At 44.4% G+C, this 121,951-nt stretch overlaps 1 protein-coding gene across 6 annotated transcripts; it reads left to right on the forward strand.

The window, feature by feature from the left end:
- The first annotated feature begins 2,637 nt into the window (after window positions 1–2,637).
- On the forward strand, window positions 2,638–101,995 carry SERTAD2 (SERTA domain containing 2). 6 transcript variants are annotated; one of them, XM_043512021.1, is made up of 4 exons: window positions 2,638–3,327; window positions 8,755–8,840; window positions 11,909–12,168; window positions 96,146–101,995. In XM_043512021.1, exon 4 carries the CDS (start codon window positions 96,150–96,152, stop codon window positions 97,104–97,106), a length of 957 nt encoding a protein of 318 aa, XP_043367956.1. In that variant the 5' UTR covers window positions 2,638–3,327; window positions 8,755–8,840; window positions 11,909–12,168; window positions 96,146–96,149; the 3' UTR covers window positions 97,107–101,995. The 6 variants fall into 6 exon arrangements, with proteins under 6 accessions (XP_043367956.1, XP_043367957.1, XP_038252632.2 ...); XM_043512022.1 differs by lacking the exon at window positions 8,755–8,840; XM_038396704.2 differs by lacking the exons at window positions 8,755–8,840; window positions 11,909–12,168 and having other exon boundaries at window positions 2,639–3,327.
- Window positions 101,996–121,951: the final 19,956 nt, after the last annotated feature.

The raw sequence follows: 121,951 nt of genomic DNA on the forward strand, positions 1-121,951 counted from the left end.
CGAAAATATGCAGTGATGAAGGAGTCAGAAGTCTCCATAGTAAGTTTTAAAATAAAATTACGATACTACTAAAATGACAGCCTCGTTCCTAAAATTTGGTTGTGCAATCAGGGCAGCCCTAGGCACGTGTGTAAGCATAGCGAGGATTGCTCTGACTTGCCAGGAGCCCTTCAATGAAAGTATGCCTTTCTGCAAAACTAAAAAAAAGTATATGCCTATTTTGGACCAAATGGCTTTATTCAGCTTGCTCTCTCGTACTAGAAATTCAGGTCTTGCCTAACCCGTATTTCCTCGAAGACACAATGGCTGACTGGAGAACTAGTAAGATGACATCATCACAAACACCAAGAGAGACCAAAGCATTTTGGAGAAAAGATCTTTGTGATTCAACATTCCTGCTCTCAGTGGAGAGATATGAAAGCTTCCACTCTAGTTCATTGATCCATAGCAAAAGCAAAGAAGAGGAGTCTAGTCATTCCTGATATTTCTAAGGTAAAAACAAGCCGAATAAATAATTTAATGTTTTTTTCAGGCCTTTTATCATGATGCAAAAAGGGCACAATGCAGTTCTCTCTCTCAAGTCATCTTTAGAACAGGTATGTTTTTTGCAGTTTTGCAGAAGGCTGGGATGGTTCCTCTTTTGGTAGCCTTGTTTAAAAAACAAAACAAACATTCCCCCATACCTATGGCTGACAATTATTTTATGCACTTGCTGTAAAAATTAACCCTTAAAACGTTGCAGAATTTCAGGGTTGCTGTGTGTACGAATACTCAGCCTTAAATATCTGGTTTTGTTGGTTGTAATAAGCCTTGCTTGGCAGGCTCCGAATTAATTGGCAAATAGTAGTAAGTGTCAATTTCTTACTTTCCCTAAACACCAGAAACAAAAAATGTCCATTACTAATAATGGAAATTTAGTCTGGAAAGATAATGTGTGTTGCACTTATCCACAACTGACATTCTCTTTAGCGGTTAGTTTTGTCTGGCAATCCACAAGGCAAGAGACTGATACTTGCCATGCAATTATGATTTTTATCACCGACTCCGTTTTGTAGCTCCACCACCGCTATGGTCAATTTTGCGCAACTAAGGGACATGTGAGCATTTTGACAGGTACTTGTTTTTAAAAAGTCAACTCAAACATGAGAAAACATCCTGGGCACTGGGCAGCGATTCCTGTACCACCACACTGAACAAAGGGAAATGCACCACTTGCAAACCTGGCTGGGGTGGGCCTGCCCGAGCACAGGGAACCTGCCTCCCAGCAGGGGCTGTGGCGGTAACAAGCCTCCCCCACCCTCCGCTTCCTAACCCCATCGCAACTTGCAGCAGGCCCACGGCGGGCGGCTCAGCCGGAGCGAGCGAGCCCCGCCCCCGCCCCCGCCCCGAAAGCACGGGGCTCGGTGCGGGAGTAGCGAGCCCGGCCCCCGGCAGCGTCCGCCCCCCCTCCCCGAGCCCAGGGCACCGCCCTCCTGGACGCCAGCCAGCCAGCCAGCCGCGCCCCCCCCCCGGCTGTCAGAGGCAGCCCCGGAGAGCGTCCCCCGGGCCCAATGTGGAATGAAGAAACAGGTGCCGGGGCTGGGGACTGCCAAGCCCAGCGGTGCCGGGGCTCAAAGCCCTGCCCATGGCCGGGTCTCCCCCCTGCACCGAGGGGCGGCCCCGCCTCCGCTTTCCCCGGCTTCTGCTCCCCTCGGGGCGAGAGCCTGCCCCGCCCTCGGGGACAGCCCCCCCCCGCGCTGCAGGCTCCCCCAGGGCCAGCTCCCCCTCCCCCAAAACAGGGCTGCCCCAGGGCCAGCTTCCTCCCCCCCGCTGCAGGCTCCCCCAGGGGCTTCCTCCCCCCCGCGCTGCAGGCTCCCCCAGGGCCAGCTTCCTCCCTCCTCCCCCTCCCTCCAGGCTGCCCCAGGGCCAGCTCCCCCTCCCCCCCCCGCTGCAGGTTCCCCCAGGGCCAGCTTCCTCCCCCCTCCCCCCCGCGCTGCAGGCTCCCCCAGGGCCAGCTTCCTCCCCCCCCGCGCTGCAGGCTCCCCCAGGGGCTTCCTCCCCCCCGCGCTGCAGGCTCCCCCAGGGCCAGCTTCCTCCCTCCTCCCCCTCCCTCCAGGCTGCCCCAGGGCCAGCTCCCCCTCCCCCCCCGCTGCAGGCTCCCCCAGGGCCAGCTTCCTCCCCCCTCCCCCCCCGCTGCAGGCTCCCCCAGGGCCAGCTTCCTCCCCCCTCCCCCCCCCCGCTGCAGGCTCCCCCAGGGCCAGCTTCCTCCCTCCTCCCCCTCCCTCCAGGCTGCCCCAGGGCCAGCTCCCCCTCCCCCAAAACAGGGCTCCCCCAGGGCCAGCTTCCTCCCCCGCCCCCGCGCTGCAGGCTCCCCCAGGGCCAGCTTCCTCCCTCCCTCCAGGCTCCCCCAGGGCCGGCTCCCCCTCGCCCAAAACAGGGCTCCCCCTCCCGCAGGACAGCCCCCCCCCCAACGCGTGCTGCGGGCTCCCGGCAGGGCTCCCCTCCCCCTGCGCCTGCAGCAGGCTTCGCAGCCCCCAGTGCAGCCCACGCCCCCACCTCTCTGTCCCTCTCCCTCCCCGTCAGGCTCCCAGCCTCCCCGCGTCTTTGCGTGACCAATTTAGACAGGGGGAGGAAAAGGGGACGATGCCGCCTCCTCTGCCTCCCTCTGATTGGCCGGCTGTGCCATGCCCATCAAACTGAGGTCCACAGCGGATTGGCCAGGCTGCCAGAGCAGGAGAGGCTCCGTCCCCAAAGGGCCCCCCTCCTCCCGCTTTCCCTTCGCAGCAGTGTCCTCAGAAGACTCATTGGGCGAAGGGCCCCCCACCAGCCTTGGGAGAGAGCTGCAAGGGCACTGGCTGGCAGCCCTGCTACTCAGCCTGGCTGGCCTGGCCATAGGCTCCCTGGAGCAGCGTGGGCGGGGCTCTTCCCCCCCCCCCCCTCCGGTGACTAACTAAAGTCTGTGAGTCACTGCACAACCCATCAATCCCATTAAATGCCGTGTGCGGGCAGGCGGTGCCGCCTCGGCTGCTGCCTGCGCTGCCCCAGCCCCTGTGCATCCCCCTCTGATACATGGCTGGCCGGCTGGACTTGTTACAGTGTCACATCCTCCCCGCCAGCTGCAGCGCCAACTTCCCCCCGAGCTAGTCTCCTCCTGCCCGGGGCTGCTGCAAAGTGATGGGATAGAGCAAAGCCACTCCAGCACCTGGGCTCCTATTTATTACAGTCTGTCTCCCTGTCCTATTCCTCGGTGGTGGTGGTTCTTCTTCCTCTCTTCCCTTTCCCCTTTATTTTATTCCTCCCTTTCCCCCTTGTCTTGGAGCCTAGATTTGTTGAGTTCTTCTGGAAAGGGTGAGTACAAGACATGGCCTTTCTGACTTGACATTTTTGTGTGGTGCCCTCTTTTAGTGAGAAAAAAGTCTTGTATGGGGTTTGGGCTGTGCCTTGACATGTGCTGTTCGCTTATTCAATAAATATCTAGAATTAAAAAGGAAATGGGGGTGGGCGAGAGGGTATGTGATCATTATCCTTTACTACTGCTACTTGCTGGATGGGTCACTTCTCTGTTGCAAACTGTTTAAAAGTTGAATTGATTTCTTTAAAGTTAACTCTGACATGGATCAAACATGATACCTTTTCCCCCCTCTCATCTTATTTTACTCCTTCTCCCTTACTCCCCCCTTGTCTGTCTAGATTTTGATTTTTTTGTATTTTTATAAAGTACCTGTGATCAGGGCAAATCCACATCAAATGGCGATAGATACATTCGTTGTTTTGAAATAAAAATATTTTTTTGAGACTAGAAAAAATTCTATGTAATATATACTAACTTTTGAAAGTAATTCATATTGAAATGTATTTTGATGGAGCAGTAGACAGCTCACTGTCCAAATCATACTGCAGCTCAGCTCTTTTGTGCTGTGTGTATGTTCTTTTTATTACAACAAAGCCATTAAGTAGTTGTAAAGTGTTTTGAACCCACAACAAACAAGGAAATTCATTTGTTCTACCACTGCATCCTTAGCACACTCTGATCTGTCTAGATATTTCAACACATATGGAATGTAGGAGCCTTATAACTGAATCACAGGGAAATGAGTATATCCAATTGGATTTTTAGTCTTCAGTTTGAATGTCCTTGTGGTGGACTAAACTCAGATTCAAAATATTAGTGTAAAATAGTTTGACCTGGAATTTGTTTGTATTGATTGTTTAATATATAATTAAAAAATGAGACTGGAGCATTAATTTGTGTTTTGTGTAACCATGATATCCAAAGGTGCTAAAATGAAAAACTAAGTCCCAACCCCAACAAGTACTTACAGGGTATCTCCAGAAGATACTTTCCAAGCCTCAGTACTTTACCTATGTATACTATGTATAAAAGTATACAGTACTTTTATCTATATATAAAATATTTTAAATAGCAGACTAATAACTTACAACATTCAAATCAGGTAAATAAAGCACTTTTGAATTGTGGTGTTTGGATGTTTATGCTCCTTTTATTACAACACTACAATTTTTTGTCTTGAACTCGTGGCTAAAAACAGTCACTAGAAATTTCTGCTAAACTTTGTTAAAATAAATAATTGGTGCCAGACTAAGATCTTGTACACCAAGTTTCAACAGACCTTTAAAATATATATATTTGTAAATGAGAAGAAATCAAGATAGCTATGACTTCTTTATCCAGTGAGTACTGAAATGAAACCCCGAGATTTCAGTGATTGTCCAGAGGCAATAAAATTGGAGAGGTGAGAAAATCATATGTTGTCACCATGACATTGAAAAAGGAAAAACCTTAGGTTGATGGCTGAGATACTAAATTCAGAACGTGACCACTATTCATAAGTGGTACTTTTTGTTAATTGATATGCACAATAAAAAAAATTATGAACCAAAATCATGGCTTGTATAACATTGTCAGACCCTGTGTACTTACAGCAAGCATGAATTTGACCAAAGTGTATGAAGCTTTTTAAAATACCTGTTACAGTTGCTCTCATGGGGTCCTTTTAGATATGGTCTGTTAGGTCAATATTACATAGGTAAGGCCCTACCAAATTCACGGCCCATTTTGATCAATTTCATGGTCATAGGATTTTAAAAATCGTAAATTTCATGGTTTCAGCTACTTAAAACTGAAACTTCACAGTATTGTAATTGTAGGGGTCCTGACCCAAGAAGGAGTTGTGGGGGGGGGGTCGCCAGGTTATTGTAGCGGGGGGTAGTGGTACAGCTACCCTTATTTCTGTGCTGCTGCTGGCGGCGGTGCTGCCTTCAGAGCTGAGCAGCTGGAGAGCGGTGGCTGCTGGCCAGGAGCCCAGCTCTGAAGGCAGAGCCACTGCCAGCAGCAGCGCAGAAGTAAGATGACAGGGTACGGTATTGCCACCGTGACTTCTGCACTGCTGCTGGTGGGCCACTGCCTTCAGAGCTGGGCGCCCAGCCAACAGCTGCTGCTCTCCAGTCGCCCAACTCTGACGGCAGTGCAGAAATAAGGGTGGCAATACCGCAACCTCCCTAAAATAACCTTGTGACACCCCCTCCACCCCCGCAACTCTTTTGGGCCAGGATCCCCAATTTGAGAAATGCTGGTCTCCCCAGTGAAATCTGTGTAGTATAGGGTAAAAGCACACAACAGACCAGATTTCATAGCGGGACCCCGGATTTCAGGGTCCACGATGCGTTTTTCATGGCTGTGAATTTGGTGGGGCCCTATACGTAGGCCTGTTTCACCTCTCTGAAACCAGTTTTGTACTTGTGTATCTCCAATAATTTTAATGGAGTTACTCTTCATTTACATCTGTATGGGAAGAGATTAGAATCCAATATTTTCAAAAAGCGTCCAAATACTTACTTGACAAACTGTGATTCCAGCTCTCATCAGAGGCAGTTCTGCTACTGTTACTCACCCTAAGTGGTATTTTACTACGTGAGTAGTCCCTTTGATCCTGGTGTGACTACTCACATGCTAAAGTATCAATCAGTGTGAGTAAGGGTGACAAGATCAGGCCCTTAATATTTAATTTTATTCCTTGAAATAAGAATATATTGGATTACTGATATATTTCTTGGGGTCATGGCAAAATTTTCTGAGAACAAAGTGCGAAGTTATTCTATTAAATGATTACACCAGAAATAACTGTTTGAGATTATCCCTATGCTACAAATGAAATAAGCAAGCAAGTATTCTGGGTGTTTCTCTTGATGCTGTGGAAGGTAGAATAAGATTGTTGTGAAATTCAGTGTTTTGTAATGAAATTCTGTGCTGGAGGGAAGTTTGAATACTGAAGGTCTTGCGGGATGCAAGTTGGCAATGCAATGTTAGAAATGCTTTTTTTACAATATGACATGAAGAATTTTCTTGATTTCAATGGGAGCAGAAGCAGTTCAATAGTCTTTCTGAGAGCAGTTGATGTTGTAGGAAGCGTTCACAATGCTATTCCTCTGACTTACTTCTGTCTTAGCAGAAAGATCAGTGCTAAACAGACTGTTAAGAAGAAAACCTGTCTAGCGAAGTGGTGTTGTGTCCTGCCTTCATGCATTACATGTACTTTTTTATAAATCTCCTGAAACTTGTATTGGACACGATCAGGATGAAAGACAATTATTTCATGTTTGTTTCATGTTTTCACTTCCTTTTATGACTGTATTCATTGCTATGCTTTTGCGTCGCTGATTGCAATGTTATTGTAATTAACATTAATTATGCCAACTAGATTGTTTTTAGAGGCTCTCCCACTCTGTATTGATACTGTCATCTTGTCTGTTTGTTAAACAAGAATGCATACATTTCAGGATGCTGGAGGAACTACAGCTATTAGTTACAAAATAGTATCTGCATGGGAAACAAAAGCAAATACCACTTTCAGCTCAAACATTACATGAAATTTTTATTTGGCAGCACGGCTTAGTCACAGAATTTGATCTGAAATAATGAGGCATCATGAACCAAGGATACAAAATAGGAAGTAAAGTATAGGGGCTCTGTGAAGAGAGCATGTAGACTTCAGAGTTTCACCATATTTTTTCAAGATCAACAGGATTATTGAGTAAAAATCTGCAGTCCTTATTTGAATAAAATTTCCATTTAAGTCTGTGAGGAAAACCGAATTTGGCAGCTAGTAACGTGTTAGCTCTGGCAAAACAAACTGATGGAACAGGCAACTTTTTGCTTAATTCTTTTTTTTTTTTTTTTTTTAAATTTTTGCTTTGTTGTCTCTAAAAACCTCCACATCAGCTTGAAGAGTGATATTAGTTTTGCACCCTAACTTTTCTAAACAAAAGTGCTTGTAGAAGAAATGATTAGTCTAATAATGTTTTGTATAGAGGAAGTACAGTAATGATATTTGAATTAATTCCTTCAGATTAACTATAATGAAATTAATAGAAATCTTTAAATCTGACTTTGAATTGCCCCATGAAATACTTGAGAGCTGAAAGTGATTCATGTTAGTCTCAATAGAAATCATAATTGCAGCGATATGTGTTCTGTTTTTATATTCATAATATATTACAGGAGAAATACCATGGTGGAGGGAGAATTTAAAATTGGAATTATTTTACACTGTCAACATTCGAAGGTGTTGGTGTGTAAACATACTGTAAGATGGTGGAAAACGATTTCCAGTTTTCCTCTGACTTTCCTTACCAAATAAGCGATAATTTGTTTGCAGTTTGTATTATATATTTGTCTTTTGTGCAAGACCATCAGTGTAGTAGTCCTATGGAAAGCTAAAAACAGTATCCTGGGCTCCAACAAGTGGAAGTTATATAATTAAATGGGAAGATTCCATAGTATTAGAAAATTACCATTTCGCAATCTACTGAGTCTGTTAAGCCATGGAGATGATTTTATGAAAATCAATAAAATGCCCATTTTTCTTCTAATTGTAGATCCATGTTAAAAGAAAAAGATGCTATTTCTTGGTAGCATTTCACATTGGCTTGCGAAATAGTTAATTTAGAAAGGCTTTCTCTTCAGTTTAGACCATACATGTAAAGATGATAAATGTTTTTTTTTGCTTTTGTTTTTTTAAATCTTTATTTATTAGATTGCCTTCCAGAAATCACTCTAACATGCTGGCCTGTAAGTGATTTCAGTGTGTCTGTCAGCAGAATCAAGAATGAGGGTCACTTATTTTTCAGATGACATGCTGGCATGACACTGGTTCCTATTGCCTAAATGCTGTATATTCCTTCACTTCCAGCTCATGGTTCCATACTCATGCTTTGAAGTATGTATGAAGGTTCCAATATACCAGGATGTGATGTACCCAAAGTAAATTTGAAAGAGAAATTGGGACCTTAACTATTTTAGAGGGTGGGGTGGAGAGAGTTGGTATTGATCTCTGTAGAGTCTGTAATGTTTGTTAGCCTTTCCTTGCCTCAGAGGTCCAAATGTTCTGGTATTAGCAAAACAAGTAACTAGACCATCAATCAAATTAAGTACCTGGGGAGAAAGAAGTGACAAATTGACAGCCTTCCTCTGTAGCATGTATGGAACATTAAATATTGGTGATCTGTATGAAATATCATGGGACAGTAAATGGGAGCTGTTAACCCTTAATGTTGGGACTTTGTGTTTTTCAACTGAAATGAAAATTACTTTACTTTATTAAAATAAGATAACTTGTTTAAAATATCCTGAGTGTTATGACCCTTAACCAGATACTCCAAAACATTTATTCAAGCAAGATAAGGTACTCTACATCTTTTCTTGTGAGAAAACTTGCCTGCCTTAGTGATCTGTACTGTAATTCTTAACTGCTCTAGAATCCATGTATAACAAACTCCAAGTCAGCAGCTTTATGAAGAACCTACTTCATGACACATGTGAGGAGTGCAAGTACTGAGTTTTGGTATGTTGGGGGCTTACAAAGCTTGTTCTTGTATGAACAGAAACTGTTCAAAATGCCAGATTCATGATGCATGCAACAGTAAAGGTCACCAACTTGGAAAATTAATAATATGGTTCATGTTGACATTTCAGAGGGAATGCAGATTGGAGTGAGCCACACCCCAGTCTGTTCTAGTGGTTCCTATGGACCTGCATTTTTCACTGCACTGAAACACACAAAATCAGTGGTGTTCCCCTTTTCTCCACCCCAGCCAAAATCCTTTCTATGATGAAACTACAAATATTTTTTCCATCTTTAACAACAAACAATAAAATGCTGATCAATTATTAAACAGAGCCAGTGAGGGTCAGAATGGGGCTTTTAGCATTCATCTGCATTTTACAAGCTGTATTTTATCTTCTGGTCAGGTTGTGTTCCCAAAGGACCATGGGAATCAGAGTTAGCACATTTTACAAATAGGTTCCTGATTCTTCAAAATACTGCCTGTAGTTAAGGAAACTTATTATGACCCTGTGGCCTTCACTATTTTTCTTTGGCACAGCTGTGGGAATCAGTTCAAGGAAAGTTGTAAGAACACAGAAGTGAAAAACAGGGATAAAGAAATCCTAACTTGGGCTGGAACAAACTTCTTTAGATTCAATGATATAAAGCCAGAATCTCAAGAAATAATTAAGATGTTACTTTTCATAAAGACACATAAAATGTGGAGCTTCTAAGTGGAGAGGAAATTTTAATTACACCATTGTTTCTGTCTTGTAAACCATTCGACCATTAACAGTGAGATTAAAGAGCATTAATTCTGACATCAAATTTCTTGTGAACTTGGAGGTTTTTCTTGTCAAAATTAAAATGTGAATTTATTGCATTTTCCTATATATACTATAAACTTTGGGGAAAATAAAGCACTAACACTGTGGTAAGGAATATGCATTGTATTTTTCTTGAAATAAAATAGACGATATGCATGTTTACCCCTGTGTTTACTCCTCCTGCTTATACTTCTCTTCTTCTATCTCATAACTCTTCCATTTCCTCTTAGTTTCCTCCCTTGTTTTCTCTTCTCTCACTCCTCTTGATCTCTTTTGTTTCTTTCCTCCTCCTTTCTCCTTTTACCTCTTGGTACCATTATTAGTATTATCAATTATTGAGTTACATTAGCACTTAGGTGCCAAAGTCAGGATTGGGGTCATGTTTTGCTAGGCACTGTAGAAAAACATAGTAGCAGTCCCTGCTCCAAACAGCCTACAACTTGAACAGACAAGATAAACAAAGGGTGGGGGGGGGGAGGCGGGAACAGAGGCAAAGTGAGGTGTAATGACTTGCCCAAGGTGGCACAAAGCAGGTCAGGAGGATAGCCAGGAATAGAAGATGTGTCCAGAGCCCCACTCCAGTACCGTGTCCAGTAGACCACCCACCTCCCATCTTTTCACCTCTTTCTGTTTTCTATTTTTTGTGTGCCTCATCCATTTGCTCTTTTCCCTCTTAAATACACTGAGAGACTTTTCAGAGTGCATTTTGAGACTGTTCTGTAGTCATAAACATTTTTCTTCTGATACCATTTACACTGGTGCAGCATCACTGATTTCAGTGGAATGTCTCCTGACTTACACAGGAGTATGTGAAATCACAATAAGGCCCACTGGCTTCACATACCAGAAGAATACATGTACATTCAGGTTAGGCACCAAAATATATATTTTTAAAAATGAATGTAGACAGGAAAAAGGCAATATTTGGTGCATTTGTGTTGTAATTTACATGCTGCACAAATCCAACTCAGAAATACTATAGAGGTAAAAGGTACATCTTCTCTTATTAGTTCTTAAAGGACTACATCAGCTATTCTGCTGGGTCCAGTAGTCTGAAAATTTGAAAGGTGAGTAGTGCTTTTCACCATGATGAGTAACCTATTTGAAAATACAGTTTCTAAATAGACTTGACGTAGCTAAGGCTACTGCTAGCCAGGGTCATCTTGCTATGACTACTCTGGCAGAGTAAAAGCAGGAAGCTGATGTATAGACAGTTAGATCAGTACTGAAAGCATGTTGGCAATTGATTTGCAATGGCAGAAAAAACACAAAGTAGCAGTAGTCCCCTTTCCTCTTTCCCAAGCAACATTTTTTAAACTTTGAAACTGATAAAATTATGTTTGCTTAAACTTTTAAATTTAAAATTTTCCTCACTCTCTCAGATATTTTAGTTTGTTCCCAGGAAAAGGTGCTTCTTATCTTTCGAACTCTTAGATTGAGGGGCTTGACATAATGGCACATATGGCATCCCTAATTTAGAAAATCCACTCTCCTAAATCAGACTTTTTTTTCTCCAGTAGTTAATTAAAAATTAGATGAACTGCCCTCTTGCTCAGGGCAAATATTGGATTTCTTGGACTGTAACATATGGATTAAACTTCATTACTTCATACATTTTATTATTCTGTAGGGGTGGCATCATAGTTGTCCAAGCATAAGTGGTTACCCACACAAAATGACCCTGCGAGGGATTTAAGCACACAGTGCAGAATATTCAAAAGTTACAGTTTCCAGAGCATTTGTTAGCTTGTTCTTTTTTGCATACATACTCGTTAATAGTCATGTGTGTATTGATGATTTATGCCCATCATGGTCAACATATCCCCTTTGTCCAGGCCATACCCACATGTTGGGTGATTCACCTGCATGCACCCACATTCTCTCATCACCTGCAATTCAAGCTCTGACAGCTGCTCTTCTTTAAGTGCTTGTTGATTTCTCCTTCCCTCTCTTTTTCTGGGTGCAGGACTCTCCTTGGCTTTGCCTGAGAGTCCTAGCCTCAGAGGATCCTGCTTTTGCCTGAGAGTGCTTGCTTCCTGCTCTTACTGTCTGCCCCAGTTATGAATGTAGTATAAATCCTTACTGCTTACACTCAGGCAAATGGGTCCCTTCAAGTACTGGGAAGTCTGTAGCAAGTCCTGTGTTCCAGTTCCAGATAGTAAGAACTCTAACCAGTAGCTCTGATGCTTTTCTCCTCTGATAGTCTTTTTTTTTTTTTTTTTCCCCTCCCCATGCACCAATTGGATTCATGTTCTGAAGTGGAGGAGCTGGGAAGATCTTCTACTGCTTTCCCAGGCTCATGGGAGGAGAAGGGATGGGACAGAGAAAGCTCCCAAGGGATTGGGCAGCGTACGTTCTCTCTGGCCCTGCAATGACATCCCGCTGCCTCCAAGGGAGAGGAATGAAGGTTTCCCTGCTGCTCCCCTTTCCTTGACTTGTTGAGAGGACAGTGACATTTCCTCTTTCCAGAGGAAAAGGGGAGTGAGATAGTAGCACCCCTTATGAAAAATCAGCATCAGGTAAGTACTGGAGAGTCGAGGGATTATTCATCTGGCCCAGATCCCCCCCAGATTGTGTATCTGCATTACATACATGAGTTATTTATTTTAAATGAAGAGGCTAGATTTGTGTGTGTGTGTGGTTTCCATGTGTGTTTTTTAATGGTTATGCTGGATTTTTGCCATGCCACAAAACTGATTAGAAATTATTATAATGAAAAGGGGGCGATGGATCATTTCAGAGATGGGTAACATGGCGGGGAGAAGGCAAATCTGAACACTTTCCCAGTTGCTGGATGAGGAAAGGGTGCAGGTTCCCCACCATCATCTCTAGGAGCTGCTACTGTGCTCATTTTTTGGGTCAAAGATGGGACCAGTATTTAGTTATCTTAATATATATCCTTGTGTGTGTGCTGCTATTATTTATGTGCAATAGTGCCCACTGTGTGCCAGGTACTTGGTGACAGTTCCTGCTCCAATAAGCTCCCAATCTAAAGCCATAGGTCAGGGGAAGGAGAATAACAATAGGCAATTTATATACAAATCAACAAGATTTACTATGGGCATCGTGCCAGAGCTGGGGCTTTTAAGAGAGATGTAAATGTTGGCAGGGTTAGGTGCCTTGCAGGTGACCTCAGGGAGGTCAAACCATGGGTAGGGGGCTGCATGAAGGGAGGTGTGTGGCACAGATGATTTTCTGAAAATCTGACAAAATTGGTGAACGAGTTTGGGAATGGATGGGGGGAGGAATGTTTGTCAGGAAGGATAAGAAGGGATGGACAGAGGTTTGAGAGTTTGATATCGTCGGATGGGAAGCCAATGGAAGGATTCAAAAAGGGGAGTTGAATTACAATGTATATACAAGCTGCAGTGTGGTTGGATTTATTATGTTAGCAGCTATTGTACGCTTGAATTTTCTGGCTCTTTTTCATTTAAACTCTCAATTATATAATGTTGAGTTTGTGTAGGGATTTTTTTTTTTTGCATTTAATTTCCTAAGCTTTCTAACAGGAGTAAAAAACATTAACTGAGTGCATGCCATGTTGAATTCCCATTACCTTTGGGTTGAGAACAACCATGAGAAACTTCAGTGCAAAGAGTAACTTCTCTGAAAGTTGTAAGTACCTGAAACCAGGGACTTGGACTGTAAGGACACTGGGGCCGGGGCTGTCTCATTTGTTTGTTTCAAACAGTGCTCGGAGGCCTTTGGGTGCTAGGGTAGTACAAATAATAATCAAATTTAAAACAAACAAAGGGAAGTATTTTTTCACATAAAGCACAGTCACCCTGTGGAACTCCTTGCCGGAGGATGTTGTGAAGGTCAAGACTATAACAGGGTTCAAAAAAGAGCTAGATAAGTTCATGGAGGACAGGTCCATCAATGGCTATTAGCCAGGATGGGCAGGGATGGTGTCCCTTGCCTCTGTTTGCCAGAAGCTGAGAATGGGGGATGGATCACTTGACGATTACCTGTTCTGTTCATTCCCTCTGGGGCATCTGGCAATGGCCACTGTTGGAAGACAGGATACTGGGTCAGATGGACCTTTGGTCTGACCCAGTATGGCCATTCTTATATATGTTCTTATAATAATTTTAGAATAAAAACTCTTCAGCCATAATTCTAGCATTACTATTCCGTGTGTGTGTGTGTGGGGGGGGAGGGGAAGGATTCTCTCTTTTTCATCCTTCCTCCATCTGGAAGGATGAAATGCAGAGCTTTTTCTAAGAAGGTATCTAACATACTTCCTCAAATTAGCCAGTAAGTGGCATTACAAAAAGGTTACAGCAAGTTGCTGGCAATTTTCCCATCCTTTTTGTCACTGGAAACATAATACTTGTGCAATGTGCTCATTCACGAGACATCTGCGTGCAGAGTTGGTCCTGGGGACACACAAACAGTGTGGTTGCGTGTGGCACACTTTGGTCTGTGATGCTTCATTGGTGGCCAAAGAACGTGGCCTGGGAGCAATGGTAATAAACCGTTTTTCTTTATTTGACAGTACAATGGAAGAGGTGAGAACTACGGGAGCTGAATTTGCAGGGGAGCAGTGGGAACATCCTGGGATGGGTGAGGAGATGAGAAGTAGGGTAGGTCATTGGCAGTGCCATTGTGTGGTGGAGGACTTCAGATAATTTCTAACACTCGGCATTCTGCGCATAATAAAGTAAGACCATAATAGCACCGACTTAAATCACTTGATTTTTTTTTTTAATAATTGATTTAAATCGGGTTGAGGCTTCATGAAAACTATTTGAAAATTTACGCTATTACAATGTTGGATTATAATTTAATTGTAAATTTTAAATGGTTTTAAGTGCCACTACTCATTGGGCATTGTATTTGAATTTTTCAAAATTGCTGTAAGCAAAAATCAAAATGATTGAAAATGGAGGCATTATCCTGTGAACACATAAGCAGGTACATAAGCTTCACTCACGTGAATGCTCCCATTGATTTCAAAGGGCTAAAAATGGGGTTTTTATTAAGATGGTTTCTCTTCAGGGCATAAAATCTGTCACTTCAAAAAAAAAATTGCTTCGGTGTAAACCATGAAAAGTTCTTTAGATTGTCAATATGTTAAAGTTATTGTGAAACTTTTTTATGCACATGGGTCAAAATGTTCAGAAACAACCTACAGTTAGGCTTCTTTAGCTCAGACTTAGGCAACTAAGTGACTCGGGAGCACAAGACCCGTTGACATCAGACTGCAGGCTCTGATGGAGGAGTCCAGCCTGGTTGAAACATTTCAGCTTGTTTAACCTGTGGAAGCTCAATATATCGTAATGGGGGTTGGTTACAAATAATGCTTGCTTATCAATCCTGTGCTTGCATTTGTGCTGTTCTCACAGTTGGGATGTTAATGAGGCCCTGGAATTGTCCTTCTCAGCACAGAGAAGTATGAAAGTTCTTAGGAGGAAAAAAATCTTCATGTAGGATCTGAAATTCTACTGACAAGTTGCTGTCGTATCTGAATGCTTCTCAGACAGGAATGGGCCCTTGCTGCCTGTGGCTGACCTCACCATGCCCCTATGCCGGAGGCTGTGAGGGGGGTAGTTTAGTGCTGTCTATCCTAGATCCCTGCACCTAGAGGATTCTGCTACACAAGAGAAATCCTCATCTGGCCGCTTAAATCGGCGTTGAGTGTGTTTGCTCTGCTTCAGCTATTTGACGGGGCTGAGGATCTGGTAAAGTTAACCTTAAAGTTGCAAGTGCCCTGTCAGATAGAAAGAGAATTTTATCCCTGTTTTATGGATGAGGCAACTGAGGCACAGATATTCCTCCCCTCCCGCTGGAAATCTGTGTCAGAAGAAGTAAGAGAAGCAAGACCGTCTGATTATCAGTCCTCTGCTTTAATCACAAGATATTTCTTAAGCCACTTACTAAAAAGCAGCTTAGATTGTTACTCTGTTAGTGGCTCCACCTCCCCATGCAGGCTTGTATAGACAGTGCATGATCACATAATAAGTGGAGATATTTTGTTTGTGTTTCTCTTTACATAAAGCTCTAAAGTATGTAATAGAGGGAGGTTTTGTTCACATGTTTTAGTGCTTATGCACAATGGTTGTATTTTTGGTTTTGTCCTATTATTTCTAAGCTGTTAGTAACCAATAAGGAGACAGATGTGTGGGTAACAGTATCTGCAGCCAAATCATCCTCTTGATTTTTAGGCACAGAGGGAACAAAAGGTGTTCATGGACCAAGCAAAGATGACTTGTAAGCACATAATGGAAGTATGGCCCAGCAGTTAGAGTGCTAGCCTGGCCTGTGAGGGAGACTGATTCGATTCCTGCTCTGCCACAGACTTCCTGTGCGGCCCTTGGCAAGTCACTTAGTCTCTCTCTGCCTCAGTTCCCCATCTGTAATATGGAGATGATGCTTCTCTACCTCAGAGAGTTGTGAAGATAAATACACTCAATATTGTGAGCCACTCAGATGCTAGGATGATGAGAGCCAATACGAGGGCCTTGTATAGAAAATGAGGGGAAATTCTAAACAGCATCTTTCTCACCCTGAAGCCCTTCTGTAACAGCAGCATATAGTTTGGGCACAGAGTTTTTGTAGGTGAAAGCCACTTGATGTGGTGGGCCCACAGCAAAATACACAGGGGCGTTAATGCTGAGCATCTAAGTCTTCATAATGGAGGACTTTTCTTGTATCGTATCACAAGCAGCTACTTTCATCTCTCCTTCATTTTAATGGCTTATACATGATACGGACTTCCTTATCTCGGGTGGGGGGGATGCTATGTAGATATTACACAGTACCACTGCCATCTTTCTTAATTATGTATGAGGTATGGCCATTATACCTATTTCCTGAGGTGTATTAACAGAAAGAAAGGAAATAACACCATCCAGAGCTGGAAATAGTTCAGTGGTTAGTGGTTGGGCAACAATAAGCATGAGGCATGAAGTGCAAAGTGGATTTCTTTAAGGCTAACTCCAGGCAGCTTTGTGCTCTGGTTGGCTGGGAATATAGGAGACCAGTGATGGCAATCTTGCGTCCCTCATGTTGTGCATGTGGCTTGCAATGCTTGACTGTGACACATACTTCATTTTACACAGTTTCCACACAGTTGTTTCCTATGCAAAAGGTCAACATACAACATATAGGGGCCCCAGATGCACCAAGAAGTATTGCATATATTACAGATGGCATATTTCTCATATACAGCATGCTCAGCATCTACCAGCTTGAGTATGAATTGGGGTATTTCCACTCTGGCATCTGACACTGAAAGGCCTAATCTCCTTTTATATTTTTAATATATTGCCTCTGGAATCAGCTGAAGCTGTTGGAGAGCTGCCTAGGCCAATGGTAGAGCTTTTCATTTTCTAGAGGGCTCCCATGCATATCAGATTGGGCTCCTAACCTCTCACCAGCCCCAGTTTGAGCAATTTAAGTCTCAAACTTGTCCCACTAATACTTAGAGTGCAGAGCCTGAGCCTGAGAGGTGTTACAAGTGTTCCACATATTTCCTGATCAGGCCTTTTGTCTTGTATGACATTTGTTCCCAGTGGCATGGGAGGAAAAAGGCCCAGGGAGTCTTTTATGGAGTACATGTTATTTCCCTGCATTTTTACATCCCTTCCAACTTTAAAACTTTGTATCACAGCTACCATCCTTTTAGCCAAGAAGGCTTGGGCAATGTTCTTTGCTCATTGATGCTGGAAGAAGCCCTGTCAAATGAGAGGAGGCACTTCCTATTTTAAACAGGAGGACAAAGTTTATTTCCTCTGTAGCACTCCTAGTCTTGCTGGCTTGGAGAAAGGGACAGGAACTGATCTCTGCTGTCACCTGTGGCTGTAAGGCTCTATCTCTCAGTATGCTGGCCCCGACAGTCTCTTATTCTCTATTACATTTTTCTCCTTTTTGGAGGAACTTTGACTCCGTAATAATGTGATACATCAGCTTGAGTAATTTCTATTTGAAGATATTAAGCTCTGTGAATACTGAAGAATATTATGTCTTCAGATTTTGAATGGTCCTCTCCATAATTCAGTACTGCTGTTAGAATGATTTGTTTCAACTGCAGGGGCTAGTTTAAATAGAACTGTCTAAGCATGCTGCAGTTTCTCCTATATCCTAAAGTGAAGTTCAATGAATGGTGAGTTGTCACGGGATACCATAATGAAATACGTACTCATCATAGTTTTGAAATAAATAGTAATTTCATTAAAGGGGAGAAAAGGACATTTTGTCTGTAAGCTTAATTGTAAGAGATGGAATTCCTAAGCAGAGATTTTTCACATGCAGTTAGGTTGCAGTGAATTTTAGTGAGAGTGAATTCAATGTGGGGAGGGATGCTAAAACTCCCAGCACTATCTGAGCTACATGCCTGCAGTAGATTCTCTTCGTCCTATTGGCACTTGGTGATGTGATACTTAGGCATGGTTTTCGTACATGATGTGTATGGCCGTGCATGCAGCCTGGTCCTTGAGGGAAAAGTCGGCAAAGTATCTAATGTGATACCTTTTATTGAACAACTGACAAAGATGCTGTAGTTGCTGTTGAAAGTCAACATTTGATAAGAGTGACGTCTGCTAGCAATTTTCCATTTCAAAAGTCAATATTTGCTATATATTGCTTTTAGGTAGATGTTTGCTAAGGACTGCACTACAGTGGAGTTCAAACCATAGTCCTACAAGGCAGAAGTTTAGTATCTCCCCCTCAGTTCTATTCATTTGCTTCCCCATTCATCTTGTTTAACACATAAGCACAAATGTTGTTGTTGTTGGGTTTTTTTAACTGGAAATAGTACTTTATAGTAACCGTGAGAAAATAGATAACAGGATGGGGATGGGGAGCTAGGATCTTTGGGGTTCAAATGCTTGTTCTCAAATGCTGACTTCTGTAACCAGAACCCAATCACTTATTCCCTCTCCCCGAATTTCCCTATCTGTAGAACGTGAGTGATACCTGCCCACTTCAGAGTTGTTGAGAGGGCTGATTTTGCTGGTGTCTGTAAAACACTTTGAAGATGAGCAGTGCTATATATGGGCCAAGTGTTTATTTTTGGAATTCACTGTGATGCTAAAAACAGCAAATTCAAGGAAGCAACTACAGTCGTACCATCATGATCCTAGCTCTCAGAGCTAGTACCCGGGGTTTACTACTTGTAGCCTCTATCTGCCCATCTGTGATCGTTCTGCTGGAAAGTCTCCATTTGTAGAGGCTCTCATGGTACTGGGGGGCAATATGCAATGAGCATGTGGGAAAGACTCCCTATTCAATATGAAACATTCAATATAAAATTAAGTTTGTTTTTTTTATTTTGTTTTACATTTTGATTTTAACATGAGTCACCTGATTCTCCCCAAGCTCTGCTCCCTTTCCTCTCCCAAGAACAATGCCAGCTAAGGAGCAGAACAAGCAACAGGAGCAATAGTGTCTGGGACTGGAGAGTAGGGATCCGCCACACACACCGTTCTGTCAGTTGCTGTGAAGACAGGGAGTGATAGCTGGAATGCCTATTCTTCCCACTGTGTGGAGTTATGGAAGTTGGTGTCCATTCAGTAGAGGAGGATTGTCCTTTCTGCACGGATCAGTTGGAGTTGGAAGAATGAGCTGGTTTCTGGTGGATTGGGGGGCATGGTATGTGCCCCACCCCACAATGGCTGGGACTGCAGTAATGGTTCCCAGCATTCACTTCCCTGCAGCTTCATGGCAGCTGGTTTAGGGAGAGGATGGGAGCAATTCACCCCTAGGCACAATTGCGGAGGTAAGGCTAAGGTCCCTACTGCAGTTACATGGTCCCTACCATCATGGTCCTGACTGCAGTTACAGATGCAGCCTAAGTAAAAACGTGGTCCATATCTTTGGAATATCTCTGGTTCACTCAGCATACCCATTAATTTAGACTAATTTAATTTCCAGTCTCTCTGGCTTGTCACTCAGGCACAATGAACCAGTAGGAATGATGGTGTTCTGGGACTGGCTTGACTGGTTTCTCTCCCCTTAGAGCCAGTTTCTAGTCTGCCACCAAGCAGCAAAATTGCAACCGGCTCCACCACTATTGTTCAGTACACCTGAGCCTCGTCAACAAAAGCTTCAATGACATCCTGGAAAAAAGACAGCAAAGGAGAGTTACAGCCCTTTGCCAGCTCCTTCTGGGCCTCTTATCACTAAGACTGAAGCAGCTGGGGCTTTAGAATCGCTGCACTTTCCCTCAGCCCTGGAGAGTTAAACAGTCAAAATCCTGGATACGTGCCAAGTGTGCAGCCCCTCTGTTTAGTAGGGGAGAACTCCTCTGTCAGCAGCCCCTCCTAGTATCTCCTTTGCCTGCTAGCCCACTCACCTCACAGCATCTTGAGTGGGGGGACTCAACCTTCCATTGACAAGCACCCCAATCCCTTGAATTTTCCTTGACTGGGTGTTGACTGAAGTCCCTGAGATTCAGGGGGAGCTGGGGCCCTCATGTCTGAACGGACCAGAGAGTGCCTAGAAGAGATCCTTTTCCTCATTCACCTGGTGGCATTGGCCCAGTGCCTTTATTTCCCTGGAGGGATCGTGGGGAGCTAAGGGGGGGCAGGGACTTTCATCAGAGTACCAAGGCACTGACAAAGATCCAAGCACGGTTCAGTTTTCTCCAGCGTCTTTGGAGAGCAGAGACTGGAGCTCTCTCAGTGCTTCCTGACTGACTGGAGGACAGAAGGCTGCTCACTCCTGAAAAGTAAATATGAGGAATGGATCCAACTGGAAGGCAGGAAGGGATGCACCAGAAAAGTATACCTGAGCCCAGCTGAAAGCTGGGATGCGATGGAAAGCTGGAGTGTGGCTTGTGGATACTGACCCCTGTCATGTGACAAGCAATATTTTTGTGGAGCTCTGACCCATGTCAAGAAACAAAGTTCAGTCTCTTACTTGCGCTCCTGTATGGTCAGACGTCTATTAAATGGCATTGGAAGTAAACCAGATACTTGACAAAAATTGAGCAAATGAAGCCACCTGAATCCCTTGGCCTGGAAGGGAGCTTGGCAAAGAACTGGAGAAAGGAAGTGGTTGCAGTACTTCCAAACCTTTCTCAAAACCAGTGGCTTTGCAGAGAAATTGGGGAGGGCATTTTGATTCTGACTCTGACAATGCAGCAATTGAGATTTATAGCTGATTCCAATGGAAGCATGGGGAGAACTGAAAACTACTAGAAAGTCATTAAAATACGTCATTTAATCCTTTGATCAATGCAGGAATATCACTTGGGAAAGGTACACTTTCTTTATGCTGGCTCCCATTTACCATAGTACTCCATACTTACATAAAGCTTAAATCATGTGATTTTTGAACTGTTAGCAGATGGACTAATTGGAAACCAAATGATTCGTGGTATAACTGATAAGATGAAAAAGGCATTGTGAGCAACAGCCTTGACTTTGCAAAGAACAGTGAGTATTTGCAAGGTTGGGAAAAACTGCACTTTTCCCTCAATGAAACTGTTAATAAGCAGTGGAAGAACTGAAGTGTAGCTAACTAAAAAAACATATGGAGCCATAAAGACAGAATACATTTGTAAACAAAAATGACAGACCCAGATTTGATAGTAACAAATGCAGAGGTAATTGCAATATAAAGCCAAGGGGTCCAGCACAATGTGTACATAAAATATACTACCATTTTGCAAAAGCACTTCACGTCAGCACAAATTTCAAAGTATAAAAGCAAATGATGTTCATGAACATACCGCTGAAGGACAAAAATCAAATGATGATGCAGAAAGAGTGATCTTTGTTGAGTCACTTAATTAAAATGACCAAGGAAGGTTCTACAACAAAATGGTGTGTAAAAAGAAAAGGAGTACTTGTGGCACCTTAGAGACTAACAAATTTATTAGAGCATAAGCTTTCGTGAGCTACAGCTCACTTCATCGGATGCATTTGGTGGAAAAAACAGAGGAGAGATTTATATACACACACAGAGAACATGAAACAATGGGTTTATCATACACACTGTAAGGAGAGTGATCACTTAAGATAAACCATCACCAGCAACAGGGGGGGGAAAGGAGGAAAACCTTTCATGGTGACAAGCAAGGTAGGCTAATTCCAGCAGTTAACAAGAATATCAGAGGAACAGTGGGGGGTGGGGTGGGAGGGAGAAATACCATACTCTGAAACATGGGGAAATAGTTTTACTTTGTGTAATGACTCATCCATTCCCAGTCTTTATTCAAGCCTAAGTTAATTGTATCCAGTTTGCAAATCAATTCCAATTCAGCAGTCTCTCGTTGGAGTCTGTTTTTGAAGCTTTTTTGTTGAAGTATAGCCACTCTTAGGTCTGTGATCGAGTGACCAGAGAGATTGAAGTGTTCTCCAACTGGTTTTTGAATGTTATAATTCTTGACGTCTGATTTGTGTCCATTCATTCTTTCGCGTAGAGACTGTCCAGTTTGGCCAATGTACATGGCAGAGGGGCATTGCTGGCACATGATGGCATATATCACATTGGTAGATGCGCAGGTGAACGAGCCTCTGATAGTGTGGCTGATGTGATTAGGCCCTATGATGGTATCACCTGAATAGATATGTGGACAGAGTTGGCAACGGGCTTTGTTGCAAGGATAGGTTCCTGGGTTAGTGGTTCTGTTGTGTGGTGTGTGGTTGCTGGTGAGTATTTGCTTCAGATTGGGGGGCTGTCTGTAAGCAAGGACTGGCCTGTCTCCCAAGATCTGTGAGAGTGATGGGTCGTCCTTCAGGATAGGTTGTAGATCCTTGATGATGCATTGGAGAGGTTTTAGTTGGGGGCTGAAAGTGGTGTGTGTGACCATGGAAATAAATGAACAAAAAATGAATTTCAAAATAGATACTGGAGATGAGTGCAAAGAAATCACAGCAAATATATACAGAAACATTAGTGACTGCCTAATATTAAAATAAACTAAGCTAGTTTTATATAGCTGGGAAATGAGCCCATGGGGCAAAGCCACGCTGGCATGTCTGGGGGCAGATACCACTCAGTAAAGCTTGAAAGAGTGGAACAGACAGTGTCGTATGTAGAGTTGAAGAACAGTCTACAAATACGGATGCTCAAATACGGGCTCTTTAAAGAACATGATGAGGTGTTTAATGGACTGAGATGAATTAAGGATATAATACAACATATGAGAGAAGTCTCGGTAAAGCACCAAGAGACATGCACCATGTTTACATGTGAGAGATGAAGCAAAAGATGAAAATGACCAAACAATAGTTAATTATTGCTTGAATACAGACAGCAGCTGAATTAACAGTGTGGTCACTGGAAAAAAAAGTTTTAAATATATGTGTACCTATCCAAAAAGTCTTAATAAGGCCATCAAACTCTAGAGTTCTAGCCTAGCAGTTTTCAACTAGAGGTCTGGGGCCCCCTGGGGGCCGCAATCAGGTTTCAGGGGGTACACCAAAATAAACTGGAGAGCAGGGCCCATGTTAAGACTCCCTGGGGCTCAGGGCAGAAAGCCCAAGCCATGTGGCACTGAAGCCAAAGCCTGAGCAACTTAGCTTTGCAGGGCATCCTGTGGTGTGGGGCCACAGCCAGTTGCCCTGCTTGTTACCCCCTAACGCCAGCCCTGGTTATTAATCTACTGGATATGCACAAAAACAGTTGTTGTGGCATAGGTGGGCTGTGGAGGCTTTCATAGCATGTCAGGAGGAGGGGGCTCAGAAAGAAAAAGATTGAGAACTCCTGCTCTAGCCCATAAAAGTAGATGAGGAAACCATGTCTAGACTTTAAAAGCCAAGGTATATTCAATTCTGGATGAAAACTCCATGTCTCACATCTTCTAATCTGCATTGAGGGAAGGTAATTGTTGATGCTTTCTTAATTTGGGGAGAACACAACCCCCCCCCAAAGGAGTTTGACCAGACCCAAGAAAACTTGAAACAGTTGTACTAGAAGAAAGACCACAAAACAAGGAGGCCTAACGTAGAGATTCATGGGCATGTTATCACTAAGTAAATTGATTACTAATTTGTTACAATTAAGTGTGACCACACAGCTTGAGGACAGTACAGAATGGCAATAGTATGACTGGAAAAAGGAAAAACTTCATGGAATTAAAAAAAAAAAAAAAAAAGTTACAGAAGCATCCGTACTGAAATATTTTGAGATTAACCAGGAGCATAAGGTCGGAGTAAATGTAAGTTCATGTGGTTGGAAGTCTAGAAATAATAAAAGCGAAGAATGGTAGGAAATGGAATTTGAAATAAGTGCAGCTCAAGAACTATCCAATTCTGTAACAAAATTCGATAAGCTCAAATAAGAAACAAAAAGTGAGTCAAGCCCAGGTTTTTTCAAGCATAAAAACTTACTGGGATATGGAATTTCTGTGTAAAGGATGTTATGTCATAATACCACAGCAAGAGGTCATAAATGCAAATCACAATCTGAGTACAGAAAAATGCAAGAACAGAGGCTGGGATGTCATGTTGTGGCCAGGCACTCATGCTGCCACTGAAGATAAGTTTTTGAAATCTGTAATAAATACAGGAAGCAGAATGCAAAAGAGCTGCATGAAATTTCTAGTCAGCTCTGGTCCAAGATTGGACAGACAACACATCAAGTAACAATGCAATAACGTATTGTGTATTGTACCTGTTCACCATGGGATTCAATGAGCTAACAATGGATTATGGCCCGCAATTCATGACGCACTCATTTCATTGGTCCTCTTTGATATATCCGTTCAGTCACACCATGTCAAGCCCTGACTATGTATTATCAATGGGTCTAGTCTCTTACCAGTACAGTCCTTTTTGTGTAACCCTATACATTACACAGCTTCTTTTACAGACTGCTCAAGCAAGTTCTGATTGACTTTGTCCATGGTAGTACACAACTACCATTATCCTTAGGGATCAAAAACCTAAGGGAGAGGCACTTGTCTTGTACTAAAAAGCACAAGACCCAGAAATGAGAATCCTGTCCAAATGGTATTGTTGGATAGGTAGCTCTTGTGCTGGTGAAATACCCTTTTTGTCAGCTTAAAAAGGGAGGTGTTTCTCTCTTATTATTAATTAGTATTGAGGTGCAGCAGAATTCCAGACAAATCGCAGAATTGCTATCCTGTTCACTTTGTCTTGGAGTATTTGAAAAAGGCCATCTTTTGTCTTTTGGATTGTGAGGCAGTAGACTCCTGTAAAGGAAATCTGCAACGTGTTGCTGCCTCTGGGAAGTCTGTCAACATGCTTTCTGCCAACTCTTTGCTGAAGTTAGATATTTTAGCTTCTTGCATTGTAGCCTCTAGCCATAGGGGCTGAGAACAGAAATGCAGTCTCTTAGGTCACCTTCCAATCCTAGAAGCTTCACTTTAGGTACAAATACATGCACTTTCTTTTTCCACGATTAAAACTTAGCTGAAACTTTCCTACAGGCAGAAGCTACGGTATGACACTTGCAAACCTGATATGGCTCTACCTATCTGTCTGTCGTGGTGGTGGTGGTTTTTGTTTTTGTTTTTAAAAAGCAGGATTAATCAGTCTGTCTTCAGCTAACTTTCACTCGACTTGAAATTGTCCCTCTTCCGCACCTCCAGCCCCTAATTTCCCGCCGCTCACCCTCCCACCTTGCCCCGAAAACACACCTACATTTAAGTTTGCTGTGTTCCAGGAAATACCATAAATGAGAAGAAAAATGTTAAGTCAGGCGCTATTATTTTTTTCTTTATTGGCAGTAAATTTGACAAAATATCTTCCTCTGGTGGATTCTATTCATGTATGTTAGCACTGACAAGGGGATTTCCTGGCCTTAGAAGAGGAAGGAACTGTAGCTACTCTGAAATTTTAAATGGTTCCTGTAATGCCTGGTCACTCAGTGCAAAGTTTTGACATTGTGTATTCACATTTTCATCTTAATCCTTTTACTGATAGGCAAACATTTTAGATTTTGGGAGTATTTAGAGGGGCAGTAGGGAGAACTCCAAAATTCCTTGCTATCTGTTGTGTTTGCAACTATGGTTTTCATATGCAGTATGATATTTACTGTGATAAAAACAGAACTAGGTTTTTATTTGCAGTCTTACTCTGAGGTTTTGCTGTCCTAGAAAAGATTGTGTATTTGTTTTGGCTTTTTTGGTGTCCTAGAGAAGAATAAGTAGCCTTTTGCCTGCATGCATTCACATACATGTGCGCACGCTCTCATTCTTTCTCTCCCACGTGCACCAATACACAAAAGGAGTTTGTTCTTTCTTGTGCACAGCCAAAAGAGGCCGGGCACTGCTGTCTTCAGCTCAGTGGAAATTGGCAGTATCCCATCTCCTGTAAACAACAGTCTGATGTCAGCTCGTGCAGTGGTGATAGCAGTACAACTTGAGAGATTTTCAACTGGCCAAGCTGTTGAAAGCCCGTCGTTGGCTTTGATAATCTCTGGCTAGACTTTAGAGGAGTTGGTGGGGGGAAAAAAAAAAAAGATTGGTTAATGACAGAAATCAGAGAGCAATTCCTGATAACTTTGCATGCAGCAGAGAGGTGATTTTAAGTGCTGTATAAGAGTATTTTGAGTCTGATCTCATTGTATGTAGTAGTCCTTTCTGTCAATTCATGCTCTAAAATATTTACTGCTTTCTAGAGTTGACATGATTGTACTGGAGATTGCAGCACAATTAAAGTACCATATAACAGGCAATCAAGCAGATGATGAAATCTGACTTTCCCATTGTGTTGAATTCAACACTTATTCGTTAAAAAAAAAATTATTACACATATTGAATCTATTTCCCCATGTTAAGTATCCTCACACCTTCTTGTCAACTGTCTAAATGGGCCATCTTTATTATCACTACAAAAGTTTTTTTTTTTTTTCTCCTGCTGATAATAGCTCATCTTAATTAATTAGCCTCTTACAGTTTGTATGACAACTTCCACCGTGTGTGTGTGTGTGTGTGTGTGTGTGTGTGTGTATAAATCTTCTTACTATGTGTTCCATTCTATGCATCGATGAAGTGGGCTGTAGCATATGAAAGCTTATGCTCTAATAAATTTTAGTCTCTATGATGCCACAAGTACTCCTGTTCTTTTTGTGAATACAGACTAACGTGGCTGCTATTCTGAAATTTTTCATTATAGTTTTAATTCTTAGTGTTTTTTGTTTTTTATTTAGTCTCGATATAGTTCAGGGAACTGAACCTGACATCTTAAGCTTCTAACTAAGGGTCTATATATTTTATAACTTTATATTACCAGTATAAAGAATATTTCTTCCAACTGCATATACTACTTACTTGTTCATACCCAAAATTTAGATACCAGTACTGTAATAAAATGTAGTCTTTGATACAGTGAATGGCTAAATAAATAATGGATAAATCAGGCTGTAGTGAAGTGTTTCAGGGAACCTCCAACAGTACGCAATGGTTGGAAACCAATAGATTACCTCCCTTTACACATGATCTCCTTGTGAGGTGGGGGAGTGGGAACTGTGAATACTTACTCTAGTGTAACACTACAAATATTTTGATTGCACAGCTAATGAAGCCTCTATTGTACTTCTGAAATAGAGCCATTGGGACTTAAATTTATTAACAGCTGGTTTTCCTCATATCCAGACAGTTAAAGAGACTTTGCTATTCTTCAGTTTTACCACTGAAAGCTCGTTTGCATTATGAACATACAATATTCCTGTGCCAAAATCCACAGCTAAAAATGAATGGTTTGTAATTCTGTTGTGCTGGTAACAGTGGGAGGGTCAAAACAAAACATGAAAAATCACGTTACTGTTTGACAGAAAATCAGAATATTATAGCAAAAAGTTGACAAACTGCTAAAAACAACTTTTCATGATTAAAATACGAGCCAGAAAAGGACTCTCAGTAACATGCTAAAATATTTGTATTGTAATAAAAGAGCTTCATGTCTGCATTATTCCTTGTGCTGCAATGGAAACAGCTAAAACGTACATATTCCTTGTCAATTCTGTAGTGAGAGTTTGCAGAATCTGTAAAATTCCAGAGGAGAATGAGAACAACAGTAAACCTTTCAGTTTTCTGAATTAAAAAAATGTTGAAATCTCTTTTTAAGGGTATACGTGAATGGGGTTAGTAATACAATCTGGCTTTATTTGAGGGGGAAGGGAGGGAAGAGGAGAGAAGATAAGGGGGCCATTTTTTGTTAGGTGTTTTTACAACCATCAGTGCACAGAGTCCTAGATCACTTCCTAAAGAAACTACTTGGTATAGGATGAAAACAACCATAGGGTATTTCCCACACATTTTATAGAAAGAATGTAAACCAGGGATTGTGTAGGTCTCAGAAAGGAGGCAAAATAGTGCATCTCTTAAACCTGGAAGAGCCTTAGCCTACTGTTGGCCAGACGATTCCTTGAAATCAGTGTGGGTAGAATGTACTCAGCACCCATGCAAGGTTTTTGGCATGTGGTAGTAGGTCTGGTCCTTCTTGATTTATATGTAAGCCTCAGATTATTTAGATAAGACAAAACAATTGAAGCCTTCAAATAACCCTTATGTTGTAACAGACCTGTAAGTGAAAGATAACCCAGTTAAGTTAAGAATGCTCACAAGTAATCCACTTGAGTAAAATTCATCCACCCGCCTGAAGCCCAAATATTTGGACTCTTTGCAGGTGGAGTGTAGAGGGGCTGCGGGGTGAAATTCACCCCTCTCAAACCAGAGCAAGTGAACTGATTTGCTACACGCTCCTCTGCACTAGCTGGGAGCCTCTGGATCCATGTAAATGTGGATCCTGGAGCAGGTTTGTGCACCAGTCTATTCAGGGCCAGTATGTAGCCCCTTTCTGCTCATGTAAGGGATGTGCAGGTGATCTCTCGCTTGGAGTGTCGAACACAGCACAGCTCAGTGAGACTTTATGGGCATGAGAAATTTACAGACATGTTGCCAAAGTGTAAGAAAAAGACATCCCCCTCTGACCTCAGGTCAAAGAGGACAGGATACATCCTGGGCAGTTGCACGCTGTGCTTGGGGTTCATTGCCCTGCGTCCACTGTCATTTCTGTCTCTTCCTGATCTGGTGGCATATTGCTATATTGTGTAATCGCAGTCTCTGCTGTGTGTCTCCGTTCTCCCGAGGTCTGGAACGGTTTTTGTACTTACACCCACAGAGGGTGAAATCCTGACTCCATTGAAATGGATGGGTGTCTTACAACTGACTTCTGTGGGGCCAGGATTTCACCCAGAGTTTCCATGTGAGGCATAAGTGGCATAGCGGGCCTTGTGCTGGCTCTCTGCAGCATGCGTCAGTTTCCAATATCGGCTAGCGACAAAAGCACTTCAGTTCTCAGGCGCGGCCTCACTACTGACCAGATCCGGCTGTCTGTTCTGCAAAGGGTGGAAGAAAGAACCAAATAGGGTGGTTCTCCTCTTCTCCCTAGTCCCATGCATAAATGCCAGGGTGCTATCCTGCTTTATCTTCTTGCCCACTGTGACAAAGTTCCTGTTCTACCTTGGTGGGTCTTGCGCTTATTGGCAGATTTGCTCGCCTTGGAGCTTCACGGCAGCCCTAGGCTTCGCCGTTTTTTTCTGAACCCACAGTCCAGGTCGACTCCTCCTGTGTCTGACCAGGAGTTGGGAGGATTTGGGGGGAACCCGGGCCCGCCCTCTACTCCGGGTTCCAGCCCAGGACCCTGGAGAATGCAGCTGTCTAGAGTGCCTCCTGGAACAGCTATGCAACAGCTACAACTCCCTGGGCTACTTCCCCATGGCCTCCTCCCAACACCTTCTTTATCCTCACCATAGGACCTTCCTCCTGGTGTCTGATGATGCTTGTACACCTCAGTCCTTCAACAGTCCGCGTTCTCACTCTCGGCTCCTAGTGCCTCTTGCTCCCAGCTCCTCACACGCACACCACAAACTGAGGTGAGCTCCTTTTTAAACCCAGGTGCCCTGATTAGCCTGCCTTAATTGATTCTAGCAGCTTCTTGATTGGCTGCAGGTGTTCTAATCAGCCTGTCTTAATTGTCTCCAGAAGGTTCCTGATTGTTCTGGAACCTTCCCTGTTGCCTTACCCAGGGAAAAGGGACCTACTTAGCCTGGGGCTAATATATCTGCCTTCTATTACTTTCCTATAGCCATCTCGCCCGACCCTGTCACACCACTTAACATGCTGGTCACACAGTGCAATTTAACGGAGATATGGGCTGTGGTTAATGCACACACTGTCAGTGGTAATCCTGAGCTGGACACTTACAAACCAGTCCTGTTCCAAGGAACAGTAAGACGTGTGTTGCAGCCTGCTTTGCCAAGACTTCCTGCTCTGCAACTGCAAGATGGCTCTTGAGATGGCTGCACTGCTGGCCCCACTCTGGGATCTCTTACCCTCTCTATATGTGGTTCCCCCAGGTAAGGATGGCAGTTTGCCCTGTTTTTGTAACTAGGGTTCATTGCTTATAGGCATCCCCTCTTATATCATGCAGCACATTAGACCCAGCTTATGGGGCAATGGTCCCAAACTTGCCCAGCAGAGTTACAGAGTAATGTTAGTTGATTATGAATTTTTTCTATAACCTTCTGTTTTACCAAGATAATTCTTTTAAAAAATGTGTCAGATTGCTTTATCTGTTTTCAGTGTCTATTTGCTTTTCAGGAAAGATGTGGACAAGTTGGAGAAAGTCCACCAGAGAACAACAAAAGTGATTAAAGGTCTAGAAACCATGATCTGTGAGGAAAGATTGAAAAAGAATTGGGTTTGTTTAGTCTGGAGAAGAGAAGATGGCGAGGGGAGGGTGAACATGATAAGTTTTCAAGTTCAGAAAAGATTGTTACAAGGAGGAGGGTGAAAAATTGATCTAATTAACCACCGAGGATAGGACAGATGCAATGGGCTTAAACTGCAGCAAAGGAGACTTAAGCTGGACATTAGGAAAAAATTCCTAACTGTCAGGGTAGTTCAACACTGGAACACATTACCTAAGGAGGTTGTAGAAGCTCTCATTGGAGGTTTTTAAGGCCAGATTAGACAAACACCGGTCAGGAATGGTCTAGTTATTACATAGTCCTGCCCTGAGTGCAGGGGACTGGACTACATGATCTACTGAGGTCCGTTCCAGTCCTACACTTCTATGCTCCTATTTGTCATGTAGCTTAGCTATTTGTCATATAATGCCAGCTCCAGTGTTAAAAAGTCATGGATCAGGCCCCCAGAAATCATGAGAATAATTTAAAAATCCTGGAGCTATTCATTTTAAAAAAAAGATTTGTATTTGCTTTTTGGTGTTTGAGCTTTAGGGTTCCAATTTTCAAGCTTTTCTCCACAACCATAAGGGCTAGAAATTAATGTTGTTAAAAATGAAGTGAAGTTTTAGATTCTCATATAATCACTTGACTCCAGGAGGTGGGGCTTTAAGACAAACATCCAGTATTGCAAGAATGGCAATCAAACTGCAAGAGCTGGCAATCCTGCATGAGACTGCCCTGGTATCTGCCTGGTAACTGCACTGGCAGTTGAGTGAATCTCTGCCATGATCACTTTGCGGGAGAGGTGGTGGTGGCTGGCTGGCTGGCATTTGGCTCTCTGTTCTTCCATTCCCTTGCTGCTAGGCCCGGGAATTCTTCCTCTGTCTGGGACTCTGACTGTCTACCTTCCTTTGGGCCCTTGCTACCTCGGCAGCCTACTCAGATAGGGGTGTGTGTCCTTTTCTGCTCCCTTGAGCATAACAGTGTGAGGAGGGAGAGGCTCACAAAGATGAAGAGTAGGTCTCCAGGTCCACCCCACTGAGGCACCTTGTGCTGCTTGTCACAGTGAGCTGGCAGGGGGAAGGCTAAACGTAGAAAGAGAAGGAGAACAAGGTGACAGCATCACAGGTCATAACGGACACCGGGAGTGGGACTCTTGCCATTGGAGTTCAGGTGTACTCAGGGTTCTATTCTGAGAGCTACTGCTGCTCCAAGCACTGGCTCAAGGGAGTCCAGTGCAGCGGAGGGTAGTTCGCATTAGCTTTTGCTGTGGGTGGGTGGAGGGGTGGCTTTTTTTTTTTTTAAAAAAAAAAACCAGTTTTTCTTTCGTGCAAAGCTACAAGGGTAGAAGGAGGGCCAGACGGGGCTGGTGAGGTTTAAGAAATCTGCAAGGAAGACACCTACGCTTGCAAGCTGTCTCCTGGCCCTAGAAGTGCTACAGACCTTCCTGCTGCTGCCTGCCTCTGCTGCCTTAGCCCTGTCACCGACCACACAGTCATCTCCCCTCTGGTGTTGGCCTTTACTGGAGAAGAACCTACCCCTATGCAGCTGAGAGCTACAGAACTGAGGAAGGCAGCTGCTATGTAGAGCAACTAAGCCCTCCTGCAAGTATCCCACCGTCCCTATAAATATCATGGCCTCCTTTTGCCCTCCCCCACTCCGTTTTTTCCAGTGGGCCACAGAGTCTCCCCTGCTGCAGAGCAGTAAGTAGATATGAATTTTCTCCATGCTGTCACCCCGCCTCCCACCTTAGCCCTGACAGTAAGGCTCCATGAAGTACCCTATCCCAGCTCCAAGAGAAGGTCTGTGCAGCCAGGTAATCATTCTTGACCTTGATGGTGGAAAGGATCTCCCTCTTGCTCGCCTCCAGATCTGCCCTTTTAAGGGCAATGGCAGGCACAGGAAATCTACTGATCTCCCTTGGCGGGGAAGCCACAGAAGTCAGACTGGGAGGAAGAAGTCAGGAAGGCAAACCGGAGGGTGGGGAAACTCAAGAGCAGAAGGAAACAGCGTTTTATGGACCTGTGCAGCACAAATAGGAATTTGAATAATTTGACAGCTAGGTAGATCGTGCGGGCCCTTAATGTCTGTGTGATTGAGCAAATGGGTGGCTGATTTTATGACTAGTGTTAACATTACTGTTCAAAATCTCACAGCGCTCAGTTGAAACTCTTGTCTCCTCCCCTGAAGATTCACTTATTTCTGTTGTAAAAATGATCATGCTGATTTAAAATGGACAAATGTGTTTTTTTTTTTCCTTTGAAGCAATATTGAGGCAGGACTTTGAACCCATATCTTAAAAATAGGAAAGTGTGACAACACGGGCAATTTGAATGAATAATAGATGGGGGGGGGAATTCAACAAAGGAAACAAGTTGCTGCCTCTTCACCATTTTTCTTTCCCTTTCTGTGAGCGACAGAGAGTAAGCGGCAGTAACAGCTGCTGGCCAAAGCTTTTTACTTCCTTTCTGCTGTACTCGTCTCAAACACAGGGCCCTGCTGAGGGAGCGAGGAGCAGCATATGAAGTGCGCCAAACAGAGGGTGTGGTTTCACCAACCAAACACTTCAGTAGAAAGCAACAGAACTGCTTCTGTGATAACACACACTCTCCAGAATGGGGGGGGGGGGCTTTTATTTTGTTGTTTTAGGTGGAGGGTGGCTCTTTGGTTGGTTGAAAGGGATCAAGTTTTTGTTTTTTGGTTGTTTTTTTTTTAAATCGCACATTTGCCCAAAAATATTTTATCTACTTTTGCTACAAGTAATATCCAAATTACTGTAACTGAAAGAGATCAGAGGGAAAACCTTTTCTTTTCTCAGCTTGTCGACTTCGTGAATTTTGATAACGCTTTGGTGGCAGCTAGTTAGTTCCACCCTTTGCTCTGTTCTGTTTTCTTGTTTGTGGGACTCTTTCACGTGGCAACTGGTAGAGAATTTTTTTTTTTAAATAGAAATATTGTGATTGTAAAACCACAAAAATTGGCAGGGGACAATGGGTGCAGGTATAGAGCTGAAAGTAATTTGTAAACTCTTCCTCCCCTCCCCCACTTGGCTCGATTTCAAGTGGACTGTGTCCTTTCCAGTCAAGTTAAAAAGTGTCTGTTTCAACTACGTTTTGGCACAAAGTTGCAGCTTTATTTATTTTATTTTTCTGTTTCTTTCTTTAAAAAAAAAAAAGGATTTAAAAAAAACTTAAAATGTGGGACAAGGTCACTTTTTCATGTTGTACAACTGAAGTCAACAGGAGAAGCTTGCGTGGATCTGAGGGCAGAATTTATCCCAAGCTTGTTAGTTTAACTCCAAAATAAGTAGTGATCTTGCTGCCTAGACAATTACTATACGGTACATCTGGCACACTGGGGTGCGGGGAATAGCCATAGAGCATTCTGCTTTGGCTCTGTAGCTTTTTTTAGCTTGAAATGTTAATGTGTATGTGCTTCTGATGTGAAGTTACTTGACTTTTTTTTTTTTTTTTTTTTTGGAAGTTTTTTTTCCCCATCTTAAAAAGAAGAGGCATCTTTTTCTTAATCGCTCCTTTTCCCCCCAAAATTACCCCTGTATAGAATCCTGTTGTATCTTTCTTCTAAATACATACAGCATGTGTGTGTGACAATGATGCAGGATGGCTCTGGTAGAAGAGAACTATGCTGGGTTTGGTTTTCCCTCTCTCCTATATTTTTGTATGTATGTTTTAGGAGGATACATTTTCTGATAGACTACATGATCAATGGAAGACAAAACTCCAGAGTTTCTTGCACTGTATTCTGACACAGGCACTGGGTCTAATTAAAAGCAACCCAATGGACTGAGGAATTGAAAACATTTAATTGATAAATTCATGGATAGCAAAAATCTGAACTTTATCTGCAGGAAATATTAATGAAAGAAAAGCTGAGACTTTATGTGAATGCCCTTTTCTCCCTGGGGTAAAATGCCAGACATAGTCACGTTGAGGTCATTTCGGAGTAACCTCCAAACACCTTTAAGTAGCTGAAAGTACAAAGATTAGAAAGCAAGTTGCTGTTATTGCTATTGTAAAATTTTCTTTAGCAGTTTCTGTAACTGTTTAAAGCTATCTCCCTGACAAAGTCCCATTATTAAAGCTTTGTGACTATGACTCCATGGGGTAAATTTTCAAAAGAGTTGTTTGGGATTTTAGCTATCTGACTCTCATTGGCTCCAAAGGGAATTGTGCAACTAGAATCCCACATAATTCCTTGGAAAATGTACCTGCAAGAGTTTGTGCCATCTCAAATCAAGACAAATTTGCAGGGAGTGCAGGAACTGTCAGATGACATAATGTAACAGCGATCATTTTGCTAGCTGACACATGGAACTCTCATAAATGAACTCATTAGCTTTTACATAAAGTTTTAGAACTTCTGAATGAATTACAGCTGGAAAAAACTGTATCTTGTGCACTTTATTTATCTGGTTTAAATGCATTTGTTTGTCAGTCATACATGCGGCAATCAGTCGCGTTGGCAATTCTAACAAAAGTAACTAATATTACGCATTTATAATGAACCGTGCATCATGAAGGATCCTAATGCACTTTGCAAGCTATTCATATACACATACAGAAATCATTTCACTTGCTAATGAAAAGCATCCACATTAGGGTGGAATGCAGCAGCTGTTTAACGGTACACCAACATATAAGAGTTTAGGATAGGAAGTGGAGAAGTTTATTGTAGCTATTTGAAAGTGTATGGGGAAGTTGAGTAAACAGGTTACCTAAACTGAGAGAGGGTCAAGACACCTGAGCTTTTTCTTGCAAAAAAGTACTGCTAGATCTTTAATGTTCAGGTAGTCAGGATATGGTTTTCAGTATCTCATCTTAAAAATACTCATTGGCTCAACAATACTGAGTCAGAGGGAAGAAGAGTGCTATGATTGAATCACTAGCTACTCCATTTCCTGCAACACTTGGATTTTTCTCTGAAGGTCTCTCTCTTTCATGTGTTGACCCAATCTCACCCTGCCCAGCTTGCAAGAACTGAGGAGATCACAGCCCAAGGTATGGCTGTAGGCAGTAAAAATGTAAGGACTGACGTTGATTATATCAATGAGTGAGAGAGGTTATGCATGGATGCACTCTTAATAAATGCTACAGCCAAATCCTTTCAGTCCTTCCTTTTTTCATCTATTATCAATAAAACATTTATTTTGATAATGCCCAGTTTTAAGTGACCGTGAAAGGAGCCAGATTAACCAAGGACTTTGGAGACTGAAGTCCTCTGCTTACCCACAGAACAAGTGTGGCCCAGGCAGCATCCATGTGAACTGCCCCAACATGTCCTGCCAGTATACCTCAGCCTTAAGCTGAAGTGTCTATCGCTGAGGATAAGGGATGCTTAGTCTCCAAATCCATTCATACTTTGGCTGTCTGATTGCATGCTGCTAGCCAGGTTGTCCAGTAGTGCCAGCTGTAGACGTGAGTTCTGAGACGTTCTCTGGGGCAAAAATTGACTTTGAATATCCTTAGGGAAAGCCAGCAACTGGGCTTTGGTTTCTGTCTGGGTTGGATTCAAACAGGTGACCTGGTGTTCTATACTGCATTTGTGTCCCTTAAGCCATCCAGTCCCTGAGGGCTAGTTCACTTTCCATTTTTGTAGTTGACTTAACTTTGCACGGTGGATCAAATTCTGTCCTTGGTTATAACCAGGCAGTGCCTTTGATTTGAATATAAATGAGGACACAGTTTGTTCTTTTTTTTTAGAAATTGTTTGGGCACAGGAATATTTGTAGTGATATGAACTTGAGATGTATGTTCCCACTTGAAATACACATGCTTTACGCTCCTGCCCCCTCCCCCAACATGCAAGGTAAACAAGCAATGACTAATGCAGAGGGAAATTTCTGTTACAAAACCTGAAACTGGACAAAACTTTCTGGGCTTTGGCTTTCGTTACAAGGCCTGCTGATCTTTGGCAGTAATTCGAGTGAACTTGGGACTTGTTAAATGCAGTGTCTGTTTCTACTTTTGAACCAAAACCAGGGAAAACTCAGAAGCTTCATGTTCAGCTTTGGGTTCGCTCAAACTTGCAAATTAAAGCAAAACTCAGGTGGTCTGAAGCTGCTGAGTTTAGTGCTGCTCTTGTGACCACCAGCCTTTGAAATAGGAGCTTTATCTTAATAAGATGATATTAATCTTATGATCTTTACTTTGAAGAGATCGTAAAGGGGATGGGGTTGAGGGGATGGGCTGAAAACGGGGGTGAGATCCTGGCTCCATTGAAGTCAATTGCTGATGACTTCAGTGTAGCCAGGATTTCATCCAAGAACTTTCTCAAGGAAAGATGTTTGGAGGAGAGAGTGTGTGCGCGTCACTGTCAGGGTGGGTGTCCAATTCTCCTTCACCTAATCACAGATACAGGTGCATGACTGTAAGTCTGCCATCGCCCAAGGGTTTTACGCAGGATAATTAGTTGGCAGTGCCAAGACCCAGAGAAAAATAATTAAGTCCCTATAAAAATAACTTGCAAGCAACATTGAAATAAACCGGTGACTCTAGTTATAGGTAGTGAGTACTCTGTTTGGTTTCAGATGGCAGAAACTGAGTATGCTGATGAGTGTTAATCTACAGCACTCATCATAATTTTCTGTGCACCATCCGGGGAGGCAAAATTCATTGCCTCTGTGCTGATCAACTCGTAGAAGTTGGAGAGGGGTGAAATGGGATTCCTGTGAGCCCGAAGAGCAAACACTTCCTCTAGTACTCTTAAACTACAGTCCTCTCCAAACTGCGTTGTGAAGGGCTCTCTTACTGTGCCTCAGGAGCCAATTTAAACAAACTTCTGAACAATTGTAATCACAAAATATTTGCATAGTGCTAATCCTTGTCAAAGTATTTTCTTTTTCTTAGTAGTTGGAAAATCAGATAAGCATGTTAAATCAGATACATGTTGAATAAGATTGTCAAACCACAATATATAAAAATGTACATTATCTGTGTGCTGTAAACATCTACTTTTGTTGGCGTGCTGCACAAAGTTAGGTCAAATGTTGTGTTCCAAAAAGCTGGCTAAGTCAAAACAATTCTCATAAAAGTATTGTATTTCATATGGACAACATTTTTTACGTTTTACTGACCTTTCAATTATGGAGTGCTCAGAATATGAGCACAAAGGATGTTGTTTGTAATTTTAAAATGGTTAATGGTTCATTTACACTTGGGCAAAAAGATCCCTCTGTGAAGAACCACATTGGTTTATAAAGCTCCAACCTTATGAACACTTCTAGGCTTGCCCATCTATGAGCAAACCTTTGACATGGTTGGTCCACTAACTCCACTAATAACCAGCTTCATGATTCATTTTGTACTGTGTTTTGCAAAAACTAATGTGCAAAATCCTCAGTTTCTAAATGCTCAGCAAGAAGCACTGGGTATCACTGGAAATATTCCTTCAGATTAAGATTCTTAGGCTTGATTTAAGATGAATCCCTAATATTTAATGCTTATTTGTTTTACATTTACAAAATGCTGTGCAAACATCACTAATTTGTAATGTCTCAAGGAGCTTTCAATTAGCTTCCATGAGACTGTACTTTCTCTTACTCTTTTCCGTACTATGTATGCCCTGATGTTCTTCTTTCTGCTGCCCTAATAGGACACCCCGTTTTCCTACCTTCCAAGTAAGATGAGTGTTTTTTAAGGGAAAATGTTAATTTTTACATCACCCAACAATGTTAGGCACCTCACAGAATAAATAAAAGGATTGATTCCTGCTGTGAAGAATTTGAAGTCTGATTGATTGAGACAATAAGGAGCGAAAGAATGGGCTTGTGCTAAAGGCACTACTAGACTGGGACTCTGGAGACCTGAGTTCAGTTCCCAGATCTGTCACACACACTTGCTGTGTGAACTTGAGCAAGTGACTTAATTTTTCAGCCTCAATTCCCCATTAATAATAATCCCATTCTCCAACCCTTTGTCGTTTCTGTTTAGATTGTAGGTTCTTTGGGGCAGAGATTTTCTCATCGTGTATTTGTAAAGAACCACATCCTATAAGACAGCAGGAGTGAGTATGAGGGGGATAGTTCGGTTGTGCTCACATCTTGGAGATCCCACTGGATTTCTAAACGGTGTTTGTCATTCGATAACGCCTTATCTTGGGAACTAGAAAATACAGTCAAGAGCATCCCTTCAAGTGACTCTCTTACTGTTCTTTTGCCCTGTTGTTGCTCCAGTTTCTGACCTATATTACATAGGCACTCTCTCATTTAAGAGGGCATAACTTCTGCACAGGCTGTCTACTTGCTTTTGCTGGACCTGGCATCCAGATGCAGCAGGATGATTTTGATGGTGTTCTTGGGTCTTACTGAGCCATCTGTTGGTGTCAAAATGGTACAGTGCCCTGCACTCTGATCTCTTACTTTTATTCCCTTCTCAAAAGATTTCCTCTTTTTTAGGATGATGTATTACTTCAGCTCTGCCTTGTAAAGGGACAGCTCTGTAGCTAACTTGCTTGTTAGAATACAGTTTGCTGGTGGCTGCCTTTACTGCAAAACTAACCCTCTATAGAAATCCATTGTTTCCAGTGTACTGCTGTTGGCAGAGGTGTTTGCTCCAACTTCCTAATTTTAACTGTTTTATTACCTTATTATAAATGTGTCTTTTAGTCTTCCTTTTCCTTTACTCCCTTTTATCTGAGCACAGATCACATGATACCAGGCCTTAACCAGCACCAAGCAACTGCTGGTCATAATGTGCCGTCAAATGGCACCATTCCCAATTTCTCCATAGCTGGCAATTCTCCTCCTCCTCCTTCTCCTGCTTTGTGGTGGTTTTACTCCTGTAAAGCTCTGTTTTCCACACCTCTTGCCAAGTGCATTTCCTGACCATGGCCATGTCATTCACTATTCGCCCCTCCCCACCCATTTCCTGGCCTCACTTTTATTTTACATCCCTCAGTAGCAGTAGTCAGCATCTGTTGGGGCACCCCACCCAGTGCTTCCAAGTATTCTTCCGAATGCAGTAAATCCTGCTGACCATTGTGTTCGTGTTGCATAGATCTAGAAATTTTCAAAGCTCTGTTTTTTTTCCTTTGATATACACATTTTACAAATAAACTGTGATTTGAAACTGCATGTTTTGAACTGTTTTCAAACGATATAACCTTGATACAACAGTGTTTTTATAAAAACAAGCATTTTGTTAGTCTGATGTATCTACAAGATTCCAGTCCCCAGCAGCAATTCTAAATATCCTGGCATAAATGGCCTGATAAAATACATTCATATTGTTTTAAAGATAGTTCTGCAGATGAACTACAAGTAGACCATCTCTTTCACAGCACCATCCATTTTCTATTGCTTTTTACATCTGGCCCTACGTGTAGAAGATGCCTCATACCAAGATTGAAGTTGTTGTTTAAGTGCAACTCCTGTGACAATCTGCTGGGCATCTTATTGGTGCATACCCCTCTCCGTCACAGGCTTCCTGTTTAAGCTGGCGGACTGGTGCTTGTACTGGTGTCACCAAGACTGGTTGTCCTGGGGGACTTTGTGCAGACAATATATTTAGCTCAGTGACCTGGCATCTCATGACTTTCATGTCACTCTTGAGGTCATCCCGTGTGACTGTTGATTCTAATTGTGTAAGTGGATACACTCTGGACCTGATTTTTACAGTATGATGCTGGGGGTATAAGGAACTTGCGTGATCTGAGCAGCATCTCTTCCAGCCCAAGCTAAAAGCCTTTCCAGCCTTCTGACCGTGCAAAGGGCCTGCTGTGATGGTCTGCTCTTGAAGACTGATGGGTCCTAGTGAGTTTAGGACATGCTGCCTCTAGACCAGGGTGTTTCCTGGTCCACAATCATCCTCTAGGCCCAAAAGGGCCCCTCTCCCTGAATCATCCTAGCAGCTCATCATGAGTTTCTAATGAACTGTGACAGATGAAGCAGGAGAGGGGTGTGTAGAGGCCATGCATTAAAGGAAATGTAATTGCAACATGGGACATTTTTACCATCCTGTGCCATGAGGATACTTTGTTTGGTGTCCTGAAGGGTTCGGTCTTGCTCTCTTGCTGATGTGTATATGTGAACATCCTGAGGGCTACCAGTGTTATCGATATACTGACCACGTTCCTCTTTCTGTCTCCATCCCATCAGGCCCAGTTTGAGCTTTTCCCTGCTCACTTAGTGTCTGCCTAAGGCATCTACCTAAGTGGAGTGTCTGGTGGAGATGGTGACTTGCATGAAATCTGGTGGGCTTTGGCACCGCCCAGGTAAGAGGGAGGTGAAGCGTGTTGGCAGAGGAGAAAGTTTTGAGAAATTTGCAGGGTCAATGAGTGCACTCCCAGGTGATTTATCTGCCTACCTGTTATCAAAGGGGATCACAGTCACTTCTATTGGATTCCCACACTCTAGTGACCCAGGGCATGCCCCTCTTCATCTTTTGGCTGCCAACATTTTGCAACATTTTCTGTCAAATGCGGTCTTGCCTCCCTTTCTCAAGGCCAGACTACGGCAGGGCACTCTGTCCGGGCCTGTCCCGGAAGAGCTCCTATTTAGAACACAGCTGCCCACCTTGGGAAGAGGGTGTGTTGGCCAGAGCATCTTACACCTGTCCTCCATACTTTACTTTGGCTGCCAATCTATGTCTGGTAAAAATTCAAGGGACCAGTTATTATGGTGTGTAAAGCTGTGCATGGTCTAGAATCTGGCTCTCTCAAAGATGGCCTCTTCGTGTATGCTGCCATCATACCACCTGTGCTCAGCAGCGATCTGTCTGCTTTGTTTTGTCCCAGTAGGAAGCTCACGGAAACTGGGTCCAGCGTGTTCTCAGCAGCTGGCATTCACCAGAGACCCATCTGAGCCTGATTCTGGCTATATTTGTCCAGGCCTATAAAGAATTTTCCATGAGTGGCCTTCTGGCTGTTCCCCATTTCACAGAAGTTGGCCCAATAAATACAGAAGGAAAAGGAGTATATGTTCCCTGGAATGGGGAAAATGCCTCTCTTTATCTAAATCATGTAAAATGGATCTAGACAGTCACCTTTTATAAATCTATGTAATAGCAAATCTTAGCTCATATATCCATGTTCAATAACCTTGAGAATTTAGAGGAGCAGTGCTTTGCAGAAACCAGCACTGTGGTATCAAAGATTTAGATTTCTGGCTACTGATGCAAGTAAAGTTTAGGATATGGGTTCAAATTACACTGCAGGGCAAGTCTTTTTTTTGCCACAGGCAGGGGGTGAGAGTATTTTGGAAATCATGCTGGAAACAATAGGACTGCTTCTGTGTTACATGCAGAACTGCTATCATGGCACCACAGTGAAGATAGACACAGAATATTGTGTAACACTTTAGCACTAGGAGACTGGGATGAGGGTTGTTTGTTTTTTTTTTTTGTTTTTTTTTTGTTTTTGTTTTTTTTATGGTTTGGACCATATCTGAATAAAGAGATTTGTCTTGTGAGCCATCTCAACTACAACAACTGTCTACATAGCAAAGTAATATTAGGAGAGTGTGTCTACATTTTAGCAGTCTTTATTTTGGTCGGTCCCATCTGGGGAAAAAGAAGTTGCTCACACTGTGTCTACTCATCATCTCTTCTCCAATCTACTCTGTGATTCTTTCCCTTCTTTCTTGCACATGCTTCTCTGTTACTCGACCACATTTTTCTCCTCTCTTTGGCTCCATTCTTCTTCATCTCTCTCAAGATGCTGCCCAGTGACCTGGCCCTCTTCTACCCCTTCTCCCCAAGGCAAAATATCTTGCTACCTCATTCCTTTCTCCCTGGTTATTATTCCTTTACTGGTGGTTAGCCGCTCCAGTCATACTAGTGGTGCCTGAGGGCAGTGCAGTTCTGCCCTCTGATGCTCTTATTGGAGACAGCCAGTCTGCTTCCTCCTCCTCCTTTTTCCTCTTGCTGCTTTTACTAGTCTGCCAGCTCTCCTTTGCAATGAAGAGCCTTGGCATCTGTAGAAGCAGCTGGAAATGAGATAGAAAGCCAGCAACATGTGACCAGCCAACACTCCACAAACCACAGTTTGGGACCCAGCATGCTAGGATACCCTTGCCCTAATGTTTAGTTCAGAGGGAAGGCTTTTATTTTTCGTTATTAATTTGCATAATAAACTCCTATTTCCCACCACACTGACAAATGTAAACATTTATGATGATCCATGATGGTCTCACTAGAGTAAGTTCCATATGCACAGTAGCTTTAGTTTTAGAAATCTCTCAGCTGTTCAGAAAAATGAAGAGATCTGCCAGACCTGAAGAAGAGCTCTGAGTAGCTCAAAAGCTTGTCTCTTTCCTGAACAGAAATTGGTCCAATAAAAGAGATGACCACACCTACCTGCTCTTTGATATCCTGGGATCAACATGGTTATAACAACAACGCTGCAGACGGAAAAATGAATGCTCTTAAACTTTTGTGGAAGAAGGTGAAATTATATCATCTTTGTCTTCCTCTGAATTTGGCCTTGCTTCTGTAAAAGATGATCTGCTTGCATCTTTTGATGGCTTCAGATGACTGTCTTGATGCTGTATTAACTAATTTTGGGCTTTTATCAAATGATCATTGGCTGATGGTGCACTAATTTACTTTTCCTTCACTCTGTGGCATGCAGAAATTTGCCTCCTGAGCTAAACGTAAACCTCTGTCTTTAGGAGGAAGCGATCAGTATGCTAATCTCAAGAACTACCAAATTCTCTTGACCCATATTGAACCATTTTTCTGTTCTCCTATAGACCTTGAGCCTAAGTGGGAAGGCCCTATCAGAACAGAGGGAAAAAGATACTCTTGCTACTATTACTTTAGAAAAAGGTAATCTGACATCAAGAATTATTATGCTGGATTCAGCAGGATTGTGGGGCTGTGCCCCTCCCTCCCAAACCTATTAAATCATGTTGCCATCAAAAGCCTTGCAGCATGTTACAATAATGCTTGGCAACTTGTATAATTGTTTAACTGAAATTACTTTAACACAACACTCAGCAAGAAAGATTCTCCTTTGGAGCATGCGACTACACCATATCTTTCACCAATGCACAACTGTCTGTGGAAGCCAGTCATTTAGATTTATATTGCAAAGTATAGTTACTGTAAATCATTACAAAACAAAACATATACTTTATTAGGGAATTAAAGTTTCCAGTTCTATGAGAGGGTACATAAAGAAGCAAATGTGCGTGAAGATGCCTTGATTCGCTTACACACATGTACTGAAGGGATTTTTTTTTTTTTAATTTAAGACATTTTTGTAGGGATCTCAACTCAGCCTCTCATTTTACTCTTGCAGTCAACTACAGGAATAGTTTTTGCAGAAGCAGCTACTGGCAGTTAGATATCTAAGTCTCTGATTTGCAACATTAACTAGCTAGTTGTAGCTACAACAGCAAAGCTGGGGAGACCATCTTTAAAAATATAGCACTTGAAATAAATTCAGGGAAACTTAGGCATTACTAGAACCACAGTATAAGAGACAGTGGTTGGCAGCCTTTGCACACACATCTGTGTGTGTGTGTGTGCGCGTGCACACGCATGTACCTATCACAGGTGTTAAAGTCCATCATAAAGCAAATATAAGAAAGTAGCATGGAGATTTCTGTCCCTAAACCTTTGCTGTGAAAGAGCTTTCACATTTTCCATTCCTAATTCAAGAGCTGGAATGATCACGAACGTCAGGTATCATATTACAACACAGAGTGAAGACATTTGCTCGCAGCTTCATCAGCACACAGTACATTCACACAGCCATTTTTGTCTGCCCCTCAGTCCATGTACATATGATGTAAGGGAAATAGTGCATCTTTTCTATAAGTCTGTCCTTGGGAAGTATGATGTCTGAAAGGGAAGTTCATGTCAGATTTTCATGGAGTTTGGAGGCAAAGTGCAGTACTGGTACGTGAACTGGGGAGCCTTATTTTTGTTTCGCAGGGGACAGTGCAATGCTTTTTAGAAATTTTGTTACTACAATGTTTAACCGACAAGTAAAAAAGTCTTTGATAAATAAAAATGTTCAGCTGAAATAATTTGAACTGATCATGTGTGAAAATGTGGGAGGACTGGTACCTTGAGACTGGTAATCTGATTTTAAACTCAATGAGCATAGTCTAGATACTGCATGTCCTTGCTTGTGATGGAGGGTTTGTCAGAGGCATTCTTAGAATATTCTTTTTTTTGGGCGGGGGGGGCGCACTAATCCTAGTCTGAAGATTATCTTCTGGGACTGTCAAATATGGGGCCCAATTCCTGTCTCACTTAAACATGTACTTTAAGGAGAGTTGCACCTGTGTGAGTGAAGGCAAAAATAACTCTGATCCTGTGTTTGTTCCCTCTTTATTTTCCTGTCCTCTTCCTATCCTCCACTTGTCGCTCTCTATTGGTATATCTTTCTTGTAATCATTTTCAAGGTAAGTGTATTTCCTCAAGCTAACTTCATCCTTTTAAAATGTTCGATGGTTTCTTCTGTCTATAAAAGTCTTTCTTTTTTCCCTTTTATTTTCTGAATTAGTCATGTCCTCCCTCTAATTCTTAACTTCAGTGTGTTTTTTTTTTTTCTTTCATTCCACCCACCAGTCTTCTCCCCTCACCCACCTGTCTTACTTCACCTTCATATCTCCTCTAATGCCTTCTCTTGGTCTTTCCTCCACCAGTGGTTCTCTTCCCTGACTCTATCCCTGCTGTCCCTTGCATTATTCCTTCTCTTCTGTATGTTGGTGGCTGCATGGAGAGAGAAGGGAGCAGTAGCTTTTGGGGGGATTGTAGTGCTCCTGAAGGGCAGGCCAGGCTCTGCAAGCCAGCCTGTGAATCGTTCTCCCTCTGCACCTTTTGATGGAGGGAATTGGCGAAGTCCTCGGTGTGGGTAGGTGACAGAAGAAAATCTGTGGTGCAGGCATACTGGCAAGGCTGTGAGGAGAGCATCCCTGGGAAGTATAGTTATCTGCCTGTGTGTATTTTGCATAGCCTAAGTATTGCAAGCAGGCATTCTCTGCACAGCTGGGGTCGCTCCTAGCTATTTTGGTAATCCAGTGAGATGGCTCTTTTTGGGGGAGGATGGTGGGGACACAAATTTAACTCTCTGATTTTAAATGGACCATTATCCATGTGGTTGGGACTATGAATGACTTGTGGGGGGGGAGGGGAGGTTGTTTTGTTGTCCTTTCGGCCCTAGCCTTCCGTTCACATTTTGAAGGCTCTTTTCACAATGAAAAGAGGTAGAAGCTTTTTTTCCCTCTTTTATAATGGAAAGCTCAGATCAATGTTAGAGGGACCTGGAAAACCATGGGACTCATGGCCAGAGACCACAAAGGGTGACTCCAGGCACAACCAGTTACCCAGGGAATTTTCAAAGAGTTGAAGTGGTGTTTTTAATGGTATACTTCTTGGCGCTTAGTTGACGCTTCCAAAATGTCAGTCCCTAAACTATAGTCATTCACGATGCCTGACTGGTGTATTAAGAAATTCTGTGAACTACATTAACCCTAAATATGAAACAATATAAAATTGTATATAATGTGTATATGAAAATTATAACCTAGATGATTTGGACAGTTTTATATACTATCACTTCATCTGCCTTCACATCTCTCCTGAGTAATTGGTATGTTCTTTGTGTGCAAACTGTATGTGCAATATATAATATGCACAGACTACATTTTATGCAATATTAAATGCAACTTGTACAATCTCCCCCCCATTCCTCCCCCCCCCCCCCCCAGTCAGGCTGACATTCCTCTGATGGGCCCCTGTGCTGGCAGTGTATTCCAGAGATAAATGAAGCCCACAGCATTTCTGTGTAAAAAACAAAATGTAAGAAGTAGTGTTCTGTCATTTCCAGTGTTCCCAAGACTGATTGGATCAAGCTGTTTTGGATTTTAAAAAAAGAACGGAGCTGAGCTTTCTCCTGCAAAGCTTCAGCTAAACAGTCCGAAGTTTGGTTGACTTGCTTAAAAGGATCATTTTAGCAATGCATAGAAGTAACTCCTGGTTCCTGGTGGAAATAGTAGTGATGAAATATCAACTAGACAGGCTCTTCTTATGGGATTTCTGACATCAGCAGAAGCAAGAAATACTAGAAACTTTGTGAGACAGCCCCTTTGCCTAGGTGATTTCCACTACAGTTCTGCAGACATAAAGCTTTTAGGGAGAATGGTGTTGAGATTTGGATTGCTTTCTAATAGATATGCCATAGCACAAACAAGTTATGGGCTTGATGTACAAACTGTGAGGTTCTGTGGCCTGTGTCATGCAGTAGGTCAGCACAGAAGATCATAATGGTGCCTTCTGGCCTTATTAATCTCTGAATATAGGTCGGCCAGACTGACAGTTCTTATGCATGTTTGTGTGCGCGTGTGCACGCGCGCAGGGAAGGGAAGCACAAGCAGCCTTGCCTTCCTCCCCCCTTGTACGGTTGATGCAAATGCCTCTCGCAATTGCAGAGCACAAGGACTGGTCCCTCCCTATGCTCCTGGGAACTGCATCCCCATGCTAGCCCCAAAGGCATGGAGGCCATGCACAGGGGCTGGGGTGGTGGTGAATGGATAAGCAGGATATCATGTTCCCCAGTATGCTGGGCTGGCTGCTCATGAGAGGGTTGTGGCTGAGACACATCCATCGTAGAGCACCCCCTGAGGCCATGTGATTGTGCATGTGACAGAGTGGTGGTTAAACGTTCTGGTTTGACCTTAGGTGTTTATCTGCACGGAGCTTTCTGAGGTTTGCCCCAACTAATGTGGTTCCCACCTGCAAGGTAGAAATGTCACTGTGGAATTGCTTGTTCCATGAGACTGCGAAGGAGACGGGTGCTGGATGTGTCCCTTGAAGCATAATTTTCACTTTGACTTCCATACCAAGGGTGCTCATTTTGCAAGCAGAAAGCCTATCTTAAGTATTCGGAGAGTGCCAGCCATCATACTTTCTAGGCACAATGATGTATTTTTCTAATAGCCAGCCCAACATCCTCATCATGGATTCGGAAAGCCACGCTAGAGTCTGTCCAGCTCTTGACATTAGCAAGAAAGATTCTGCAGGCCAAATCCTGCCCGCTGTTCCAATCAGTCTCTTCAGTGGGGTTGCATGGCTGTCAATGAAAGTAACCTCTGAATAGAACTTCCTAAACACCTGTTGGTGATGGACAAGTTAGAACACAGAATCTGGCTCATTCTCCCATAGCTGCAGTGGTAGCAAAAAACCTGTGTTGAAGTGATCAGCTATGGTGAGACACACAGAGGAAGCATCTGTTGAGTAAGAGGGTGCCTTTATTTTATTTTTTAATTTATTTAAACATAGTCGATTTCCAGGGTAGAACTGCGTTTTAAAATGTAGCAGCCTTTTGTACATCACTCTGACTACGCTTCCAGATGCCGGGGGTGGGGGTGTCACTTTTCGGTCATAGTTATTTACTTACACAGATAGCGATTACCCTATGTTCACCAGAAAACTGTAATGAACACACAATGCTGTGACTGGGTGTAAGGGCAGCAGTTCTGAACAAAATTATCAGGCAGTGGTTCACCCTCTGCAATTAAAAAAAATATTTAAAATCTCTGGACAATAGTTTACTTGGTTGAAGGGAACAACACCCCCCCACCCAATGAATAGTCCATTGTTCAGACCCATTTGATTCAGTGTTTCTTAGCTGAATTAATGCTGTGAAAAAAGGTTTGCAACTTCAGTGTTGTTTTTGACTCCCTCCCACCCATCGATGCTGTTGTTGAATCCTGCTGTATTTTCTCCAGACCATTTCCAAACTCCCTTCATTCCGCTCCGTTCTCTCTGCTAACACCGTCGTCCAAACCCGATCATAGTTTGCTTGCACTACTGTGACCTCCCCCATCCCTGCCCTCCAGGCTCTCACCTCGGCCCCCTTTAATCCATCCAAAGTGCTGCTGCAAAAATCATGTCTGCTCCCTGCTGTTCTAGTCAGGTCTAGCCCCTCTTCAGATCCTTTCACTGGCTTGGAGCGCCTTCTCCACCCGTTTTAAGCAGCATATTCTTACCTTCAGGCTGCACAGTTTAGCCCCCGCCCGGCTCTGTGCTCTTGGTATTTTGCTTGCTAGCTTTGTCATGCCCAAGCTGCACAAGTAGATGCTTTATTGTGTCCCTCCCATCTCTGCACCATGTTCCCTGTGATCGGAATCTCCCCTCCAAAGGGGCCTACACCCTTAACTCAGAGCAAGTCCTCTGTGAAATACGAGGCCTGTAAATCCTCGTCCCCTCCACAAGGAAATGTTAGCAAAACAGATCATGAATAATCACTGTCTTGCAAAATGTCAGAATAACCTCACGGCTCAGTCACTTGCAGCCCCTTGCATTTCATCCCTCTTTTTATATACTGCTAAGGATGTAAGCTCTTTGCCACAGGAATTTAGTTAGGGTGACTAGATAGCAACTGTGAAAAAACAGGACAGGGATGGGGGGTAATAGGCGCCTATATAAGAAAAAGTCTCCAAAAACGGAACTGTCCCTATAAAAACGAGACATCTGGTCACTCTGCGTTCCTCCTGTTTGTCTGTAAAGTGCTGCTGATAGCTCGCTCATCCCTTCTGCATAAATAAGTGGACTTTGCTGTAGTTTGTTTCTGCACTTTAACATCATATCTGTGACCCTGTTGACTGTTAATGGGGTCTTTTAGTTGTTTACCTGCATGGCTTGTTTTAGTAGTGGCTTGAACTGAAACGCACCATCCTGGGACCACATTCCCTTTCTCTCCAGCCCTGATTTATAGATAACCAGATGTGAGAGTTCTTGTCTGGCCTGTATGGAGAACTGTTTCCCTACAGTAAGGTTCACCTAACAAACACCCAACACAAGAACAGCTCCATTAAATTAAAAGCCTTCTGGATTTTCCATTAAAAATACTTTTTGTTTAAACGGTGATACCCTTCCAAATTATGCCTGAAGGGACACATCCAGCACCCGTCTCCTTCGCAGTCTCATGGAATCTGAACCATTAAGGCAAGGGAGAGTTGAAGGAACTGGATTTGTGGGCCACGGAGGCACTACATGCTTATTGCATCACCGCTCTGAAGGGGATCCCCTGCACAGCAGCACAGAGCAGTGGATCAGGACAGGTGACCTACTGCAAGGTGCAAAGGTACAGCTGCCCAGGAATTCCCTGCACAGCAGCCTAGAGCAATGACTTGGTAGGAATCAAGGAAGAGACAGGACTATGGGATCTTCTGCTGCACAGGTCCTCTCCCATGATGATGCACTGAGGCCAAGGAAAGCTCCTTCAAAGTTATTGGGTTGAAGTATTCTCTGCAGGGTGGCCGTGGAGAGAGTATTTCTTTCCCTACCCTCTAGATCTTTTGTGGAGATGCCTTGCTGGGTACTGGGTCTTTGCATGAGGGTGTATTATAAATATCCTGTAAACATTCAGGATGCTAGTGCCTAGCTCCATACCTCTGGCAGTGAGAGTCACTCTAAGTCGTGTAAAATTGGCAACAAGTAAGGAGATCAAGGATGCATCAATCCATGCCAAATAAAAACTTATACAGGATGCTGAAAATTATCTGTCAAAGGGTCCCAGTTTTCAGTTGTCAGGAAGCTAATTTTGTGGTGCACATCACAAATGAACACTGACGTACACACTAATTTTGTGGTGAAATAGGGTATTTGTTTAAATAATCCTCTGTCTGTTAAAGGAATGAACCTTTGTGGGCATCATACTCAATTGTCAAAATGGGATTGCAGGATCATACCTATTCAGTTAATAAATAAATATGACCTGAGACAGTCCTTAACAATGCTGATCATGGCTTCTCCAATTGGTCATTTGGGGAAAAATACATTTACAGAATAAATTTACTTGCCAGAAGGCAATATATCAGTAGAGGATAAATTGTACCTGTGTTAGATAACCCCCCTACCAATTTCCCATGCTGGTCATGAAACCACATTCTGGGTGGAATTACGATGGCGCTCTGTAGCCGAGAGAAACGGGTGCTTCCTTTGCATGTGATCTGCTCTGCTCCCATTCGCCATTCCGGATTGGTAGGGATGTGTTCAGCGTGTTTGAAGGTTCTTAGTGCTTTATTGCCACTTTTTTTGTGGGGGAGGGGAAGGGAAAGGGATGGGCACGGATCCCGGTGTGGTAGGACCTCATAAGGATATCATTACCACAATCATCCAAAACTGAACTCTAAGTCTTTTGAGATTGAGATCACTAGTAGCTTCCCTCCCTGGACTTCTGTGGATTTTCACACACGTAACCCTCAATTAAGGGACTTTTCTTTTACGTGGGTTTTGACATGTTTAGTAGTAACCATGTACAGTGTCATAAATATAGCATCCTGTTTATAAAACCCATGCATCCAAACTGAATTTAAGTTCCTTGTCTTTACCGTTAAGGTCTACACAGTTTAGCTTCTGACCCCTAAACCTCTCTCATCTCTTTTCACTCAATCCAAGCTGCAGAACTCTTTCATTTCCTTCACTCACATCAGTGTTTCTTCTTCCACTTGGGTCCTTGTGCTTAGTACTCTCACTTTTGTAGCCCTAGTCTGCTACTCTTCCCTCTTGTTCTCCTCCTACTTCCTTCTGCAAACATAATTCTTCCATGAAGCCTAGTAAAATCTTGAAGAGTAGAACCTGAGAGTTACGAACTGACCTGTCAACCACACACCTCATTTGGAACTGGAAGTACACAGTTAGACAGCAGCAGAGACACCCCCCCCAAAAAAAAAACCCAGTACAGTATTAAACATAAAGTACTAAAAAAAAAAAAAAGAGCATTTTTTTTCTGCATCGTAGAATGTTTCAAAGCTATATTATGTCAATGTTCAGTTGTAAACTCTCGAAAGAACAACCATAACGTTTTTGTTCAGAGCTACAAACATTTCAGAGTTACGAACAACCTCCATTCCCGAGATGTTCGTAATTCTGAGGTTCTACTCTAGTTAAAAGGATTCCGACGTCACTTTGCTTCTTGTCACCATTCAGTCTTCACCCTTCACTAGCACATTGTATTTCTAGATTGTACGTTCCTTAGGACTGAGACTTTGACGACTTGCCTGTGCAGGGCTTAGCATAACAATGATGCTAAATTATAATAAAAAAACTTTTTTGAGGACAGAGGCAACATGAAATTGACATTTCCAGCATAGATACAAATCGAACGATGACAGCCAAACCCCTTCTGTGGATGACCATCATGTTTGCCAACTGTTTGTGTGACATGCAGCAGAATAAAACAACGTTCCACAAGAGCGTCTCACTTCAAAGCAGTGACTTCAGCATGTGAGAATACTCTCAACTTCTGGCATTATCGCATTTATAAATGGGGGAGGGAAGAACCCTGTAAAAATTCAGTATATTCTAACTCCACTGGCTGGCTCAGGTGATTTCTGTCTCTAGGCTGTCTGGTTTAGATTCACCCCATTGAGCTGTGTAAAATGAGTTGTTGATCTCAGGCCATTTCCTAGTGGACAGTTCTCCATACCAACAAGACCACCATCTCAACAGGCCTCCTTGTTGCAAATCCCAGCTGGGAGGCCATAGGATTGGATGGCATGGAGACCAAATGAATAATATTTAGCACTGAAATAACGCTTTTCATCTTCAAAGTTGCCTTACAAGATTTAATCCATACACCCCTCTGAGGTTGGTAAGTACATATTAGCATCCTCATGTTGCAGATGGAGAGGAAGTGAGGCTGAGCGATGAAGTGTCAAATTTTCAAACACTTGCATGAGTGCAAGTCCTTTGATGCTTAATCTGGGACGCAAGGAAGAAAGGGGCACGCATAGAATTTTCAAAGGGGTTTCCTGGAAGTGTGCAGAGTATGGACCTGCCAAAACAGTACAGGTACAGTGGTGATGGTCTCAATATAAAAAATATTCATGGATAGATAGGAGGACTATATGCAAAAGTAGTCTTAGTTTGTCCTAGTATCCCTCTCTCCCAACCCTCAGACATTGACTGCAAATGATTCAAACTGTATTTGAGCAGCTCTGTGCTGGCTCTAGGTCCAGTCAAGGAAGGAGGGTCTTTTTCTTGGGAAAATATCAGTCTGAGAAAGATGTGTATTAAGAAGACTGGCCCATTCATCCAGTTCATCTCCTGCTCATTCCACAGCTTGTAACATTCAGTTTGCATCTGGTCAAAACAGCCTGGTGCTTCATCTACTAGTGGCCCTGTGGTACAATGACAATCTGAGCTGCCGATGCCCCCAGGGAGGAGAAACAGGCATGTAAGCTGGATGAGGCACACACGCCCCTGTTTCAAGATCCCGCTGTTGTGCATGCAGCTGCAATCTCTGCCGACCCAGGGGTGGGCTGCACACAATGGCTATCCAGTTTTTCAGTCTGTCTAGATGCCCACATAAATCTTTGAAAACTGATGCCCCCAACGTGTACAGAAGAGCATGTGTCTACAAGCCCCATTGCATGTACATGCAAGCTGCTTTGAAAATTTGTTCCTAAGTGACATGCCCATGTTCAGGGTGAAAGACTGAGCCAGGATTAGAACCAATGTTCCCTCTAGTTTTTGACAGGCCGTGAGCGCAAAAAATTTCTTCTGTGCAAATTGTGAGCGTGAGGTTTTGCCGTGTGCACGGGGTTTAGGATCTGTGTGCACACGCACACAGCTTAGAGGGAACAGTGACTAGAACTTGGGGAGTTCCTGGCTCTAGTCCAGAGTTTGTGTTCAGACACTAGGGCCAGGCCTTTTTCTTCTAGAGGTGGGCCTGCCTGTTAGTGTGCTCTGATGAAGGCAGTGCAGTGACACTTGTATGGTTGCTGCCCATGCTGTACCTGACTTTGTCTATTGAGCAGCTTTTGCAAGCATTACACTTAATTGTGCTAGTGCCGCAAGTGAAAAATACACCCTATTTTTGGGAGAAATGAGAAGTTTCATTTTCACTCACTAACTTCTTTTCCATTTGCCTGTTTTAGTCAGCAACTTGTGGCTTGTCTGTGTCAGTGCCGCAGACATCTTTACCCAAGTGTAGCAAGCCGTAAAACTAAAAGGCTCTGGGTGTGCATGCATGAGTGTGTGTGTGCTGTTGGGACAGAAAGTAGTTCCCCAAATTTTAAGGGCAATTCAGTCAATTGAACACTAAAGATAAATGTTAAATGTTTTTAATTTACAAGATACTTAAGCAAAATAATTGTGGGGGATAAGGGGGATTTAATAATCCTTTTCCAACATTGACTTAATTTTCTGTTCAGAGTTTGTAACTGTAAATTATCTGCTAGTTAATACCAGTATTTTTATACCTCTCCAGAGCCAATGCACTGAAATCCTTCAGCCCTGGTGGGTATTTGTACTACGGCATATTTAATAGCCGTGACAACAATTCAAGAATTGTATAGCAGTCTCCCCTCCCTGTCTGGGTGTTGCAGGCACCAGAGTGTCTCCATTGGAAAACCCCTAAACATACAGTTTCAGCCAAAACTGGTTTAATGATAGTCAGCGCTTGACAGCACTTTTTTTAAGGCTTTATTTTCTACACACATGCTTCTTTTTTTTAACTTCTCCCCTTCCTTTGAAAAGCTGCCACTATAAAATACAAGGCAAATTAAAAAATAAATTGCTTAAGAGGCTTGATGAGACAAAGACTGGTGTGTTGGAGTGGCTGCAGGGAGCTCTGCGGCTGCTTTTGTATGATTTCAGAGGTGAATTTAGATGGCTGGAAGATAGATGGGTGCCAGATGCAGTTTGACATAGATTCAGGCAGCTGTTCCTGTGCTAGGTTTCATTAGCTTGTAAACTAGCCAGCAGAAGAACTCCAGTGAGGCCCCTGAATGCTGAAATGACAGCAAGGACAGTAAAACAATACAATATTCACTAAGTGATTTTAATCTAGGAGATTAAATGACACCCAGTCTGTTTCCAGGCTTTAAAACCAACATGGTCTAAAGCTGTTAATGGAGCTTGATCTAGCCAAGTCCTTATCATATACAGAATGTTTTAAAATTGTAAATGTTTTTCTGTCAGTTTGGGGGGGGTGTGTGTGTGTGTGTGTGTGTGTGTGTGTGTGTGTGTGTGTGTGGAGGGGGTGGAATTCTGTGTCACAGTCAAACCTCATGTTAGCTTTTTAATTATTATTATATTCATAACTCTATAATATATTCTTTAATGCAACAAGAAGAATAGGCTCCAGTCCTGCAAATGCTTCACTTCAGTTGTACTACTCACATGCTTATGTTAAGTACATGCATATATGTTTGCCGGATCAGTCCGTATGTTTGCCATAGTCCGTAAAGCAAATCTTGTTTTAAATATAAGAAGTAAAAAGGGCATTTTCTGAAGTCAGGTCGTCATAGAGTGGTTGTGTGTGTTTGGGTTTTTTTGTTTTGTTTTGGGGGGGGGTGTGGTTTAAGAAGCAAATAACTTTAGAAATTCTAGCAGATTGCAGGCCAGCGGTAGGTGGCATTACCCCAGTGTTCAGAAGCTTAGAGTCATCAGCACTAAATCAACCATCTATGCTGCAATTCTTAGCCGTGTGTGTAAAAATAACTTCTGTACATTTCTGATGACTAAAGCAAATAGGCCTGACTTGAGTGGACAAGGGCTCTGCTTTCTTTTATGTGCAGGAGAAATTACCTTTTTCAATTCCTTTCCATCCCATAGACTGAATCACCTTTGTGCCTCTGGGAGACAGTTATTGTATAACTGTAACTATTTGGGAACCGTTGTGATCCGCACAACTAGCAAACAAAATTAACCAAAAGTATATGACAGTGAAGCTTTTTTTAATTAACATACAGATGGCTGTGCATAGTTTCTCTTTCAAAGTTCTAACGTTCTTTTTTTGTGGATGTTATACTTCTGTATCTAGACTGTTTCAATAAGTAGCCCTTAGTCTCCATGTATGATTCCAGTTAAGTTGCTTTCTGTATTGAGAAAGTATGCCTTTATTTAGCTGGTTAAAGATATCTCTGTTACATCAGTTTGTACACAAGTGTGTTGTGACCTAATCCACTAGGGATGGTACATCAGTTGAGGAAGAATAATTACCAAAATCTTTCAAAATAGCCAGGAGTGAGTTGGCTAATCAGAATCCATATTGAAAGTGGCAGATCAGCACTTTGGGAGCTTGGCTCTCCTTGGCTGAATCTGGGAGGGGAAAAAAGCATGCACAGCTTAGAACTATAAAACACTAGGCTACAATGTTCTCTGTTCAAACTGAACTCCCATTCATGTTAATGGGTTATGCACGTGCATGGGGAGAAGAATGGGCTCCATTGTGGTGCAATGTTTGTAGCGTTTGGTTCTCAGTGCTTTGGCGTTACTCGTTTTAAAAAAATCTTTGCTGAAAGTTAGTGTGGCAACAGGTTTTTGTGAATGGGTTTGAAACTGCACGTGTGTTCTGTCGCACAAATGACTGAACTGATTTTTGGTGGTTTGTCATGTGAAAAGTCTTTCGCGGGTTGGTTAGACCATGGTCAAGATACAGTGCAAAGTTTGGAGGTGGGGTTGTTGTATCTCTACTGGGAAGAAACGATGATAGTGACGAAACAGGTTTGTTTGTTTTTTCTCTGCTTCAGCACTTCTTGTGGGCACAGGCTGATGAACCTGCCGTCTTTAGCTAAGCACTGAAACTTTTTTTTTCATGTTTCAGAGAAGCTGAGAACTGTAAACCCCATTATTAGGGAAACATTGGGCTCACCGACACTGACCCATTTTGTTAGCCTAACCAGGAGATATTTAACAGAGGCTCATTCTGAATTTCTTGGCTCTAACACTTGCTGGAGGGGAGAAGGGAAAATACCCATGAATTAACATTATTCCCCTGGTGGATTTTCCTGCCATTGTATATAATTACGATTGCTATTTCTCAGATCACATTGTAAACCTTTGCACAAGGAGGTCTGCCACTTACCTTCTTGAGTAAATTAAATAAAATAGGCTGGGCTGATGACATAATGCATGACCACATGGGAGACCAACAGCTTTCCTACCTTTGGACAGGAAGAGCTGAAATAATGAGCAACTATGTTCTCTGAGGCTTGGGGCGGGCAGCTCAATTGGGGACACTTTGAGAGTGCTTCCTAGTCTATCTTGAATACTGCGTGCTGATGTGGTCGCCCCATCTCAAAAAAGATGTATTGGAATTGGAAAAGGTTCAGAAAAGGGCAACAAAAATTATTAGGGGTGTGGAATGGCTGCCATATGAGGAGAGATTAATAAAACTGGGACTTTTCAGCTTGGAAAAGAGACAACTAAAGGGGGATATTATAGAAGTCTATAAAATCATGACTGGTGTGGAGAAAGTAAATAAGGAGGTGTTTATTTACTCCTTCTCCTAACACAAGAACTAGGGGTCACCAAATGTAATTAATAGGCAGCAGGTTTAAAACAAACACAAGAAAGTATTTTTTTTCATGCAACGCACTGTCAGCCTCTGGAACTCCTTGCCAGAGGGTGTTGTGAAGGCCAGTACTATAATGGGGTTCAAAAGGGAGCTAGATAGATTCATGGAAGATAGGTCCATCAATAGTTATTAGCCAGGATGGGCAAAAATGGTGTCCCTAGCCTCTGTTTGTCGGAAGCTGGGATTGGGTGACAGGGCATGAATCACTTTATGATAACCTGTCTGTTCATTCCCTTTGGGGCACCTGCCATTGGCCACTGTCAGAGGACAGGATATTGGGCTTGATGGACCTTTGGTCTGACCCAGTATGGCCGTTCTTATGTTCTTCAGTCACTTAATTTCTCTGTGCCTCAGTTCCCCATCTGTACAATGGGGTTAATCCTTCCTTTCTCCTAGCCTTTGTCTTCTCTGTTTAGTTTGTAATCTCTGTCTCTCAGAGTAGGTCTACATTGCAACCTGAGGTGTGACTGAAGAAACAGGTAGACATACCTGTACGAGTACGTTTTAAAATAGTGACGGGATGGGCGTTGGCACTGGCTAGCAACAGGAGTGCATACCTAAAAAGAAAAGGAGTACTTATGGCACCTTAGAGACTAACAAATTTATTTGAGCATAAGCTTTCATGAGCTACAGCTCACTTCATCGGATGCATTCGGTGGAAAATACGGTGGGGAGATTTATATTGTATTTTCCACTGTTTTCCACCGAATGCATCCGATGAAGTGAGCTGTAGCTCACGAAAGCTCATGCTCAAATAAATGTGTTAGTCTCTAAGGTGCCACAAGTACTCCTTTTCTTTTTGCGAATACAGACTAACACGGGCGCTACTCTGGAGCGCATACCTAGTGTCCCCAACTTGCCTGTACAACCCCTACCAGTGGATCTTTGCTGCCATTTGTAGCCATGCTGGTATGGCTATACCTATCCATGCTGTGTTCACACCTTGGATTACAATTTAGACATATCCTGTCTGTCTGTCTGTACTGTGCCTTAACACAAGTCCCAGTTGTCTTGGGGCCTTTAGGTGTTAATTTCATGTCAAACAGCCATGTGGGACTGCAGCCAGCACCCTCCCAACTTATGACTTGGTTTTCCCCCAGCCCTCATGTACAGCAGAACCTCAGTTACGAACACCTCGGGAATGGAGGTGGTTCGTAACTCTGAATAAAACATTATGGTGGTTCTTGTAAAAGTTTACAGCTGAACATTGACTTAATACAGCTTTGAAACTTTACTATGTAGAAGAAAAATGCTGCTTTCCCTTTATTTTGTTGTTAGTTTACATTTGACACAGTACTGTACTGTATTTGCATTTTGTTTTTTTCTCTGCTGCTGCCCAATTGTGTACTTCCAGTTCCAGATGAGGTGTGTGGTTGACTGGTCAGTTCCTAACTCTGGTGCTAATAACTCTGAGGTTCTACTATATAGCTAACACACACCCCAGTAGCTTCCTGACCGTGACCACTCACCTATCAAGCTATGGCAACTCTTTCACTTGTTTGTGAGGATTTGTGAGCACTAGGAAAGGAGGGGGTAGGAATAAATGAACATAAGAAAATGCAGTGTATTTCTCAGATTGCCTAAGAGCTAAAGCTGGGTGAGCCCTGCAGAAAGCAGGTTCTCTGGTGGAATGAGGGAGAGTTAAAACCCTGTGGCAATGATTTGGCATTTGGGCCAATGCAGTATAACAAAATGTACCTTAAGAAAATAAAATCCAGAGTGGCTTTCACCACTTATGGGGCTTTGGTAAAAGCAGGCAGGAAGGGGAGGCAGCCTGACTGCTATAGTCGCTCTGACTGATTCATGGTTTGATTTGAACTGAACTTGCTTGATGAGAAAGTGCTAACTTCTGGGCCAGTCACACCACTAGGATGCAACTTTGCAGGCTGTGGTTAACTCAGTTTGTCTTGAGCTTCATCCACTGGGTCTTGACATGTCAGCCAGCTTGTACACCCCAGCAGGCGTTGCACTCACGCCTGTCAATCACACATGCCCGGCAACAGCTAGGGATGTAGCAGAAAGCCGGCTGGCAAGCCAGGCAGGCAGAGCTGAATGACAGTTCAGTGAGCAAGGGGGGGCCCATGGGCAGGTAGGGAACTTAATCCCTGCTCTGGCCTGCTGGTGTTGAGTCGGCTAGGATCATGAATGGGGAATCAGCAATATGACACTGGCTAGCTGGCTGGTTTTGTGGGTGATGGTGAGAGACGAGCAGACACAGTGATCCTGTAAACGGAGGAACTTATCCATTCTCCTAGTTTGTTGTTGCTCTTTTCTACTCTAGATTTTACCTAGCTACTTCCATGACTCGTAACATCATAGTATTTCACAACCGTGTCTCTCTTCCTATCTTCTGATGCTAATTTCCCTTCTTCCCAGTTTCATAACATCTGGGGGTGGGAGAGAAATCACGCAGCCCCTCTAGAGCAACGTTAAGGGAGGTGAGGTGACTCATTCTGTCTGGTCTCCTGCTGCTGCTGAAAGACTGACCTTTTTCTTTTTTTTATTTTTCAGTTGTAAACAAATAAATAAAAATGAGTGTTTATTCCCTCCATCTAGTTACAAGAAAAAGGATTGGAAATGTTAGCAAAGGGATGTAAACATTTTCTAAATAACGCACCATTTATATGCTGAAGCATCACTGCTCTTTAATTTTAGAACGACATTGTAATGTATTTCTGTGACTGGGGTGTATTTTGAATGTCTCTGAGATAATGAGATTTGTCAAATAAAGAGCTTGTCTTTCATTTCTGTTCAAACTAGGCCTGATGTCTCCAATGAGTGGAGTTTTGCTCAGTGATCTGTAAGCTGGATCACAAAACCACCACACGTAATTCATAATGGCTGGTAGCTGTTGGATGCCATGGAGACAAGAGGTCTACAATTGCACTGGTAGGGAGGATGTACTAACTCTTGTGCCTAGTCAGAGCAGCCTGACCGGGGCAGAGTAGGAAAGCTTGTGGTCACCACAAGGTTATTGTGGGAAGCAGCTGATGTTGTGGCTGCCTTCATGAAACTTGGATTGTGACTTAAAAAAAGAGAGAAATCTTCTCTATTATGAACAGTCCCTGAAAGACAAGGTCACAAAAGTATGAAATGTGTAATAATTAAGATAAGTGCAGTTGCTACAATAATACTACACTATACAGTGACTATTTCAATTATTATCCTTATTATTTTCGACTCCCGTAAGATGTTAGAAAGCTTTCTAACAACTCTCTCTCTCTCTCCCTCCCTCTCTCTTTGTCATCCTGTTTTTTTAAATTCATCAGTATCCTGCTGTATGCCTCCTCCAAGCAGGTAGGAGGATGAGTCGGAGGTGGATGACTGTGTTTTGTTGGAGCTTCACTTAATGCACGGTGGGGGCTGAGGAAAATGAAATTTTAAATTACGCCAGATACTGTAGGCACATATAACATGCCACATCACTTGTGAGCATGACTAGAACTGAAGATGAATCATGGCAGTTTTAGACTTTGTGTGTGTCAGTGTATGTGGGCTGAAATATCACTGAAGTATAGTACTTGTTCAAAAGTCAGATAATCAACTGAAATAGTTATAGTATTTCAGCCAACAGCTGAGAGCTTGTAAACTTTGTGCATTTGCTGCTGGATACTTGTTTGTCTGTTTAGCTTTTCTTCCTTTTGAAAGTGCTAAAGTCAGGTCCGGCCACTACAGCAGTGGCCACCACGGCTTCTCGATAGTTGCAAAGACCATGATATCAACACTCTGTACACCTACTTTTTTCAGGGGTTCGTAACACAGCCACGAAATTTCATCCCAGGCTAAATCTCTACATACAGAATTTTCAGCCTAAGAACCAATTTTTTTGTTTACAAAATAAAATTGGTTTGACCTTTCTGTAAATTTTTAAAGAAGGAGGGGGGAGAAAAGTGAGCTTACCAATTTAGACTGACTTCTCGCAGTTGTATGACTCAAACCAGGCTTTGAGTTCTAAAATCAAATTTGTTTTGGGATTAAGTTAAAATGTGGTATAATCGCCCTGGCATTTTGAAGTAAAAATGCTTGAGATATACAACCCTAAAACGTGGTTTCTAAATACATACAATATTTACAAATTGTAACAATGTCCTAAAGACGCCTAAACATATGATGGCTAGCAAATAATATGCATTTTAAAACTATCTACATGTTGGCACAATTGCTCTAGGGGGGACAACTGGGTCAATCATCCATATATTTGTATGTCTCACAGTATGCACAATTATTCATGGGGACCAATGCTGTAACCTTCACTCACCTAAGTAATCCTTATTCCCGCAAGTAGTCCCAGTGAAGTAAATGGTACTATTTGATGAGTAAGGATTACATTGCAGGATTGGGTCCTTAATCTTTTGACTTGATTCTGCCATTCAATGAGAAATGTTTTTTTTTTAATGGAGCAAAGTACTACTGTACTTGAGTAAAGGTGGTAGATTTGGGTCCTAAATCCATAACAAATACATAAAATAATTCCAAGTGTCCTCTAAATTCCAAAATATAGTCCATCAATGCAATGCCTGTTCGGCTCTGCCAGTCCTGGGGCTCTTCTTTAGTCCCAGCCCGCTTTTTAAGGACTTCTAGCTGGAGTCCGTCCCTCCTCTTCTCAGCAAGAACTCCCTAGTACTCCCACCTGGAATCCTTTCTTCTCCAGGAAAGGATCCAACAACCTCCTGGTGCCCGTTGTTCTCCAGCTTTGAGAAGTGAACAGTCAAAAAACCCTCTACTGTTCTGGCCCTCAGCCTTCTTCAGCTGTCTGGCTCTGGCTTCCAGGCCTAAGCCCTTCTCCCAGTCAGGGTCACTTGCAGGAGCCTCTTGCTCTCTGCCACAGCTTCCTCTCCCTTTCACTGTAGCTTCCTGCTGCTCTTATAGGACCCCGGTCCTTCATCAGGCCACACCAAAGCTGTTAATGTGGCACAGGTGGGCAGGAGCAGTTCCTTCTTAAAGGACCCAGTCCAGCTTGTGACAGCATGATAATCCACCTTTTAGGTCAAGAGCCTTATTTTTCTGAAAGGAAATTTTAGTTTAAAATCTCTTCCTGACAGAGAAGATTGTACCTTCTTTTTTTGAGGCTGGGAACAGGAAACTTCCACTAACTAATAGCACAGGGATGTACTCAAACCCCACTACGCCAAATCCTAGTACAGTTTGCAGCCAGGATGTTGACAAGAACAGAGTAAGTAAATGAAAATTGAAGGACTTTTGAAAAATACAGATTATTGATCCAGGTCTCCGTAATGGCTCTGTTATGTGAATGTGGAGATAGTTAGTTAGTTAGTTCTGAATGCGTATGATTTGTATAAATTTTCTAGATGCAGTTGACTAGACATCGGTACATCTGCTAGTGTGGGATTTTGGCTGTAGAGTTTTCATTGCTCTCATTAAAGTTAGCACTAACTTTTGCTATGTATATTCCTCTTAGTTTTCTCACCTCATCAGTGTGGCCAGCCACCTACTTGTAAGTTGAATTTTCTTATTTCATTATATTGGAGCCCTGAGGGTCCTTCCTCATTTTGCTCCCATTCTATACACCAGCATATTTTTAGGGTTTGCATCCTAGTCATCCTTCTGGCTGAAGACTTCTGCAAGATTGGGTTCCTTCCAGAGCCCATTAATGCTGCTTGTTACTGTGGGGCAACACAAGGCACTTCCTTTCTGGACTCCTTCCTGAAGAGACTGAGCAGTGGATCTACCACAAATCCAGGCCCAGCCAGCTTTGGAAACAACAAACCAGGTCTTCCACGTAGCAATGTAGAGAACTACTTCTGTTCCACAATTGGGCCAGGCTGAGCTGGACTTCTTTGAGTTAGGGCTTGTGTACATGAACATTTAGTTTGTGGCAAACTGGAGTGTAAATCTACAGTGCGCTGACGGTCCTTGTGGACCCTGTTGCTGCACACTAAGTTTCTTAATGAACTTCGATTTAGTCACATTTCAAAGTGGGACTAAATCAAAGCACACAAAGGAACTGTAAGTGCATGTCAGTAGGGTCTATGCGGAAAGGTAGTGGGCTAGTGCAGTGTAGACCCCAGCTTGCCGTGAATTAAATGCTCGTGTAGAGAAGCCCTCAGTCACCCTTCCAGAATTCTTCCATTTCAGCTGACTCGTGCAGATGGGATAGCTTTTCTCTGCATTTTTCTACAGAATCATTGAACTGGAGGCTCGACTGAATGGGGAACCTTGAGGAGTTGTCAGTGTGAAAATCTTCCCCTCCTATCAATCTGTCTAATTTGTAGAATGAAGGCCAGAGTAGTTGATCAATCTGGACTGGTTAATCTGAATTACAGAAATGTGCTGTAAAAAGAATCAGTATAAATGTTTCCTCCTCCCCTCCCCCCCCCCCCGAATATGTACACTCAGATTTGTATTGTTTCTTGTGTTACTTGTAGGGCCAGATCCTGCTAACATATAGTCTCATTGAAGTGAACATAGCTTGGTGAAGAAGCAAGCAACTAAGAATGTTTCCAGGATCAGGCCAATAACATATAATTTAGAAGTAGATCATTCTAGATAAAGACCTAAACTGTTAAAAATGGCTGGTGACTTGTGGTGTTCTGATTTTGAGACAGCAGGTGCCCCACACTTTCTGAAAATCAGGCACTTGTAAAATGTCTCTGACTGAGAACAAGTCCATTTTGAAAACCTTTTTCAGAAAACTTTTTTTAGTAAGAACATGTTCTGAAAAGTAAAGATTTTAAACGTACTGTGCATGAAACAAAAGGTTGTTGTGAGCTGTGTACAAGAGTTGGTGAGAGTTTGTATTCTGCCCTTTTTTCTGTGGGAGTTATTTCCTGTTGTTGACTAGAATTCTTTATTTAGAACCACCTAGCTACTGAATGACTGCAAGCTAGCAAGAAATTTTGTGATTAAAGCTTTTTAAGGCTTATTTCAAAAAGAGCTCCCTGTTTCAATTTGCTTAGGGTGAAGATTCACTCAGTAAAGTGGGAGACAACTCGTATTCCCAAAGTTCAAGACAACAAATGCATTTTTTTCTCCCTCCAAAAGAGACAGCTAACAAAAAAAGCAAAATGTGTTGGAGTTTGAGGTGTTCACCTGAACATCATGGGGGAGACAATATTATTTAAAAGCAAATGTGTTTTTAAAAGAAAACAAAACCCTAGGTTTCCCTTTTAAATTATAAATAAACTGTCTGAAACATTAAGGTGCCAGCAAGTAGTGCCTGCCATTTTTAGGAGACAGCTTTTTTGATTGACACTATAACTACTTATGTTAGGAATACAGTACTTGCACTTCTTGAATCTCAATATATCAGGTGAGAGAGAGTTTCCTTCTGGGGGAGTTACCGGCATGTGGGACGTTTCTGAGCACTGACCGGGGGAGGGTGTACTTGAAGATGTGCCTTGCTTCTACTGTTATCACTGTGACCTTGGCTAAACGTTAGAGTAAAGGGAGTTTGCAGAAGAAAACATCAACAAATATTTAAACTAAAGGCTAATAGAAATCCTTTTAAAATCCAGAGCCATGTGGGGAAATCTGCATGTGGAACTCATTGCCACAGTTTTAGCAGTTCTCAAGAAATGATGAGATACTTCTATGAATGATTTATAACATCCACTTTTACATTAGATAGGCTAATAAAAGGATATAGTCAGTCATGCTTCAGTGTAGAAACCAACCACTAACTGACAGGGTGTTAGAAGAAACTTCCCCTTCAGGCATGATATTCTATAATTGTTCATTACAGGGATTTTAGCACTTTATAGTGAAGCATCTGATGCTGGCCACTGTCAAGGATTGGCTGTTGGACTAGATGGACTATGGGCCTTATTGCAATTCCTGTGTTTGCATTAAGAAATGTGCTTAGACAGAAACTGGGTTATAAAGTTATTCCACCAAATACAATTCATCTGTTCATGAAAGAGAGGAGATCTCGGGGCCTGGCCTTCTCTTTGCACTGAAATATCCACAGTAGGAGGAAAAGCCAGGGGAAAACTCTGGTTTGCCTTATGGAATTCCCAGCTGTGCTCCTGGGAAAGGAGAATGGGAAGGAAAGCCCCACCAAGCCTAGCGAGGCTGCAGACTGGCAGGTACCAGGGTTGTGACTCCTTCGTGTTTTCTGGGCTGACTCTTTTCGTCTGGCATAATGGCTCTGCCTTGTCATTGGCTCCCTCCCCACACCAGTGTCCTGTATTGCCTCTCCTTTCCCTGCTCCCATGTGGTTAGAAAGCGCAGAAGCAGGAGTTAATGCTACTTGAAAGCTGTACAGCGTTCAGCTCACTCAGAGAACACCACCAGGCTCAGGGAGGAGCACGCCGCATACAGCAGCTGCTTCCCCAGTTCCATGCCATCCTGCCTCAGTAATATCCCCTTTCCTTCCTCTGACTCCCTAGTCACAGGCTCTGACAGCAGTGGGGTGGGGATAAACGGAGCACAGCTGCCTCTCCCCACTTCCACACCCCCTACCAGATTCTGGTGGCTTTAGCTTCCCTCTGCTAGCACAGGTGGAAAGAGTGGGAGAATATGGTCCTTTGTGTTAAGTTTAGGAGTCTCTACTGCTTGTGATGGACATTGATTCTTGAGTCTGTCCACAAGGCTATTACATTTTACCTCTAAATTAGAAATAGTGATTTGTAGAGCCTTCAGTCTTCCATTCTCCTGTTGTTGTCTTACAGATGGAGAACTGCCCTCTTGTTCACTTTGTATTTGAAGCAGGAAAGAATTAGAAATTATGAAAAGGGAAATATATTAATTTTATTATATATGTAGTCCTTTTTATTTAATTATTTAGACAGTAATGTGTTAATGACCATTACAATGATGATTTCAGGTGGTGCTGCGTGTGCAAATGTCCCTTCCACAGACTAGTAGCTCTTTACCTGCATATACAGTACTGGATTTTGCTGACTCTTCTTCTCACTAACACAGCTAAATCTAATGAGGCCAAGTGAGTTATTACTGTAGTTGTAGTCAGTAAAGAATCGGACATGATGCTTTATTTGCTTATATGGTTTTCAAAGATTGTACTTTTTTTTTAAAGGGAGGGAAAGTGAAACGCTTAGAAATGTAATTTAATGCATTGGTTCAATGAGTTTAGGCTCCGTCTGCCGTGTAAGTTGTTTGTAACGGAACAGAACAGCAGTGGGAGTTTATGCTACATCTGATGTTCTTGTGCTAGTTGCTGTCAGACACTTTTTCCTCTAAATTTGGTGGTACAGATTCAACTTCTGGTTTTTTTGTTTTGTTTTTGTAAGGGGAAGCTGTGTAGAGCAGGGTTTTTCAACCTGTGGGTCGGGGACCCAAAACTGGGTCGATAGAATGTTTCAAAGGCTCTTGTTGCGGCTCCTGTCCCACGGGGGCTAGCTGGGCTCGCCTCCCTACTCCAAGCATTGCAACCCCTGGGATCCCAGTGGCACTCAGGTTCTGCCCAGCCATCATGACGATGGGAGTTCCAGGTAGGCTAAATCTGAGTGAGTAGCACGGCAACCCCATGAGCCAGGTCACAATTCCCCTCACACAAATTTGGTCTGGTCAAGGGGGCGGGGCCAAATTTAAGCAGCGCTGCGCAACTCTAGAGGTTGCAACACCCAGAGTGGAGAGCTGAGCCAAGCCCAGCCAGCCCCACAGTACAGGAGCTGCAGGAGCCGCCCCTGTGGGGTGAGTGCTGGGCAGCACCTTACCCCTCCTCCCTCCCTCCCCCAGGGTGGGCAGGATCCTACCATAACCCCACCTCAGACTGTTTACTAGGTTGCAAGAGGCCATAAACATTTACAGGTGGATCCTGAGCCCAAAAAGGTTGAGAACCACTCGTGTAGATCATTCACGGTTTGATCAGACCCTTTCATGTTTGCATGATATAGTTTTTTCTTTTTGCACTTTTTTTTGTGGTGGTGGGAGGCAGGTTATATCATTACACATTTGGGTTATTAATAAAATGCCTAAGTATCAGTCAGTTGGCACCTCCTTGAATCTGTACTCCCTGTGATGTTTCCTAAAGTTTTTAATGGGGTGCCAAACTTCAGAAATGCTATGAAAGCTTAGCTTGATATACCATTGGTGTTTTTTTTATAAGCCAAAGTAGGTAGAAATATACTCATCCGTTTTGATATGTACATGCATATGCATGTTTACATGTAAACTAGACTGAAATTTATTCTTCGGCACAAGCACATTCATAGCAAATGTAAACAAGAGCGTGTTGGAACTCTGACAGTATAGGTTTAAATGAGTTTTTCAATCCATATCAGCATCTAGGCTTTATCCTTATTATGACTGAAATTGCACAAGCAACAGTCACTGCTATCAATAAATGTGAGCCAGAGCATTTCCCTCTATGAGCCATGCTAGCCAAATCCTGCTTGTGATTACCTATCTCGTCCTTTTCATGCTAAAAAATTTATGGTATTCAAGCTCTGTTTCATGGTAATGACCCAAATATGTTATAACATGCCTGTGTAGAAAGCCAAACTGTGTTTTAATATGTTAAGGATCTGTGTTGGGTGCATCTACACTAGTAAATGTGTCTCTGTATTACATCACTGTGGAAATGACTTTATTACAAGCATTCTTGCAAAAAAAAAAATCTGTAGTATCTGCAGAGCTTGCTGTTCACTAAGTTATTGAAGTTTAGTCTAATTTTGATTATGAACCAGAAGCGAATAATGCATCAACAAAACTGAGTGTGGTTACTTTTTTTTACTTAGTGTGTTCGCCCAACAGTGTCTGTAATCAGCAGTACTAGTCATGCATCGGGGCATTCTCGGAACTAGAATTAGTGGCCCAACTCTGCTGGCTTTCATGGAGTTCAATCTCTTTATGGTTAATTTCGGCCCACAGACTGATTGCGTCCTCTGGTGTTTTCCCACCATTTCTGTATTTTTATTTAGAGTGACCCATCTAAGGACTCCTTCTGTATTGCTATTTTTCCATTTCTTTAAAAAAGTGTCTTAAAAAACATCACTTGTGTTTTCAGTCTTGTCCAAAAATTGAGAACTGAGGGGGAAAAAATTCCTTATAGCACCAAATACTGTTTGAATTCAGTTCACTACAAAATCATTCAGCGAGAATGCTGTTAACGACTAGACTTGTAACTAGAATTACCTGATGAAATCTCCCAAAATACTACTATCCAATACATTTTTAAAATAGGTAGAGGATCACACTAGAAATGTAACAAACTTTTTTATTGATTCTTTTTTGAAAAAGTAAAAGATGTTGATGTTCAAGTTAATGTTGCAGCCTCAATAATGCTGTTTCCTAAATAGCACGCATCTTGGTATTCAAATGTTATCAATCGCTTCATAATAGTCTAATGAATTACTTCAAGAAGAACCAAAAATCTGTAGCTATAAACACCATAACACCTGGATTCTGGGTAAGGATACCAGTGACAGGCCTGCTGCAGCAATCCTTACTCCGGTGAGTTTTGCCTAAGTAAGGAGTTCAAAGGTGAGCCATTTAATGGTTAGCTATTATGCTAATACCTCAATATCAAATATTTGGAAGTGTAAAAAAGCCTGATCTATCCTGTGGATGTTTTTACCAATCAAAGCAACAGCATGAGGCTATGCTTGGACTCAGTTGTAGTAAACACAATGCAGGCTATCCTCATATGGTATTCGTGTTCATGTTTTAGTAGACTTGTTCTTATGCCCTGCATCCAGACTAGGTCTGCATTCAGTCAGGTTAGCAGCAATGCCTTCTGGGAAAACATTGCTCACCCCATTCCAAACTGTGGTGCACTGTGGGAGGACTATTAGCTGCCCTCTGGGAGGACTTGTGCATGCCCAGGAGGATTATGGTCAAACTTCCAGAATTCCTTCATGTTCTAGAAGCCTCCATCGACTTATTTCCCTGTTCAGCAACACCTGGCTCAGTCCCCAGCTGTTTCTACACTAACCAACATGATCTAAGCCGGGGTGGGCAAACTTTTTGGCCCGACGGCCACATCTGGGTATAGAAATTGTATGGTGGGCTATGAATACTCACAAAATTGGGATTGGGGTGCGGACTCTGGCTGGGGGTGCGGGCTCTGCAGTGCGGCCAGAAATGAGTTCAGGGTGTGGGAGGGTGCTCCAGGCTGGGACCGAGGGGATCAGGGCTGGGGCAGGAGGTTGGGGCGTGTGGGGGTGGCTCAAGGGTTCACGCTCTGGGCAGCGCTTACGTCAAGCAGCTCCCGGAAGCAGCGGCATGTTCCCTCTCCAGCTCCTACACAGAGGCAGAGCCAGGCGGCTCTGCTGCATGCTGGCCTGTCCACAGGTGCCACCCCTGCAGCTCCAATTGGCTGCAGTTCCTGGCCAATGGGAGCTGTGGGGGTGGTGCTTGGGGCGGGGGCAACTGTGGAGCAGAACCCCCCTGGCTGCCCCTATGCATAGGAGCCAAAGGGAGGACATGCTGATGTTTTCAGGAGCTGTGCAGAGCGGCTCTCGATCCTGCTCCTCGGCTGGAGTGCTGGAGCAGAGCAAGCCCCGAGCCTGCTCCCCACAGGAAGCTCGAGGGCCGGATTAAAATGGCTGGTGGGCCAGATGCAGCCCGTGGGCCGTAGCTTGCCCACTCCTGATCTAGGCAAACCTCTTGTAGGTGTTGTGGAGAATGAGGGAGTTCTGTGTGGTGTTTTTCACAAATCTCATTTGCCCCTTAGATTATCTATTTGATATCAACCAGCTTGAATGGCAGGAGTTAAATCAAAGGAGACTGTAAAGGGGGAAACCAATCCACAGGAAACGAAACAATGACAAAGATAAAAAGTTCTTTGAGGAAACAATGGGGCGGGGAGCTATCAGTTGGGGAATACCCCAGCCGGCTCCATCCAGACTAGAGTGGCTGGCTCTTTCCAAGGCTGAGCCTAAGATCAAATGGGATCCTAAACCTCAAAGATGCTGGAAAGGGGTTGAGTGAGTGGCCGAAGGCTACCCAGGGAATGTCGGTGAAAGTTGACTGTCTGACTCACAGAGACAGGGAGCCTGCTGCAGTAGGATAGGCTGCTTCTCCCTGCTAGAGACGAAGTTAAACTGGGCTGAGGCTGAGGGAAACTTGCAACAGTTGGCAAAGAAAGTTGAAGGTATAACTAAGACCCGAGTGTGGGCCTGTTATTCTTTTTCCCCTTTGCTCTATATGCTTTGAGGAATAAAGAAGGCTTTGTTCTGAAGACACGGTGTCTATCTGTGTGACTGCAAACTTAGACTGTCACACGCTCCTGGAAGGAAAGTATTACAGGTGCCAAAACCAAGTTGAGCCTGTGTTCTTAGTATGGTTCAGAACCGAGGGGCTGACATCCGAGTGGTTATGCTGCATTGCTCGCCTCTGAGTGAAGTGCAGGAATCTAGTGTAGTCCCTTAAGCGACATATTTCAGAGGGACTGAAAGGGATCTAAAGTGGAGTTCACCCTAGAGCCATAATAGCGGGATCTGGTCAGTTTGGTGATCTTGGGGCAGTGGAGTTTTGTTACAGAGAAGCCACATTCACAGTGTGGGACAGCCAGTGGTAGGCTAATCTGATATACGTAGTGTAACCTTTGTGCACACTGGCAGTGATGTATTGACCTGACATAGTGGAGCCTAAAGGCTTGTCCACGCTATCCGCTGGATCGGTGGGCAGCGATTGATCCAGCGGGCGTCAATTTATTGCGTCTCTCGTATAGACACAGCGCTCTCCCGTCGACTCCAGTACTCCACCAGAACGAGGAGCGCAAGCAGAGTCGACGGGAGAGCGTCTCCTGTTGACACACCGCAGTGAAGACACCGCGGTAAGTAGATCTAAGTATGTTGACTATTCAGCTATTCATGTAGCTGAAGTTGCGTATTTTAGATCGACCCCATGCGGTAGCGTAAACAAGCCCTCAGTTGTGCTGAAGCTCCTAGGCTACATAGCATGTGTGACTACACTCAGTTGGGGGACTTTTGTGCACAGACGCAGGGTGTACTAAATTCCCATTGGAGGCAACAGTTGTGTTACAACATGACCAAAAAACCTCTCATCAAGAAAAGTCCAGTGGGGTCACTCACTGTAATAAGCAGAAGGGATCTGATTTTTCTTCAGACTGGTGTACATTGGGAGCAACTCCACTTGAAGTCAGTAGCATTATACCAGTTTAAAAGTGATATGAAACGGACTCCGGCCCCATGCCATGCAATATATAACTGCAAGACTGGACCCTTAGATATCAGAACCAAACTCAACTGCTTCTTTAGCAAATGTTTGTTGTAGCAAACTCACTGGTGTGCAGATGCTGTAAGTTAATTGTAAACTTTGAATTCCAAGGTACAACGGCCTCTGTTGTCTGAATGTGTCATATAGGCAACACACTCGGTGCCAGATTCTACTCTTAATTACACCAGTGTAAATCTGGAGTAACTCTGTTGAAAGTAATGGAATCGCTCCAGATTTCCACTGGTGTAACTAAGAGAAGATTTGGGCTCAGTGGAATTACTCCAAAATTACACTAGCCTAACACACACATCAGAATTTGGCCTCCCCATTTATAGAGGAGTTAATCACCTAGTGTAGGAGTAGTATTAGTAGCTGTTGTAGCACCCATTATGTGCCTTGACGTTTTATGAAAGATATTGGAGAAAATCTATTCATAATACTGTTTGAAATATTAAATCTAACAATTGTAGGCCAAATCTGCTCATACTTTCTCTGGTGTAAATCCACTGAAATCAAAGGGTTACTCAGGATGTTCACTGATGCAACTGAGAGCAAAATCTGGCCTCAAAATTGAGTAGATGTAGCATGTGAAAATTATTTTAAAATGTACATAAAAATCTTTAGTGGCTTATGAAAATGCTGAAACCTGCCCAAGTCTTTGCTATATCACAGTTCAGTTTAGCAATAAAATGGTTACTTTTTTTTTTTTGCCTTCAAGAAAAGATATTTGCTTCTTTCAGTATCCAGCCATCAGAAAGACTACTATTAATTTTTGCCTGCTTCCGATCAATTCATGAGCCACTTATCAAAATTCAATAAATGGTTCATGACTTGCTTTGCAAATCTGGTTTAGTGCTACCTTTGTATCCCAACAGGGATCATAGGTATTATTTCATTTGCTTTTCTCAAAATGAGAGGCTGATAGTGAGGGAGGAATGGGAATGAACACTAAGATATGAGGAGCCCTCCAGAATACACAGCTCTGGTGGAAATGGACAAGCGCCAATGCTTCAGGTCTAATATTTTTATAATGGTGTATGCCATAGTCATGTGAAGTGGAGTACCATCTAAAAGACTAGAAATTTAAAATATAAATTACCTGTCTTTTTAAATTATAATTTAAAAATTTGTAAAATCATCAGTGGTTTCTTATTGTTTTGGTAATTTTTATTTTAAAATGTTTTGACTTTGTGGATTTTATGTGCATGCAGCTTCCAGTTAAATTCAACTTTTTTCAAAAGTATGATGCTTTTTTTTCAGTGCTCTGGTTGAAAATTGCAAAACGATCATAAATTGGATTGATTGCAAATCATTACAGAACATTTTGAACATAATACCTAAACTTGTCTTCATATTAATGACTAATAATCTCCTTTATGTTAGGTCTTAAAGCTTTATTGTCCCAAAGTACTGGTTTAGTGGACCAAAATGATCTGAGATGCTTTTGGGGTTGCAGCCAAAATGTTAAGGTGTTTGTATTACCTTTTATAATAGTGTCTAGAAATACATTTTAAAACATAATCATTTAGGTAACTTAGAACAGTCTTTCTTTGCAGATAACACATGGTTCAAAGCTTTTTTTCTCCCCCTCAAGTCTTTATGCATTTGAACACACCCATTTGGCCTAGTTTTGTGCATGGGCATATATCTGTAAAGCCGAATCTAGGATTCTATAGAAGGGAGAAAAATCACTGTTGTGATTTTTTTTAACAGAAATATCATTTCCCAGGTTAAAAATATATATATATAAATTTCCAAGATGAGAGAGGACAAGTGTGCAGAGTTTTCTCTGCTAATTTAATTAAGTCTCGAGTAGTTGGGTTGATTGTTTTTTAACCCTTCTTTTGGAAAGGTGAGGTGTTGAAGGGTGGGCCCTGTGACATGGAGAGCAAGTCTGTGAACTAAGAATTTAATAATAATCCAAGCACTGCCATTGACTTGCTGTGTTGTCTTGTTCATATGATTTAATTTCTCTGTATCTGTTTCCCCTTCTGTAAAATGGGTGTAATACATAATTAACTGCACAGGACTTCATTATCAGTGTTTGTACAGTGCACTGATCAAGGGGTAGTAACATTAGTTAATATTATCATTATTTTTCTGCTCATAGAGGGGGATGTGTACACCATGTTTTTTCTGTTTGTATAGTTTTAGAAGCTACAATACAAAACTTTGAAAAACCAGAACACATTCTTAACTCTGAAATAGAAAAGATAGGAGTTTAGGCCAGTGGTTCTCAATAGGGTATCCCTGGGGATGCGCAGAAGTCTTCCAGGAGTACATCAACTCATTTAGATATTTGCCTGGTTTTACAACAGGCTACGTACAAAGCACTAATGAAGTCCGTACAAATTAAAATTTCATACAGACACTGACTTGTTTATACTGCTCTATATACTTACTATATGCTGAAATAGAAGTAGAATATTTGTCAGTTTATTTTATAATTATATGGTAAAAATGAGACAGTAAGCAATTTTTCAGTGTCGTTTGCTATGCCGCTTTTTGTATTTTGAGGTCTGATTTTGTAAGCCAGTAGGTTTTTTGTTTTTTTTTTTTTTAAGTGAGGTGAAACCTGGGGGGGTGGTATACAATACAAATCAGCCTCCTCAAGGGGATACAGTGGTCCAGAAAAGTGGAGGCTGACTGGGCTAGGCCAGTCCTTCCTTTGGCAGCCCCCAGACAGGCTGGAGGAAGGCTTTGAGTTGGGGGTCATCAGGACACTGCTGCCACGTTTCCAGAGAGCGCTGAGGTTGCAAAGCCCCTTTCCACAAGCAGAGGGTAGCTCAGGAGCTTCCAAGCCCCCGGCTCGGGTTTTTTCTGGTGCATCCCGCATTCAGTGGCGCAACTCGCCGGGATTTCTCCTGCTTCCCCTCCCCGGGGCGGCTCCTCGCGGTCTCCGGGGCTGGGAGGGGCGGCTGCGGGCTGCGGCTTGGGGAACCCAGGGAAAGTGCCGCACGACTGCGGTGACCCAGCCGCCCCGCCTCTTCGTGCACATGCCGCGGAGCGAGGCCCTCCCCGAGGCCGGGCAGCGCTGCAGCCAGCGCCCGCCCCGCGAGCGGCGGGGGCAGGCCCCCAGCTGTGCTCCCCTCGGGCGGAGCCGCCCGCCGCCGCCGCCGGAACTCGCCGCGCGCCCGCCCGACTTGTTGACCGGCCCCAAGCGCTCGGAGGCTTGTCAGAGTTGTGGTTGCGCCGCGCTCCGCTGGCCGGCTGCCCCCCCCGGGGGAGAAACCGCCCCCCCTCCCCGGCAGGTGCCCCCCCGGGGGAGAAACCTCCCCCCCCTCCCCGCCAGGTGCCCCCCCGGGGGAGAAACCGCCCCCCCTCCCCGCCAGGTGCCCCCCCTCCCCGCCAGGTGCCCCCCCGGGGAGAAACCGCCCCCCCCTCCCCGCCAGGTGCCCCCCCGGGGAGAAACCGCCCCCCCTCCCCGGCAGGTGCCCCCCCGGGGGAGAAACCTCCCCCCCCTCCCCGGCAGGTCCCCCCCGGGGGAGAAACCTCCCCCCCCTCCCCGGCAGGTCCCCCCCGGGGGAGAAACCGCCCCCCCTCTCCGCCAGGTGCCCCCCCGGGGGAGAAACCGCCCCCCCCCGGCAGGTGCCCCCCCCGGGGGAGAAACCGCCCCCCCTCTCTGCCAGGTGCCCCCCGGGGAGAAACCGCCCCCCCTCCCCGCCAGGTGCCCCCCCGGGGAGAAACCGCCCCCCCTCCCCGCCAGGTGCCCCCCCGGGGAGAAACCTCCCCCCCCCTCCCCGCCAGGTGCCCCCCCGGGGGAGAAACCGCCCCCCCTCCCCGGCAGGTGCCCCCCCCGGGGAGAAACCGCTCCCCCCCTCCCCGGCAGGTGCCCCCCCCGGGGGGGAGGGGGCCGTGCGGTGCTGCTGCTGCTGCCGCCGCCGCCGGCCAGCCTCTCCCGGGACAGAGGCACGTGCGGGCGACCCCGGGGACGCGCCGCTGCCCTCCCAGCCCCGCGGCGGCGGCGGCGGCGGCAGGGGGCGGAGACTAGCCCGGGGGGCGGAGCTCCGGCGTGAGCCCCCGGGCGAGGAGCTCGCCACAGCCGCGCTCGCTCCTCGCGTCACTCGCTGTGCAGGGCAAGTGCGGGGCGCACGGGCTGCTCTCCGCCCCCCGGCCTCCCTCCTCCATTGTATCATGCTTCGTGAGCGCCGCGGCGGCGCGGAGAAAGCCGCGGCTTAAATCCTCCAGCTGCCCCCGCCTCCCTCCCGCCTGCCCGCCCCCAGTCCCCGCCAGCGACATATGGAGCGGGTGTAGCTTGGGAGCGCGCAGCCCCTGATGCTTTAGTTCTCAGGTGGAACTGCATGTGGTAAGTTTAACTCATTGCGCCCCCCTGGGGGTCTTTGCTGTCCAGCTGCCGGGGGCGGCTGGGACTGCAGGTGCTGGGGGCGGGGGAGAGGCGCTGGTGAGAAAAGTGTGTGTTTATGTGTGTGTGGGGGGGGGGGGGGTCGATACGCAATAACACAATGACACCGGTGCTGTGTCTACAAACAAGGGATTTCCCTTCGTTAGCACCGCAGACAAAAAACTCTGCAAGAAGTGGCGGGGGGTAGCCACGAGTCTGGTGCTTTTTGCATTATTTCAGAGGAGCAGCCGTGTTAGTCGCTAAGGTGCCACAAGTCCTCCTTTTCTTTTTGCGAATACAGACTAACACATTTGTTGGAGCATAAGCTTTCGTGAGCTACAGCATCCGATGAAGTGAGCTGTAGCTCACGAAAGCTTATGCTCTAATAAATTTGTTGGTCTCTAAGGTGCCACAAGTCCTCCTTTTCTTTTTGCATTATTTGTAACCCTCGGGAGCGGGGATCTCTACTTCCCCCCCCCCCCCCGCCGTGCGGAGGCGGCTGGGCTCTGAGCGGGATGAGCAGAAAAGAGGATCCTGTTAAAAGGACTGTCTCCAAACGTGCAGTGTGTGTGGTTTAAATGTGTACGTAGTTTTTCAAGGGGGGGGGGTTGTTGGGCAGCGCTCTAGTAGCGCTGCGCGTTAGTGTTCCTAGAGCCATGTTTACCTCCAACTTACAGAAACAGTCTCTGCTGTAATAACTTTCCGTATGGGACTGGAGAGCTCTGGACACCGGCAAGAGACAAGGTGCAATGCAAGCTGCATCTGGCAGTCTGCCCCCCCACCTTTCCTCCCTCCCTTCCCCCATTGCTTTCAGACCCTGGCAAACTGGACTTGGGAGTCCCCCTGGAAGTGTGTATCTTTGCAGGGCAAACTAAAGGACTTGGGGGAGGGTTCTGAATCTAGAAGACCTTAGATATGTTTCAGAGTAGCAGCCGGGTTAGTCTATTCGCAAAAAGAGAAGGAGGACTTGTGGCACCTTAGAGACGAACAAATTTATTAGAGCATAAGCTTTCATGAGCTACAGCTCGCTTCATCGATGAAGTTGTAGCTCACGAAAGCTTATGCTCAAATAAATTTGTTCGTCTCTAAGGTGCCACAAGTCTTCCTTCTCTTCTTAGATATGTTGGAGCTTCTTAGATATGTTGGAGCTGAAACGACTTACCCTGTGGAGGCTCTGCTTGTCCCAGATAGGTTACAGAAGAGCTGAATTATTCCATGCTTGGTGTCTGTGTGGCATCAGGGCAGGGGGTTATTGTGTCTTTTCATCGAGCAGCAGTGTATTTACGAAAAAAGAAAAGGAGTACTTGTGGCACCTTAGAGACTAACAAATTTATTAGAGCATAAGCTTTCGTGAGCTACAGCTCACTTCATCGGATGCATCCGATGAAGTGAGCTGTAGCTCACGAAAGCTTATGCTCAAATAAATTTGTTAGTCTCTAAGGTGCCACAAGTACTCCTTTTCTTTTTGCGAATACAGACTAACACGGCTGCTACTCTGAAACCAGTGTATTTACGTTTTTCCTTGATAAAAGCAATGCCAGCAGAAGAAATACATGGGGGGGGGGTTAGAGAACAAGATTCAGGCACTTTTTAGAGGTAATATCAACACATCAAGGAATACACAGATTTAGGGAATGTTGGAAACATTTTATTCAAAGCAGGAATTATTTTATTCTCTTGCAGTACCCATTGGCTTCAAAGTGACTTCTGCTTTATTTGCATGAGTGTTTTGGGATTTGTAAAAGTAGATTCCTGGCTGTTGGGGTATCCTGAGATTTTAGCACTTCTTGTGTGTCACTCACTGGTCCTTCTAAGAAACATGAGTCTTCCAAGGAAAAGGCGTTCATTTGTAGTGCATATTACATATTGTAGTTCTTGTATTTTGTGAGGTTTGTATTATAAAATGCAAGGAGATTTTTTATACAAAGTACCAAATTGTTCATATGCGGTTATGGAGGAGCCAGGAGTGATTGATTACAGTTTGGACTCCAGTTCTGATCAGCTGATGGTGCAAAATGAAATTGCCAGTTTCAGTTCCTTCCCAGGTGGAGGTTAGTGCCTTTACAAAGTTGTGACATAGAAAGTGATATGAGTTGCTGCGCATGGCAGTCCTGGTTCGGAGGATCCCAAAGCAACAGTCAGGCACCCCTCACCCAGGGCCTATCCACTGTGTATTGAAATCAATGGACAGACTCTCACTGACTTCAGTGGATGTTGTATTCCGCCCCTGCAGAGTACCTGTAATCCTCACAATGCAGAGGCCTGATTCTCCCATCATACCAATTTTACATGAGTGCAACTCCAGTTAAATAAATGGAGCCACTTCTGATTTTACATGGGTTAAAGTGACAGAAGAATCAGGTTCATGGTTTGTCTTTTCAGCGTGCAGAGATTTACCTGCATAAAACTCCCTACATCCAGATGAAGTGTATAGAGGGTATAGAAATTGTACACAAGGGTTGTGTGAACCCTACCTAGCTTTCTGATCCAGTGTCATCAGGATTTTCACATGGTAAAGTAATTGCATAACTAATTGAGTTTTCTTATAATTTGCTGCTTAACATACATATATTGCTTTATAAACTAAGCAGTTGATTAGGTAGGCTAATTAAAAGTAGCTCTTCCTGCTCACAGTAAAAGTGATACTTTTTTCATGCATAATAAAACAAACTTGGTGTCTTCTGAACTTAATTTACCTTTATGGGTTAGAATTAATACTGTCACTCCCTTTATTAGAGATGGAAGGAGGATTAGTAGCTTGTGGTGCCAGACAGGTACATTAGAGCAGGTATCCTAGGGAACACTTCCATTGTCCAAGAAAGTATTGCAGCATCTAACATAACAGCTGCAGTTTCCTCCTTTAGAGCCTGATTCTACTTCCATGTAAGTCAATAGCAAAAACCTCCAATTGTCTTCAGTAGAAGCAGAATTACGCTCTTTAGAGAATGAAGCTATACCTTGTACTTATTAAAGTACTCCTTTTGATTTTCATGTCAAGCTAATTTTTATTCACTCTGAAGTTGTTTAAAAAACAGACAAACAAAAGAAACTTCTTAGCCTAAACATATGTAGGTTTGTCTTTATTTATTTAAAACAATTACAATATACAGAATTAAACAGGCATATATGCTGATTTATTGTGCAGTGTAACTGTGTTCCTTAGACATCTGCTATTTTTAGCATGATTTACCCAAAAGATAAGATGATGAGTTTTTCACAATGCTTGTGGTGGAAGTAATACAAATAACGCAGAAGATCCAAGTACTGAAAATGACTGCTTAAAAGCCATCACACAACTGGGCACAATGTACTAAAAGCAGTCAGCATGAAAACTCAAACTTTATAAAGTAGGTTGACGTTTTCTTTAAGTGAAGTTTCACCTCCTTTGGATACAGCAGATCTTAGTAGTATCTAGTTGAACTACTTTGCTAAGAATTAATGAGCCTTTTTTTCTGAGAATCATTGATCTGAAAAACAATTTAGAATGTTTTATATTTCACACTGATGTATAATGCTTTGCCATAGTCCCTGACTAGGAGTGCTGAAGTAAGGCAGGTAATCCAGAGTTGTGATGACCATTTTTGTGTTTAGGTAACACATACTAAAGTGTAGCTTTTCACAAAAGAGAATGCATCCCTTCAAAGGTATAGACAATCTTCTGAAGACCCACTTACTTTTATAAGATCTGTTTAATGCAGGTATACTTTCTTGTGAGTTAGTTTGTTTCTAAGCCTGGCACAAAAGGAGACCGCTTCAGTGGCAACAGTTTCTTGCATGCGCTCCCCCCCCCCCCGCCCCCAATCAATCTGTGCGAGAAACAGCAGACTCCGATTGCTGAGTCCAAAGATCATGAATGCACTAAAAGAAAAGAGAGCAAGGTCCAGTTTAAAGGGAAGGCAGCTGGTAATAGGTGAAAATACTTAGTGTAGCTGATCCTCCCACTAATTATTAGTTTATAAAAAGTGGAATCTGCAAATCTAAGAATGGTAGTTGTGTTGGTGTGGGTTTTTTTTTTAAATAGATGCAATTGACACATTTCTACCAATAATTGATCAGTGTACTTGTAAAATAATCAGGAAAAGTATAGCTGTGTCTGAACAGAAGGACCTGCTTCTCCTAAATGGAGAGAGACCTTTATATAATTTTTTACCTGTTATAAATGAAGTAAACTTTAATGTTTGCCACAACTGAGGTATTCCTTTTTTGTTTTGTTTTTTTCAGAATTACCAGTGCAGTCAGCAAAAAATACTATGTAATGTTAACGGAAAACAAATTGTTACTGCAACATTCAGATTGCAGTGTCACTGAAAAGTCCAGGGAAGCCAAATTCAAAGTGACTGTACAACCTTTAGATGAAGTGAGCTGTAGCTCACGAAAGCTTATGCTCAAATAAATTTAGTCTCTAAGGTGCCACAAGTCCTCCTTTTCTTTTAGCCTTTAGATTGTAAGCATTTTGTGGTGGGGCAGTCATTTTGTTCTGTATTTGTACAGTGCTTGCCACAAGGGGGTCCAGGGCCATGACTGGGGTTCCTGGGCACTACCCCAATATAAATAACACGTGACTGTAGGTAGGTAAATTACATGGATAGATTCTGCTCTCTGTTACACTGGAGTAACTCTATTGAAGTTTTTGAGCCAGAACCTCTGTCCCATTACAGCCTCGTTGTGCCTTTGGAAAAGCTGGAATGGTCTCTAGTATTGGGCTGTGGAGTTCAGTTTTTACATTACTTTAAGTGTCATATGTCCTATTCTGTGTAATCAGTGGGAGCCAGATCCTACTTGTCTTACTTACACATCAGTGAATGAGCCGGATTTGGTCCCGTTTCCTGTGTTTCCTGTTAAGAAAAGAACAGCATAAGAGAAGTGTTACTACATGTATAAAAATTATATGAAGCAGATACAAATGCATGATAGAAATCTTTAAAAACTGCTTTTTAAAAAACAGAGTGACATAAAATTGTACTAATTTGATCAAAGGAATTTTGAATTGGGTAGGTTTAGACCCTCCCTTCTATTTGACACGTGTTCAGTCACTACAGTATTTAAGTGAAGGATTTCATTTCCTCAGATTTAATACCTGACAGGATTATCTGTAACAAACAAAACATTTTTCTCCGAGCCATGATTTTCAATCCATGGCAAAACAGTTGTGCTGTAGGATCCAAACAGAGTTTCCACTGAAATGTGATTTGTATCTAAGATTTGCTAATATCCAACTTTTTCTTAGCCTTTCACACTGCTCTTTTTGAAACTCTTTGCCTTGCAGAAGAGGCAATAAGATTGTTGAGTGAACTGCACTATAGAAAGAAACGCCCATGATTGGAGGTAAACTATGCGGATATGTAGGGGTGGGGGTTGGAAGGAGTGTGGAGGGCATATTCGAAGCAGACTGTGCAGCTGCTACAGCAGGTCTGACTAGTTTTAAATGCCTAGAGGCAGCTTTGTCTTAACTGTAGGTAGCTGCAAAAATGAAGTTCTTAAATGTAATTCGTAAGTATGGCAACATCTTCTTGTGTTCTCGTGCACTCAGTATTTTTCACAGGTGCTAAGGGGTAGCCCCTCCCCCTGGAAAAATATTTGTTTCTTTAAAATTATATAATATTTGTATAGCAAGTCTCTTTAATTCATCATAAAAAGGATACTCTGGTACACATGAAATCCACCTGATTTTCAACAGTGGTAACTTTCTTTCCTTATTGCATTGAGAGTGTGTGTGTGTGTGTGTGTAACAATCTGCATTATTTAAGCATTCACTCTAGTGTGATTTGCCGCAGATCAACCCTTATCCCCTTGCCTTTCCTCTCACCAAGAGCAGTAACTTATATCACTGACAGTCAGAAGGGCTTTGAGCAGAACTACTTTAGTACCCCACCCTCCCGTGGGCACAGTAATTTTGCTTCTGTTACCCTCCTGCGATCAAATACATAGCCTCTGTTACTCTCTAATCCCCATATATTTGGGAAATTGGTGCTTCTAAGATTACACACACATTTATTGCACAAAATATTGCAAATGTACAGAAGGGAATACTATACCTTTTTGTATTTTTAACTTAAGCCTTGGTTATCTAGTGTATTGCCCCAAATGTGAGTGCAAAAATACATGCACAATACACAGTTGCTGTGTTGGGTTATGTTTTTTTTCTAGTCACTGTAACTCTGAAAGAAAACTAACGTAATGTGGAACTTTGGCTATTGTGTATAATTTGTGTCTGGCTTAAAGGGGAAATGCAACTTAGAATGCTTTCTCTTTTCTTTTTATTCTGTTCTTCTAACATTACTTTTCTGTGAAATGTGGGCCAGCTTCCCATCCCTCAAATGCACACACTGTATCGGTGTTTAAATTACAGTATTCCAGGCTAACTGACCTGTATTAGCCAGGCTTTTAAATATGGAATTGATCCTAAAGTGTGCCATAAAATAGAAGTGTTCCAAAATAGGATAATTGGATAAAACCATGTAGGTCTAGCATGACAATTTTTTCCTGAGGATATTAGCACTTTAATTACTGGACATTATGCAGCTCAAGTGGGTTAATATTCACAATTGTACTATTTTTGTGTGTCTTTTTAGTTATTCTGACTGTGGAATCAAAGAGATACCATGAAAATTAAATCTCTCTGCCTCTTACTTGCCGTTGCCATAGGTTCATTATAGTTCAACGCTAGCCAAAGTTCCCTTTATCAGCTTTCAGAATTCTACTTCAGGAAACATGAAAACACACAGTGTATTTCAACAAATGCAAGAGCTTTAGTGCACTAGATTGAAAGGCCAACAGTTGTCCACTTGTCTAACCTCATTTAATGCTGTCTTGGTAAACTTTCACATCTGATCTTTGGGACCATTTTTTCTACATGTTCACATGTGGTAGAGGCCGGATAATAGCTACTCCTCCCATTAAAATAAATTAAAATGTTTTATGCACCTTTCTACATATTAGTAAGATTTGTTAATAAAGAATCTGCGTATTATTACATGTATCAGAACATTTGAAGCCCTCAGTTTGCAGTACCTGGCACAAAAATAACAATTACCTCTGATTAGATGACGTATGTAAAACTAATGATCCTGAGGATTGTTGTGACCTGTCTGTTTGTTTAAAGCAATCGGTGCTTTGCTTATTAAAGCAAAAAATGTTGAAAACTACTCCAAAGCACATAAGAACATTTGCTTTGAGAACAGCATCATGGAAACACTTCCTGTTGTAGTCTGTTCATGGTTTTTTACTTTCAGTGGCAAGAAACTGGTTGACATATGAAACCTACAAGACAGAAGCTAAGATGATTTCCCATTGCTGAGATGTAGTTTGCATTTTATGCCACACTTTTTTCTTAACAGAAAAAGAAAAGTCAAGTTGCTTCTTTTCAATTTGACTGTGGTAACTTATGCAATATTCCATTTTCAAAGCTATAATGTGCTTTTTGGCAAACGCTTCATCTTCTGTTTTAAGGGGGGAGTTCCCAGTGTGTTTTATTAAGAGTCTACAGTGTGAGGGGAAAAACAAGGCATCTTTGGGGGAAAAAGACTATGAAAAGGCTGAAAGCAAGGATTCCATCCAAGTAATTATAAATACATGAGAAAAACTACCTTCCATTATACACAAAGGGGTCTAGTCTCCCTTTGATGCACACATAACTCCCATTAGCCTTTACAGGAATTGCATGCATCCAAGGGAGAATAGACTGAAGACTTTGGATCTTTAAATACACTAAGTACATCAACCGGATCATGACATGTACATGCCAATAAAGATGTCTTGTTTAACCAGCTGAACATGACACAGCACAGCATAACCCCCTTGATGAGCACATTAACAAAATCACAAGGGAGGAGGCAGTGAGGGAGGGATAAATAAGTGTTAAATATTTCAGCATCACCCTTATCCTCTGTGTGCAGTAGCATACCGTGATCACAGTTGGCAAATGTTAACTGTGACAGGAAAATGTATTTTGTTGTGTGTAGTAGGCCTTTCACCTGGTTTTGGATTTAATGTACAATTAAGCTGCTCCTTCCTGGTAGGCTCTTCAATACACTGATTCCTGAAGGCTCTGAAGTAAGTGGGAATGGAGGACAGTCAGCTGGACTTGGCCCTAAAGCAGTGCCCCGTCATTTTAACTGCCAAGGCTTCCCAGCTTTAAGAAACTGGGACCCTGGTTCTCCAAGTAGAAGTGTATGATGCTGCACAGAGCCCCATGAGTTTCAGTGCGGTTCCATTCAGGGGCCTGCCCATGTGGTTCTCCTTACAGGATTGTGGCCTATAGCGTTGCTGACTACTGGACAAGAGAGCCCCTTAATGGGAGACATGCTTAGAGAATCTAAAATGTGGAGCCTTCGTACCTGACTTCAGCCCCCAGAGGTAACTTTGAATAGGCCCCATAGCGTATCTTCACATAACAAAAAGCATAGCCTGTTGTGTTTTTTTTTTTTTTTTAATAAGATTTGGATTATTCTGCACGGTCCATGTAGCTTGATTAGTCTTTGATACTATTTAATTAATGTATTTCTTATTCTCTCCCACGGAAGAAGATCAGGGATCCAAACAATGGTGCTTGAGATATTGCTGCTACTGTACAGTGGCAGCACAATTCACTGTACCATTTGAAAGGAGTCTGAACCATGTGCATACAGCATAATATAACTTGATTCGTGCTTGGCAGGCCTGATAGCTTCCTTAGCACTGCCACGTGGAGATCCGAGCTTCGGAGTAACCTCAGTCTCGCTCTTCATGTTGGCTGAGACAAATCCTTGCAGAGTTGACTCTCCTGTTCTGCCAGGGGAGAATGTGCTCTTTTTTCCCAGCGCTCCCAGGCGGCATTGCAGATTCCATGTAGGAACCCTGGTTTTGCCTTCGTTGGTTTGCAGTATGCGCAGCTATTCCGGCAAAAAGAGTAATGAGGATTGTGGACAAAGAGGTGCCTCGGGACAAGGCTATGCCTGTGTTTTGCAAATATTTCCCCCTTGCTAACGCCAGTGGTAGCAATGGTGTAAATGGGCTGCCAGTGCATTTAACAGTGTTATCTACTTCTGCCCCGAGTAGGCCTAAATTATGCCCGTGATCATAGGTTCCATGCTAGCGCTCCCACAGGTGGAGCTGAGCCAGAGTTAGCAATGGTAGCAAATTTTTGCATGAAACTCCCTAAAGGGAGAAGGCTTGAGTCTCGTGATCACATTCACACTTGACTGATGCCCTTGTTCACTGTTTCAAGGAAACAAAAGAGAAGTTCTACACAAGGTAGAATATGTCGGAACTGACTTTTTGGCTAGCTGGAGGCTCTGACATAAAAATAATGTGTATTGTCCCAAAACAGTTTGTTGCTGCTTTAAAGACAGCTCCCCGCCAGACAGTAAACACTGGTTGGTTGGTTGGGTTTTTTACACATTAATACTTTTATTCTAAAAACACATCACTTGTTCTCCTTTGTATCAGAAAGAAGATCCTTTTTCTGTTTCAGTCATCTGTGCCTTTATACAGCCTGTGTTGTTTGCTCGTAATTTCTATTCAGGTGGCCATTTTAAAATGCCTGGTCTTCCTTCCATATACAGCACCTGTGTATTTTTGATCACCTCTTAATTCTTTCAGTGTAATTTTTAATGGCTTAACAAGCGAAGGAGAGTAAATTTGACATCAACTTGTATTAGGGCAATAAAACTTAATACAATTTCTGATATTATAAACGCTCTTATTAACATACAAAGCCTGTTCCTCTTTCAAATGATTATTTAATGAGGCCCTAATTTATTTTAAATGATATTTATTGGAGCCTGTTCCAGCTTTATCTGACATAGTTTTGTTTGCTGAGTGCAGTTTGTCAAAAACATTAAACCAGCTTTTCTTCCAAGAGAAAAGGTTACACTTAGCAAACTGACAGCATTAGAAACTGTTTCTAATTTAATAGAAGCATATGCTTCCTGCAAAACTTAGCAGACTGCAAGAGTAGAGACTTGCTTTGAGTGGCTTTGCCTTTTTTAGCACAGTAAAAACTGCTGGAGATTTAAAATGAGAGAGTTGCGGGCAGGAGGAGGAGGGGTTTCTTGCTTTAGTTGTTCCAAAAAGGTTAACCTTCTGGTAGGGTTTCAATAATCTGCAAGTTTAAGAAACTATCGAGAAAGTAGTGCGGGTGGTGTGCATGCAGATCTCAGTCGAAATGCAGTGTCTGATCATTAATAAACAGCAAGAGCTTGCCTTGCCCTCTGGGCCTCAAATAGTACAGTATGCAACAAGGGAGTGCAGGCAAGGCACGAGGATGGAAACAGTAGTATCGGATTACAGTTTCAAAATATCGCTGGAACACGTTAGCTGGCTTTACACTATTGACTTGCTTTATAATTGCATTGCTTATTTGTTAGGGAAGGCTTCACCTTACTTTCCAATTAACATGGATGTCACTGCAGGGACCTCAGAACTCCTGGAAGTGCAAAGTAGAACTCCAGCGATAACTGCGGGACTTCACATGTTCCTATACTGAGATTCTAAACTTCCTCTAGCATCCTATTGTTACGACTGCCATAACTTTCATTACACTGCACTAAAGCCTACTTAAGATAGCTACTAAAAATTTCCCCTGTGGGGTTTTTGTTTTCTTTTGTTTAAGCATTATTATTAAATTTACCAGGTGTCAGTGCTTCTACTTCAGTATCTATGTAAAACCAGCCAGATTTTCAGAGGAACTAAACACACACCAAGGCCGTCATGACTATGGTTGTTCATGACTGGCACCTCTGAAAATTCTGGCTTGAATTGACATGTATGGGGTGCATTTTTACTAGCCTCTACAATTGAGGTTTAAAACTTGCTTTAATGCCCCCCACAAAAGCAAATGGGGAGAGTAGTTTCATACAGAATACACACCAAAACCACCTGGCATTTACAGTTATTGCTAGCACTGTGCAGAGAAGGCTGGTGAATGTGAGTGATGCCCTGTGCTCTCTGAGAGTGCGGCGCTGAAATTTTTGATATTCAGTGGAGAGAGATTTTTGTGAATGCTTATTTAAAAAAAAAAAAAATTTTACTCCTTAAAAAAAAAAAAGTCAGAAGGTAATGCAGGGGGGTGAGAGATCCAGCTGAGGGTGCGGGTTCTGGGGTGGGGCCAGGGATGAGAGGCTTGGGGTGCAGTAGGGGGCTCAAGGCTGGGGCAAAGGGTTGGTGTGTGGGAGGAGGGGAGGGCTCTGGCTAGGGGTGTGGGCTCTGGGGTGGGGCCGGGGATGAGGAATTTGTGGTGAAAGCTGTCCCGGAGCTGCAGTGGGGAGCGAGGACTCCCCCCAGCCCTCTTTCGCCGCAGCAGCCCTGGAGCCGGGGGAGAGACGCCTCTTCCCGCCTGCATGGCCCTTGATAGCTTGCTGCGCAGTCGCGCAGCTTACAGGGAACTTAGGTCAGAACTGACCTAAAACTAACAACTTGGTATTAGAAAAAACACACTGTAAATGGGAAATCCTAACTATTAAAAGTCAGAGAGGAGAGCAGCCCCAATATTGTCCCTTTCCATTTAGCCTTCCATCTCTTCTGGCTTCTCCCACCTGTCCACATGCCCATAATATCAAGACCTAGGACCTGATTCTTGCCTACAATAGTGTAAATCTGGAGTAAAACTCCTTTGGAGTAAGCTGAATCACACTGGTGTTCAGCCTTCATCAGTGAGATCAGAATCAGACACTAAGAAGTCTTGCAAAAACAGTTAATGTACAAATTCTGAGCCAGCTGCAGCATATCAAATCTAGTTGCACATTACCATGCAGTACGTACTGTACTAGCTACCTAGTGTGACATTGCTATGCCAGGATTTAAAGACCCCTTTGAACTAAGCAAACAAAATCTTTAAGAAAGTGTGTATTTAAGGACTGTGGGTGTTTTTGTTGTTTTTCAATCAACATAATTTGTTCTTTCAATTTGTTGAGCTAAAACCGAGTACGTATGGATTTTTAAAAAATACAAAGTGAAATGAGAAACGGATGCTAGATTTGTTAGCTTTCTCTAGCCAGAGGTGAGTAACTGCTTTTTACCCTTGGTAGTTACCCTTGCTAGCTTTAACAAGTGGTTGTGGGAGAAGGGGTCCATTGCTCCTTTAGGAGGTTGGAGGGCTTCCATCTATATGGACAGATTTAATCTTCTGACTCCTTTCTCTGGCCAGTGGTGGTCATAGGCTGGCACAACCAGTGTCATCCTTGCCAGGAATTTAGGGGCCAGATCTTGGGCAACACAAAGCTGGCGAGTCTGGCTCTGTGAGGGATTCACTCAAGGGTGTGGTCGAGGGGAAAGGTATATGGATAGGTGTGCTTTTGCTCTGCTTGCTGCTCACTGCCCAAATGGCCTCTTGAGCCCATGGGTGGCTGGGTGTAATTTAAACTTGTCCCTCTGGCTACCCTGACAAGCCTTAGGATCTGGGAGTATCAAAAAGGCTTAAAGTTGCCCATTCCTGTCCTTGTGCCAAATACAGATTGGCTGGATCAGAGGATCTGGCCCATGCTGTTGCCAGTTGAACTACCCAATAGACACAAAATGCCCTTCACTTGTGGTCCTGTGGCATTGCATGCCAAACCCTGATTCCATTGAAGTCTGTAACAAAACACTCACTGACTTCAGTTTCACCAGAATTTGTCCCTCCAAGATTTGAAGTCGGGAAGAGAAATAATAATCCATGTTACAGAGGCAGTGCAGAAAGTGCCTGAAAAATGTAAAATCTCAGAGCGATCACCACTGAGGCTTGAAAAGCTGCATACTCAGAGTTAAACAGAGAAAATTTCCCCAAATTCCCTTTTCACCCTGCAGGATTTCAGCTTTAGTTCTTTTCTGAGAGAAAAGAAAGTGAAATAATCCATTTTTCCTCTCTTTTAATTTTTTATGCAAGTGCTGTGGTTTCAGCTACACAGGATTTCAGTCAGGAAGTAGACGCTGCCAGGTCTGCTTTAAGCCACCCTGCACACACCAGCTCCTCCTGGTTTTTTCTTTCCTTCAAACTTTGGACCCATGAGGACAAATCACTGCCTGTGAATTGTTGAGACTTACGTGAGTGCCTTTTAAAAAAACACTCAGGGTTAGCTTTGAGAGTGAGTCTTAAACCATTCAGCATTGAGAACTCCCAAGGTGACAGCACAAGCCAAAGGATGGGGGAATATGGCTTCTTAAAGAACCGACTCCGGTTCTATGGATTCTGTAGGATATATATCTTGAGATGTTCAACTGCTTTTTAAAATAACCTTTTTATTAGCAATGAGGGCTGTTGCATTCTGGAATAGCTTTCCAAGAAAAACCACTGTGAATGGGAGACATTTAAAACTAAACTGGACAAAACCTTGGAGAATATATAGTAGGGAACAAGCCTGTATTGTCTAGGTTAGGGGTGGGCAAACTACGGCCCGCCGGCTGGGTCCAGCCCCTCAGGCTTTGGATCCAGCCCACAGGACTGCCCCGTGTGGCGCCGTGGGCCCCACTCCACTCCAAGAAGCAGCCGGCACCAAGTCTTTGTGGCCCACGGGGGGCACAGTGCTCTGTGCATTGTCCTTTCCTCCAGGCACTGACCCCCACAGCTCCCACTGGCTGGGAACTGGGGGCCGCACAGGGACCTGGTTCTAGCTGCTTCCCAGAGCAGTGCACTGTGGGGCCAAGGCAGGCATGTAGGGAGCCTGCCCTGGCCCCGGTGTGCGCCACTGCCACCCCGGAGCCGCTTTAGGTAAGTGGCGCCGGGCCGGAGCCCAAACCCCTCCTGCACCCTGTGCACCCCAACTCCCTGCCCTAAACCCCCCTCCAGCACCCCTGCCCCAACCCTGCATACAATTTCCCTGCCCCGATGTGGCCTTCGGCCCAAGAAGTTTGCCCACCCCTGGGCTAGGTAGAAGGTGACCAAACCATTTTCTTTTTCATTTTACTTTTTATGGCTCCAGTGCTGCAGTTCTTATTTAGGCAAAATTCCCAATTAGTAAAGACTTCAGGATTCGGCCCAGCAATAGCAAAGAATACTCCTTGTGACCAGGACTGGCAAATACTTCTTTAAAGATGTGTATGGATCTGTGTTCTCGAGAAAGTGAAGGACTCATATCAGTTATTAGGACCAGAAATGTTACAAGCTTCCCCACACTTACTAATCATTTTGCTGTTGGATCTAGAGAACCACCATCTTCGGGCTGTTTCTCTTCGCTGAAACAAAACCAAAACCAGTTTCTTCACAAAGGGCAAAAGATGTTTTTCAATAACATCACTTGTCTTTTTAATTAAAAACAAAACCAAACCCACTGTGCTAAATGACACAAACTTTACTCTTGTAAAGTTCATCTTCTACTAGAGTGTATGTAATCATCCTAAAGTGCAGAGGACAAAAAAGCAAGTTCAGACTTTCTGAAACAGAATGGATGGATCTTAGATACTTTTCTGGACTGGGTCTTCCAAAAGCTGGAGCCAGCGAAGCTTACTTTGTGGCTAATATCTCTGGAGCAACTTTTCTTTTTCTTTTGAATAGCTGAATCAGTTCTACATTGTCTCCCTTTAAAAGTAGCTCATGCCCATGACCACATCAGACCTTAAAACACATGGCCATAACATACAATCATCTTTGGGCTTGACATGAATAGCACGTAAACACAAATACAGAAATATGTTGCAAGACATCACTAGAAATGGGATACAAATACCAAGGAAAAGGAACCTGTGTAGCCAGGAAGAGATCCTGAGGTCATTGTAGACCAGCTCCTAACAGATGTAATATACTTTGGAGTTCTTACTGGGCACTGCCTTTCTGAGAATACCAAATGGTCCATGACAGCACTGCATTTTGTCAGGTTGTTTGTCCCTGCCTTCTATAATTGTCTGGCTCGGGCCTGGTCTACACTGGGGGGGGATCGACCTAAAATACGCAACTTCAGCTTTGAGAATAGCGTAGCTGAAGTTGACCATATCTTAGGTCAACTTACCTCGCATCCTCACAGCGCAGGGTCGACTGCTGCCACTCCCCCATTGACTCCGCCTCTTGCTGCGGTGGAGTACAGGAGTTGACTACAGAGCGATCGGGGATGGATTTTTATCGTGTGTACACTAGATGTGATAAATCAATCCCCAGTAGATCGATCACTATCCAGCGGGTAATGTAGACGTACCCTCAGACTTACTGTGACTTCCTAGATGTGGAGGGTGTGAATATATTTAATTTTACACTAATTTTTACTCTTTGCCTAGCCAGACCTGTAAGTTGGCTTTCTCAGCTCCTCAACAGGAGTTTTGACTTGGGAGAGTGTAGGAGTGGGCTCTTCACCAAGACCAGTGGAGTCAAGTTGGAGAGAGTATTTCTTATGTGGTGCATATTGCCTCAGTATCTTTTATTTTAAATCACTTGATACTTTAACAAGTCAACAATATGTGCAAAATTGAAATGTTTTCTAATGTAGACACAAGATCATTGGTGGTGAGTGGGGGAGGAGTCATGCAGAATGAACAAGTAATTAATGGAAGTTTTTCAAAACAATTCCCATTTGTGGTCTGAAATAAAATATTTTAAAAAGCTTATGTTCTAATGCTAGTCATTCTAGGCCCCTAGTTAGGGGAATAAAAATCTCCTTGTGTAGGCTAGAAATAGCTACTTCTGAAGATTGAAAGTTTTAGACTCATTTGATAGGGGATTTCTGGAGTGTGAAAATACTGTAAAGTTAGTAGGTGAAGTTGAGTTACCTTACATGTTCTGCCTTTTAAAAGGACACCAACAGCACTCTAGCTTTCACATATCATTCAGTCTTTATGTAGCTCAGACAGTCATGTGTACAGGAAGTCTTCAGTCATTTCTAAGCTTCCTGGAAAACAATATAAAGAAATGAGAGTGTGTGTGTGTGTGTGTGTGTGTGTGTGTGTGTGTGTGTGTGTGTGTGTGTGTGTGTGTGTCTGGCTCTTTGTCACTTTAGGAGCTTACTTCAGGTACTGTGCTCTTTGGTGCCCAGTGGAGAACACCAGCTCATTTAATAAACTTGGCATGGGAAGGCTATGTTAGCCACACAAACTGCCTGCTTTCTTCTTGATGGGAGGGAGGAAGGGTTTGCTTTGTACAGTGAATATTTTCTAGTTTCCAGGGACTGACAAACTTTAAAACTTCTCCCGCAGTCCCCACACCATTAAAAAGCTCTGCTTTAAATACAAGGTTGGAGAAGAAGTATTAGATAAGTTCATGGAAGATAGGTCCATCAATGGCTATTAGCCAGGATGGACAGGGATGGCATCCCTAGCCTCTGTCTGCCACAAGCTGGGAATGGGTGATGGGATGGATCACTTGACGATTACCTGATCTGTTCATTCTCTCTGGGGCATCTGGCATTGGCCACTGTCAGAATACAGGATACTGGGCTAGATGGACTTTTGGTCTGGCCCAGTATGGCAGCCGTTGTACTCTGTAGATAGGTCTTATAATGGAGCCCTTTTCTGCTTGTAACGCTGCCAGTGCTCATCTAGCACAAAGCTTCTAAAACTGCTGGGCTCAGAACACTTACTTTGATGTATTGCATGTCTGTCAGCCTCGCGATTCTGCTCTTGGCGCACACATTTGAAGTGAAAGGAAGAGTGCCACTGCAGAACTTTAAAAAAGAAAAAAGGCTGAGCATTCCGTGAAATTGGCACTAGGGATGAGAGAAAACAGACTTCCATGGGATAATACTACATTTCAGAGTTTTTGCTCACCCGAGATTCCAGGCTTAAGGATTCTTGGTAGCTAGCCAAGAAACTTGGATTAGTGCTTACAGGTTCCTCAGCTTTTCTTGGGTTTGCTTGGTTTTTGCTTCCCCCCCCCCCTCCTTTTTTTAAAATTGCATATAACTCCAGAAAAAGATCTGGAGTTTGGATTTATTTTTAACCATAAAGATTGACTTTCCCTACACTTGTTTTATATTCAATGTTAGACAAACTTCAGAATGTGTCAATATTTCCCTGATGCTTCTTTTACCCTGCCTCTTCCGCTCCACTCTGCAAAGGCTTTTGTTTTAGGAGCAATTTTAAAAACAAAGCTTGGGGCTGAGAAGAAAGGTTGGAGATCTTAAACCAATTCAAACGAAAGCTGCACAACTGTTAAACCAGTGGGTACATGCAGTGCAGTCCTTCCTCAGGCCAAACTCACATCAGGTGAACTGGGAATTCTGCTTGAATAAGGACCGCAGAAGTTGTCTCTTAAGACGTCTGTACTACAATAAAAGCCTTGGGGCACTGAGTCCCAGAACCTGGGTCAGCTGACTCGGGCTCACAGGGACTAGAAAATTACAGTGTAGAAATTCTGGTTCGGGCTGGAGCCTGAGCTCTGAGACCCTGTGAGCCCAGACCTCGAGCTGAGCCTGAGTCAGTTGATCTGGGCCAGCTACAGCCAGGCCATGGCTCTTTTTTTTTTATTCTTAGGTAGGGTCTGTCTGCATAGCACCTGGAAGACAAAATGCCCAGCTTGTGTAGACGTACACGCACTAGCTCTGCTCGAGCTAGCACAGGAGCATGAGTGTAATCCCGAGTGCAATCCCAAATACAATCCCACCCGATTCCGCATGTATGTACTAAGGCAGCTCTCTGCTGCAACCACACTGCCCCGCTCCTGGCCCCGAGATGTGGACAGGAGTAAGGGGGCATGACCATGAAAAGTTTGGGGGCCACTGCTTTAGACCTTTATGGCAACACAGTAAGGATTGTGTAAGCGTCAGGCTTGGGGTTCAAGTCTACTTATATTTCTGTTGTAATTTCCCTCTGCATCTGGAGCTGATCTCATCTGCCACTCTGTGCTTTACCAGGGGGACTATGATCCTCCTCCCCTCGGATATGTAACTAAATAAAAAGATAGAGAGAAAGGGTTGAGCCTGAGCAGAGACGGTCTTGATTAAATGAGAATCTTTCTATGCCACCTTCTCTCCACCGCTGTCCGATGGGGAGGGGATGATAGGAGAAAACACCCGTCAAAATGGCTTCAGAGTTGTTAGAGCAAGGGAAGCAATGCCAAGGAAGCACTGCCTCACCAGCCTACCTCCAGTCCCCTGCATAGCCCTCCAGGTGAACTCTGCACTTTGGGAGTTCCATGGGCTTGGGGGAGTGAGGTGCCAGGCTGCTGAGGGGACAGCAGCTCTATGGTTCGTTTCTTCATTGCAGCCAACGTAGGTGCAGCATTCCAGGCATGCCTCTCTGCAATGCCACGCGCCTGACTCCATGCTCTCACTCGTTAGGCCTGTTTCAAGGCATTCTCACAAATCTGTGTGTGGTCTCCATGTAAAAGCATGCGAGTTCTCTGCTCCTCGCTTTCTGCTTTACCCCCTTGCCCCAGTAAGAGGAAAGAGCGGGCAGGGAGCCAGCGGTAGCACAACTCCTGGGTGTGAAGAGTGCCACTCTGGCATGCGGCAGCCAAGTGAACAATGCAGAGGGGGGAGGCTTTTGTGCACATGTGAGCTTGCTAGGGACCTATATACCTTTACCCCCTGTGTGAACATGCGATATTCCCCCCCAAACCCCCACAGTGGGTTGATGCAGTGAGAGCCGCGTAGAGTTTCTCCCTTCTGCAGAATTTTCCTCAGATGGGGTTGATGGAGCTTGTGGTGCAGGTAAGGGAGATGTATTGATGGCCTCTCTTCTCGACTGTTTAGATTACATCCAATAAAACTTCTTGTACAATATATTCATTCCATGCAGCCTAATTATCGGGAAAAAGTCCTGAGACTGAAATCTCAATCCTTGAAAATATCTGGAGGCCATCCGTAGCAGAAAATATATTTCTACATCAGGCTTTGAAATCCATTTTCCAGAGTAATAATTGAGATTCAAAAAACACCCCAAGCAAAACAAAACCTCTGTGTGCTTCCAGAACTATTGGAAGAGCCACGTGGTGGTGAAGTAGTTGAGTTCTGCTCCTAGAGTACTGTTTGTACTCCCAAGTGTGTAGCATAAGGTGCACCTGTTACGATGATGATAGAATTGGTTTGTTGAGCTGATTATTATGCATCTCAAATACGATATTTTCCCACCCAGTGAATACTGCCAACAGTAATATGGTCACCATTATGGTGCTCTGGTTAGATGTGGGCAACGTTTTCTAGGCCTCTCTTTTCAGGTGCTCTAACTTTCTGATAAAACATCTATGATTGGAAAAGCACCATGCTGCTTTGCTTAGCTCAAAGGCAGTTTATGTTCCTAGGAAAGTTGGACAAAATTCTGATGGTCCTTTTTTAAATTTATCTTCGTGTTAGGAAAGTGTGTGCATGCTGACACTTTTAAAAAATGTTGTCCTCCGATGCCTCAAAAGAAATTTTTAAGCTTCCAACTTGACATGAATGTAGGCCTCGGTGATGAACGTGCTTTGATTAGGCATTTAAAAATAAGACGCATTGTGCATGTGCAGTAGTGTGTCATTTCCTTGTTGATTCAGTATGATTAGCCAGATACACGCATCGGATGCCTGTGGATGTTCTATGTACAAAGTCTAACAACTGGGAAAAGGCAGATGATGTTTCTTCAAATAAACAAGGTGAAAAATGAGTGAAACAAAACTTTTGACAACGCGGTTAGGAAACATTTCCTGTTGTTCAGCCTAAATAGTGCCCCGAACAAAATGATGGAAGCTCCTTCCCTTAAGTAAATTTAAAATGGAAAGTTCCCAGATTTGTAAAGGCATTGCTTCTCTGGCTTGCAATGCCTAAGTGACTTAGATGGCCGAGTCCCAGTTCCGGATGTGATTTAGGCACATAGGAGTGTAAAATGAAAATGGGACTTAGCTATGTGAGCCACTTAGGCCAGGATTCTCAAAGGTATTTAGTGCCTAGCTGTCATTGGTTTTACCTCAGTACCTTTGTGAATCTGGGTCTAGGCCTTGCAACCTTGAGCAGAGGAATGCTGAATACCTTTAAAAGTCAGGGTCTAAGATCCGCAGTGATTGCAAATATGCAGGGAGAGCCCCTCATCCAAAGGGCAGATGGTGGCAGGGTAGGCTGTCAGACCATCATGATCTTAGTGCTAAGTGTTAATAGGGTGACCAACTTACCAACATTTGTGGCTGCCTCGGTTTGGGACATTGAAGTGCGTAGAAACAAATACTCTAATAGACCAGGATCAGTGATTTTTTGTGTGTGTGTGTTTTGATTATAGGGTGCCTGATTTCTGCAGGGTGAGTGCTGAGCACATTCTGGACATCAGGCCCCTTTAAGGGGTCTAAATTTGGGCACCCTGAACTTTGGGTTCCCCAAATTACTAGTCACTTTTTGAAAGTTGTGGCTGTAGCCGTTAACGTTACACTAAACGGGAGAATACACAGGAGAGAACAATCCTGCATTGGCAGGAGGATGGACGAAATGACTTGAAAGGATTTTTTCCCTCATTTGTAATGTATGTGCTTTGGAGAGGTGAGAAGAGCATTTCCTGGTCTAATGTTTTATTTTAATCATTTGAATAAAACAGCAGGTTGGGGATATACATGTATCTGGAATTCCAGAGAGTTGACTCTGCGATCTCTCAGTGTACAATTGCTGGGAATTTTTTAAATTTTAAATAAAAAGGGAAATTCAGTATAAAAGCCCCTAAGTTAAATGCAGTGTTATGATTGGTGATATAAATTCAAAACTCGGAATGATTAATGCCTGTAGTAGAGCTGTATTTGAAGGCATACACCTGGCAGGGAGGAGGGCAAAACACTCAGCCTCGACACCGCAGAGTGCATGGAAGCCGCAGCAAATGCTGGAGAGGCATGGAAGAGCCTAGTTTCTGCCCTGTGTGCCCCTATTGGCATGAGAAGGATGCAACGAATGCATGTAACAGCGTGCATTAGTTGCATCCTTGTACAGGGCACAGGGTAAATGCTACAGGTGTGCAAAGGGCTGGGTTGTAGTTGCTGCTGTAACCATACTTTGAATTTACTAACTTAGGTTTGTTTAAGTTATCAGCCGTAGCATTGTACTAAGGTAGGTCTAGTCAGAGCAAAAGCTATCTATGCCTAATTCTGTTCTCTCTATTGCACCAGTGTAAATCAGGAGTCACTCCATTGGCATCAATGGAGTTACTCTAGTGGGAAACCAGTATGAATGGGATCTGATTCAAACCCATCCTTGTCACTGATATGTAGAACATCTGCCGAGGGTAGGCAGAAACTGTTTGACACTGAGCTGTTGGTGTGAAGCATAAAGACAGTGTATTGCTGTAAGATATAAATATTTTTAATGATTTATTGTAATGGTTTCCCCCCTCTTTTTCAGATATATGTTGGGAAAAGGAGGAAAGCGGAAGTTTGATGAGCATGAAGATGGGCTGGAAGGCAAAGTGGTGTCTCCTACTGATGGTCCATCTAAGGTGTCTTACACCTTACAGCGCCAGACTATCTTCAACATTTCCCTTATGAAACTTTATAACCACAGGCCATTAACAGAGCCAAGCTTGCAAAAGACAGTTTTAATTAACAACATGCTGAGGCGAATCCAGGAGGAACTCAAACAAGAAGGTAGCTTAAGGCCTGTGTTCATCACCACTTCACAGCCTACTGACCCTCTGGGTGACAGCTTTCGAGAGGCTCAGCCTGCGTTCAGTCATCTTGCCTCTCAGCCAGTTCACCCCACTGACTTAGTAAGCACTACACCATTAGAGTCTTGCCTCACCCCAGCCTCTTTGCTTGAGGATGACACTTTTTGCACTTCCCAGACTGTCCAACATGATGGTCCTACAAAACTACCGCCTCCAGCTGTCCAACTGGTAAAAGACAGTTTCTCCTCGGCCTTGGATGAAATTGAGGAGCTCTGTCCAACACCTACCTCTACCGAGGCAGCCGTAGTAGCAACAGAAGCAGCAGCAACGACAGATGACTCTAAAGATAACTCCAGTGAGTCTAATGTTCAAAAGTCTGAGGGAGTCCAAGAGAGCAGAACAAGTGAATCCAAACTCATGGACTCTTTACCTGGCAATTTTGAGATAACAACTTCCACAGGTTTCCTTACAGACTTGACCTTGGATGATATTCTGTTTGCTGACATTGACACATCTATGTATGATTTTGACCCTTGCACATCCGCTACAGGAGCTGCCTCAAAAATGGCTCCTGTCTCAGCAGATGATCTCCTAAAAACTCTAGCCCCCTACAGCAGTCAGCCAGTAACCCCAAATCAGCCTTTCAAAATGGACCTCACAGAACTGGATCACATAATGGAGGTGCTTGTTGGGTCTTAAAGTATAACGACTTTTTATGTACCAGTATATACACTTTGGTAGTATTTTCACAATCCTTCCCTCCCTCCCCGCCCCTCCAAATTCACAGCACTGTGCATGCGTCCTTGCTTGCCTTTTTTAAAAGAAAAGGATTCACACTAGTTTTTGCTTCAAGCAGAGTTGGAGTGCCTTCATCCATGTATGACCACTTTCAATGTATTTTTTTAAAGTGGTTCCTCAAGGAAGACCTAATACCCTGGTGTAGGAAAGAATGCATATTGTAGACAATATTACTATGATCTTACGACAAACAAATTGAATTGTAAAAGCTAAGCACAAGGATTATGTTGGGGAAAGCTGTAAATTTGCATGTGCATATTTGTCTATTTTTTCTATAAGTTTTATTGCAAGAGGTAAAAAATTTATTATTTAGATAATCTCAGTACCTTTTTGGCATTTTAGCCCTGTATAGGTTGACTTAGCAATTCAGCCCTTTGGAGGCATTAACTAGTCGTCTTTACGTGTTGCATTTACATGGCTGTTCAGAAACTGCTGCCCAAATTTATTTTATATTTTTGTACAGATTCTGCAGTTTATTATATTGTTTTTTCTAAAAAAAAAAAAAATGCTGTTTATACACACAAAAAATAGCTATTTTGATAGGATTTGCTCACATAGTTCCTGCGTAATTGATGTACAAGAACCACTTGTACTTTTATACAGAGTTGTAATGTTTTATATGTGTATGGTGCAAAGAGAAAAATGGATCAAATAAATCTGCAGTTGGGTCTCCCTGAATGCAAACAGTGCTTTAAGAAAGGGCTGGGGGCTGTTTCACAAGAGTTTCACAAATATTTACTCGCTGCTGTAGCCACCTGTGCACTACTGTGATTTGTAAAACCTTAGAGCCATGTCTACTCCAAGACCTATGTTAAACAGTTGGCAGGAGATAATTGTGAAATTTCATTTTAAGTGTTCTCTTGTGAGATCAAGACTACTGAAAACCTGATCCTGAAGCCAGTATGTCAAGCAAATGTATAATCTTTTTTTATTTTTAAGCAAAGTTTTTTCCCCTAAATTTGGAACAGCCAATTGTCTTGGTTACTTAAAATGTGTTACCATTTTAACAAGTCAGCATTTCCTTAGCTGAAGTTATTGCGAATGATTTTAATGGGAATATACACGCCATTTACAAACAATACATCTTGTTCTAATTTTTCTTAAAGAAGGCATACATGGTATTTGTTCCAATTAATTTGTGTTCAAGATTCCACTTGCCCTTTCTTGGAGCATTCTTTCTCCCTCACTGTGTTAATAAGTGCTGAAAAATGCAACTTCAGTATTACTGCAGTGAAGCTCATCTCTTATCTGCACTGGATGGACTTATCTTAGTATCCATTGCTGTTGAAACTGGAGCCAGTTGTGTTACATCACTTGGCATCTCCTCTAGGGTTCGTTTCTTGTTACCTGCTTTACACTTTATAGACCTGTTTTACAATGAATATACAGACACAGCTTTCTATGCATGTTTCCTTCCCCCGTAACACCTGATAAGTCTTCTCATTACTGCACCAATAGCATTTTTGTATTCATTGTGGTGTACATTTAATTTAAAAAAACGTTTGCAATGTATCATGCCTGTTGCTGAAATTGCTATGGCATTTTAATTTTTCAATGGTACTTTAGCTGATGAGTGCAGGTTACAACCTATATTGTTGACATGCCCTATGGCTTCTTTAGGAATAACTTTTATATTTATTTAAGAAATTTTAAATTATGTTTTATGTCATTTGGCAATATTCAGTTAATTCTGCTCACTTCTTGTCATGGATAAAATTGGGTCTTGTCTGCCTTTAAAAAGGCAGCTTTATAAATTGGCACTTTAAACAGGCCATATATATTTACTAGTAAATATATATAATGTACACACATAACACAAAGCAAATAAATTTTGCAATGAAGGAACTGCTACTCTAAATGCAATGCATCATACAATTAGGAAATGCTTCTAGATCCTAATTAATCAGCCAGTTTTAGTATATTTTAAAGAGAATTACTAACTCTGACACAAGATGTTGATATAATCGCAATAGTTTGCTTACAAGATTAGTATTTTATGACTTCAAACAGAATGGCATCAACCAACTGTAGAATTAGGGACCATTTTTAATTGCCGGCTCAGGGCCAGCTGGGGAAGGGTTGCTCTATTTTGCATCCAGTAATGTTTGGTGGCTGTTCATTCAGCAGCTTCCATTCCTTGTGAGAGAACTATCCTGCCACAGACTCCACAACTTTTTGTAACTGGAGCACCCAAGAAACCATGGCTACAACAAGGTGTATCAATCTGTATACAAAACCCTAAAACCATGCAATAATGTTGATTGTTCAGAACAATAACATGGTAAGCAGTTGATTATCGTTGTTCTAAGTTATTGTAAATCACTTCTTAACAACTGCCCTTTCTTTGGATTATTTAATTGTGTTTTTAGACAAGCACCATATGTTAGGCAACAGTTCAAATAAACGCCATTTTCAGAGCAGTGAACTGCTGTTTAAAAGTGGTTGTTTGAAGTCTTTTTGTATTTGCAGAACAGGAGAAAGGATCTCAAAATATACTTTACCACTCAAAAGAAATCTGTGTATTCTTGGTAATAAAATAGGGAAATCCTTAATAACAGAATACTTAAAGGAAATTGGCAGGAGATGCACAAAGAGCAAAACACCTGATCTATAAAATTAGGCAGAAGGTCAGTAATTCTTATTTTGAACTGTAACCTTTAATTCTATAGATTGAAATGCTTGTTGGAATCTTCTACTTTGGCAATAACTTTCTTTCTATAGCATGGCCTTCTTGCAAAGGTCAGAGTATAACAGTCAGGATAAGAATTCTTTATAAAAGATGAATACCCAGATGATGGATATTGACAGTGATGTGCAATGAAGTGACAAGATGGGAGCAGAACAAAAGAGCTTTGGATTTGAAGTGATTTTTTCATAAGTTATTTATTCCTTTTTTTCTTGTAAATATATTTATTTTGAAATATGAAGCTAACAACATCTGGATTGTAACATGTACAGAATGTATGGTAGGAATGTATTCTCTTGTAGGAATGTAAATCTGTATGAAAAGGGGATGGGAGCCTGATTCAGAGAAAATGCATTGGGTTCTATTCGGGATATGCACGGTTCACATTAATTCTTCGCCCCCCCCCCTTTTCCAGTATGGGTCCAGTTGTTTGAAATATGCAAAAAGGATGGATGAGGGAGACTTTTTAGTAATCAAAATTACTCATAAAAATCAGGTTCTTAATGCGTCAGTTCCTTTAAAGGGGCCTGCTCTTTCACCCTTTAAAGTCGGATGGAGTCTTGAGTAGAAGCAGCAGCAAGGTCAGCATACCACCGCTGTTCCTTTAGGGCTTGATCTTGTAAATGCATGAGTAAGGGCAGGTCTACACTACCACTTAAGTCAGTCTAACTTATGTTGCTCAGGGGTGTGAAAAAGCCCCCGCTCCCTCCCAGCAGCGCAAATTTCACACCAGCACTATATCGGCGGGAGACGTTCTCCTGCTGACGTAGCTTTGGCATCTCACCAAGGTGGAGTAATTATGCCGATGGGAGAGCACTCTTCCGTCAGCAAAGCACGTCTTCACCAGATGCGCTACAGCAGCATAGCTGCATTGGTGCAGCTACCCCCTACCTGCACCCTGAGCTACCCCCCCTGCCTAGACTTGCCCTAAATCTTTACTCATGCAAGCAGTCCCCGTGAAGTCTGTGGGGCTATATGAGTGAGTAAGAGTTTGCAGGGTGGTGCCTTGCTCCAGGAAGTGCAACAGAACTGACGCTGCCTTTGTGCAAAATGGTAAGACATGGACAAAAAGTTGTAAATGCGCTTTCCAAGTGCACCATGTTTTTTTGCATGGGTTTTGATTTTACTATTGCTTACTGGGCCTGATCAGGCAGTCCTTGCTCATACGTAATTCACGTAGGTCTTAGTGGGAATTTTGCCAGCAATACAGGATTGGGCCCCAATAACAGTCCCTGCTCAGAGTCCAAGTGGACTGTAAATATCTGTATGCAAAGCAAGGAGAGATTCCTTTTAAAAGAAACTTTGAGGAGCAGTAAAGTATTAAAAGTTAAAGGCATCTATTTAGTCATGTTCCTTGCAGTAAGCTACAAAATAAGATGATCGAGACACCACCTGAAATGCCCAGTGTGAGAATAAACTCTTGCCTTGTGCTACAGGCATTGTATTTTTCTCCCTGCTGTATGTTAATAGCCTGCATTGTTTAAAACTCAAGTGTTGTGATTCCAAAGTTTACACTTTCTTCAAAAACTAAATGAACAAATTGTAATAGTTCCTGCCTGAGAAATGGTTTAATTCACTCCAAAGAGGTGTAAACATTGATTTAATTTTGAACAGATTTCAGCATCCTGCTCTTGTGAAAGTTGCTTTCAGTACATACATTAATGAGTCTGAATGTTTCTCAGAAATTAGCTCGTTTTAAGCTCCCCCCCCCCTTTCAGAAAATAGGCCTAATGCAAATTCTGGAATCCTTTTTAAAAAAACAAAAACTTTTTCAAGGGTTAACAATGTAATCCATGCTAGAATCTGTAAAGGCAGAGATTCTGGAAAAGGTGTATATAGTGTGACATGTTCAGTGCATGGTTGTTGAACAGGGCTTGTTATTGTCAAAAAGAAGGCTGTATTTCTCCCCCCTCCCCTTCCCCCACAGACCTTAGCGCTGTGCCTTTTCTATGCAATATTACAGACACATACATCTGAAACCAGATTACTGTATTCACATGTAGGTATGGGCTGTAATCAAAACAATTGGACAAATGTACATGGAAATGAGCAGTCTTACTTTTGTAGTTTTATATTATACAATAAACAATTAAAAGATACAAAACTCTTGTCCCCCTTTTTTTTTTTTTCCATGACCAAAACATTGTGTTAAATGGGAATCCAGGCAGGGCTTGGGAGACTTACTGACCGAGGAAGGGGGGTTGCTTTCCCAGACTTCTCCATCCCCATTAGGGTACTCCATGGAGGTTAGGAGTACCTGGGTTGGGGACAGGTGGCCTCACATAGGGTTGAATGGGACCAGTTGTGCGAGACACACGCACTCTACCCCCTAGCTCCTCTCTGGAGATTGCCCGGGAAAAGTAAATACAGCTTTGACCTGCGTTGCCTACGGAGCCTCCTCCATGGTAGGAGTTTCCTTGTAAGAGAGCTTCTCAGAGCAACCATGGCCAGTGGTAGTTGCTGGTAGCATAGCTCAATTGGTGCCACACTGGACGAGGGGCGTGAGGGAGCAGGACAGCCCAAGCACAAGGCCTCCACGGGGATAGATCTTGACTCCCATTAGTTGTCTGTGCAGGGTTGGTGGGGGTGGCTCATTCCACAGGGGAGCAGACCCTGCACCCCGACAACAATAAGAGGATGCCCCCAGGAAGATTCTGCCCTGGGAGCCCCCTCCCAATGGTTTGGCTGTGGGCAGGGTGGGCCTGAGTTTCGTGTGGGAGCAATGCGGTCCTGGCTTTGTTCTGTGGTATTAATCACCAAGTGTTAGATATAGAATCAGTAGCTGCATTTGACTGGTGGGGCTGTCAGTTTACAGAGAGGAGGGAACAACCCTGCTCTCCCTGGCACTGGGGCAAGTAACCACCTGGAGTAACCCTGGGGCCTTCTGTGGAGTTTCCCTGGATTTCAGCTGGTGCAGCTGAGAACAGAATCTGTCCCGTTTTAAGAGACGGAAGGCACTTTAAGTTACGACATCAAAAGCCAGCTGGAACCATTTGCTATATAATCTGCTGCTGGATTTCAGATGTCACCCTCTCATCCCTCTAGGTCAGCATTTCTCAAATGCGGCCACCGGGGGACTTTTCTTGTGGCCACAGCCTCCTGGGCTGTGATTTGGGGGGGGAGGGGGGAGTAGCGACCTCTCTCCCTCCCTGTTGCTCCTGGATTTTGGTGTTGCTTGCTGGGGCTGCCAGCAGGGGTTGAGCCCTGCACCGCCTTGAAGTCATCTGGGGCACAACCCTAGAGGAGCAGGTAGCAGGTGAGTTCTCCACTTTCCCAGGGGTGGTGGGGCCCAGGTTTTGGGCTTCAGCTGTGGGGTGGCAGGGCAGAAGGCTCTGTTCGTGGGGCTCCACTGCCTCCCCCGCTCTCCTATTTCTCCCCCCCATCACCCCTGGCTCCAGCTGCCTCCCCCAACCTTCCCATCTAGGGCTTAATTTGTCCCCAGGCTTGCGTGGGCTGAGTAAGTCTGCTGTGAAAAGTGATATTAACAAACATAAAAGTATCATTTTTCACAACAGACTTACTAGCTAGCAATAAAGGAATTACAATGGTATCTATGTGCATATTTATTCGTTTTTCCTAAAGCTAATTAAGTGTTTTCAGAAAAAGTGTGAGCGTAGCCATGGCAAGAGTTGGTGGCCGCACTCTGAGGCCACCAAAAAATTTGTCCTGAAAACCCCAGCTCTTGGTGAGTGGTATTTACTTCCCAGGATAGCAGGAGTGGGGAAGACAAGGGCTTGTCTTTGTTCAAGGAGTTTTAAGCAATAATGAGTCTTACTGAGCAGAATCTACATCAGGACTGAGTGTTGCTGTGGTCGGGTACAGAGGGGTTGAATCAAATCATATCCTGGTTACGTATGGCCTCGTGTATTCACAGAAGTGGTGGTCTCTGACAAATTCAGGCAGGGCCATACGTTCAGACACTGGCGATGCAGCTTGAGTTGGGGATTCAAAACTTCAGGAAAGCAGTGAGCTTTCCTGTCTTAACATGCCACAGACACCATCTCCACTACAGTGAACTGGCTCATGTTACGAAATCACAGCCAGCAATGGCAGGGCACTGCATTTAGAAGGCTTGCGACACTGCTGCAGACCAGCTGCTGCTAAGCTCTGTTGCTTGGCAATAGTAACAAGTGGCTGCAGGAATACAGGGCACAAGAAATACTGAGGCCAATGAGACGAGTGGGAGGCTTAAGGACAGGCTGGTGATGATGTAGTGGGGAGGAATTTGCTTTCCTATTTCTGTTAAGACCAGGAGCCATTTAAATAAGGGTGGAATGTAACTGTGCAATGATAAAGCAAGCCATCTTCCCAAACTCTTAGATACCTTACCAGATGTCAGAGTAGCAGCCGTGTTAGTCTGTATTTGCAAAAAGAAAAGGAGTACTTGTGGCACCTTAGAGACTAACAAATTATTTGAGCATAAGCTTTCGTGAGCTACAGCTACATGCATCCGATGAAGTGAGCTGTAGCTCACGAAAGCTTATGCTCAAATAAATTTTAGTCTCGAAGGTGCCACAAGTACTTCTTTTCTTCTTACCAGATGTGTCGTATGTGCTCACTCTCCCTAGCACACCCATCTGCACCATACACTCACTCTTGCACATAAGGAATCTAATATTCCTAATCAAATATTTAAGAATCATTAAGCTATTTACCTAACTGGAGACTATTAGTAAAGGGATTGGGGATTTTGGTTTTTACTAGTTTGGTTGACATTTAATTTTTAAAACATCTTGGCCATTTATTCCCATGGCTCATTACTTTTGCAGGACAAGGTATAGATTCCAGGTAAATCTCAAGCTGTTGGTAGAATGCAGTTCCTAGCCTGTCTAGATTGGTGGTGGGGATGGGATTTGTCCCTTTTTTAAAAGCTGCTCATCTTTCCAATTCTATAAGATAAGGGCTTTTCCCTACACTGGCAGAATGATTTGTGTCTCCCTTTAATGGCTGGTCCACGTAGGAGGAGAAGGATCTACTACAGCTGCTAGATAAGAGTTTCTCTTTTAGCTCAAACAATACATGCTTTTGCTGTTAGTACTATAGATCCCAACTGAGGGAAATGAGGGGTGCTGTGTTATAAGTACAGATGTAGGCGATTCTGACCTCACTCCATGTTTAATTAGGTGCAGCACCATGGAGGGCCATGGAATTACATCAGTGTAGATGGGATCAGACTTAGGCTCATGGTATTTGAGTTGGACTCCTAGATCACTTTGGAAGGATGGGGCAGTCATGCAGGTGTATTACTGTCACTCTATTGAGGAGTTGCAAGAGTTTAAATGTACACCCCCGCCCCACCCCCCAAAAAAAGCAAGAGAGCAACTACAATCTAAGTGCATCTTTTCCCTTCCCAAAGTCCATGTCTCCCTTTCTCATGTGGCCATCTGCTGCCAACCATACAGGCAATGAGTCAGGCTATCACTTTATGTTCAAGGAGTGTCTGGTGTCCTCCCTGTTCATACCAGAGACACCATTTCTCCTTGCCGCTTCCCCTAACCTTCCAGCAGCTGCATGATACAGGCATCACAACAACTCCCTAGGCCTGGGGCAACCGGACATAATTACCGCTGGAGCCTGCTGGTGCTTCTGATCAGTCACTGGATCCAGCCAGTTTTTGTGAAGCTGAAAGGCCGAGTTGGTGTGGAGAAGGGGCAGTGGGCGCAGTCCCTCCAGTGTTAATGTAGGACTGAAGGGTAAAGGGGTAGGCCCATCTGAAGGCGTGAGAGGAGCGCTAGGGTCTGTCCACTTTTTGCCATTGGCCCAGCCTGAGGCTGGGCCTCTTCCCCTTGAGGCCCCACTCCCCAGCCAGGTCAGAAGCTGGAGCCTGGCTCAGGTCAGAGTGGCCCGGGAGCCTGAGCAGCTGTGGGGAGCCACGGACCCTCCACCTGCCCTGGGTGGGAGGCCTGGGGATGGGGGAGATGGGCTGGAGTCTGCTCTCAAGCCCCCCACCCCCACCCCGGGTAGGTGGAGGAGCCCAGGCTCTGCAGCCTGGCTCCAGCTTCTGGCTTGGCCGGGGGTGGAAACTTGGGGGGAAGAGGAGGAGCAGGGGTGGGGCCATGGAGGAGGCAGGGCCTCATGCCCCCCCTCTTTAGAAAGAATCCATCATCCCTGGTAGATTGCACACACACACCCAAACTAAAACAATCACTTTTTTTTTTGGCCATTTCTTCACCCTCCGTTCTCCTTGTGCTGGGAGCCAGCCAAAAGCAAGCAGGAACCAGCAGAGACAAGGGCTCTGGGAGAGAAAGCCCTCCCCCAGAAAATGTTCAAAGAGCAGGTGCAATTTCCTGTCTGTTGAAAAACTGCACCAAAAAAATCTGTCTGGGAGCCTGCACTGGAATAGTGTGTGCACCAAGGCCCCCGGTAACCCTCCCCCTCGCCCCCCATATTACAACAGCACCAGCAAAACTGTGTCCCGCATCCTCACATCAGAGCACTGGGCTCCTGTGCTGATCTCACTACCACAAAGGCCTTGCTGGGCTAGGCTTCAAAGGTGTGACGCTGGCATGTGTTCGTCAACATGGCCCAGCTACTGCGGTCTAAAGGGCTTGGGTAACAGTTTCAAAGTGCCCCAGTCACTTAGGAGCCCTCGGCCTTGGCGACACATGAACGTCTGCATCACTTTAGCGCTACACTGCCAGTTATACCAGTACAACGCTGTAGTTCTGTTGGTATAAAGGCACCATAAAGCAGTGTAGCTTAGGCCCGCTTCCTTAATGGGATTAATCCATCCCAGTTTAAGGCACTGGCGCCACACAATGGGGTTTATAGCGGTGTAACTATATCAGTAAGTATATCCCCTCTAACTGAAATGTGTGTAGACCAGGCCTAAGGACTGTTACCATTCAGTGGCACTTGGAGCACTATGGGTTCATCTACACTAGAAAAAAACCCAAGGCTTATAGCACTGATTCGGGCTTGTGGGGCTCACGTTATGGTGCTAAAAATAGCAATGTAACCATGCCCGCTTGGGCTGGTGCCCAGGCTCTGTGCCCCCCTACAGCCACCTTGCTGGGTTTCAGAGCCTGGGTTCCTTCCCAAGTGGGAACACCTACACTGCTACTTTTAGCCTCATAGGGTGAGCCCAAATCAGTTGACCTGGGCTCTGAGGGTCTGGCGACACTGAAGGCACAAACCCCCAGCTGGCCCAAGCCTGCTGACTAAGTGCTGTGTAGACGTCAGGGCTCGGGCTGGCACCCAGGCTCTAGGACCCTGTGAGGGTCCCAGAACTCATGGAACCTCTACCCTGCAATTAAACAGCCCCCTAGACCGGAGTCAGCTGGCACAGGCCAGCTCTGGGTGTCTAACTGCAGTGCAGACAAACCCAGAGCAGAGACTCGCTGCCTTGTTTTTATTTTCTCCAGTGTAGCTATAACCAAAGTCATGTAGACAAGACACATGCACACACCTGTCAGGACAAAGCCTTTCGCATGTTATCCCTGGAGTTAAAGACGAGACTGGAGCCTAGGTTCACCCCACGAGGAAGGATATTTGTGTGTGGGGAAGCGGGGGGGGGGCTTTGCCTCTTTCCTGTAATCGCTCCCGTTTGCCTGCTGGAGCAGCGGGAAGCGTGTCCCTCAATATTTATCAGGGAAATAGTCCCCCATCTTTCCTACCACAGCGTCTTTTTACCATCCCTCCTCCAATGAATTCCTAGCCTGTTTCGTTGCCCTGGCAGCCTACCCACCAGGGATTTCCCTACCCCCCCGCCCCCTTGAAAGCCCCCATTCCCACCCAAGTAATCAACTAGTCACATGCAGTGTTGCCAATTCAGTTGTTTTCCATCCCTCCAGCCCCTGTAAATTCGAACACCGCCGCCCCCCAATTTCAGTTCCCGGGGGAATTACTGCTGCCAACTGCGACTTGCTTGGGAGGGATGGACGCTGGGCACGGTGTGTGGCAGCAGTTAGGCACTTGCTGAGGGTTAGGCTTGCAGAGCCCGTTAGGTTCATTTCAATTTTACAATGTTTAATTAGATTTAATTTGTTGTTTTATTCCTCTCTCTCTTTTCTAGTGGGGACACTTCTAGACTCCAGCCTGGAGTTAACTCTGCCCTGAGTTTGATTAGCGCCCTCCCCAGCCGGAGAGGGTGTCCCCTGGGGCGATTGCAGGTGGGACCGGTTAATGCCGTACTCGCACGCTGGCAAACAGGGAAGGGAAGAGGTTAGTTGCAATGCGTGGTTCCTCCGCTGTTCCTTACTCTCTGCCCCAGGTGAGACCCCCACTGCGTCCCCGCCTTCCTGCATCCTCCACCAGGGACGCACAAGGAGAAGGGGCTTCCCATGCTAAATGGCAGAAGGGCCCTGGTTATGTCCCAGAGGTCTCTACCCCCTTAGGAAAGCAGGCCATGTACCCTGCCTGGGGACATCAAGGAGTGGGGTCAGACAGCCAAGGCTGTGTCAGGGAGAACGAGTTAGTCAGCTTTAGTGCGAGGCCTCCTGAGACCTGAGAGTTTTAGGCCAGTGACAGTGTCCTGGCTGGAGAAAGCAAAGGCTTTGCCCTGACAGGTATGTGCCGTGAGTGGCTTGTGGGGGCCTGTCACCACACTTGCTGCCATCACTACTGACTGAGTACAGCCACTCACTCTGACGCTGCCTCCCTACTGCGGCCCCCAAGCATTCAAAAATCATGCCTCAGGTACTCCTGAAATCATCTGATCGGCTTGTCAGTAAATGTTAAAAATAATAAAGGGGAGGGGAGGATACTGATTCCTCAGGTCACCTTTTCTCCACAACCATGAGGCTGTGACCAACTTTATTTATTTTTTACTGAAAGCTGAGAGTCTCGTGAAATCAGCTGACTCCAAGTGCTGGGGCTTTAAGCAAGACCCCAAATGTTGTGAGGCTTTCGAAAAGTCACCAGAATGGGTGACGAAGCTGCTGCAGGGTCTGCGGTCCATTGTCGGGCATAGGTGCCTGCCTCCTTCCTAGGGAGCAAAAGGTGGCTATTGCTTTGGTAGTCCTACTTGCCTAGGCTGCTACAGTAAGATTTGGGAGCAGGGTAATCTCATACCTGTTGAGCTTGTTTCTCCTCCACCACCCACGCAGGGGAGGAAAGAACAGTCCTAGGTTGCTCGGTGTCAGTTTAGTTCCATTGCTTGGAAACTCTCCAGCAGAGCTGATGTAGCCAGCAAGCTCTTTTTTGTCCGAATCTCGTTCTTCTCCTGTCTCTACCTGCTCGTAGCCGGAAATAAATCCACTTGTTTGGGCTGGTGTGGGAGGATATGGAGAAAAAGGAATAATTGGGAAAATGCTGCCTTTTCTTCAGCTGGAATCTCATCAGTTTCCACATTAACCAGCCTGAGCCCCAAAGGGCTATGGTGCAATTTTTAGCCCCACAGTCTGAGCCCCACGAGCCCATGTCAATTTACCAGGGTGCTGAGACTCGGTGCAGTGTAGATGTACCCCACGTAGGTTTGCATCTCTCTCTCTCACATACATCCCACCCATCCACAACCTACTCTGTTTATCAGGGAACCCTGCTCAAGTTCACTTATGTGAAGTCTAATGTTCTGGAAAACTTCAGGAAGCTGCTGGCCTACAACTAACCTAGCTTATTTTTCATTACAGGCCCAAATCCTCAGGCTCAGAGCCAGACATTCCTGATGGACTTTGGGAGAGTCCCCATCCAGATCTGAACACAGCAGTTGGGGACCATTTCCAGTTATTTTAACTGAGACTGAAGAACTTGAAGGTTAAATTTTCACCCTCGGTTTGTCTGCTTGTGAGTGCAAGGGAACATATTCCACCACTGTACTCTTTTAAGGCCAGGATTTAAGGCATCACTCCTACCAGTGTACGTACAAAACTGAATGTGAACCTACACCTTAAAGCAGCGGTTCTTAACTGGAGGTCCGCAGCCCTCTGGGGGGCCACAAGTCATTTCAGGGGGGGCTGCAGGGCCTGCGGCTGAAGCCCTGATGCCCCCTGGGTGGGCTGAAGCCTGGGCTGAAACCCCGAGTCCTACCATCTCCCATGGGACTAAAGCCCTGGTGCTCCCTGCAGGACTAAAGCCCCAAGCCCATGAGCGGAGTTAGGGGGCATAGGGGCATTGCAATCCAAACTACACAGCCTTACCCAGAAGGGCCAGTCCCAGGGGAAGCTCCCCCCCCAACACAGACACCTCCTTCTCTCCCCCAGCCCCAGGCCAAGTCAGAGGCCAGAAGCTGGAGCTGGGCAGTGGTTGGGCAGCTGCTACTGCTCTGGCTGGGGCCCCGAAGCGGGAAACGGTAGCATTCCCCCATCTCCTCCTCCTGCTGGTGCCCGAGGTTGCAGCTGCTCCCCAGCTCCCTTTGACTGCTTGCATGGCTGGTAAGAGCCACCCAGGTAAGGGAATCCGGCTCTGGGGCGCACAGAGCCCTCAGGGAGCAGCAATTGCAGGTGGGGGCCCTCCCAGCACACAGCCCCTAGCTACCTGCACTCTGAGCTACCCCCTGCCTGCACACAGCCCCAGCTACCCCCTACCTGCACCCTGAGCTACACCCTGCCTGCACACAGCCTCAGCTACCCCCTACCTGCACCCTGAGCTACATCCTGCCTGCACACAGCCCCAGCTACCTCCTACCTGCACTCTGAGCTACCACCTGCCTGCACCCTGAGCTACCCCCTGCCTGCACACAGCCCCAGCTACCCCCTACCTGCACTCTGAGCTACCACCTGCCTGCACACAGCCCCAGCTACCCCCTACCTGCACCCTGAGCTACACCCTGCCTGCACACAGCCCCAGCTACCCCCTACCTGCACCCTGAGCTACCCCCTGGTGCACACAGCCCCAGCTACCCTCTGCCTGCACACAGCCCCAGCTACCCCCTACCTGCACCCTGAGCTACCTCCCTACCTGCAACCTGAGCTACCCCCTGCCTGCACACAGCCCCAGCTACCCCCTATCTGCACCTGAGTGGTTTTCAAACTTTTTGAGCCACTCTTCCCCCCCGAGTTATAATTTTTGGTTGCATCCCTACACAACCCAGACAGTCTCGGTGGCCTGCTGAGGTAAGTCAGGGCGTGGAGGTGGCGCTTCCTCCCCAGGTCCTGCTGTGTGGAGCTGGCCTGAGTCCCTCTGGGCTCTGCCCCCGAAAACAGAAGTCAAACTATGCCTAAGTCCCTGGCCCTGGAGGCTTCAGCCCGCGGCGGCAGGGGGGAGAGGAGGTGCCACTTCTTGAGGCTTCAGTCACAGCCCCCTGAAACAGAAATAAGAAGGTGCCTTATAGTTTCTATAGACATAGATTTCAAGGGTTAAAAACAGAGCAGCTCTTTGCTCCTAATTCTGCCCTCTTGCCCCCCCCCACATCCCCAGACTCCACAAAGTCAATGCCATTACACTGGCTAAAAGTGAGGGCAGAATTTGCCCTGTACCCCTCAGTATGGGGCACTATGGAGCTGGACCAGCAGCATGGCCTGAACCATTTAAAGATGAACTTGTCAGAGCGCTGGGGAATAATCCTGCCCAGGCAACAGAGAGACTAGATGACCTAATCCTGGAACTTTAACTGTCCACCTGTTCTGAAAGGGATTCCCACCCTGCATGGCCAGTAACACTGCGGTCCTGTGACCTGGGCAGGACAGGTGCAAATTTAAGACTCCAGGACTGTAGGTTCTTCCTACTTCCAATGTCTATGGCCCGTGTTTGGCGCTCAGATACATGCATGCGATTCCACCGATTACACCTACACAGCTGGAGGGGTGTGTATGTGTGTGCGGGGGGAGATCATTCCCCCTTAGTCTGTGAGCTAGACAAATTGAGGGAATGCAAGGCAAAAATGGGATGGGGGAAAGGGAGATCACTGCTTGAAGCCAAATTGACATGAGGAGGGGCAGCTAAATCCAGTCCATCCATGAGCCTAATGCGTGTATATCTGCCAAGTCAGGCAGGTGCCTCACAGTGTTCTAAGGAAAGCTGGGTGATTGTGTCAAAATGACCCCCCCCCCCAGGAATAGCTGCTACTGTGCAACACCTGAATTCAATGTGGTAGTGTTTGCACCCCTTTTGTTTTCTACTAACACCCAAATGATCGTGCTGATTGGCAGGAATGTTCACAGAAACAAAGAATTGTCAGCAAATGTTCGTGACTATTCCTGGAAAGCTGCGTTGATCTCGCCAACATGACTCTTTGCAACAGAAACCTGATCCAAAGAGTTACATTCAACCCTTCAAAGGCTAGAAACAATCAGAGGGCTAGAAGGGCCTGCAAGGGTCATCTAATCTAACCCCCTGCCAAGATGCAGGATTTGTTGTGCCTAAACCATCCAGCCTCCTTTTGAAAGTCTCCAGTGAAGAAGTCTCCACAACCTCCCGAGGCGTCTGTTTCATTGTCCTGCTGTTCTTACAGTTAGGAAGTTTTTCCTGAGATTTAATCTAAATCTGCTGTGCTCTAGTTTGAACCCAGGGCCTCTTATCCTGCCCTCTGTGGCAAGAGAGAACAACTTTTCTCCATCTTTTTTATGGCAGCCTTTCAAGTATCTGAAAACTGCGATCATTCCCCCCTTTAGCTCCTCTTTTCCAAACTAAACATACCCAGTTCCTTCAGCCTTTGCTCATATGACTTGCATTCCATCCCTTTGATCATCTTTGTCGCTCACCTCTGGATCCTTTCCAGTTTCTTTACATCCTTTCTATATATTGGTGACCAAAATTGGACACAGTGCTCCAGCTGAGGCCTACCCAGCACCTAGCAAAGCGGAACCATCACCTCCCATGACTTGCGTGCTATGCCTCTGTTAATGCAACCTAAAATTGCATTTGTATTTTTTGCAACAGCACCCCATTGTTGACTCATGCTGAGGCTGTGATCCACCACAATGCCCAGATCCTTCTCAGCCGTGCTGCTGCCAAGCCATTCCCCCCCATTCTGTATTTGTGCATTTGTTTTTTTCTTCCCTAAGTGTAGTGTCTTACATTGATCATTGTTGAATTTCATGTTGCTGTCTATAGCCCAGTTCTCCAATACCATGGGACTGATCCAAAGTAACCAGCACTCCTCAGATCAGAGGTGGGCAAACTATGGCCCATGGGCCACATCCGGCCTGCGGGACTCTCCTGCCTGGCCCCTGCTTGCCCCCAGCCCTTCCCCTGCTGTCCCCCCTCCCCCATAGCCTCAGCTCACTCGCCGCTGGTGCAATGCTCTGGGGCGGCAGGGCGGCGAACACTTGCTGGGCAGAGCCACGACCTGACCTGGTGCTCCGTGCTGTGTGGGGGTGTGGCTGGCTCCAGTTGGGCGGCACGGCTGCCTGTCCTGGTGCTCCGGGCGGCACGGCTGTAGCACCGCCAGCCACCAGTGCTCCAGGCAGTGTGGTAAGCGGGCAGGGAGGGTTGGATAGAGGGCAGGGGAGTTTGGGGGGGTGTGGTCAGGGGGCAGGGGTGTGGATGGGGTCGGGGTGGTCAGAGGGAGGGGAACAGTGGGGTTAAATGGGGGCAGGGGTTCGGGGGGGCAGTCAGGAAGGAGAGTGGGGGTTGGATGGGATGGCGGGGGGCAGTCAGGGAGAAGGGGTGCTTGGATGGGGCAGGGATCCCGGAGGGGGGGCAGTCAGGAAGGAGAGGGGGGGTTGGATGGGATGGTGGGGGGCAGTCAGGGGCAGGGGATCTGGGGGTGGTCAGGGGACAAGGAGGGGTGGATGGGGCAGGGGTCCCGGGGGGGGCCTGTCAGGGGACAGGGAACAGGGGGGGTTAGATGGGGCATGAGTCCCGGGGGGGCCATCAGGGGGTGAGAAGCGGGGGGGGGGGTCTGATAGAGGCCTGGGGCCGGGCCTCCCCTGGCTGTTTGGGGAGGCACTGCCTCCCCAAACCGGCTCGCCATACAATTTCGGAAACCCAATGTGGCCCTCAGGCCAAAAAATTTGCCCACCCCACCTCAGATTATGGATATTGAATAGCCCCAATTTAACAGCTCATGGACACTGAAGAGACCAAGAATTATTTGCAGAAATTAACATGATTTGTCAAATGACTGCTTGACTGAGTGGATGGTGCCTGGTCTTGTGGGTGCTACTGGGACGTAAACAATACCTAACACCTTTATGAATATTGCAAACACCTTCTGGACAGAGCAAGAGGGGAAATCTGTCTAGTGAACCATTTGCTATGAATTATTCAACCAGCTCCAGTGGTACACCCCAGGGGCAGGCACACTGGGCCTCACTACTTCCCAGAAGGGTTATGTGACCACTGGAGGGGCGGGGGGGCTGTGCTTAGCACTTGGAAGTGGGACCAAGGCTGGGCTCTAGGATGCAGCATCCCCACCTGGTTCTCCTGCCAAAACTCCTATTCTCACCCCTTCCCCGCCTGCTGCCTCCCAGCCACCCCCTGAGGGCAGGAATTGGTGTCAGGGGGCCAGATGGAAAAGAACCAGGATGGAACCCAGAGCCGCTCCATGCAGGAAGGCAGGAACATGGGGCCAATGGCCCACTGGGGGGGGTGCATACAGGGAAGAGAGAGGGGCGGGAACAGGAGCTGTGGAGGTGAGACTTCTTTGGGTTGGGGACGGGGTGATGAAATAGGAGCACAAAGGCAGAAGACAGGGATACCACAGTACAGACTGGGCTGAACCTGTGAGATGCTGGGTTCTCTGCTCTCAATTGATGGAAGTGGAGGATACTCAGCCCGAGGCAGGAGGTACTCAGTTCGCTCCCAGGATCGGCCCATACAACGAACAAGGCAATGTAAAAAGGTGCTGAAAATCACCAGCCCGCAGTGTAGTTAATCTTTAATCACACCCAGGCCAGGCTGCAATATAAATGGGGTCAGAAGGCAGTAATGTTTCCATCAGGCTGCTGCATATACACAGTACAGGGAATCCCCCCTAAACCAAGCTTGAGTCCTACCCCTACTGGTGGGAATCAAGCCCCTGCTACTGAGGTAAATGATTGCAGTGCACACTGGCTTGGAGCACTCCTGCCTTGCCCCACCCATTAACGTCACAAATCCCAGCGTGGAGCTGCACGCGCACTTTGACTCAGGGTGCGTGGCGTGGTGGCTGCGCTGTGCTGCTACTAACATCTGGGCTGAGACAAACCCCGTCATTAATTCTATGCTCTAGCTGAGTGTTTCAGGGTAGAGTTCCACTCCGCCTGGCTGGTCATCTGCTGACGGGAGGGGGAACACAACACATGAAGCCTGGTGAAGTCATTCTCTCAGACTTGTTGTACTGCTTTCAGTGCTGAGTCTCTTCCTCTGCATTACAGCAACAAGATTTCAACCCCCAGGAACATGGCTCTTTGCTAGATTTACTCTTGTCCATGTACAACTTGCTACCTGTACCAGGCAAGGAAAACACACCCAGGAACGACTTGTGGACAGTTTGCGTCAAGTTCTTCTTCTCATTTACCATGGGGTAAATCTGGCGTTAACTATCAGCTGTAAGTGAAAAGAGAATTTGGCCCTTTGGTTTCAGAAATCCCCCCACATTGTTATGATCATTTCTATGCCAGAGACACGCAGGCGGTTGACAAATGTGTCAAACAACATATTGTAACGAACATGCTGTAAACATGCCTTAGCATCCAGTATAGGCAGGGACAAGTCCTGTGGTAAAATGTGGTAGGTGGACGTGGTTAACTTTGTGGGTGAGGACTGTCAACTAATAACCATGGAAAGCAAACACCTCTCCATGCCCAGCTAACAGGTGTTTAAACCCAACTAGCCTTGTCCACACTAAGGGGACAAATCAAGTTTAACATCATGTCAGTTAACACATATTTTAACATGATGCCATTGCCTCCTGTGGACAAACCCCAAGGCTTAACATGTACCCTCACCATAATGCAGAAGTTGTATATCATCTAGCAAAATAGTTGTCATGTAACTCCAGAATAGGATGCCTGAAATACATCTTCCCCAGGAATCTATGTTGCCTCTGTGTTCACATAGAGGACAAACAACAGGCACCTACTGATATCATGAACTCTCTCACAGAACCCCGAGAGGCATCCCATTAACAATTTACCACCATATAAATGTGGCGGTAGGAGCAGCTGCAACATCTGCATGGTCACTGAGGTGCTCTGAAGTTTGTATGTGAGTATAGTGCTGAGTTTTTATACAGAGATAGACATATGTATATAATAAAGTCGCTTACTCAGAGGCACTGGCTAAGCCTGATGAAATACAGGCTTTTCTAGCACAATTGCCTTGGTCACTGCAAGAGTGTCTTGAACACACAAAGAGAAAACAAGCTGAAAACCACTAAGCTCTTCTTGGCTTGGCAGGAGAATCTTATTAAGCCTCTGAATTGTGTAGCCACAGATTTGGGACTTTGTAAACATTAAATTAGCCTTATTTCTTATTAGCAAGGCGAGAAAGGAACTAGGCAATTACGGTACAGTAATTTCTATTGTGAGTCAATGTTTCAGTATGTTTCAGTTTTTTTCCATGTAAACTAACAATTAGTGAGGAGTTGTACTACTCCCATAAAGAGAATATGATTTTTAATCTCCAGGATGCAGTTTCCCAACTTTCCTTGAATTGCCTTGGCCTGCGGGGATTCACTGCCATACCACAGTGGGATTTCATCTCCAAGTCCGCTTTTAAATGATTGCTCAGCCGTCATTGTATTTACTTATGGACCAGGCAGGTCAAGGCCCAGGACAGCTGAAAACAAGAAGAGACGTTCAGGGGGCAAAAGACAGAGAGAGAGAGAGAGACGAGATACACAGGCACGTCCAGGAAGTTTTTCCCCCCGCCCCAAGCGCCAGCTCCATAACTCCCATTGGCCGGGAACCTCAGCCAATGGGAGCTGAAGTGGTGGCTCCCACCCTCAGTCCTTTAAAACAGTGACCAGCCAGCTTTCTACCACACAAGAAAGGGAAGCAACAATGTATAGGGGGAAGGGAAGTTACTTTACAGTTCACCGTCAAATGACTTTTCAACGATGGATTTATTTATTTATTGACTCTGCAGTCAAGGAGCATTAGTTCGATGTCCGTGAGCTGGCAGGTTGAGGGGGATGGCTCATGGCTCCCACAGATCTCAGGGCTGCCCTTAGGGAGGGTGAAACAATTAGCTATTGAGTAACAGCATGTGTGCTGAGGGCTTTCTTAGGCTGGTACCCCTACAGACAATAGCACAGACCAGATGCAGAGGGAGCCATATCAAATCTTCAGCCTGAGGCAGGTAATGTTTGAGTGGAAATAAAGTAGGAAGATGGAAGAACCAGGCTAGGGATTTTCTAAATCTCAATACATTGCTGTGAAAGCTGAGTCTTTCGAGGCCAACCTCTGCAGCAACGTGCAATGGCCCTGGTGGATTTCTAGCCATTCACTTAACAACAGAGAATAGATTCATTTTAACACTACTATTGAATATTTATTTTACATGTATAATATAGCACCTTTAATCCCAAAGCACTTTACAAGCATCATCATGAAATGCAACCACCTCTGGGGTGAAGGGCAGCAGGGAGGGGTATGTTGGCACACACAGCAAGCTTTACAACAGTCAGGCAGCAGGGAATGTTGGCCAAGGACATGAGGGCAAACCTGTGCTCTGAGCTGCCAGGGAATCTTTCCTTTCTAATCAGAACAGACAGGACCTCAGTTTCTATGGTCTCGCCCACACAGTAAACAGCATGGCACTCAAATGCTCTACCTCCAAGGGAAGAAAGGATATTTCAGGATTTGGCTCCATGCTTCCAAGAAATCTAGCTTTTGTCAATCCCTGTGCAGTGTTCCCAGCCTCAAATGCTCAGAAATGACGAGCCCCCCTACCCTCCGAATCATGAGGTTGGCTGAAAAAGCCATGAGATTTTTACAAAATAAATTGCTGGGTTCTTTTCCTGGTGCCTGCTGGTTGTTGAGACTTCGGGGTGCTTTTGGGGCACTTTTTCTGCAACCATGAGGACTAGAAACTTTTTTTTCAAAATGAAAGCTGAGATTCTTATGCAGGAGTATGAGTCCAGCTGTTGAGGTTTTAAGAAAAAAACACTAAAAAAATCACATGAGCTGGCACCACTAGGCAGTGCTTAGCCCATGAAGCCTTCCCCTCTGGCTAGGGGCCGGAGACATTTTGCTGACACTTGGGGAGACTGTACCCCCTGCTGTGGAGGCAGTGAGGACACTGGCAATGCAGCGCGGCGCTAGCCCGCCCGAGGGAGGCTCGGGATTTCCAAAGCTACTTTATGGAGAGCTCTGGTTTTTCACCCTTGGGACACAGACTGAACAGAGGGCTCCATTGTGAGAGATTGGAGCCAGGGAGACTCGGCTACCAGTTCTGTCCCCCAGCCAAATCCACTCTCTCCCGCTGCTCCTGCGTCTCTTCTAACCTCCCCTCCCCTAGCCCTCCCCCTGAGAGAAACAGAAGATCCACCCCCAGCAGCTGGACAGCCTCACACTCCCTCCTCAGCTCGCTTGTGCGGCAACCCTTGCTCCCTTCAAGTGGCTGGACCTGCGCCAGCTCTTCTCCACCCTTGGCCTCTCTGCTGCTGGCGTGCGCTGCCGCCCTCGCACACTCGGCTTCCTGGCCTGAGGGAAGTGGGCAGGGCAGGACGCAGCAGGAGTGGGAGCAGGGCATGCCAAGAATGCAGGACAGACAGGCAGGCAGGGTGGGAAGGAGCCCAGCTGGCCAGGGTGGGTAGGGCTGGACAGGGCTCCTCCCAGAGATGCATGGCTTCTCTGCCCCAACACCTCTCATGGACAATCCCAGGAAACCAGCTGTGGAGCTGCCAGCCAGGTCTCTAGAGATACAGTTTCAAATCCAAGTTCAGAGCACCAACTGCTCTCAGGGATGGGAGAAATCTGATCACAGTGCACATGGGGGAAGTGCAGAGGCAGGTGTTAAACCCTTGTATTTGGAGTAGGTGTTTTATGCAGGCATTCTACCACACCCACCCAGCGCTGGCAGCCCCATACTTTCAGCCCCCCAATCAGGAGATTGCTGTAAAACACACTAGTTTTTAAAAAATGAATACAATTTTGGATTCTTACTATCTGCTTCTGACTTCTGAGCCTTGAGGGATTCACATTTTCATACTTTTCTCTGCAAACGACAGGGGCCAGAAATTTGCTTCTCTTAAAAAATGAATGGCTGAGATTCTCCTGTAATCACAGGACTCCTGGAGCTGGTGTTCAAGCAAAACACCAGATCTGAGGAAAGTCACAGTAAAATGATGCATGCTGGCACCACTGCCATTACCAGAGTGCCTGAAGATTTTTGAGGGGTTGGTTAGGCCGATTACAGAGATACGAGATTAACATCTAGGATTTCAGGCCAGGCCTCCCTCCGTTTCCTAATCCAGAAAGAGGAAATAAGCAGGCCCTATGTATTCAGCCATTCCAGGCTGAAGGATGGGTGTGGGGGTTGTATTTTCAATGTTAGAAAGTACTCCACCTTCCAGGACAGCTCAGAGCTCACAGTGGGAGCATAAACTGGCCCAGAACCTAGTGTTCCTCTCTGAGTTGTGCCTGGCCCCTATTCCAGGGCTATAAGGCTTTGCTGGCTATGTTGCCTCAGTGAAGGAAAAGGGAAGAGGGTCCCTACTAAGGTAGCTGTGGAGAGCATTTACGTGAGCTCTCCTCCCTGGAGCAGCTCCACAGCTCCTGTCAACCGAGCTTCGATGCTCCCTTCAGAGCCTTCAGCAAGCTAACCTTTCCCCTGGATAGACTGAACCACGACTAGAGCCAGCATGTGCAGCTTTCCAGGACTGGCTGAGCCTAGAAGGCTGCAGACATTTTTGGATGGATTAGGCCCTAGATTTCCTATTCCTCCAGACATAACCCCCACTGCACACCAAGGGGTGAATCCTACAAGAACCAATGTAGGGTTCTGATGCAATTTGTTTTTGTTTCCCCTAGAGGAATAAGAGTCGAGTTGGTTCATAGGTGCACAAAACCCTCTTTGCATCCCAAAGAGAGGGGCACAGCCCATGCTGGCCCAGCTCGCACGTGCTACTCAAGCCCTAAGGAGGACAATCAGATGACAGTCATAGTGGCTTTTTGTTAATTCTGGGAGCTGATAAAGATGGGCTTCTTCTACCCCACTGCATAATCTTGACCGGACAAAAATATTTATTGTTTTGTCTATGACAATACAAGGCAGTTCTCAGCAGCAAATTCCCTAGATATGAAAAAGGACAGTCTGGAATGCCTGTCAGAAGTGGAGATGATTAAATATGCAGCTATCCTGACACCGGGTTGGGTATTTTACTACTGAAACCATTTGAGCACTTCTCAGCCACCTTTTGAGGTGCGTGGAGGGAATTCAGAGGCACACTTGTCACGTGTGCAGAGAGTTCACTTGTTGGATTATACCCTTTTATCGCCACTATGAAGTTTGGTTCAGCTCTCCTGGGGGGCGGGTGGATAGGCTATGAATTGTGCTGTTGGTGCTACAATACCAGCAGTTCTTCCCCCACAAGCAGAGACTTTTTCCTTCCTCGATGCTGGTTAACATGTGGCGTTTTTGCACCTCCTTGCTTTCTAGGCACTTGCTGGTTTCATAGGAAAGGAATGATGCCAGCTTTATTTTCCTTTGTTAAAAAATTGAGAGAGCTGCCACTGATACAACAGGGAATCCAAGCACAAACAGTTATGGTGAGTATCCAGCAACACCAGGCTGCAGCGCTGCTTCTATCAGAGGAGGGAAGCAGAGCTAGCTGAAAGCCTGAAACTAGAGCACAGCTCCCCTCTATTCCTGCCACAGCTCCCTTGTCTGCCTCAACTTGTTTTGCTTGCTGCAAAGACATGGGAGTCTATTATCAAGCCTCTTTTTTGGTCAAGTATTTCTTGGATGTAAATTCAACCATGATCCAATGTGCTGATGGCAGCAAACAACAGAGGGGGAGCAAACACACAAACCGCAGAGTGACCTGGAGAGATTAGAGCAGCAGGGGCTGCAGGCAAATAGCGGAGATTGGGTACAAATAAACGTAAAGTCTTGCACTCAGAGGAAATAAGCAGCACAGATAGAAAACGGGGACAGCCCAGTGACCAAGCAGCCACTCCTGCTGCATTAAATCAAGGTTAGTTTTGTCTGGACTCCTTTGCACTGTCCTAACATTACTATTTCAGGGGCACTAGCCATATTCCTGGGTAGGGGCTAAGAGAATCTCTCTTCAGTGCACTCTACTGTCCATTTGCCCTATGTTTTATCAATGTCACACTGCAGCACTAACCCAGCCCTGGGGGCGTGGAATGGGTTATTGTGTAACTCTTGCAAACTTGTTAAACAGGAGACCCCCACACCCTGCTACTGGAATGGCTCTGCAACCTCAGGGTCTGTAAATAATTTTTCTCCCAATTACAACAGTGCATGAAAGCCTTAGGGTTTCACAGCCGGAATGAAGGGCATTATTATTAATTAGTTTTATTATAGTAGCACCTAGAGGCCTCCTCAGTCAGACTTGGGGTGGGGGGCATTACGCTAGGCTCTGTAGGCACATAGTAAGAGAGAGTCACTGCCCTGAAGTGTAGTGAATGCACAGAACTGAGACTAGATGGCGTATGTTTTAATTAGGGAAACATTACATTGCTGACACGTTGGTGTGGCATTAGGCCAATGTAGTTAGTAGTTCCATTATTTTTCACCATTCTTAATGCTGTTTATTACAGTAGTGCCAAGGGACAACCCTATTGCACTAGGTGCTGTACAAACACAGAGAAGCAGATGGCTGCTGCCCTGAAGAACTTACCATGTAAATGGGCAAGATAGACAGGGTAAGGGATGGGGTAGAACACAGATTGTCCTACATGACGACAGCAATTCTCATGTTAGTTCCCTGATTTTTTTGAGATGGGAGGGGACGGGGAAGGGGAAGAGGGAGAGGATTGAAGCAACCACCAATTGGCACAGGACAGAGGAAGATCTCAATGTCCTGAGCTCCCTGCTCTGGCTGCTTCTAGCCCTACTGGCTGGAGTCTCTGCCATTACTTTTGTTTCTATGTGCTGCTGCTATCAGTAATGGTACCTGATCTTCAGGCAAGTTCCTAGGTCCCAAAGGTCGGCTTTGGTGTGGGAGGCCACTTCCCAAGAGCAGCAGTCATAGAATCATAGAATCATAGAATATCAGGGTTGGAAGGGACCCCAGAAGGTCATCTAGTCCAACCCCCTGCTCAAAGCAGGACCAAGTCCCAGTTAA

The sequence above is a fragment of the Dermochelys coriacea genome, chromosome 3, assembly GCF_009764565.3.
Source record: "Dermochelys coriacea isolate rDerCor1 chromosome 3, rDerCor1.pri.v4, whole genome shotgun sequence".
NCBI classification, from domain to species: Eukaryota; Metazoa; Chordata; order Testudines; family Dermochelyidae; genus Dermochelys; species Dermochelys coriacea.

Bases quoted from the DNA above. Each gene is read 5' to 3' on its own strand.
- SERTAD2 (XM_043512021.1), top strand. From the start codon at position 96,150: ATGTTGGGAAAAGGAGGAAAGCGGAAGTTTGATGAGCATGAAGATGGG.